Source organism: Aptenodytes patagonicus, chromosome 4, assembly GCF_965638725.1.
Source record: "Aptenodytes patagonicus chromosome 4, bAptPat1.pri.cur, whole genome shotgun sequence".
Lineage (NCBI taxonomy): Eukaryota > Metazoa > Chordata > Aves > Sphenisciformes > Spheniscidae > Aptenodytes > Aptenodytes patagonicus.
In genome coordinates, this window is record NC_134952.1 from 26,761,485 (window position 1) to 26,879,434 (window position 117,950).

The 117,950-nt window shown below is 38.2% G+C and overlaps 1 protein-coding gene and 1 long non-coding RNA gene across 7 annotated transcripts; one reads left to right on the forward strand and one right to left on the reverse strand.

Moving 5' to 3' along the window:
* Window positions 1–13,243: 13,243 nt before the first annotated feature.
* PDS5A (PDS5 cohesin associated factor A) lies at window positions 13,244–99,544 on the reverse strand. 2 transcript variants are annotated; one of them, XM_076336121.1, is made up of 34 exons: window positions 99,409–99,544; window positions 98,416–98,586; window positions 65,779–65,982; window positions 65,253–65,339; window positions 64,370–64,467; window positions 63,755–63,881; window positions 59,428–59,508; window positions 57,831–57,971; window positions 56,648–56,763; window positions 55,771–55,865; window positions 54,740–54,885; window positions 48,417–48,568; window positions 44,931–45,044; window positions 44,202–44,283; window positions 43,392–43,440; window positions 43,145–43,284; window positions 41,550–41,665; window positions 40,716–40,821; window positions 39,066–39,226; window positions 36,255–36,378; window positions 34,923–35,081; window positions 34,605–34,673; window positions 33,790–33,926; window positions 32,948–33,071; window positions 32,469–32,673; window positions 31,847–31,961; window positions 28,604–28,736; window positions 27,836–27,955; window positions 26,608–26,670; window positions 20,678–20,823; window positions 19,354–19,459; window positions 16,284–16,636; window positions 15,024–15,174; window positions 13,244–14,444 (listed from the first exon to the last, which is right to left on the reverse strand). In XM_076336121.1, the coding sequence occupies exons 1-34, from the start codon at window positions 99,433–99,435 to the stop codon at window positions 14,409–14,411; spliced, it is 4,254 nt and encodes a 1,417-aa protein (XP_076192236.1). In that variant the 5' UTR covers window positions 99,436–99,544; the 3' UTR covers window positions 13,244–14,408. The 2 variants fall into 2 exon arrangements, with proteins under 2 accessions (XP_076192236.1, XP_076192237.1); XM_076336122.1 differs by lacking the exon at window positions 15,024–15,174.
* A 196-nt stretch (window positions 99,545–99,740) lies between these two features.
* On the forward strand, window positions 99,741–108,566 carry LOC143160034 (uncharacterized). Of its 5 annotated transcripts, XR_012995302.1 has the most exons (5): window positions 99,741–99,806; window positions 100,177–100,269; window positions 105,798–105,890; window positions 107,069–107,215; window positions 108,381–108,566. It is a non-coding gene; the product is annotated as an uncharacterized LOC143160034 (long non-coding RNA). The 5 variants fall into 5 exon arrangements; XR_012995301.1 differs by lacking the exon at window positions 99,741–99,806 and having other exon boundaries at window positions 100,132–100,269; XR_012995303.1 differs by lacking the exon at window positions 99,741–99,806 and having other exon boundaries at window positions 100,132–100,269; window positions 107,099–107,215.
* Window positions 108,567–117,950: the final 9,384 nt, after the last annotated feature.

The window sequence follows — 117,950 nt, forward strand, 5'->3', positions numbered from 1 at the left end:
CTGTACTGCTCTGTCTGACGTGCCCAAACTTAAAATATTTCAGGGCACAGACAGTAAATACTTTGAACTCATATCAGTGCAATACTAAATGCATTTGCTTAGTCTTTATACTTACTGCTTTTTAAGGTGTAGTCAGTGATGGGTTTTCTTGAATTAGTGTAAATCATTTGCAATGATGCCAAAGGAAATGAGTTGTTTTGTCTTTCCTTGTATTTATTTATTTTTTTAACAAAAAGCTGCTACTGTTCAGCTGGTTTGCCAGGTGAAAACCAGGGACGGTAGGAAACTATGGCAAAATGCCACTTGTGTTAATCTCAAGTTGCTGTCTTTTCTGTTATACAGGCTAAGAACTTCTTGATTACATCAACACCATTTTTTTTACCCTGGTGGTAACTATGAATTGCTGACTACTTTCCCTTGTTCTTCGCTGCTATTTATCAAAAGAAAGAACTTGGACATAAAACTTCTCAATTACGGGCTTCTGAACGTGTGCAGAAGTCTCCTAAGATTAGTCTCCTAAGAACAGCAGGTTTTTCTGACAGTATGTAAAGGGATAAAGGAAGCCAGGGAAGGGGGGAGGGGGAGAGGAGAGGAAATGGTTCTTAGGTGAGCATGGTCACCTCTGAAACAATGCCCGGTTAAGTTCTGCTTCTCTCCTGAAGATACCTCATTGTCTTCTCTACTGCAAAACACTCATCTTCCCCTTTCCCCTTACGTATAGATGTTGGATACTGGTTTTTGCCCTCCATCCGTGTGCTTGGCAGCAAATACATCTTGATGCTAGCTCGGGTGCTGGCGGGAGGGAAGCTTTTCAAGAAGTGAGCTGGGAAGGAAACATGACCGAGCATTAAGGAGACATCTGTGGTCTGAAGTTCCTCTGAATTTTGACATGTGAGTCCTTTATAAGGAATGTTTTTGTATTCTTGGTAATTATCAGAGTTGAATATAGGGATAATGTTGTACGAGGTTAGTTTAACTGCAGCTGGGGCTGAGCCCTAGGAATCTTGCTGTTAGTGTTTGGTTTGTCATTGTGAGTTTGTACAGACAAAATGGTAGTTCTGTTTTCTGTATGACTGAACGTCGCTATATTCAGGGCCCTGTGCATTCACAGACGTGGAGTTGCCATGCAGTCCGCTCCAGCTGCGGACTCGGGCTGCACATTTACCACTTTCTTACAACAAGGACATAAAACGTGGGTACAGTTGCTTTGTAAGTACAAATAAATCCTGCATTGTCTTCCTCTATTGTGTAAGAAGACGGCTTGAAACAGTAATTTTGAAGTCTAAATGGCGCCGTTTTTCTAAACAAGGTATTGGTAATGATGCTTACCGATTGCCAGAGCATCAATCGGATTTCACTGCTGAATGTTTTAACATGCATCCAGCAAAGTGGTTTATCCCTTGTTCCCCACCAACAAAACAAACAAGAAACTCCTATCTCGGCCAGTTCCTCAGAGAGTGAAGTACAGCTTTGTTCGAAGGTAGAGAAATGCCCTTTCCTGTTACCAAAAGCCTCTGTTCTCCCGTGAGTGCCAAAAGCCCTGACTGTATCCCACCCCCACTCGCCAAATTCACAGCTTCTGCCCGTTGCTTCTGCGAACAAGCTGTGTTCTCAGTATGGAACTGGTACATTTCGGAGACAAAAACTTAGGAACCTACCTGTCTGGAAAGATGCGGCACTTAGTGCTATTCATTCTGCATATTCCAAACTTTTTTTTTTTAAAAGCTTGCCACAGAGTACATGGGGCCTTGACTATAATCGGTTCGGTAGTATTTATCTGAGCAATTGGGTACTAATGGTGTAGTAATGTGTCTTGGGTTTTTTTTAATTATCATTGTATTTAACTGTTTTCCAAGTAAACTAGTACTGGAGCACTGACAGAAGGAATATAGGATTTTTTTTGTTGCTGTCTGGAAGGAGGAATTAAATAGCCAGAAAGAAGCTTACCTTGTAATGCCAAATCTGCATTATATGGTGTGGGTAACAGAAACATTTAAACTATGCAAATTTAAGCTTAACAGCTGTGATTCAGACTAGGCATTTCAGAGCATATGGATTGCTTATTTAATCGGGGAAGGGAGAAGGGCAGCGAGGGGAATCAAAACTCAGTTTCAAGCAAGAGTTCTTGTTTACTGCGTTGGTCATACACTGTGAAGGTGAAGTGTTCCATTTTCAGCACAAGGGGAAACCGAACTGTGTGCGTCCCCCTTGTTTCCTTCCGAAATACCAACAAAAGCTAGCTTAGGCTTGGAGGCTTGCCCAAAGTGGGAAACGTTAAATAATTTAGCAGTGAAAGTTAGTTTTACTGAATGTCTGCTCATCAGCAGACACAGTGAGAAAACGAGGTGTCCTCTCCTGCTATGTTTTGTTGATAGAGTTGATGAGAAGCATCTCGATGAGCGTGGCCACTGGTTTGTGATCAGGTGGTTGGTTTTGTATGGTTTTGATGAGCAATTGGCTCAACAGCAGATAGCGAAAGCACATTTCATCATACCGTCTGTTGTGTCGCAGAACTAAAGCATGAAAGAAAAGATGCTCATTGGGTGCCTAAAGCTTTTTCTGGGAAGACCATATAGATGTTTTTGCTGTTACCGTCCTCATTTTCCAGGCACAGCTTTCTCCTATGGCTAGGCAAAGGGGCAATCGCTTCTTTCTTGATAGTTTTCTGATCTATTCCAAAGCCGTCAGTAAATCGTGTAGCTTGCTCTTCCCGTTTGTGGTGTTCGCATCATCAGCTGATTCATCGTTAGACTCACAAGACCAACTGTCGTTAACGCGTTTTGCTTCTGGCTTGGTTATTCCAGCTGCAGTGCTCTGTAGGTAGCAATTCGACTTCAGATTCATTCTCACTGGACAAACTCTTGCAAATCATTTGCACTGTACTGTGATGTGATGTTCTTTCTCTGCTGTTACCTGCTTTGTAGGCATCAAAATAACTAGCCGATCACTTACGGTGCTGAGCCATTCATCGATAATGTAAGTTAAGATATATGACTCAACAGATGAGGAAATGTACTGTGAAAATGCTGTACTTGTCCATTTTACGATTTGCGGCAACTGCTGGTGCTCTGTTGTGGTGTCTGGAGGAGGCTGCCATCATACGAATGCTCATGTCAACTGTTGAAGAACCCTGCTTTTCACTTACCTTTTCCATCCTAAATTCTGACTTTTCTAATTAAAAAAACCCAATATTTACCAATAAAAAATATTGCAGGAGGTTGGTTCCTGAGCATCGGACTTCCTGTACAGGAGGAGCGGGTGGGCTGGAATGCAGCATCAGTGTTTTTTGTCTTGAAAATAAAAACTACACAAACACTTTTGTACACAAATGATTTTTTTAAATAAACACACATTTTAAAAGATGTTGATTTTCACTGGGAATGCTTAACAATAAATGCATGTTTCCCTGAAAACAGTTTTCATTTTATTTCTGGTAATTAGAATTGTTCTGAGATTACAGGGCATACTGCCTCCATGTCAGTAACGAGAGGGGAAAAGGATGATCATTTTCATGATGCACGTTACATTTTTGAAGAAGAAAATCATGTAAATATAAGCAGTGTAATTTCAACTAGGACTGCCTCCTGCGATAGCCTAAGAAAAAATATATGTATGCGTACAACACCTCGTGTCTCCTTTCAAAGGCTGTGTCTGAAGAAACAAAGTCAGTAGCTCACAGAGGAAAAAGCTTTTTCTTTGGATTTTCCAGCACCACTCATGTTCATCTCATCTTTGTGCATTTTAAACTATGTACTTCGTATAAACTACAGTTGGTTCTTGCAGGGAGAGGTGACAGCCTGTTGGGTAGTAACACTGCCCTGTTTCTCAGCTGTAGAAGAATCTAGTAGAGATGACGACTGTGGCTTGCTTTGCCACCAATAGCTACTCTTCGCTTTTTTGGCATTTGTCAACATTTGTTAAATGGAGTAAAGCAGTTTGAAAGACGGCGTCTGCCCAGCCGAAGCTATGAGCAGCGACGTTGCTGTGAAGCCGGTTGTAATACTCTATTTGAGCTCTACATCCCATCTTCAGGTGTGTGTTTGTCCCTGGGCGGGTTTTGCAGGTTTCCAGGCAGGATCTACTAGATGTGATAGTGCTGCACAGTTTTATGGTGTTAAAACAGGGGTGTAAGGGGGACTTTTTTTTTTAATTTACTATTATCAGGAGTTATGTTGTATTGTGGTACCTCATTTATTAAGAGGGGAGAGGGAGCACTCCCCAGCCCCTGTGCCACAGGTGGGGGCTTGCTGTTAATTTAGGGGGGGGAAAAGTCCATATTCCCTTGTTCTTGTAGTTAGACACTACTATGATATGAGTAACTGAGAGTGGCTTTATACTGAAATACTTGCAAGGGTGTCCAACAGCCTTGCCATTTCTTCCAGCACCCCAAAACTGGAAGCGAGTTCACAGGTGAAATGGACTAATAGCTTACTAGCTCGACTCCTCCTGTACTTAATTTTCTGTTTCAATAGCTGTAATACTGACACGTTTAGCTCTCAGGCAGGTAACTCTGATACTGCCAATGCACCAAATCCAGGATTTTAAATTGTTTTAAGGTCAAGTCTGGGTCTGGAGCTGGAGCACCCTTGTCTGGTATCATGTCAAATAAATTACATTGCTTCACTTAGTGGCTGCTTTGTGTTGAAATACGTGAAGTCTTTAGGTGGGTTTATGACAGCCTGATGTAAAATAAAGGGTGATCGGCTGGGATGGTGAGGAAAACATGAGTCTGGTGTTGCTGGGGGGGAAGGTGGGAGAGAAGCTGTTTGGTGCTGATGTTAATCTGAGCCACCAGACCCTTCACCAACCTGAGTCCCCAGACTACAGCTGCGTTTGCTTGCAAGTGTGGTGCAGGCCATGGGCTCATGCCCCCCTGCTCTTATGGCAGGTGAGAAAAGGGACTGTGCACAGTGAGCACCCTGCTTTCCCTGCCCTGGTCTCTTCCCTTCCTCTGTCTTTCCCAAAATGACTCTTCTCATAGCTGGTAGTTTAAGAATATGATGGAGTCAAGGCTCCTGCTGATCCTGTTGGAGAGGTTTGGGAAGTGCCCTGCAGCTGAGCCATGTTACTGGATCGTGGGAGCAGCCCTTGCCTGTTCCAGGGCAAAGCTGGCTGTCCCCATTTTAAACATCTACCCACTGCCTGGGTGCAGAGCGGGGTATGAGGGTGGCTTCCTTGAAGCAGGAACACCTCACTGGTCACAGCCCAAAAAAAGATGAGCCAGTTATGCTCCAAGGTGGATTTTGGTTCAAAAAGCAGACCTAGAACCAGCTGGTCCTGTTTCATGCTGCAGTCAAGGATAGCCTGGCAGATAAGCATTTTTTTTTAACAAAGAGCAAGCACTGGAAATCGTGTCATCGCCACAGATGTAAATTTCCCTGAATGCGAGGCTGAAGAACAAACACCAGACATGGAGTGGGTCCCAGGTGTTCCTGGAAGCGGTGGCCAACATGTCTTTCATGTTGCTGTGAGAAGCTATGTTGGATGTGAGGTGGTTTATCTGTGTAGAAAGTGGCTTAAAGGATTCAAAGCTGTCAGTTCAAATGGAATGAAAACTACTCACGTTTATGGCTTTTACTGTTAAGGAAACTCTGAGCAATGAGTCCTGTCTATGAACTTCCCAGAGGCGAATGCCCCGCTGGGATGGGGGCAAGGGGGAGGGATGTTCTCCCTCTTTTGCTTGGCATGCACATTCCTCATTACAGCATCTTCCACATTCGCGTCCTTCAATGGTCTGAACCACATCAAAAATGCCAGGAGTAAACTGTGTCTAGGCCATACTCGTCAGAAAGGAGAGCTATTTGGAAGTAGACATGTATGAACAAAGCAGTTGTTAGTTACCAAAAGTTCACCGAGTCAGATGATGTTGTGGTGGGGGAAAAAAAAACAAAACAAAACAACTGAAAAGGTTCTTAAGAACAAAGAGGGAAAGAGTTGTTCCTTGTTTTGCTCATGTGCTGTTCTCCTCACCTGTGAATGGTCCTCACCTGTGAGGAGTTCAGCAAGGGGAAGTGCAGAGTCCTGCACCTGGGGAGGAACAACCCCAGGCACCCAGTACGTGCTGGGGCAACTGGAAAGCAGCTTGGCAGAAAAGGACCTGGGGGTTGGGGACCTGGACCAAGTTGAACATGAGCCACCAACCTGCCCTTGTGGCAAAGGCAGCAAACAGTATCCTGGGCTGCATTAGGCAAAGCGTTGCCAGCAAGTTGAGGGCGGTGATCCTTCCCCCTCTGCTCAGCACTGGGGAGGCCACGCGCAGCTGGAGTGCTGTGTCCAGATCCGATGGGCTGGGCTGGAAGCAGCCTGCTATCCACCCAGGTGATCGTGGACTCAGGGGGTCTGTGTCTGTCGATGTCTCTGCAAAAGATGCAAATAAACAGACACAAAAGGGCCACATCCTCTAGATGTGAAATGACAAAGCCCTCTTGATAGCAAAAAAGATTTAAGAAAAAAAACAAAAAAACAAAAATGTTTTGGCTTAAAGGTATGATGTTTTGGAAAGAAAGCAGCTCAACGATGCTGAGTCAAATGAAATTCTGATATCATCTTGGCCAACTGCTTTGGGCAGCTTCCAAAACCATCCTCAGGAAAAAAAAAAACATTCGTGCAAGGAGAAGCCATAGGAGTAGGAACCCTCCCTCGCTCCCCTGGCAGAGGCAATGAGTGTCCACACTGCAATGATGTGGTGCTGCTCCCTGGATGGGGGGGGAGCTTGGGCACAACAGTGTAACTAACTGGTCTTTTGGTGGAGGAACATATTACCAGGGCTGTTAAGGGATTTCAAGGCTGAAGAGTGACCAAGTAACAAATAGACTTGAGCTGTTGAGCTCTGAACAAGATGGTGAGTCTGACTAAATTTAATAGGAAGGCCCCTATGCCTGTGATCGTAGCTCGGGGGGGGGGGGGAGGTGCCAAGGCTGGGGGGCACAGGTGCCCTCAAAATGGCCAAGCAGTATCTAATACCTGATGGTTACATGGGAAGGGGTTGTGTTGGTCAGACACAACATGCTTGGAGAAAGCATATAAGGAGATGGAGCGAGGCAGTGGGGACGAAGTGGTGCCACAGCACTGGTGGTGCCCATCCCCTCCCCACGGGCACACAAAAAGCTTCAGGGAGCAGCAGCCTGCAGCCAGCTGTCCTTACTGGATCCGAGCACCACTAACATGTTGAACTTGGTGTTATGAACCACTTTTGTGGCAAAAAAGAACCACGATCTGCAGGAAGAGAAAATGAGAGGGGAAAGCTCCTACTGCGCGGTGAAGCTCCTGATACAACTTTGTATATAGAAGACCAAGCTCAAGTAATGCTCAGTGGAAACAATCATTTTAGGACTCGGAGCCAAATACTCAAATAAATAAACCAACCACCCATTTCCCTAGGGATGTACCTCCAAGCACAACTTTATGTGTGTTCATTGAGAAGAGCCTGGCTCCATTTGTTTACGCTCTCCCATTTAGGTATTTATACACATTGATACGCTCTGATGGATGATCTTGCCAGGAAGATGTCTTTGAAACTTGGAAAGCCAGAGAGATGACCATATCTACCTCATGGTCAGCACAACAGGTCTGTAAATGCCACCATGATCTGGTATGTACAGCCTGTGAGGGTGTGGTGTTTCATACACCTGTGGAAACCAGAAAGGATTAAAAATACACACTGCTTTTGGGTGGGGGAATGCCGGATCTCCTGTGACAGCTTGTAATAGTCCAGATGACCAGAAATTTTCCCTAAAGCATTTGGAGATTGGGCCATTCAGTGCTTGTTGACAGACTCTCGGGCAGCGCCCGGGATGCCTATGTGTGGCTCATAGACAGGGTGACATTACGGTAACATACAGGTTACCAGAGCCAGAATCTGCACAGTAGATGTGCTGTGAGAAACAACTCCCCAGCTGACGAAGGGAGCACATAACAGCAGCAACCTGTGCTGAATTAGAGCGGACAACTAGGAGAGTCCTTGTGGGAAAAGCAGAGTTTAAAGTCTTGTTACTAAAGCAGAGTCTGATAAACTGTGAATACATCCCCCCAGAAGCATCAGAAATGAATCACGGCACAGAGTCCTCTTTTTTCCCCAAATCCTTTTATGCTAGAAGCTAAGCTCATGTAGGGGAAAGCGAGAAGGTAATGCAGAACACGCAATGTGCAGGCACGGATGGATACAGCAAAGAGGGCCTTGAAGAATAGCTGGGAAGCGAAGTACTGCATCCGGAAGTGAGAAAAGGGGATGGGGAAAGGGCGCTAAGGAAAGGTACAGAGCTATTCTGGTCACATCCACTCCCAGGGTCTGCAGAATGGCTTCCTTGTCCATATCCCAGCCTGAATCCTGTCCTGGTGTAATGGCATGAGGAAGGACGAACAGTGATCGCTGCTACCACCATCCAGAATAATTTATCCAGACTACAGATTGCTCTCTTCTTTGCTGGGAACACTCAGGGATGGAAGCAGCCAAGAGGTGATGGCATGAATTACTTGGGCAGTGACAACCTCTCCTAATTTCACAGGAAGCGGAGAAGAGCTTATCTGTGGGCAGCAGGGAGCAGCACGGTGTCCGTGCAGGGCACCCTGCACACACTCTGGAGCCGGCACGTAAACCTCCTGAGAGAAGACTGATGGCTCAGACCTCTGCCACTACCATCAGCCCATCGCATTTCTGGTTTGGGGGCAGCACTGAGATGGATGATGCAGAGGCACCTGAATAGATAGCAAAGCAAATGGTATTTTGAGTTTTCACTCGTACTGCAGGGCAAAATATTCTGAGCCTCCCGGCTTTCCTTGGGGTAGGGTGCCAGACTATGTGCCCGCTGCCCAGCCAGATGCTGGCTGTTGCAACTATGCCATGCCAAGGTAAGAAATAAGATTATTGCCTATGAAGCTTCTAGAGCACGCAGTGATAACCCACCTCCTTTACAGTAATCGGACCCAACACCAAAGCAACTCAGCCATAATCACCTGCCATCTCTTGCTTCAGAAGCTTTGGTGCATCAGGGTCAACATACATCAATCTCCGCTTCCAGGGCAATGAGAGGAGAATTAACGCCTGAACTTAAGGAGCAAAACGTGTATTTCTTGTTCTGGAGCACGCCCGCCTTGCAGCGTTATGAACACACATCTGAGCTCTTACGGCTGTTGAAATAACAGTCTTGTTGTGGGAGGAGGACACTCAGTGTACGCAAAGTTATTTGGTCATGGTTCTTGCCTCAGCTGACCTGCTGCTGAGACTACACTGCTGCCAGCATGACTTCAGTGAGTTACAAATCAGCTCGGATAACCTCTGTGCTCCCACTGAAAAGCAGATGTGTCTCCTGATGGCTGTCCCTCCTCATCAAGTAACACAGGACTCAACTGCGCTGCCCATCTGTGTTGCCCATGGATGTCAGCTCTGCTGACCGTGGATCTAGCTGCGCAGTTGGGGATGAATCCACCAGGTTCAAAGTTGAATGGCTTTTTAGAATCATAGAATCATTTCTTGCCAAAGCTAAAGGGGTCACCACAAGTCCTTACTCTTCCTCCTGTTGGCTCGCAACACCCAGCCATTGCACAGTCAGACAGCTCCCCAGTAAAAGTTTGTCATTGCTTTCACTAGGCAGAAACAGAGAGAAGATGCCCCGTTGCAGGTCAGAAAAGTGTTTCCATCAGGTTGGCAGGAGGACTTCTTCCAGGGCAATGGTACGATGACTGCATGCTGCCTGTTGCAGGCAGTAATTCCAGTAACTCTTCATGTGCAGTTTGTGTCAGGCACCTGTGAGTGACACCACGGCTCCAAGGAACGCACTTACATCATCTTTAGGCACGTGTGATGTCGTCTGAGTTCAGGTGCAACACTGCTCCTACCAATTACTGGAGTAAGCGTGGCTGCTTCTTCGGCTTTTGCAGCCCGAGTGAGGGGGAGGTTATCTGAACTGGAACAAGCCTGAACTGACCTTTTGCTGTGGTCCCACTTGTTTCTTTACAGGCAGCTGCAAATGCCAAAAACTTGCTCATTCCCTTTCAGACTGCAGAAAATAAGGCCAGGAACTTGCCTTGAGCGAGAGGTGTTCCTACTCTGAATTTAAAGTATTCTAGCGAGTAAGATTTGTGAAAGTAGTCATCCTGTGGGTCACCACAGTGACTTGGTGCTGCGGAATCTCTGATGGCAGCCATGGGACTGGCCACCTTCAGTTAGAAACAGAAGATCACAGAGTGCGAGATCGAAGGGAGAAACTGGGTCGCTCACCCCCTTTGGTCTCTCATGTGGTAAAACTACAGGAATAAGAAATTTTGGATCCACTCTCTGGACCCAGGCTCTGCAGCAGGGAAGGGAGAGGCTGTCAGCCACCACCTCTGCTTCTGTACCAGGACTTCGAAGTTCTGCTCCTGAGGAAGTCCGGTCTTGTTTGCTGCCTTCCAGGAACCACAGCAAATGATCCAGGCAATGTCAGGCTTAAAAACTCTTTAAGGGACGGAAGCTGCTGTTGGTCTTCGAAGTTTAGGAGTGTTTTATCTTACTGTTTGAGCTTCCCTCTGACTGTTTGAGTACCTGGGGTACCCATCGGCAGGATGATTCCCTCCTTGTCAGAAATTTAAGCAGGGGAAGGCTTCAAGGGACATTTCAAGTGCTGCTGTACAGAAGAACTTTGCTAATTGCTGTTTAACGCCTTGCTATTCCTATGCAAACCTGTTCCTGCACTGAGATACAATTCCTTGGGCTGAGACCAGCTACTCTGTGACTAATGCTTGGTTATCAGCTATGCACACCTGCAGCCTGGCTGGCAAGTAGACTTCACAGTCCAGCTTCTTTAGTTCGGGCTATTTCCTTGAGCACCGATTTGGGACTTGATTTCCGTGCACAAACCAACCTACTACTGCTAAATATAATAATGGAGCACACATGCAAGCGAACTAGGATCCACATGGACGATTTCTTAAAGAAGCAAATTTCCTCTGTATTGCAAATGTTTGGTGATCCCAAATCTTTTCGGATCTTTAGAGGAGACAGTTCAGCTGTGAGAGCCCCATCAGTTAACTTGAAACTCAAGAGCCAGTCTGATGTTGAACTTGGTCCAACAACATGTGCTAAGCATCTAATGGCTGGAAGTACATTTTTGGTAAGGGTTTGTTATTTATCAGTTCTAAAACTGAAAGGCTTTTCAGCACGTGCAGAAAAGATTTGTAATGCATATTATTTTTCCTGTTTAAGATTGCTCTAGAAAATATTGTTTTGTCTAAAACAACTATTCAGATGTAATTTTGTTGTGTGGTAGAGGTTTAATTTAGTACGTTACAAAGTATGTTCTCAGAACAGCCTTCCCGTCTTACTGTTATGAAAGCCGTGCAGTCCAGGCATCAGAGGACACAAAGAAACAGAAATAAATGTATGTCTGCTAAGAAACAAAGCCACACTTTTATGAAGATGGGAACTTAAAGATGATGAGAACTTAGCTCCAACTATGTAACTGAATGTGAAACCTCAGCACCTTTAAATCCTACACTGGATAAAAGCCATAAAGACTGGGTTTTATCTGGCTTCCTTTTATTCTTTATCGCACGTTAACAAGTGAAAAACTCTGAGCATCAGTTTTCTTTATTACAGTAAGAGAATCCCCATTCTTATGTAAAATATTTTAAAACTCATATATGGCCAAGTACAAAACCCCCAGCTCTTTCTTTGGAATAATTTGCCTTCAATTCCACAGTTTTATACTGATTACTCTTCAATGGATTTTATTTTTAAAGCATCAGAAGAAGTACTAGCAATGCATAAATTACGTATGTATAAAATTTATGCCTGTACCTCCCTGTATTTGTTACAAAGGCTGACGGTTCCAACTACTTGCGATCACAAGCGAGACTGCTGTAAGGACCCCTGGCCTTAGGGGATACTGTTCTTACAGAAAGATGTCCATCGCTGAGGCAGCTCTGAACTGTACCATGGGTGCTCTCAGGACTTCGGCGAGGGAGTAGCGGGGGGTAGGCAGAGGAATTCTGTACGTGGCCTTGTCTGGGGCAAGTTCTGAAAAAAAGCCAGTGGGCCACCAGCAGACCTTTCCTCTAGTTTGTATGCTGCATTTTTGCTCAGCCAATTATGCCCAGCATAATTTGCTGAATGAATGTACCCATTTTCTTTGCCTGTACTGATAATCAACATACGGAACTAACTCAAATGTCCCCTTACAGAAAACAGAAGAAAGAAACTCTATGTAACTCTGCTTGTAAGAAGACAACTGAACACCCTGCTCTGAGCATGGCACTGAACCTTCAGAAACCTCTTCTAACCTAAATCATTCTATGATGATTCCTTGAGTAACTTGACATTTGAACTGATTAAAAACTGACCAAAAAAGGAAAGAGAAGAAAAAAGATAAACCCCCCAACAATTATCCACTTCACAAAAATCAAAGCTTTTGGAAGCAATTCTGAGTATTTGCAAGATTTGTCAAGTCCAGATTTCAGATCATTGTTAGAGGCACACCACTAGGTACCAAGCTCATTTCTAAAAGAGAGTTTCTTTTTTAGGTAGCACCTAAAAACTTCTATCAAAAACATTTTAAAATTGGTTTAAACCAAAATATCGTAACTTTTGCACAGGGAAAGTATTTGACCAGAGCACTAAAAAGAAACCGCATTATGATCAGTAAATCCATCTTGTGAAATTATTTCAGTTTTAGGAATCAAAACCCTGATGGATGTGTAATTAAATGCTTTTAAAATCTCCCAGTCTCCCTCTGTCAAAAGCATTTCAAATCCTTCAAGTCAAAGCATCGCAGATTGCTTTAGAAAAAGAGTTGCATATACTGCTTTGCAAAGAGAGTCTGATTTTCTCTGTTACAGAGGAAAAGTAACTGTAACACCAGTTAAAGACTCGGTAAGAGAGACTTAGTCATTGTTTAACAGCACACAACCGCACCCTATCCACTTCAAGAGAGCAAGTAATCCTTAACTAGTGTCAACAGTATCCAGCTCTTCCACAACGCATCAAGGGATTTCAAAACAATTTCCCCAAAGAGAAATGGGGAACTGAGGCACGGGGAAACAAAGTGAACTGTTCGCTGTCACCATGCAGACCAACCCCCTTCTTCCCACACAACTTTACAAGATAAAGCACTGTAACTTCACCTAAGAAACTATCTTTTTAACTATGTAACTGTCTGCATTACAACTTCTTTGCTCAATACAATACTTCTATGAACATCCAAGACCACGCACAGATACAGCAAGTAGTTTTCCGTGAAAGAAAATAAAAAAAATTAAAAAGACTGCCACATGACACCTAGAAGCGTTTATTTTATGCAACAAACTTAAATATGATCATGTGTACATAAAAGTGTACACTGTATCTATGCTGAACAATGCCAGGAAACATAATATTGATGCAACAATCGTCTAAAATAAACATTAAAAAATGAGCCTGGACAGGAAGACAAAATGCAAAACAGACTTACTTCCAATCAGCACAATGCTTAAAATTGAGAGCAATCCTAAACATTTCCAACTTTCCTTACAAAGCTGCCAAAGTCCAACTATTTTTAAAAATTGATTTTTTTTTCTTTACATCAATAATAAAAATCTGGTGACAAACATTATAAAATCAAATGCTGGACTGTCTTTACTCCTTTAAAATTTAGAATATTCCAACAGAACCGCAGGAGTAAAAACACTTAAAAGTGATATATGTTTTTATAAAACAAACATCAATATGTACATTTATTGCAAATTATATTAAACTAAAATGGAGGGAAAATTAAAAAATGAAATGTCTACTTGCGAATTAATAATAATTTTAAGTGATTACTTTCCCACTCTGATAAAAATCAGAAAGCAACATTTATAAAATTGCCACCACATGACTTTTCATAGCAGGGAACTGAAATCTGTACATCTTATTTTTGCAGAAAAGTAGGCAGGCAGAAAGAATTATACATAAAACAGTCTCCAAAGGTAAAGCAAAAAAATTTTTTTGTGATTTTTTTTTCCTCTAGTCTTGTTTAAAATCCATTCAGTAGACTTCTACTTTTTCTGTGACACATGGGAATACCTGGCTCTAGGATCATGAATTTCCAATGTCAGTGTAAGGACCTCCTCTGACTTTCTTTAAAAAAAAATGCAGCATGAAAATTAATGGTGTAAATACACTTTTAAACTCCAGAATGCAGGAACTGGAACCAAGTGTTAAGCAATTTGCTTAATTATTGACTTTTCATAAAAAAAGTCTCTGGGGAAATAAGTACAGATGCTTTTAGCCTCTTTCTCAAGAGTTTCTGCTTTACATTTCCATTGAGAAGGATTAATTTCATGTGAAAGGGAAGCATAGTTTTCCTTCTGGTTTCAGAGCTGAAAGCTGTGTGTTTTGAAGTAATTTCAGTTCCTGTACAGGAAATTTTGTGAATCCTAGTTTTTGCAGAAGCTTGGAGCATGCCATTATTTGGCCTTCATTTCCTCCCTTTGCGAGCGAGTTTTCTTTTTACCTTTTCGGGGGGAGAAAAGGAAATAAAAGTTAATCGTAAGGACATGGAAATTACAATTGATTCTGAATCAAAATCCTACCTATATCGTTTACATTTTAGCTTTTGCACTCTTAATACTGTGATTCTTCCAACTCTATCTTGTATCTTCTCAACGATTACGTAATTAATTGAATATACCTGAATTTCCTTATTGTATAGCATAACTTCCTGATAAACTTGGAAATACGCAAGTTGAATAATAATAATAATTCCGTAACTGAGTAATGTTTTTTCAGCATAAACAGAAATACATTTCCACAGCTTTCACTGGAATCAGAGAATAAGAATGGTAACTTGTTCTAATTAACTGTATTTAATTACCCAGGTTCATTAAAACAGCCTGTCTTAAGAACAAGCGTTACTTCAAATGTTTTTCAAATATTTATAGTAACATGTACATGCCTACTTAAAAGCAAAAAAACCTATCAGACAGCTATTTTTACATACATTTTTCTACAAGACAGAAAAATTTCTTTCATTCCTTATTGTATAAGCTACAATAAAAACACAGAATTGTCCTATATAAGATGCCTGCTACACCTTAAGGAAGCCTCCCTCTGCTATCTCTGTATCCTCAGTATCTTCCTGGCTGCTCCCACAGGCCTTAAAAAGATCCATTGCATTTTGGGAATATTCTGGACTTGAGTCTATCTCCAACAGTGAATCTCCATCACTTCCAAGCACCTGGCTTCTGAAAAATGTTAACAATGTTTTGGTATTTTTTCCAAGAAAAACTGAGGTATTAACATGTTTCAAAGAAGCTATCTGATACAGGTGGCTTATTTAAGGCTATGGATAGTGCAGTTTGTTATGAAGACTTAAAGAAATTTGATGCATAAAACAGGTATTGCAAGGCAGTACACAAATACTACTCTCTTGAAAGACTGAACAACAGTATATGATCCTTGCTGTGAGAGGAAAAGGTAATTCTGTTTGATCAAGGTTCTCTGCAAGATCTTCAATTTACAAAATCTCTAGAAAGAAACCATTCCAATGATTCTTTCTTCCTTTAGGTTAAATTGTGATTTCTTCCAACACGCTGGTTTGCTGACCTTATCTTATTCTCTACAACTCTGGACACTTTTGCATTAAAATTATTATTGTATCAGATTCAGCTAAACAAATTTCTCAGTGTTTATGCGCGTTTGTGGTTTGTTTATATTGGAAATCGAATCACCACCTTCAAACTCTGGAGTACAGAAAAATGAATTATCATCCAAGAGCTGTTTTGTAGTTTACGCAGTTCCAAATTCTGCTTTCGATTTACTTAAAATATGTATTAAAAATTAACAGTAAACAAGCACAGACCCAAAATATCAAAAAAGAATTACAGTTAGAATTACAACTTGTTCTGTTCATTAAAAAATGGTCAATTTTCAAGCCTTCGTTATCAATGAACTGAAGCAGAGCAGAGCACCTGAATTCCTGCGTACCTGGCATTACTGAATGCACCTGAAATACCCTCAACTCTTAGTTCTTTTACACAGCAAGGCTAGTAAGGGGAATCAGGATGCAACAGACAAAAAACCCACAATTTGGTGAAAACAGGTTAGATTATCCTGTTCTGACCAAACAAATTCAGTTCTCCAATTCCAGCTGCCCTGGTACTTAAATTTGAAAAACAGAACAGAGCACAACACAATATATGTTGGACCATGGTGTTTATAAATCATTGTGGTTTAGTTGTGCCCTTTAACATATGCTAGACCTATTACAATTACAATTTCAGGGTCTATCTTGAGACAGGAAAGGTCCACCCCACCCAGGCATGGGTTTTTTTTTTTTTTAATTTATTTTTACCTTTGTAGATCAATTTGTCTCTGTGCTGCTGCTGGCTTTTTTGCTGTGTCTTGCTGTTTTGGTGCTTTGGCGTTACCTGCCTCTAAACTCCCTGGACTTTCTTGACTGACTGCTGCCCTTTTCCTTCCCCTGACAGGTGGTTTATTTGTTTCCTCATTTTTTGCAGTGGTACCCTGAGGTTCAGGTTTGGGTGGACGCCCTCTCCTGGTTTTTGCTGCAAGTGATGGTCCTGTTTCATCTACATTTTTTTCTTCTGGTTTTTGATGAATATTCTCAGTTCCAGATGCTGATGCTGTTCTTTTTTTCCCACGTTCAGTGCTGTTTCCTTGTGTAGCCTGATCAGAATTAATCTCCTAGAAAATAAGTGTCATGAATGTGAAGGAAAAAAAGATTCCCAAAGGCAAACTCAAATTGTTACTTCCCTCTGACAGAAACATGAGTTTATAAAATAGCAAGTAAGCGTACTTATAAAAACACATCACATGGGCTTAAACCTAGTAAAAACTTTTACTAAATGGGATTTCAGATATTAACCTTGCAAAAAGATTTTCTACACTGTGTGTAATGTTAATATCTGCACCCAATGTATCTTTTAGTTGCTTGAAAGTGAGATTACAGTAAGACTAATAATCTCAGCTCCTCCCGTGACAGTTCTGGACAAGCTCCTTTACTGCCTCTTTGCCAACTGACAGGAGAGAACTGAGGAGCAAGAGTAATGATTCTGGTACAGTAAATGATATTTACTTCAATATATGCAAATTTTGAGACCAACCTTCAGTAAAGGTGCAGATTACTAAACCCCTAAATACCAGTAAAAGGAAAAAAACAAGGCTTGCAGGGAATAAGAGGGAGCAAGACCTAGTCACAAATGAAACTTGCCGACTTTGTTAATTCTTTGTCATGTCTGAATAGGTATGGCCTACATGCATGTTTTTCTCGTTACACCGAACAAGGTAATGGAAGTGATCAAACTTCATGAAGCAGCGTCTGTATGTGTGAAACAGAAAGGGTGGTGGCAATGTAGGTCTCTACACAGAAGAGTATTCATATGGAAACAAAGAGGAAGCAACTGGATGCTGGACCTTCATTTGAACACTGGCTTCCGAAACAGTTAGGAGGAGGGGCAGAGAAAAGCGTACTGAAGAAGTATGGCTGGGATGACTTCGCAATTTCAAACACACCAATTAAGGCCACTCACTACTGCAAGTGCTGTGTCTGAACCAAGGACTTTTTTATTAAATATTCTACCATTGTTTCTTAAATGTTTAAATAAGTCAGGCAGTCTTCGTAATCTTTATTACTGTTCTAGCAGCTTCATAGCAGACGTTTACAACTTCTATTCATAAGAACTTTACCGATAACCACTCTTTGAAAATTTCAACTGAAGTCAGGTTTCAAGAACCTAGAAAGCATTTTTGAAGATTTATTTCATGAACTCCTTGCCTAACTTCTCTAACTTTTCAGAAGAACCCTATTTTGGGGAAAAAGAAGAAAAAAAGGAACCATACTTTGAAATTTGGGAAAGATTTTTTCTTCTTCATTAGCTTACAGGTTTGAGTATCACATGGATGTTATTTTAAAAGACTAAGAAAAAACTAACTTTTCTATGTGATGATACAAATCCAAAACACCTGCTTATTACTCTGATTTCATCTAATCAAAAAAGACTGAGTAGATATGTAACTTATTAAAATGCGTACAGCATGAACTATCTATGTATCCCTACATTATTACAAAAATCTATTTTGATTTTAGAATCACAGAATCATCTAGGTTGGAAGTGACCTCTGGAAATCATCTAGCCAAACCTTCTGTTGAAAGTAGGGCCTCGGGGTTTATCCAGGGCCCTTGACAAGCCAAGCCATGAACAGTGACATTCCACTTTTCTGGGCAACCTATTCCAGTGTTTAATTTTCCTCACAATGTAGATTTTTTTTTTTTTTTTTGCTTGCATCCAGATGGAATTTCCCCTGAAGTAACTTCTGCCTGTAGCCTTTTGTCCTGTCACCACGCAGCCTTGAGAAGAGAGTACTTCCATCTTCTCCATAAATACCTTTTAGATATTGAAAGACTGGTTAGATCCCCCCAAGGCTTCTCTCCTCTAGGCTGAACAAGCCCAACACTTTCAACCTTTCTTCATACAACTTCTCCAAGCCTTTATCATCCTTTATCAAGGCCATATCATGGCCTTCTGCAAAGCTCTCTCCAGTTTTTCAATATCTGTGATGAACTGGGGAAGACACAATATTCTGGACACAGTATTCCAGGTGTGGCCTAATGAGTGCCAAGTAGGGTGGAATAATCACATCCCTAAATCTGCTGGCTGTACTCTTGCTGATGCAGTCCAGGACCCAGCTTGTCCTCACTGCTGCCAAGGCATGCTGCCGACTCGTGCTCCACTTGTCATCCACCGGGATGGTCCCCGAGGTCCTTCTCAGCCAACCTACACCCCAGCCAGGCAGATCCCAGCGTGTTGTACTGCTGCTTGAGTTTAATCTATCCCAGGTGCAAGACTTCACATTTACCTTTGTTGAACTTCATGCAACTGTATGTTTTGTAAGTTAAAAAATCATTATGATTTAGGCAAGATCATCTCTCTTCAATGGAAGGGGGAAAAAGCATTAAAAATCCTCAAAGTTTAAATAATATTTTAGTTGTGACATAATCCAAAAGTTAGATGTTTATTTCATGCTAGAGGACCACCTGAAATTTTCCTGGCAATATCTTCAGTTAAAGCCACAGGTATCAACCTTCACTCTGAATCACAGCCTTACTGGAAAACATAGAATAAAGGTGGGAATCTTTTGGAATTTTAGAAAAAAGAAGGAAGTCCCTTCCAATTTGCCTGTGCTATTTTTGAGCATATAAGCTTTATTAATTACTTCAGATAAAATAAATAGTAGTTTTGAAAATAAGGGGTCTTCTATTGGGCTAGGGAAGTGATATAACTACACGAAATGAAATCAGACATTACCAGTTCCTCAGAGACCACCTGCAGCGATGGGTACTGAATAAGCCCCCAATGCCAAGCTTATTCTAGAGATACAGTCCATAAAATCCCCAGACATACCTTGTTTTTCACAGGTTCTGTCTTTGCTGGTGTGACTGAAATAATCCTCACGGGGTTTTCATCATTTTCACTGACCCCAGTTTCTGATATATCCGAACTTTGTTCCCTGGTAGCATAATTGAAGACAAAATAAAACCAAAATACACAGAACAAAAGAAGAAAAGCGTTTGCAATTATTTAAACAAACAAAAAATCAATGCAGACAGGCTAAATTAAAAAATAGTTGAATTTGCCTGAGTCCACACTTACATTTTCTTTCCCAGAACTGGGAAAGGTCTGAAAGGGATTGGCTAGTCACTGAGCCAAATCCCTTATCACAGACACAATGCCATATAATTCTTTTTGCAAACTTAAGACCAATGCTCTAAACTAAACGAGGCCGTGTTCTTTTTCCAGATAGAAAAAGCCGATACTGGCAAAGGTAGTAAACAAAAATAAAGACCAGCAATGTTCAAACTTTACGTTAACTTACACAAACATACAATAGTTTTAAAACCAAAATAGTTTAAAAAAGAAAAAAATCAAGATTATTACAGCATATATCATGCATACTTATAGAACAAATTCTGAACGGAGTTATACTTCCCTTTGGTTTTATGAAATGTTAGCATCTAGAGCTGACTCTCTCTACTTACTTTAACCCTTTATCTTAGCCAGTTAATCAATTCCAAAACAAATTAAACAATCTTAAAATTTGGAAGTGTAAACTGTTTCTCCAGATTTATGACAAATTTAAAAACTCTGGATCCACATAAAAATAACACTTACTAGAAGAAAGACCGAATATTACAATCACATGTTGCATCTTTCCACTGAGATTCTGGTCCTCTTCAGCAAGCTCATTTTAATTGTTCTTAATCTTAAATAGGTCAGAATATTTCATCTACATCAAAAATGTTTCTTGTTACCAATCAGGATTAATCCTAATTTATACATCAAAAATGTGTGAGTTGCAAAACCTGTTTAGTATGAATTATGGCTGGTCTCTTCAATTAATGTATTTTCTGATGTAAAAATATTATGAATATTAACCACCAAAATTTCAGACAGTATAGTGTCTCTTCTGTTGTATTATATGTAATCACAGGCAGGCCACACCTAAACACTGTACCGAATTTTTGTCTACTAAAAAAAACCCAAAACAAAAAGCAAAGAGGGAGATTTTACCTACAGAAAACTATTATATTTTTTTTAAATGGGCAAAATAAGGACACTCTTCAAACACACAGGCACATACACCAAATCATTTCCTGTCCTAAAACATGCAAGCACACTGGAGAACATGAAGTAAAGAGTTGATGAAAGAAATTTCAAACTCCTGTACCTTGATCTGTTTCCTGCAGAAGAGCTCAGCTCAGAGTTTACACTGATATTGCTTCCAGTCTCTGATCCTGTAGTTCTAATATACGGTCTCCTTCCAGTTGCAGATAATGGTTTGTTTACTGTACCTAATACACCAGTTGGTTTTGGCTAGAAGAAAATGTTTACATCTTAAAAAATGGGAACTTCAGATACATATTTAATTTTAAAAATATTTTCTTGAGTATTTTAAAATACTTTTTCTGGATTAACAGTCTCAATCACGATGCCATCAGTTTAGAGCTACAGATCTCATCGTTACTTAAAAACCACTGTCTATCCTACTTTTATTTCTTATAATTTAACAGCACTTCATCAATTGCCTTGCTCTCTCTCATGCTTTGAGGGGATAGCAGCTGGAGAAGTCTCAACAAAAGCCAGAATGTTAGGTAATATTACAGGACTGAAAGGATGTGACAATATCCTTTCAGTCTCAACATGGTTGAGAACCTCTGGGTAAGGATGAAGGGGAAAGGACATAAAGCGGATGTTGTTGTGGGAGTCTACTATCGACCACCCAGCCAGGATGATAACACCGATGAATTGTTCTACAAGGAATTAAGGGATATCTCTAGATCAACTGCCCTTGTCCTTATGGGTGATTTTAACTTCCCAGACATCTACTGGGAATATCATACAGCGGAGACAAATGGGTCCACGAAATTTCTGAAGCATGTTAAAGATAACTTCTTGGTGCAGGTACTAAGGGAGCCGACTAGGAAAGGTGCCCTCCTAGTTTTGTTGTTTATAGACAGAGAGGGACTTGTAGGTGAAGTGGTGACTGGTAGCTGTCTTGGTCACAGTGACCACAAAGTAGTTGAGTTTCAAATCGTTGCTGATAGAAGAAAAACTGCCAGCAAAACTTCGACCCTGGATATGGGGAGAGCAGACTTCAGGCTGCTGAAGGAGCTAGTTAGTAAGGTCCCCTGGGAATCTGCTTTTGAAGGTATTGGGGTCCATGAATGCTGGTCACTTTTTAAAAGCCACCTCTTAAAAGCGCAGGAGCAGGCAATTCCAAAGTGTTGGAAGTCAAGCAAGTGGGGCAGAAGGCTAGCTTGGCTGAGCAGGGATCTTCTTCTAGAACTTAGGCGGAAAAGGAAAGCATATGGACTTTGGAAGCAAGGACAGGTGACATGGGAGGACTACAGATATGCTGTTTGCCACTATAGGGAGAAAATTTGTGCAGCCAAAGCTTGATTAGAGTTCAAGCTGGCCAGCAGTATGAAGGACAACAAAAAGGGCTTTTTAAAATATGTTAATAGCAAAAGGAGGATCAGAGAGAACATTGGGTCGTTGCTTGATGAGGTTGGTCACCTCACAAATAGGGATGCAGACAAAGTAGAGACATTTAATGCCTTATTCGCCTCTGTTGTCAACACCGATGATGGGCCCTGGGACCCCCAGAGCCCTGTCTTGGAAGACCGTGACCGGGGGTATGATAAACTCCCAGCCAACCCTGACCTTGTTCGAAACTTGCTGCTCCAGCTGGATGCTCATAAATCTAGGGTACTGAAAGAACTAGCTGATGTCATTGCAAGACCTCTCTCCATTATTTTTTCAACGGTCTTGGGAGTCTGGAGAGGTCCCAGTCAACTGGAAGCTGGCAAATGTCCCAATTTTCAAGAAGGGTAAGGAGGAGGACCCTGGTAATTACAGGCCTGTCAGTCTCACTTCAGTGCCTGGTAAAATTATGGAGAAGGTTATTCTGGGAGTTACTGAAAAACACTTGAGACACAACGCAGTCATTGTCATAGCCAGCACAGGTTCACAAGGGGAAAGTCCTGCTTAACCAACTTAATTTCCTTTTATGACAAGGTCACCCATCTAGTTGACGAAGGGAAGTCAGTAGATGTGGTGTTTTGGATTTTAGCAAAGCTTTTGATACTGTCTCTCACAGTATCCTTCTGGATAAACTGTCCAGCACACAGCTAGACAAGTCCATAATAAGCTGGGTGAGCAATTGGCTGATGGGTCGGGCTCAAGGGTTAGAGTAAATGGGGTTACATCAGGCTGGTGGCCAGTCACCAGTGGCGTTCCCCAAGGCTCAATTTTAGGGCCAGTGCTCTTTAATGTTTTTATAAATGATCTAGATGCAGGAGTTGAATTTGTAAGTAAGTTTGCCGATGATACTAAACTAGGAGGAGCTGTGGACTTCCTCGAGGGTAGAGAGGCCTTACAGAGATCTGAATAGATTAGAGAGCTGGACAGTCACCAACTGTATGAAATGTAACAGGAGCAAGTTCCCGATTCTCCACCTTGGTCAGCGTAATCCTGGTTATACATACAAACTGGGGGACAAGAGGCTAGAGAGCAGCCCCACGGAAAGAGATCTGGGGGTTTGGGTTGATGGCAAGTTGAATGTGAGTCAACAGTGTGCCCTGGCAGCTAAAAGGGCCAACAGCGTCCTGGGATACATCAAGCACAGCATAGCTAGCTGGTTGAGGGAGGGGACTGTCCCACTCTACACGGTCCTGGTGCGGCCCCACCTTGAGTACTGTGTGCAGGTTTGGGCGCCTCAATGTTAAGAGGGACATGAAACTATTAAGAGTGTGTCCAGAAGAGGGCGACCAAGATGGTGAAAGGCCTTGAGGGCAAGACTTAGGAGGAGCGGCTGAGGAGGGAGAGGGAGAGGGAGAGGGAGAGGGAGAGGGAGAGGGAGAGGGAGAGGGAGAGGGAGAGGGAGAGGGAGAGGGAGAGGGAGAGGGAGAGGGAGAGGGAGAGGGAGAGGGAGAGGGAGAGGGAGAGGGAGAGGGAGAGGGAGAGGGAGAGGGAGAGGGAGAGGGAGAGGGAGAGGGAGAGGGAGAGGGAGAGGGAGAGGGAGAGGGAGAGGGAGAGGGAGAGGGAGAGGGAGAGGTGACCTCATCGCAGTCTACAACTTCCTCAAGGAGGGCAGCGGAGGGGGAGTGTTGATCTCCTCTCTCTGGTGACCAGCGACAGAACACAAGGAAATGTTATGAAGCTGCATAAGGGGAAGTTCAGATTGGACATTAAGAAAAGATTCTTCACTGAGAGGGTGGCTGCTCGCTGGAACAGGCTATCTGGGGAAGTGGTCATGGCACGAAGCCTGTCAGAATTCAAGGAGTGTCTGGACGACACTCTTAGTCATATGGTTTAGTAGTATTTGAGCCTGACCCATCAGCCAATTGTTCACCCAGCATATTATGGACTTGTCTAGCTGCGTGCTGGACGGTTTATCCAGAAGGATACTGTGAGAGACAGTATCAAAAGCTTTGCTAAAATCCAAAACACCACATCTACTGACTTCCCTTCGTCAACTAGATGGGTGACCTTGTCATAAAAGGAAATTAAGTTGGTTAAGCAGGACTTTCCCCTTGTGAACCTGTGCTGGCTATGACCAATGTCACAGGTAGTCCTGTGATAAGCAGGGAGTTGGACTTGATGACCCTTATGAGTCCCTTCCAACTTGAGATATTCTGTGATTCCAACATCCTATATTGGCAAAGGAAAGCACCTCCAGAAAAGGCTTTCCAAAATGTAATGCAGAATTAGGTTCACTACAACAGTAGGAAATGTGTACACTTTTACTATACAGAAAGGTAGTGTAAAAATATTTAACACCATCTATCTATTCTGGGGCTCTCCGATACAGTGATGGTATTTTAGATCTTGCTGTGACTGGTGTCTGTTGACCAATTTGGTCAGGCTGGGTAGGCAGCAGGAAGTTTTTTATTTTGTCTCTGGAGAGGAGTCAAGGAAGTTTTCATAACTGGCATGTCACATTCTTCATGTAATTTTACATTTCCTCAGAGACCAAGTTAATTTATTAAGACACTCCCACAAGAAAAAATAATTCCCATGTGTGGAAGTTATGAGGGAGCAGGCAAGAGAGAGATACCACAGATGCTGGAAAACATTTGGCTAGCAAAAAAAAGCAATGTTCTCAGTAAAAACTGCCTGTTACTGAGCACATGTTCAGTAGCTGCATCATCCTAGTGCTAATACTGCACAACATTTACTTAAACATATTATTCTTACAATATTTTATTTGCTCAATTTACAGAGTATTTTATAAAAAGTAGGAAGCATTTGGCACAGCTAATAGGAGAGAGAAAAATATTTAAGAAAGAAAAGAAAGTGCTTCTGCGCAACCAGCAGGTTGCAAATTTCTGGCACCTACTGCCATAAAAGGTTGTGAAGACAGAGCATCAGGAGGTTCAAAACCAGAGCAGATAAATTTGGGAACAAGTCCATAAGCAGATATCAAAACCAACAGGCACAGATGCACAGTCTAGCATCCCGTTATAAAAAATTATGAATGCTGGGGGAGTAAGAAGGGAAATCTACTGCAGAAAGTGGCTAGACTTGTATGCTCTCCCTAATCGTGTTGTATTGGTCCCTCTGGAAAAACAATACGAGGCCAAAAAGGACCGTTGGTCTGAGTCAGTGGGGTATCCTTACACATCTGCGTTTTCTGAAATGGAAGTAGGCAGAAAAAGAAGCACATGTTTGTGTATTCTATTAGAGCACGGAAGAAATGTTTGTTTTCCCAGAACACAGAAAATTACTTAAATAATACTAGCTTGGTATGGGACATCCCTTCCCCCCAAATCTAACTCTGTTTTAACAGAATGCAGGAGAGAAGCCTGTCTTATACCAGTAAGATTTTTTTAGTTAAGACATAGCTTTAGTCTACATTGCTGGAAGCCTTATGGAAAGAGAAATGTTTACACAGCCAACTAAACTTGCTTCAAATGCTTCATTCATTACATTTGAATATTGTCAAAGGTGAAACAATTACAGCAGACAGATACCTTCTTCTGAGGATATTTAAAGCACCAGTCTGGTACTGGCTGCTGCTAAAGAAGGTGGTCTTCTGTCTGCCTCCTCCCTTCCTAACGTAACTCCAACCCAGCTCACTGAGTAGCATCCAGGCTGGTGTCACAGGGTGAACATGAAGCAAGGAGAGGCAGGATTCTGCCAACTGAGCAAGCCTCACCCACACGAACTGCTCTGATAGAGGAAATTTTTTGTATAAATGAAAAATCAGTGTGAGAAGAAGCAATTTTAAATGATATGACTACCTACAGAGCAATTGTTTGTCTCTACTCTTACAATGAACAATTACCACAAAGTTCTGCTCTAACTGAAGACTTTAGAAACTAATGCAGTAACAGTTCATGGAACACAGAACATGAAAATTAATAAATGCACATGAAATTTATATTAAAACCATGATTTATACTGTTCTCAGGATTTTTAGATTTTATGGGTCAGCCAGCATTCTTTCACTAAGCTTGAGAAAAAAAAAACTGCTAATTTTTTTGAGTTAGACTAAAAAGCATTCTGACATAATTTAACCAGAACCTAGGAGAGAGAGTTTCAGAATCCCAAGAAAGGACAGCTGATGGTAAAAGGTATAAAAATAGGTTTCTGGTTTTTTGTTTTTTTTTTTTTTTTGTGCGTTCCCGCCAAAAGACTTGGTATTTTCTCTCCCCTGTGAAGGTATCAGCCAAATTATGTCTGAGATAAAATGAGACATTCAAAAGGGTGTAGACATTTGCAGTTGAATTTTAAAGCATTAACAGCTATATTAAAAATATTGAGATTGAAAATTTAAGACCTCCAATGCTAGTGGTGTTACAATTCAGTATCTGCATCATAACTTTGTCATGCTTATCTGAATAATGGAAAAACCTGTAGTTATGTGAAAAACTGTAGTCAATCAAGAACCTATGCCTCAGTGCACACGTAACAATCTTGGTGTTGTGTACTCACCAGGTAGTATGTTAAAGGCATTAATTATGCCATCAAATAAATGAATCACAAACTACTGTACACAAACTCTTAATGCAATTTTTAAACTACAGTAGTCCAGGACATTTAAAAAAATCACGAGTAATATTCAAAGAATTGTAACTTGTCAAAATACAGTACCTTTCCTGTCAAAAGAAGAACCCTTATCTCTTCTGAAATGTAATTCCTGTCATTGCAGAAGTCCTGTATATAAAATAAAATAAAAATCAGTTTGTGTTTGATCTCTCAATCTTGCTGTTGCTTTTTTATATACACATGATTGACTTCTCAAATTAGATGCTACTATCAAGTGCTACAGATATTTCACACCATGCAACTTGCTCACAAATGAATCAATCTAATAAAGACAGGTCAAACTAGTATTTTGGAGGAAATCTGTAGTGAGCATTACTGAATGACAGTATGCCATACTTAAAGTTAGGATTAACATTTTTTCTTCTTGAATGACATGAATCATTTGAAGTGAAGCAAAACTGCCCTCCCTATTTTTTCACTTGCATCTTTTTAATGGGAAGTCCAAAGAGAGGAACAGAGGTGGCCGTTTTCTCTAAACGACTTGAAAGTTGCTACTTTTGTCACTCTGAGTACAGTTTACACAGACCAAAACACTAAATCTGAATGCAGGTAGCTATCACAGACACCAGCTCCCTGTCACCATGGCATCTGCCGTTTTACAATTAAATAAGCAAACTAAATTTTGCTTAAACAGACTCTGGAAAGGCTGTTAATTCACAGTCTAAGACATTGAAAAATGTGAAATGTATTCTTCAGTACAAGCAAAACATCAGGTCTGGTCCAGAGAATTACTTCGGTTCCACTTACACTTTTTAGAAGTATGCCTCTTAAAGAACAGTAGTGCTATTGCTACCAGTAGAGCTGTACTCACCAAGACTATTACTAGGCAATAAGAGGACCAGCTTGTACAGCAAGCAAAATAGCCAAACAGCTACTGACAGATATAAACATACCACGGATAACATAAAAAAAGTTCCCTTTTTCTTTCTAGTCTGCTTTGCATTCTAATTCAGACATACAGTTAGAATATACATATATTCCCATATATTCAGATGCACCTGTAAAACACTTTAATGAAATGATCTAGCAATACATGCTAACATATCAGTATTTATTCTAATTAGCTCTCACCCAGTTACAAACATTTCTGGCACACGTTCACAAAACATAGATAACATAGCATATAGGCGATGTTAAAAAATTTAATTGCTGAGGATAAAATATATGCATTTTCCCACTCACGATATTATGTTATGGAGATAACCAGCTCTCAGTTATAAAAAAATCAAAGTATTTCCCCTTATTACTTTGGAAATTAAATTAACAAATTTACCTTTTCAGGTTGTGTAAAAAATTTGGTTGGCAATACAGGGTCCTTCGGTGAATCTGCATTGCACAAAGCACTTTTGCTGTTGATTACACATAGTGCTACATCACATACTGTATAAAGTTTCTGAAGAAAAAAAGAAAAGTATGCTTTAGGAATTACTTACTGTTTTTACAGTGTACAGAGAATGTAGTTCTTTAAAAAGTTTAATCTATGTGTTAAAATAACCACCACTAAGGACATATTTTATAATTACATCATTAATCATACTGTTGGCTCTTCAAACAGATACAGAAGTCCTCATTTTTCATATGATACTACTTAATAAAAACTAGAAATACTTTACATGTTGATGCTGTACAATAGAAGCTCTTGCTCAGTCAAATCACCATAAATGGTTTCTCATCTCTACTAGAAACTAACAGGTTTAACAGTAGCCATATAATACAGTATTTCCTCCCCCAACAGCAGAAGATACTTATGTCGGGAAACTAGGCAGTAGGAGTTAAAATAAGGCAGGCATGCAGTAACAGGAATATTTAACAGGTTTTGTTTATTAACTTCATTAGGTATTAGGTGTGCTGGATAAGGTCAGCAAGGTTCTGAAAGAATGAGATTGGCAACATACAGAGAATGCTTGCAATTAACACTGTCTCTAAAAGACCATAAAAATATCTGAGCTAGTGCTTTCAGATTTCCTGCAAATCCTGTTCATCAGCTGCTTGTGAAACCCTCAGCCCATCACCCAACACTTATCTGAATTGCATTTCTTACTTCATTGGCCTTTGGCTCATCAGGAGACTGAGCATCTCGGGTAAGCTTGATGTTTTCTGCCATCTTTTTCATGAAGGCATGGCTATTGTTCTCATTCTTTGTCATTAAAACTTCAAGCATGAACCACAGGCACCTAAAAAGCCATAAAACCACAAGCAATTACATTCCAGCTTTTATACTGCAGCTCTCACATACAACGTCTTAAAAAAATTTTGTCAGCTGCACTAGCTTTTTCTTAAGAAACCACAATCAATTTGAAGATATCATAAATAGATAACATCATCCGAAGATGTAAACAGAGTCTAGACCTTTCACACACAGAGTCTTAATCGTACTCTTCGGAATCAATCTGCCAAATTAGTGTGCTTCTTTATTATATCTGTAAACACTGCCCAACCAATCAACTTTTTTATCTTCCAAATATGAATAGAAGCAAGAATTCTGGTGCTACTACCATCTAGATGAAATTCTGTAGTCACTACCTTGGGCTATGTCTATGTTCCTATCAACAATGTACCATGACCACACTCAAAACAGGCTTAAACAAATAATACTTCTGCTAGATAGTTACCCACGCTACGTGGGTTTAATACTGGAATTCAAATAGGAGAGGAGATCCAAAACTGAGCAGATCAGATTCTTGCCAATGCTCCATATAGAAGGAAAAGAAATCCTTACAGATAGACATAATGGAATTAGCTTTCCCAGTTTTCTTTCTTTAAATCTAGTTTATTTATAGGGAGAACCCATTATATTTTGACTAAAAGTTTGTTTTAAGATTTTTTTTCAATTATGATATAAAGCACAACTGGTCCATCCACACTATCAGCTTCAGAGCTGCATGTGGCTAGAGGGTCAACAACAGTCATAATATGGTAAAATAATACTTAGTTGGGAAAGACATACAGGTGGGTCTGAGAAATGCAGACTTTGCCGGTAGCTAATTTAATTCTGAAGCTCTGGAAGAGAGATTACCTTGTAGAAACAGGCTAATAAAAACCCTAGAAAAACAGGATGACTGAACATTTGAATTCCCTGTCCACAAGAGCCCCAATCTTCTTAACTGATACAAATTAAAGATTGTAACGCAAGAGTTGAAGGAACGTTCTTCTCAAAAATTCAAAGTAAAAAGAGGGTTGTGCTCCATCAAAACACTTGGTTATCTGGTGTTCAAATAAAATAAGACATCTCTATTCTGACTTGCATCCAAGAGCTACAAAGGCCGTAAGTAAATAAATGCGTTAGATACTTTTACATCCATCTATTCACTATTCTCAAGAACTTAAATGGGATGAATACAGAACTGATAACATACCACACTGACCCAGCTTCTCCAAAACCCTGTGTTGTGCAAAGATTACTATTGAGGAAAAATTTTACGCTGGTAATTCCAGTTAACACATGTCAATTTCAATAGCTTGATTTCCTCACCAAGTAACAAATTAAATAAATCATTATCAACCCTGAACAAGACCCTTCCAGAACAACAGTGGGATTCCATGTAGAAGAATATGCACCTAGAAGAACACAGTCACACAAAGTTCATTCTCTGTATCCATTTCAGTATTTTTGGAATATGAATTTGGAAGAAAAAGACACTGTCTCAAGATAAGAAAGAAACACAAACACACCTCTGTAGGACAAGCTTAAAAAACTTCGTAAGAATAAATATCACAGATTATGGTTAAGGAACTTGCTAAACATGTATTTACTTTACGTGACTGTATTTAGGCCAAATAAACCCAAGACGAACTAGGGAGACAACTACAAAACATACTGCCAGTCTGCTTTTCCAAGTTCGCAAGCATCTACGTTAACACTTTAAAGTGAACACTATGACTCTCAGAACTCTTGAAAGAAACACTGTATTACATTATATGAGAAAAATGTTTTGCATTTATCTCAGGAGACTCTTTAGAGAAGTATTCCTGCCAAAATTCCTGTACAGAGTATTTCTTTGTTTGGAGCACTCCTCTCTGGCTAGTTCAGCCAGCCTGTGACAAACATGAGGGAAGAAATTTGACAACAAAGGAGAGCTATACAAGGGGTGTCCAAAAAAGCTCTGTGCACTAGAAAGCACTTCTCAGAGAAAGTATTAACTCAACAACTGCGAATCACAACTTGTTCCATGCATTTTGGATAAAGTACACGCTGGAGAGTGCTTTCAGACGTTGCCAGGAACAGGGAGTCCTGAGACAAAACGTGGACTTGATGATTAGGTAAGAAATCTTCACTGACTTCAGATTCTAACCAGGTGTGAGTCAAGTAACTCAGAAATCAGAACAAATCAAGTTTTTCATTTGAAGAAAGAATCAGGCTTGGACTCACAGGTGAAGGTGCAAAAAGAATTAAGATGTAAACTGGTTTATTTGTGCCAAGAATGAACTGCTTTCCTGATGATATATATTGTAGTATGTGGTTATACATGCCTTTGTAATAGCAAAACAATATAGTTCACAGTTCCACCAAAAATAAATAGAAGAAAAAAACCCAAAACACTAAAACCAAAGCTGGGGGGGATGCTTGAACAATTTTTAAAAAGTGTTAAAATTTAACCATTTTTTAAAATTCACGACAAGACACAAAGGAATACAAAAGTTATGCTTAAGGTATGAAAGATTATTTGAGGCACACAAGAAGGTCTCAAACTGGAAACAGTACAGAACAAGCTTCTGTATGACAGGCTTGTGTACAATAATCTGTGCTGAATACATTAAGAAGCACTAAGCCTGCACTGCAGACATATAGTGCAAATGGTAAGTCAGCAGCAAACTTAGCATGAATTCTAGTAGGTTTGCATAGGGGGGGGAAAAAAGGTTTCCAGTGAAGCAGGACTCTGACCCAGCATCAGTGGCATTACATTTTCAACTCTTGGAGAAGCTCTGCATTTTATAAGTTCCAAAATATTTGAACTGACATTACTTGGCATTACTTAAGTGTGTTGGGAAATTCTACAGATATTCCTAGGCACAAAATACAAGAATCTAAAATCATTACTTCACTTTAAAAGAAGCCTAGACAACTCACTAATTTGGTATACTATGGTGTGACCTACAGGCTACCATTTGGGCTTTCAGAATATATTGCAAAGCAGTTGTTGATGCCTTCCTTCCCTTGGCTAAGGGAACACATTTCCAAGATTATTGTTTTGCAAAATAAAACAAGAGTTCCTCTTCCTAATCAGTTTTTTCCAAGCACAGAAAAGTTCTCAGCATAACAATTCTAGAATCATTTGACACTTACTCTTTGACATCACGAAGCTGATCAACATCCTGAGGTTTTGTGAAATCTGGATCATGTGCCAGTAAGTGAATCATATATGGTACCACATATTCAGGCAGCAAGGATAGCAATTTTTCTACAGTAACAAAAAATCATAAATAACCTCTGTATTACACACACACACATGCATCACAAGAAACACTTTTTCAAAGTATTGATTTTCAAATATGGAATGTAAAATTTCAACTTGCATTTTCTTCCTGCAAATTTCAATTTTAATGAATCATTAAAAATAAATGAACGAGTTTTACTACTACAAAACTACTTGGTCTTACTTCAGGAAGAAGGTCATAAAGCCTAAAATATCAGAAAACAAAATTTTATTTTTTGAACAACTACCACAATAACAGCATTGTATTTTAAATGTATAATTCTCAGCAATGTACAGAGAAGTATTTTATGGTTTACGATAATGCTAAACTAAGTAAATTTAAATTTGAATGTGTCTAATATAAAGATGAGGAAAGAAATTAAACTTATCCAGTGGTACTTTAAAAAAGCAATTTGCCTAAGTTTTAATGATTACTCCTTCCAGTTTAGTATTTGACTGTTGTATTCTTAACAATTTTACTGAAATACTAACCGTTAGCCATAGGATTCTGCTTAATATATTCTCTTCGTATACTGATGTTTTTGAGCAAGCACTGTCTGGCGTGTGCTCTTCTCTCTTTCACAGGGTCTTTGGCACACAAAGCAAAGATTGCCATATATTCCAAAGGGAGCAGTAATTTCACAAGTGCCTTATGCAGTTTCTGGGCAAATATCTGCCTCACTTGGTAGCACTCATCCTACAGCAACATAAAACATAAGAGTGCAACCATTAAAATCTTGGTCTTAAAAAAAAATCCAAACAACCAAAAAACAGGCATTCAAGGTGGAATTAGAAGGAGACATTTTACAAACCATCAACAGGTGCAGCACAATAAATATTTGAAGTTTCAAGAACTCGTTTGAAAGCTGCAGTAAGGAATAGAAAATAATGTAGCAGCAACAAAAGCTCAGATGTAAGGACTCTGAACTCAATTAATTAAGAGTCACTTCAATTCAAATGCAGTTACTTACGTTAATGACAAGTGCACAGAGCTGGAACTGTTCTGGGGTAATTATTTCATGGTAACAGGGTTCCTGTGCAAGCTTCATTATTGCACTACCAGCAGCTAATCGCAGTCGAGACATATCCGATTTACTACACAAAATTGAGAGAAAAAAACAAAACAAAACCACAACTCTCCACAACTATCCTTAAATTACTTACATGTCACAATTACTTCTTTTTACAAGATCAATGAGCAATTAAGGTTTTTCTCCATTAGATCAGATCACAGTTCTATAGCTTCAGATCAAGCTAAATTAACCCAACCAAATTTGTGAAAATAAGGGGCTCTGCTTTTCCCACAAAAAACTTAATTCCAGTAAAATAGTGAAATGAGAAAAGTTTCTTGTTTTCATATCACTGTCTAAATGAAAGCCACATTTTTGCCACAGATTTTCTTTCCTTCCTTCACCCTCAGAATGAAGATGAGGTGCAAAGTTACCTCACTGTTGGAGTGAAGAAGCTCCACCGAAGATCACCCAACTCCTAAGTGTGTTAAAATCTCATCACTCAATTGTTTTCAAAGATACTCCTACAGGTCTTTTACTCTCTAGAATGTCTTTTACTATCAAGATATCTACAGGGTTCTGAGTTAGATTATTAGTAAATGACAAGAAAGAGGGAGTATCAAGCATATTTTTATACTTGCCATTCCACTCCTAAAATTAAAACTCCAGTCAGATCTGTTTTCTATCATCCCATTAGCCAACATTGTGCTCACCTTAAAATTCTAAAAAAGCTCCAAAAGAATTAACATTCTTTGAAATTCTACAACAAAATTGATGGAAGCGTGAGAGGAACAAAATCTGACCTGATTCGCTTCTGTTCTGTCAAGTCTCCTTCACTCACGAGCATAGCTGATAACAACCGGAGTGTGGAGTTTGCGGATTTCGACTGGTTGTTTTTCATACCCAACAGCCAGCGTACCAAAAGTTTAATTGCTTGCACCTATCAAACACGAACAAATAAACAATGAACTTACTTCCTGAAGTTGATAAAAGGCACTAAAACATACTGCTGTCAAATTGAAATTTCCATAGACTCCTATTTATTAGAGCTGATATATTTTTAAAGGAACAGAATGAAGCAGTAAATATTTACAGAGTGAAGAAGGAAGTAGCAGTCTTTGTGACATCAGGACATTTCAACTATGGTTCAGTGTCTTCTCACAAGTGCATCTAGAGGATGCAGGATACTTGCTACATGATTAAAAATAAAAGCAACTGGATAAACATTTCTAGAAATGGCCATAATTAGATTCACGGTAAATAGCCTATAAAGATGAATGAATAAAATTCATCAAGGTCTCAATTTATTTCAATTCTGTTTACAGTCAATAAAGTCAAATTACCTTTCTTTTAAGGAAAACAAACTTTTGAATCTCTTCGTTTTCTCAACATTCAGCGTAATTAATATCGGTAAGTGAAGACACCAAAATGCACAGCTTCTACTAGTTCTATAATTGTGTGTATAATCCACAAAAACTCTGAAACACTGCATATTCTAAGGAGACTAACACAAAAGTACTCAAAGAGATTTATTCTAATACTCTGCATTGCACAACTTGGAAAAAAGTAAATTTTTAATCTTAAATATACACATTATTACTAACAGCAGATCATTCACCTTTGCTAGTACTTCTGGAGAAACTTCTTCATCTGGAGACCACAATTTTCCATTTTTCTCACCTGTTGACTACAGACATTCATATAAGTTTAAGAACTGGTTCAACCCATACAGAAAATGTAGAGGTAAAAATGGAAAAAAAGTCATGGACTAAGCTTTATTTCACACAAAGATCTTTCATAATGCAGTATCACTGTACTAGCCATTTATAGAATGTTCCTTTATTGACCCATTTAGCAAAAAAAACCCCTTATTTCCCAGAGAGTTAATAACAGGCAAACAGAATAGTAAGGACTTACCAAAAAAAGAAAATCTTACCCTGTCATTCATTAGGAGATCTTTCACAATGAAATTTGCAACAACAGATTTCATTGGAGAAGCAAACTGGTCTGGAGCCAACATAGAAATATGACCCAATGAGACTAACGGAGTTATAAGTTGTTCTGGTACATCAGCATTCAAACTTCTACTAAGAGGCTGAGGAAGGAAAAAAAAAATTTTTTTCAAAATTCAACTACAGATAACTAAGCTAGCATGCCTAAAAATAATTTATTTTACTGCTGGATTGCTGATGAGTTTCACAGTTTTTCCATAAGAATTAATAAAGTTAGCAAATCAAAATGGATAAAGAATGTGATTTCCTAATTAACAGAGTAACCAAAAATCTGACACAAGATAAGGGCAAAATAGATTTTATGTTCTCTTCCTAATTTAATGGTGAAACACATTCAAACCTGGGAGATATGGGAAAGACTGACTCGATTCTATTCAAGAGTTGTGAAAACCTGAATCATAACTGCAAATGGCAGAAAATAATAGCAGGTAAAAAAACCTTGGAAACCACCAGGGACACTTCTATCAAGCGATCAGTATTTCCCTTCCAGATAACAGTCACCAGGACAATTCTGTGCTCCTGTATCACTCAGCACCCCCACATTGTATTCTGGTATTAGCGAGGGAACGTGCACTCTGACAGAAGTCCAAGCAGAGATCAAACTCTGTAAGCTTAATTCAAAGTTTTTCCACACTTCTGAATTATGCATAGGTTCAAAGACAGCCAAGATTAAGAACCTAAGATATTTTACAAGTGCAGATTAATAATGTTATTATTTAAGAGATTACAGTGAAAAGTAATAACCTCTCTGCTCTGTATAAAGTGACTTTTTGCTTTACAACTTGTCTAAGCAAGCAGTAAGCGAGCAGTAAGCTAATGTCCGAGCTTATAGTGAAGTAGTCATTCTACACTAACCTCCTCAGTGAGAAAGTGCTGTATGGGCAAAGACCTTAAAGCACAGTAATTTAATACAGTTTGAAAGTAGAGGATGTTACCTCTCATTTAGTATCTGCTAAATGTGTCCTCATGGGAATTCCAGCATATTTAGTTTATTTCCCCCTAACTTTTCCCATGTAGACAAAAAGGAGTATCTTATCTATCAGACATCAGAATATTACAAAATCGTGACTGTAAGAAACAAACATTAATAATTTACTATTGTAAAATTAATGACTTATCTCGACTACCATGCACCTGTAAGGCTTCCTAATTTCATAAATTGTTATCTGTTAATAAACAGTATGAATTAATGGTAATTACTAGTATCGATTAAGAAGAACAGAAACAAATCTTAAAAACAAAAAAGCAAGACATACCTCGAAGATCTGTGCAAGTTGCACTTCTTTATTTGAAAATATGGCATGTATACAGTGAACAGCTTGCTTTGCCTGATGAGGAGTGCCTCTTTTTGCTTTCTGATGCAAAATCGGAATTAGTGTTCTGTGAACATTAAACAAAATACTTCAAAATGCAATTTGCAATCTACAAAAAATAAAGCTCTTCACCTATACAAATCTATCCTCACAGTCCTATAAATCAAGCATTCCTTTGAAGTCTGTTCAGGAAAGATCATAATCATAAAGTGAAAAGCAGGATGGAATTGTATTTAGTAATACTTGTTGAGCATCTGACTGTACACAGTTAAGCAGAAAAAAGCCCACAGGGAAAAATCAAACATGAAAGAAAATAATGATCAAAATAAGGCTGTTTAGGAAGCCAAATATAAGGCTGGGGGAACCTGACAGGTTCAGCTAGGGTAAACTCCTGGGCTTGTTATCCAAGCTTGGAAGTGACAGAGCTGAAGAAAATTTATGAAATAACTATTAAATGTTAGCATGCTCATAGGCCTTTACTACTTTAACTTTGGTCTTTAATCACAATGTATACTCAAGTGAACAACTGCTTTGTTCTGAGCTTTTGCATTTGAGTCCCCTGAAATCCGTCTGCTGATCAGAGGCCACCGAAGGAAAGAGCAGGGCAGAAACCACTCCAGAGACCAGGTCGACGTTGCTCAGGTTTTTCGGTTCCACTCCTGAGAGAATGTTGGAAGGCAGGCCTGTTCCCTGAGAGGTCATCATCTGAGACACTAACTTGTGAGGTTTACCGTGCAACTGACCCACCAACTGACACAAGAAAACAAAATTGCCTAGAAAGCATGTGACACACAAACATCTAAAAAAAATCCTGCTTTCTTGAAAGGCTTGGTAACAATACAGCATTCAGTACATGGATTATTTAGCACCCAGCCTTCACTGACACATTCTACATCATCAAAATCAGCAACAAGAGGTGGAAGAAGAGCTTGCAGGGTTGAAAGAATGAAGTCTCAAATATTTTCCTCAAAAACCACATAAAACCCAAAAACAAACAAGAGACCCCTAGAAAAATGTTAACAGTATCCTGAAGTAGGAGAATGTCTCTTCCCAAACCTGCTAAGATTCCACAAGTTGGATTAAATAAGAACCAAAATAGCAGAGAATTCAGTAAAATCTACAGTTAAAATAAGCTTCAGTGCCTAACCTAGAGTTTTCATAGTGTAAGTACATGCACATTAAAGGGCCTTTGCCAAGCACCGGTGGATCAGTTACAAACCATACCTCATCACACCCCAACTGACATAAATCTGCAAAAGGTGAAACCTGACATGTTTACATGCACCTTTACATGTTCACATCTACAAGTCTACACGTAGTCCATAGGCTCACTTTGAGCAAGGTCAATGCTTCCATCAGACTCTAGAGTCATGTGGCAGTCGTTGTCCATGAACTGGTGCACAAACTTACTTATTTCCCATATGAGGAAGAATTTGGGCTACTGCTGGTGAACACTACTTCAAAGGACAGCAGGCAGCCTGTTTACACAAGCGGTTTTCAAAAAAACAGGTCACTTGAAACAAACTATCTTGCTGGTTATATCAAATCTTTTGTTTATGATAAAGATTTCTGCATATATAAAATCTGGAACATCTACTTGTCCTCAGACTTCTTTTTCTTTGCATCAGTGTAAACACTGACCTGGTTTTGGCTTTCAGAACGTTAACCTGACTGGCTTGCAAACCATGCCAAGGGCTAGACCTCCATTTTGACAGTTATATTTTTAAGTTATTTCAGACTGCCCAGACTATACTTCAGCAATATCTGGCTAAGGCACGAAGCCAAAAGAAATGTCAGCAATACCAGCTCCTTTGACAGAAGATGATATACCCCAGCAATGCACAGTCTTGACTAAACTCCAGTAGGGAACTATAGACAATTGGGACTACACTGGGAACTATACTGGCAATGGGGATTTGCTGGGCTTTTCCCTCTCTTCACCCCTACAGATGTCTTAAAAGGCATCTCATATGTGAACTTGTAACATTTTTCTTTTGCCCAAAATCTGATTCAAATCCATAAGAATCGCTGAGGTTAAATCTTCAATTCACTGAGAATTTAACGTGTACGTTGGTATGCACTTTAGCGTGGTAATACCGAGATGCTTTCAATATATGAGAACTTGAAACCTGTGCTTTATAATCTGGATTAGTTAGTTACTAACAGGCTAATTTTAAGGTTTTAGATGTTACCCATGAGGTTTTAAATAGTCTGTGAATACCTAATAGATTATGCAGCATTAATCAGCAGTTAAAAGCATGAATTGCATAATGACGACTTATAGACAGCCAATTATTCTTTGTCAGAAATTCATGCCTGCTTTCGGATCTTTTTTCCCCAACATGTTTCATAACAGAGCTGTTAACCAACAGAGATTATATTTTCGTTCCTTACAAAGATAGAAAAATTGCGTGAAGGACAGATATAAGTAGAAATGATGCCAAGGAATTACATCTTTGCCATATTTTTGCTGTTGCTTATTTTGTTACCTGGGAAACATGCTACATGCTGTTTTTAATGTGTCTATTATAAGAAGATATTTAAAAGTACCTAACATCTTCAATAAATACACAAAAATTGCGAGAACGCAGAATTTAAGAGAGACAGAAAGGTAGTGAAGGAATACAAAGTGATGGAAGAGCAGCTGTTCACATTTACAAGACTATAAAGTAATTTTAGGGGCAACATATTGAATAAACTATTAAGAGGCAGAATTCCAGATATGGAAAGCAGCATGTAAAGAAATACACTCACGATCTTATCTGTGGCAGGTCTGTTTCTATTTTGTGACCCGTGTTTCTGAAAATCTGTATGGCTGCCTCAGCTACCTTATCATCTTCCATCCTGAGGCACTGCAGCAGAGACTCATAGGTCTCTGCAGAGTGGAACGAGGTAGGATGTGTAAAGGACAGAACCTGTAGATACACATTAAAACAAAGGTATATTTATTCACGGTAAATGAATTATCAGAAAAACAAAATTATGGCTGTTTATGAGCATTACCATCAACATAAATAGCTATTACATGCTCATATGAGATTATTACATTCAATAACTGCATTTTGGAGAAGGTGATATAGGCATTTTCAAATAAATTCATCTATGCTTTGTTCTTCAGGTCCTCCCGTCCTCCAAACATTTTATAAGATACTACATTATTTGAATATGTGAACACATTTATTAAAATGAACACTTATTCAAGAGTATTTGTTTATATTCCAATCTACTTAAGAATGTTTTTTTTCAACTTAACTGAACTGAAATCTTAATTTCTCCAGAATCTATAGTTCCTGAGCAGAAAAGAAATCAAGAAGGTTACGATATCTACAAACAAAACATACGTTACTGTCCTCTTAATCTAAAGCTAATGAAATACAACACATTCTGTTAAATAGGAGAAACGTCAAATAAGAAACTAAGCATGCAGAGATTCAAGGCAGGACAAGAGAGAACAAAAGGTTATTCCAAAGCAAAACTATATTAAGTATAGTAAAGTTCAGATAACATAAGCTAGGGAGAACAATGAAAAGTTGCATGTATTTTGTGTGTTCCTTGGATTTATCTTATCTTGGTTTCTTTGATCAGAGTTGCCTACTTGTGTAAGTATCAATGTGTGAAATAACATTCTCAGAGATATCCACGTCACAGCAACAAAATCTTCAACCTTGGCAGATTTCTCTTCTGAGCTACATTAGCAAACAGACACCACTTCCTTGCATACTTCTGTATAACTATTTCTACCATGGTTGCCATTGCCAAATTTGGTGTGATATGTCTCCATAAACTCCACCTTGTTCATTCACACTTCTGAAAAGTCTCACTTTAATTATGTAACCTTCCCCTCCATTCCCCCCTATATTTTATACTGCCCTTTGTAACATATTGAAAATAAAGTCTCATTAGTGAGCTGCCAAATCCACCACAGATGTTTTCCAGATACTTCAAATCCTTCTTTTTCCCCCAGCCATTTCTCATCACCACTGAGAACACAAGTTCCACCATCCCCCCTTTTTTTCTCTACATAACTTGGCTCTTGAGTTTATTGCCTGCTTTCCTTCCAGCATTGTACAGGCCCCAAAGAACGTGCCTCTCCTAATTTCCCAATTCCTCTTCCTCTCACTTTACCTCTGCACCTTCTCCTGTATGACTTCCCTAAGCAGAAACCAATTTCTGCTTTAATGTGCATATTTCAACTCTTGGCACCCTTTTCAAAACATACTGCTTCCAAAAAACAATCTCTTTCATTCTTCTTTTCTCAAGTGAGTATTAATAACCAAACACTTTCATACATTAAAAAAGTAATTATCTAAATAATAACTATTAAAACCATGCTAACATTAATTCATTAGTCATACCACTTTTGTCCCTTCCATTACAAACTCTAGTTGCATTAATGTAGATTACCTTGAGAAGTTCAAGTCCTGCACGAATAGCAGTATCAGGACTTACACCCTCCTCTTCATCATCAGCTGTCCCCTCTATGGATTTATTCATTAGTTTTACTAGTGCACTGAAACAAGAAATACAAAAAGAAAAAAGCAAATGAATGTGACAATGTACAATGTTAAAGGCTGGAGATATCAGCAAGATTACTTGTTTTTGACAATAAATAAAGGGAAGGCAATAGTCCATTGGGGGGGAGGTGTTGTGGTGTTTGTTTTTAGTTTTTGTTGTTGTTTTTTTTTTTTAATCAAGCTATTCCATTATTCCTTTTCCTTCTGACTTAGCTTTCTGCAAAATTAATTCTTTAGGTAAAAAAAAAACCACCAAAAAAACCCCCACCATGTTGGCAGCATTCAGATCAACACATACTTGCATGAGTTTCAGAATGTAATTAGGTTGCCAGACAAGTCTCAAAAGAAATCCAAACATTCTCTTACACAATCCCACAAAAGCTAATTAATTCAACTGCTATATGGAAGACTGTGTTGCAGTTAACTGTGTGAAAATTATGATCATCATTTTCACCTTAAGCCCCACAAACAGCAGTTTCACTGGGAACAACTACTATATTTTTAAAATCATTTGCAGACATCAAAGACGTAGAAGAAAGAAATAAAAAATCAAATTGCATTCTCTAGGCTGCTGGAAACGAAGACATCTACATAAAATGTTTTTTTAAAAAAAGCATATTTACTGCTAGGACAGACTAATCTAAATCCCAAAAACTTCCCCCCCCCCCCCCATTTAAATCATCTTTATAATCATTCATGAGTTAGTATGATCTTTCAAACTTACCTAATGGCTTCTGAGTCAATATGTACAGGGGCAATTCTTTCCAAAAGAAACTTGACCATTTCCAGAAAAGGATTTGTTGGCTGCTTAGGATTTGCAAGTTTCCGGGCTATCTCTCTCTACAAGAATGTTAGATACAAACAAGAATTATATTCATTTTACTTACTACTTAAGCACGTTGAATAAGCTAAATATAGCCACTTCTTTTAAGCCACAGAGATTGTCTATCTAATCAGTGAAACTTATTTTAAGGGGGGCTGTTGTTATCTCCAAATCTTTCTTTATCACATTATATTGAAAGCAGACATACTTTACCAAACTATTTAAATGTAAGATGCATTTAGGTTTCTAGTGAGAGTTCTTCAGTTTCTTAAGGAATTGCAGGCCAGATCCAAAACAGTATCGAGGGAGAGCTAAGTGCAATGTAAAGGGAATTTAAACATCTATGTTGACAAGAGTAACCAATAAATCTGTAGGTAACCCTGTTTTATGTGTGAGATTTCATAAGCAACAATGAAAAAACTGTACTAAAAGCTACGCTACTGCAGATGTGCAGAAGCACTACACTACCTTGGCTACAATAAATGTTCAGACCCTACATACTTGCCTATGAAAGTTTTGTATCCAAAAATCTGTTTTTCCCCCTCTGAATGCCCAAATGTCAAGAACATTAAATTCAGCTGCAAACCCAGCAGAAGATGGATAAGAAGATATTTTTTGTTTTGAACAGAAGTCTAAAAATCTCTCAAAGAAATGACTTCTTGACCTTCTTTCTCCTAAAGGGTTGGATGCTGCAGACCTTACAAACTAGGAAAGTGGTCTAATTGTTATGCTAAAATATCTTCAGGAAGTGGGAAGAAACCTTCCTCTTGAAATTGCATCACTGCATTCCCAAAGTGCAAAATTTACTAGTTTAGAAGGAGACATACTCTTTTCCCTTCCCTGGACAATTTCAGAACCATTAGACAAAACCCAAGAAGCCTATGTTTGTTTGTTGATGTTCCCTATTGTGATATCTGTCATCGAAATCACTTACTTTATTTTGGGACCATAATGAAAAAAAAATCTGTGATTGTTGGCACAATCTGTAAATCTCTGGAAAAGTCCAATTTAATATTAAGGTGTGTATTTTCATCAAAGAGGTTAAATAGATGGGGGGGGGGGGGGAGAGAGAGAGACTGATCTCAAAATAATGTTCTAGGAAGAAAACCAAATGAATAATATGCAGATGGTATAATATTTGTCTTGCTGGTACTCAGAACAAGTTTCATCAGTGTCAGAAGACAGTTTAGGAACCTTACCATAAAAGAGACACTTGAAATAAAATATATATTAAAAAAAAAATTAAACTGGTCTTTTAGTCTTTGTGCTTGATGCTCATAATCCCAGGCAGGAATGAAGCTAATGTTTTCTTAGGAAGCAAGATGATGATCATAAATTATATTTTCCATAATCTCTACAGGTTAACCAAAAAGTATTTTATGAAAATCGGAAATATATAGAATCATGTTAAGGTACCAAAAGAGACCATTAACTCCAAATAACTGTTTTAAGCACAAATATTTAAGGTATAAAAGTTTGTTTTTCCATTTCCTTACCACACAGACATCTGCCTGTTTACAAGAACATGTAGGGCTAATTAACAGTTCAAGCTGGGACCGAAGTTTCTCATCGTCACCCAGAACCTGATTGAATTTCTTCACAAAATCTTGTGCTTTTCCAGGATCTGGAAGGTTTTCTGTATGATTAAACACAATTTAACATAAGATAAATTTGCCACTTCAGTATGCCAAGATTCACAGAAATACAATTTCCAGGAATGCTGTAATAACAGTTTATACTTACTTGCTATGGTCATCAGCTTTCCAAACATGGCAGCACTGTTTGCTTCTGACTGAGGACAACAGCAAAAACAAACAAATCAGCAATATCTTCTTTATAAAATATACCTTTAAACTGATCTGTTTGTTCTTCTGCAGCACTTCATTCTACTCTGGAATCTGACATTTTATGGTTTTGTTTTAAGAGCAAACACTAGAATAGTATAACAGTATCATTAGCAGCTACTACACACAGAAAAAGGGGAAAAAGCTTCTTGCAGTATCAGAGAACTGCAAAAATGCACGAATTCACATAACAGATCAAAAATCAATTGTTGGAAAAAGACCTCAACCCCCCCCCAACAAACAATTCCCCCAAGCCCACCTCCACACCAAAGCCCCAAAGCAATGCCCTTCTATTTAAAGTTTCTGCTAGTTTGAAGATACTTATAAGTAAAATTCCAGTATAAATACTTTAAAACTTGTTTTCAAACAAATCATTGCTTTAACTTACAACATATTCCACTCTCAAAATATGTTATAAAATGAGAAACAAAAAAAGTATGTCAAAAGCAAACAAAAAAACTTTGAAAAAAATTTTAACTTTTTCCAAAGTTATTGACCAGTAATATAAAATAATGGTAAACATAAGGAGCCCATATACCTTTAAGCATTACTGAAAGTAACTTTACTTAATGAGAATGGAACATTGTCTATATATGTAAATCAACAAAATAATAAAGTCACACTGAACAAATAAAATAGTATTAAAAACCCCTAGTAAATTAGTCTAACAGGTCCATTGGATAAAGTATTAATATTTTCAAAACCGTACAGTGGGCTGCTTATGCAAGTCTAGTAATTCTCGTACGTGACTCCTCAGCATGTTCTGGCACTTCCACATCTCATTCAGTGCTCTGCAAAAGTACAAAACCAGAGAAGAAAAGCTTACCAATTTGTTCATGACAAGAACATGCTGGATGTATTAGTAAACAAGATTGTTTGTTTATTTATTTATCTTACAAGCGCAACATCTGCTAGGTACAAGCAAAACATACCAAGTATTAAAAATAACCATTCCAAACAAGGTGGAATTTTCTGTTTTTACAGAACATCTCCTCTCTTATTATTCTACTTGGAACAGTTTCACATATGCAGGACAGCCACAGTATGTCTTACAACTGCCCAAATTACCTTGAAGATAACATTTTCAACATAAAAACCAGGCCACTATCAACTGGAATTCAGTTATATATCTTCATCATGGACACTAATATAGAGCATATCTAGAAGTCATTACTTGTGCATTTTTAACTCTGCATTGTTTTCATTGAATGAAAACTAATGGGTAAAACCACTTTTCTCAAATGTCAAGGTATCTTTTTTTTTTAAGGACACGTCGAGTTTATACGTAAAAGAGAAATGTTTTGAAATACTACTTGCAAATAATGCTAAGCATCAATTACTAATACTTTTATTTAAATCCTGATAATACAAGTAAGATTATATAGATGTTGGAAAAGCCTGAGAAAGCAAGTATTTGCTGAATACAAACTATACTCACTTGACAGCATTTGGATCCAAGCTAGCATACAAATAGTACAAGCACTTCATTCGCTCTTCCGTTTCCAAATTGTGTGGAACGAGATACTGAGCAAAGATTTTCTCTACCAGTAATCTGCAGGAAAAGAAGAGATAAAAACTGTACATTCCAAAAAGTGGTGATACCTTTCAGACAAGCTGAAAGAACAAGAAATATTGGAAGTCATTGAAACTAGATTTTTCAACAGAGAAGAAAAAAAAGTAATGGTCTTTTTCTCATCTCTAAAGATCCCTCCCGCTGTTCATAGAAAGATTAGCAAGAACTGCTTCTTGAGAGCTTTTCCATGTTCTTTCATTTTCACCTCTAAGAGGGAGTAAGTGCTTTATTTGTCACCATCCAAATTCTCCTTTTTCTTTAGGCTCTGACAATGTCCCTTTGTTCACTCTCATACATAACAGAAAGGGATACAGACAGTAAAAAGCCCAAATAAAGGAGAAAGAACACAAGAATCTAACTCAAGGGAGAGGAAAAGTAAAAATGTGAAGTATCCTTGAGGGAAAGGTTAAGTATTTAACTGTAGTATTTGAAAAAAAACAAAACATTTGAAACTACTCATTATTCTAATATAGAAGCCAAAAATCAGCATTAAGAAGGTGGAGACAAAGGAACACCAAAACATATACAACTAAAGGAGCAAAAGGGAAACTAAGTGAGAGCAAACCAAACCAACAAAAACATTCTCCAATTATCTTTTTTTTTTTTAAACAATAATACATATTTAAGGTTTTACATAAAATACAAAACTTGAACTACAAAATATGACTGTACAGTTCATCTAATTATAGCTCCCCAAATGAAAGAACATTCAGACATTAATTTAATCCATAGGAATGAGAGCTGTGCACAATGTGCAGCTATACAGTTTGATATTTATGGACAAATATTTTGTGTGTTTGAATTTACCAGCTTTTTCACTATGATGCCTAGTAAGTACTCTGGGAGTGCCTTGTACAAAGAGCATAGAAGGCAGCACAGGTCAAACACACCTTCTTTCTGCTCAAAGAAAATTCCAAGAGGCATGATGGCAAGGCAGAGGAATAAAAGGATGATCATGACTATGGATACAACTATCTCAAGGCACCCCGTTAATATTGAAGAAAAGTTGGCTTTCTCCCTTTAAATGTACATTTTACTACTGATAACTCCAAGAACTAAATTACTTGGGGAACAGGATCTTCAGATCTCAGGAGACTCAACTCTGTTTAATGTACTAGGAGATTGGAGGCATCAGAGTTATCTTACTAATTTAAGAACATTGCTCTAGCCCATGTCTCTAAAGATACATGTTCTAAGAAAAGCTGTCAATACAAATGGTGAGACTGTATCATGCCTTCCCTGGTCCATGTCGGTTAGGGTAAAGATTTACAAATAGGGAATTCCTCTGGGACACACTTTTCTTCTGTGAAGGACGTCACTGGCTAGTGTATCAAGAGTGGGTAACAGGGCAGTGTTTAAGATGTGGTTATTTTACTCCATTCCCTGTGCATTTGCTGTAAAACAAAGCAGCTCAGAGCACACAGTTGATAAGCAGCTCTTACGGCTGGAAGTTCTCAGTCTTGAGTAGACATGCACATCATGTCAAGTAACATCAAAAACATTATCAAGTGACTGAGTTAAGGATGTGTGGAGAAAATTTGTTCTATCCCACTTCATGCCTGAATACTGTGATACTGCGCTATTATCTTTTGAAGGAACTAGTGTTATCCCATGCACACAAGGGAAAATACTCCAAGGCTCAGATAGCTGTTTACCGTTACTCCCTCATTATGGAAGGAAAACAGATCAGAGTTGGCTAATTTTGACCTATGTTTGTGTGTTTAAAGGATTGGATGGACTCTGTCTTAAATGATCATAGCATTCTACAGCTCTTCAGGTGCTAAATGTACGAACTTTCTAATTCTGACGATAACATTGAAATGCATTTATTCCTCCACTCTGAGATGGGGAAAACAACCCAATGGTGTGACTGAGAAAGAACTTCATTATCAGCCTTAAAAACTAGTAGAACTTGGATTAAAATTCAGGGTAACAAACCGAACTAGAGGAACACTGAAAATCAAACCACCAGTCTTTCACTGTGGATACCCAGAAAACGAACAGCATACAATCCATGCCTATTCATGCAAAGACCAGTTTCAATGGCTTTAATCAGCCTTTCAGAAGAAATCACGTCAGAGAAAGAAACTCAGCTTTGATGACACAGTCTTTCCTTAAAATTCCTTGCCTCGTTTCCCTGACAGTGTTCTGCATTTCCCGTGAGCACGAATATTTAAAACATCTGCCCATTCACTATGGAACTTTGATTCATTCCCTACTCACTATCAAACCTGTGTACTGACAGTGAGACGTGAACATGCTAGAAAAAACATGAACGAACCTCTCAATGGAAATTAAAGCATATTTGATGCATATACATATGCAGAATTAGCTTTATATAAACTATGCTGAGATTTCCTAATTTTCTGCTATTTGATACTTCTACCTCAGCAGACTTCCAGTGTAATTTCTGTGTGTACAGTCTCATAACCATATCTTTCTTTCTAAAAAAAAAAAAAAAAAAAGGCGGCAACTAATCAAATATGTAACTCTGGCCCACTTATGATCAGCCAGATGAACAAAGTGAGAGCCTTCACCACTGCAGCGGTAAGAATCCACTATCATAACTGACAACTGAAGACGACTATTAGCCCATCCAGACTAGTCACTAAGATCACGAAACATACTGAGGTAGCAGACTGTATAAGCAAGATGCTAAGAAACACTATAAAGAAATGGCTGATTTCCGAGTCTGCTGTATTAAAAATCTAGGCTGAAATTCTATCTTTGTGTGATCTCACAGTTTGGCTTTCCTTATGAAAGACAAAGAATTAATAGTGAGAGTTGAAAACTATCTTCCTTGGCCAAAATACTTTTCTCTAAGCCAAAATGGTATTTCAAAAATTAAAGGGACTGAGTGACAAACAGGGAAGACTAGACAACAGTAGAAGCACCTCTCATATTTCTTCAGCTTTTGTTCTACCTAAAAGGTCCATTTCTATGTAGCATACCAAAAGGAGATGTCTGTGCACATACTGTGGTGTGCACATGCACGATGTTCACAGATGATGGATTTTAACGTGCTAGCCCCTGGAAAGTAGTAAGGCAAACGAAAACTGGGTATAGTAAATGCACAGTTTGGCAATTTTTTTCTCTACACAGTAGTTAGTTAATGACAATCTACTATCATCACCGATCTAGTTCCATCAGTAAATAGAATGAATACATGAACAGATAATGCAACCATCCTGAATATCTTAGTACATGTCTTAGTGGTTATTAATTAAATATATCGTACTTAAAACCACAAATACAGAATGTGATATAACAGTTTTCTCAGGATAAGCACATATTTTCAGAGTATCTCTTATCACTATACAATTAAAATCAGGAAGGCTTAGGTTGACTCACTTGTCATCAATGCTATTTTGATAATATATGTGCAAAAGTTTATCCTTTATCCAGCTCACTTTCTCTGCAGCATCTTTTCCAGCCTCGGCATGAAGACAATACTTCTTGTACAGCTGGGCAAGACCCATCATGGCTTCTTTTCTTACTCGCCACTTGAGGGGGAAGAAATGAAAAGGAGGTGGGGAAGTGGTTTTGGTAAATAAACAACAAACACATACAAAATACAGTAAGGATGTAGAAGTGTGAAAGACAAAACAGCCACATTCTGACCTCCTACATTTAGACACTTCAAACGCTGAAAAATGCTGTTTAGAGCCTCTAAATGAGAATTTGTAAAGCCTACATAAGGGGTTTCTTCCCTGTACTATGCAGATTAAGTATTACCTGTACAGAGGAATCCAGTACTCCTCTGTGCTGAGCAAAGAAAATCTAGGAGGTAGTCAGTATGAAAAAGTTAAGTACAGCTTAATGCATATGCCCAAATAAGTGCCTTCTTGAGCCAGGATTTGGAAGACTTGTCTATTCAGAGACAGGCACCAATCAGAGGTGGCAGCCTTCTTTCGCCCCACAGCCTTACACTGTCTTACAGCACACTTGTCTAGAAATAGGAGATCCAGAGCTTAGGCCTAGCTAAACTTTCTAGGGCTTGAACTCTTAGGCCACTTTCCAGGACAGTGGGAGAGGCCGTTTTTGCTGAAGCCTCGAAGTAATCACTGTAAGACTCCAGGGATCCAGGAAAAAGCCAGACTGCAACATTCACGGATGGAGTTCCTGGGTTCTCATCCTTGCTTTTTGTGGTCACTACTTTATCCCCTCATGTAAACAGGAAATGTCCCATTATTAAACACTTTAACAGACAAGATCCGTAAGCTCTCCTACGCTGACTTTTGGAAGGAATCACACCAGAACAGACTGAGGATTAATTTAGAGAGACTAGTGTCTCCCACTGAATGATTTACACAGAAAGCCTCAGAAGAAACTTGTTTTCCCTCACCATTTAAAAGAAACGCATGAAATTCAGACAGAGAGAGAATTTCTTCCAGACCACACTAGATATCAATTTTGGCCTTGAACTCCAAGGACTAACAATGCTCAAATCATTTCACCCTATCAAGCATAAATGTAGATACTATTATTCACGCTGTGCATAACTTCTTCAATCTTGTTAAACTGAGGGCTTGTTTTAATAACAACAAGTGAGATACTGCACATTTAATTTCTTAATAGTTTTACTGACTGACTTCCTTTTCTTGAATGACGAAGAAAAGAAAAACCTTGAAGATAATATGGATTATGTCAGCACAACAGCCTTTGACATCACTAGCTGTTGGACTAAGTTATATCAAGAAGAAAGCGGAAAAAACAGAATTGTATTTTGTTACATATTTCTTAAACATTAAAACCACAAGTAATGGGTCAAGATGGTAATGACTTTGACAGTATGTAGTATAATACTTTGTTTTCACAAAAGAGAAAAATTCTAGATATAAATAGACGTTATTGTTTAACTTCTCTGCAGGAATTTATTAACACCCATTGCGATCTAAAGCACATTTTAAAGAAAATAAGGGCCTGAAAAAGAAACATTTTCAGAAAAGTATTAATATTTTGCTGCATTCAGATATACCCTTCCAGTGCAAGTGATAGCTTCACCAGATCTCCTACATGAGACAGGAAGGACAGCAAAACTATTGTCAGAAGACAACGGAGAAGGATTGCAAGAAACCATTCTAGAAAATTTAAGCCTAAAATGAAAGCAGAGTACTTCACAAGGGGTTATAAGGAAAGGAAATTTGGATTGTCAATAGATTTCTGATCATTGAAATTGCTGTAGAGACTAGAAGTCAGAGCACGCAGAAAGGCAGTTTCAGGCAGAAGATGGGAGGCACTGGACAGAATCCCTTAGAGAATGCTTTGAGACACCATGGAAGCAAGTCACTGAACAGGAGATACGGGGGGGGGGGGGGGGGGAAGAGTAAGGTGCTACTGAGAATTAAAGCTGAAACAGCATACAGTAGGGTAAAATATGAAGGCAAATGAAAATAAAGGGGAATGTAATAATCAATTTCAAAGGGAGCAGATCAATAAACACAGCTAATGGAAGTACTACCCTGATTTAATTAACAAAAGAATTTTGACAGTCTTAGCTTCCTTAGTTAACCAGCATAAACTCCTTTGCTGAAGACTGCTGGGCTGAGTGGAAAAAAAACCGTTATTGAAAGTTCAAGACAATCCCTTACCTGTTGGAATAGCTAACCTATTCCTTCTATAGAGTTAAGAATATTAAAATCTTTAAATCTTTCTCCTTCATCTGGAAAAAGCCACAATGGTTTTTAGTACACACAGAGAAGGAAGAGTTAAAACTAACACATGCAGAAAAATGCATGAAGAGAAATAGAAAATGGGAGTCTGTTCCTATGGCTCCTCATTCTATAGCTTCTGACTTTAAGCTGATGATGTGAAAGTCTGTTCTCACGAAGGGACTAAGTCTCTAGACCACAAAGGCTGCTGGGAGAAATGGGAACAGAAGTCAGCTGTCAAAACCCTCCTCTAACTTTTCAAGTTCTTAAGGTTACTCCATTATAAAGGAAAAGTACCTGAACCATTTTTAGAAGCTTTAAATTTTTTTTTTTTTTTTTTTTTTAAATGTCTCCTGAAACTAATTATTCTGAAAAGTGAATACACTGGAAAGACCCTAGAGACAGCACTCCAATGGAAAATTCCTCAGAACAATTCTTACCAAAGACTGGATTCCAGTTTTTGGGAAGCATCTGTTCCCAGAGTTACTTTTCCAACTGGACCAACAAAAATGGATTTGAAAACTATGGGGGAGGTGTGGTTGCTTGGGGTGTTTTTTGTTGTTTTTTAATAGCTGTAATCATTGTGCCAATGCCCATACAGACTGAGTTAGCTACGGACATTTTTTTAAAAAACGAAGTACTGTCTTTTAGCCAAAACTTTTTACTCTAAAAAAGTCATTAGGCTATTTTTACTAATACTGTGCCAATTAGAATATGGTCAGGAGAAAAAAACAGATCACATAAATGGCGTAACAGTTAGGATGGTTTAAATTTAAAGTTTTCAAGATTCCACATTGTTTTATAAAGAAAAAAGGCAGAATTGAAATGAGAGATTAGTGTGTTTAAACAATCAGCATTCTACTTCAACCTGTTGGACAAGTGTTCTTTCTATTGTAATATCTATACTCATTTGATAGATGATTGCAGGCCCAAAAAGAATTAGATGAAGTCAAATTGAAGAATGATCACTTAGGAGTTTGCAGTAGATTTGTCCAACAGAAACCTGGCTACAAGGGGTAAATACAGTCCGCAGAAGATAATTGAGTTCTTTAAAGCAAAAGAATAATTAAAATAGGTATAATGCACTATGTCTGAAACTGAAAAAATCCTACATAGAAAATATAAAGACAGTCATACGGACATATCAATGCCCCTCTCCCAAACTGGAGAAAAATCCTTAAAAAAAAATGCTGAAAGTTTACAAGTCCTTGATATTCACTTTATAACACTAATTATATTTACAAAGACATGCTGTATTGTTAAGGTCTACTTCAAATGCTAAGTATTTGTTGTAGTCATTTCTAGTCAATCCTCAATTTTCATTTCTCCTCAGGATGTATTTTCATTAACGCTCTCTCCAGATTTTTATAAGAGAAACATCATCTAGAGTTGAAGGTATTCTTCACTGATGAGTGCCTGAAAAGGCACCTAACCTTGAAATGTAAAATATCATCAAACCTATGACTGGTCTGAAATCACCAAGCCAAACATATTAGGAACATTAAGTACCACCACACTGGGTTTAAGGCTATGTGAACTGAAAATCCCTAGCTCCGCAGAAATTAGTATTACAGCTGTGCAACTGACTGCCTTTTACTGATGGCGACATGCTAAAGGAGAACAGAGACACTATGTAGAAGACACAGTAACAATCATCCCATTCTGACTAGGTGGAAGTCCCAGTGGGAAGCGGTGGTTACACTAAAAGTTTTCAGATCTGATAAATGACTTTTTGGACATGTTTGTTTAATGGCTGAAAAAGGAGGAAGGTGGTCTTAATCACTCCTGAGAAATGTGCAAGGTCAAGCTGCAGGTACAACTAGTTGAAGAGCTGCTTTATAATAGTGAACATACTCAAAATCAGTATTTCTCTTTGTGCAAAGACGACATCCTTTTCTCAAAATCCATTACAGTAACATTCTCAATTTAAAAAGGGGAACATAAAAAAGAGAAAGTTATTTTAAAAGAATTAAAGTAACTAGCTAGAATGACACAGGTTATAGAAAGGATGCCCCTATCAAAAAGGAACAACAACAACAACAAAAAAATCAACATTGCTACACAGCACAGTGGAGTCTGCTATTAAAACATCATCCTCCAAAGACCACAGAGCCACATCTGAAAGTGTAAACAGGAAAGAGTATAAGCTCTGGCAAGTTGAAGGTAAATCTTTGATGAAGCATGGCAAAAGCTTCAGAACCAAACTATTAAAAGCATACTAATTAAACATCGTCACCAAAGCTTCCAGAAGCAGGAAGCCTTCCAGACCCTTGTGTAGGGCTGAAAGACAAACAAGACTTATTCCAGGAGAGAGGTCTGAAGAGGTTTCTTAAGGTGTCATTAGAAGACATTTTAAAACTAATCAAACGAGCAGTAACAAAATCATTAAAACCAGGTGGTATTCCATCCATGACTTCTACAGGAATTTAGAAATGATACACCAAATATTAACTATTCTGTTATTGCAATCTGTCAATGAACAGATTGAACATGGTAAATGTGAAAGAAACCAAAGGGTCCCAAGAGGAACAGAGTGCCACTCACCAGAACATCTGATTTTGAATGGGCAAACAGGTTGAAACAAAACAGTAACAACAACAAAGAGTAGACATTGTTGAAAAATGAAGTTATGGGAATTAGTCATTACACTTTACATAATGGGAAGTTTTGTCTAAGAAAAAATAAATTTTAGCAGGCCCACAAGTATTTCAGTAAAATGCATTAGGATCCCCAAAAACTTCCAACAAAGTCTCACAACAGAGGATCTTAAAATAAAAATCCTGTTGTGAATTAATTATTAACTAAAACATAGGAGACAATGGGTGGAAATAAATGACTGGTTTCACAATGAAGGGAACAAAGGGAACTTATTGATGGAGTCAGAAGGGAATCTGTGACACTTAACATGAAAAATTATTAGAAGATGAACTGAACAGCGTGTATAAAGTCTACTGAGGTAGTCAGATCTAACATTATAATGAAGAACTACAGAAAAATGTCACGCTACTGAGTTGTTACAATATGAAATGAAAGAAATTCAGATTAAGGTCAGGTTTTCCCACCTGCATTAACTCTGCATGTATAGTATTAGGCAATGTATCATCCAAAATTATTCAGGAAAGATACTGAAGTCAACATGGATGTTTTCCAAAATTGTCAGCTCAGTGCTCAGAAATAGCGTAAAAGACAAACAGAATGTTAAAGAGTAAAAAAAAAAAAAAAAAAAAAAAAAATTATCATAAAGTATGTACACAGCACGGTGCACACCTTGAATGCCATGGCTGAGTCTGGTCACCTTGGTTCCAATAGGTTATAGAATAACCAGACAAGAATGATCAGAAGTATGCAATAATCAATTTGTGTGGAAGTTAATCAGGTGATTCTTTAGCTTGGAAAGCAAAGGAGTGGAGATATGGTATACATATTTATTCATCATAAGTGCGTCAAAGAATATTTATTATTTTACACAATGCAAGAACAACGAGATACCCAGTGAAATTATCAGACAAGTTTAAAACAAATAAGTGAAGTTACTTTTTCCACACATGCATTAAACTTCAACTTACTGATGCAGATGCCATGGATGCTTATAAAGTACAAATAAGTTCAAGAAAGAGCTTGATAAATTCATGGAATAAAGTTCCATTGAAAGCTATGATGAACATGATCAAGCAGTTTTAAGAAATCCTTAAATCACAAATTGCTGGAAGCCAAAACTGACCACTATGAGAATTATACTGAGCTATAGGGGCCTTTGGCCTAAACATATGTGGCAATTCTTATGTTCTTAGAATATAATTGTGTTCCTCACAAGCCAATGACCTTATTTGCTTGACAACACTTGATTGGTGCCTCCACAATACGGAATCTACATTAAGATTTTCTGGTAAGAAAATTATTTTTTTCCCCTAGTTAACAGTCAACTCTAAGATTCTCTGTTTCTGTGGCTTTGTTTTTTTGGTTTTACTTTTACCAAATTATATTACAAGCAGATATTCCTGAAAATAAAATATTAACACTTACCCGTTTGTCTAGCGTTCTTTCCCTTACAAAGCCAAGCAGCTGGTCATTGACTAAAGAAAGATCTCTCTTGCCCGCAGTAATAATTGTTACAATAACATCATGTCGAATGGCTTCTTCTGGGTCATGTGATCTAACCTTCAAATATTCTGTTATGATCAGAAACAATGAAAAGCTTGGCTTTTTTATGTAGATATGACGTATTCCGATTTATTAATAATGTTAAAAGAATTAAATGTCAGTCATATCACAACCATATAATCTATTAAACATATAACTGCCCACAGGAAACAATCTGTTCCAGCATTTTCTAAATTTTAAATATAAAACAATTATAGAACTGTAAATATCAGAAGAATATAAAAGTGAATAGCTTTTACAATAACCTCATTTGCAACAAGCAATGAAGTGAACTAAAGCCGATTACAATATATTGAAAATAAAGGGGGGTGGGGGAGCGAGAAGAAATAAAAAGAGCAGACTCTCATTCCCAAAGAGCTAAGAAGGTAAATAATAAATGAAAAATACTGACAATTGCTGTAGGTTAGCCTGAATCAAAAAAGAACAGTATTTTCAGTTAAGTCTGAAATTCTGCTCGTAGTTAAAATGATGCTGAAGTGAAGGAAGAAACTTCATAGTTTAGATCAGCACAATGGCATTTTCTAAACTCAGTGGAAGAGAGTACCGGGGAACACACTGACTTTTTTGAAAATAAATCAAGATGTTGCACCAATATTTGCTTTGACTTGCCAAAAGTTTCATTAGAATCTGAAAGTACTTTAAAACTCATTCTGCAATGGGTAGCTTCTTGAAGACTCACTCTGACAAATTCCACACAACGTCACACCCTCCTCTCTTTCTAATAACTAGCGCTTGTCTTCAGCAGAAAGCAATTACTCAGTAGTTAGCTCTTCCATCCAGCATCAAGCATTGGACTCGATAGATTTTAGAACTACACTGCTATATACAGAAATAATTACATTCTTCCTTGCTCATTTCTTAAATTATTCTAAACCCCTGTATGAGCATCTCACCAGTGAGGTCTTTTGCTAAGTCTGGATGGTTCATCAAACAATGACTGGCGAATTTCACACTCTCTAATCTCACAGGGACATGGATATCATTGAACCTAGAGGGATAGAAGATGATGAATGTTAATTTTTAATTAGCCTTGCAAATCAAGATTATTCTCTATGTAGTAACGTGTTGATACTATATTCCATTAACTATTAGAATACTTTTATATGGCAAAATAATACAAGAGAAGTGTTTTGAATTTATCTCCATAATGTACCTCATACAAATTTTTATGTTATTTCTTGTGAAATTAAGTCAGGACTAAAATTAAAGGATGAATACACTATATGTGGATGAAATGTTGACCCAATGGATTTTGTCCATTGACTTTTGAACATAATTCTCCATACACTGTTAATCCTGTGTGTGCATGTGTGTGTGTATATATATATCTATGTGAAATTAAAAAATATAAATTGCCATGTAACATGTACCATTTGAAAACATTCACTTTTTAAAAAATGATAAATTTCTGTATTTACTTAAAAGGAAATCTCTCTTCACTCAAAAAGGTAAATGCCAAATAAAACAGATATAGTTGCAGATTTAGCTGAACAGTATGAGATTTCAGACAATGCTGGCATATCTATTGTGTAAGTTCTGCTATGTATGTAATGTGCTATCTATCTAACCTATATTCCCATAGCTGACAGCAATATAGCAGCAGTCCTTCAGACTTCTTCGTTCTAAAATATAACTGTATGCAATTCTCTGCTTTGAAAATTCAAATACAAACAGTTACATCCTCTAAAAACACAATGAAAAATGCAATACTATCAGAAGATTCAGAACAAAAAGAACAGAAATTTGGAATTCTATCCCCGTGTCTCTTACCGCCCAAGAAAGCACTGCCAAAGAGGACGATTTTGTGTGGCCAGATCAGAATCTTTGGAGCCAAAGAGTTTAGCCAGAAGTCGAACAACAGCCAAACGTTCTTCTCCATCATTGCTCTAAAAATCAAAATATGAAAAAGGAACTGTAAATCATTATCCGTAATATCTTAATAATAGTTTCTGGCTTCCTTTTCCTCCTGCTTTTATAAATTAGATTAAAAAGTGAGTTTGAAATAATTCCTAATAATCCTCAGTCTCCCTAATTAGATTATTAGATGAAAATAGGTATTTGTTTATTTTTACCCATAAAGTTAACGTATTACAGGCATTGAATAGATGGCTGTGCTTTGAAAATTCCTTCTCTTTCAGGAATAAAAACCCACGCACAGTAGTTTGAATAACATATATCCCTAACAATTTCAACAATGAATGACCTTATTTTTGTTTTAAAACATACTTTATGACTATTTTATGTGTTTGGAAAAGACACCAATTAAGATGTTATAAACAGATGTGTACTAATAGAAGACATATGTAATATCACCAAATACCTATTTCTTGGTTATTCTTGTTTGTTGCCACCATACCCTATATGTACATGCACACACATAAAATTATTTCTCTTGTCCACTTACAATCTTATGAAAGACAAATAGCTTTTAATTAAAAAAACCCCAAACCCCCAAATCAGGATAAATTAACTATTTCCAAGGATACAAAAGAAGTCAGCTGACTTATTAGCTGATTATGACAAATCTGAGAAAATATTTGGAAATACTTCCTCTATTATTAAAACATTATTTCAAAAAAGAAAATTCTGCAAATCAATACTGAAGCTGACACACTTGCATTTCATGAGATAAGCCAACCACAGCTTAATTCCTTTATAAATTTCAGGTGAAATCCAAAGATTAAGTATATATAACTTTTGCATTAGATCATACAAATTTTTCATTATAATGATTATATATTGTGTGTGCATAATACACATTTGCAAGCACAGAAAGCACACAATTGTATACAACTTTCCAGTGTTCTTCCTTTAATATTACATTTCTCTGTACAAAAAAGTGATAAATATAAAATTTTTATCCCTCCAGTAGAACACTTATTAAATCTACAGCTCTGCACTCTTAATACCCCCACAAATTTTATTACTTGTCCAAAGCTACATTGTAACTTACCTTCAGCTTGAATTCAAGCTGTGGCATGACAGACAGCAGTAAGTGTGGATCTATGGCAAAAAGCTCTTGTATCAAGTCAAACACATGTTCTGATAAGTCACTTACTGAAGACTTCCCCAGTACCAGAACCTGATTAAAAAACTAGAATACAAACAATATCATTTAGCAGATTTTCCTTCATTAATGCAAACACTATTTTTAAAAATTATTTTAACGTAGTATCATTAATACTTTAATTCTAATGGAAGGTACTCAATGCACATTTTTTCATTACATCAAAGCATTTCACCCTTACAGTTTTGGCTCAAGCAAATTACAAACATCCTTCATAATTCAGTTCTATTACTTCCATCAGGATCGATTAATTCATGGTAATTTGATAATTTAAAATATCAATAACCATCTCCCCAGCAAAATTAACAGGTAATAAAAGAATTGTTTATTTAAAATGCATATTCATCCAGCGGATGTTGAGAAAAAAAATTTAGTATCTTATTTTTAATTTTCTTATCATTTAAAACCAATCCAAATTGAAGATCACCAAATGTTGAAAAAGAAGCTTCTCGACTTTTAATTCATTTTAAAGAATGTCAGATGACATTATGGTATGTCTTGTGATATTTGACTGTAATGTATCAATGTTGTTAGTGATCTAACAGAAAAAAAAACAAAAGTAGCCCAAAATATGAATGATTTCTTTTGGGTTTGTTAAATTTTAATACGCTTGATATAATTCCTATTAGATACTGTGGGTTAATATTAGTATTTTTGAGCAGTGCAAATGCTATAAAGCTATTACACACTTGAATAAGAAAGTAGGAAGAGTAATATTAAATCAACTCAAAGGTCACTCTATGCACGATCCTGTTTCCAGCTAAGACTAATTACAAAAGCTTAAAGAAACAGGGGAATTGTAAAGTGGTACTTGTTAGTGAGTACTTACTGATTAATCTTTTATGAATTTGCCTAATTCCCTTTTTAAACTACTCTGACTTTTAAGAATTCTGTTGGCTTCAGCACCAAGGAAAGGCAATAGAATGAACCAGACTACATCCCCCACAAGACTGTAGCAGCTATTTTAATAGGCAGACCATACAACATTGGCATTCAACAAAAGGAATTATAGTAGAAGGAAGCCTTGTAAAAAACTTAATTCTTTTAGTCTTTATGACTAAACAAGTTTAGGATGGGAAAAAAAAAATCTAGTAAAGCACTGGTAGTTTGAAATGCTTCATCCTAAAGCTTGGTATTAAATGAGGCTGTCTGGTTGCTGGACACATGAAGTACTAACAATTCCTTTTGCTGCAACAGGATTTTTTGGTGGTCACCTGTTTTCACAGCCTAGATTTAGGCTTAACTTTCGACTGAGATGGGTAAAAATTAATCTCCTCTTCACTTATTTGAAACACCTCACATACTTCTTTTAACAACCAAGCTAATAATATCCTATTTGGAAAATGGTATTCTTGTAGCTGCATTACAAAACGTGACTTTTATAAACAGTATTTTTAAACAAACAAAAAAACCTCCAATAAATCAAGACAGTAACAAGAACACTTGTTACTTGTAGGTAACGTGGATTAATTAATTTACATACATTGGCAATACACGGTTCAATGGTCTGGACGGTCCTTTTCAACAGGACTTTTGCAAGATCAAATGCTTGTTTATTAAGGTTCTGAAATAAATAAAAAATAATAATAAAATTTTAAAGAGACAAACTATTTCAGATTACTTTACTTTTCTCTCCCAACCTTAAAAGACCACGACTTTAGAAAGGTACGTTTTACCACCAATCTATTTGTTTTCAAAGCTATCTAAGTTCAGTTATGTTAATTCCACAACTACAGACTTAGAAAAAAATCTTAAAACTAGTTTTTCACACACTTAAAAGAAATCTAACCCAAACCCATCATTTCCTGCACATTCTTCTAAGACTTTATCACTCCAGTTGCTACCTTTAGCATTGCATTCATATCTATGAAGGGTTTTCACATACAGTCACACTAAAAATTTTGAAGAAACGTTACCACACCTCCATACTTTGATAATTAACGTGCACCAAATTTTGCTACTGAAAAATGAACCAGTCTAACTTACTATTTAAATGTGTTTTTGTTTCCCCCTCACATATTCATTAAAAGTACACCCTGTAGCAAAGTTCAGCCTTGTCTAGAGGGTAAAACTGTGCACTGACTTCTCCGTGGACTGTACTGTATGCTCTGAGATAGCCCACAGAAAGCACCTACACTCGGGCAGAGTTAGCTGCAAACTTTCCAAGTAAACGTTTGATTGCAACATAACAAATCTGAACATTGGTTTATTACTATTGAGCAAGATAAGGAATGTAACTGTACATCTGAAAAATGTGACTGTCCAAATCTGCACAAAATCCCATATGCATTATCTCATCTCACCTAAGGATTAACGCAGCTTGGGAGAGGGGTGGGGAAGAAGGTGGATTAGCTGATTGCCCTGAAAATTACAAATGACTGCAGACAAAATACAGGTAAAGCCTAAGGATGACTGATTCTTGGAAAGACAGTATTTGGCAAGTCTACATTGAGAATGACTCCCTTGTGTTCTTTTAGCTGATGAGATGACAAACCGAAAGACAGTTCATCAACTGATAGTAAAGAGAAACAATTGGCCAAAGGCTCAAACAAATATCTCCTCAGTCACCATAGCACTAAACTGATGTCTCATTATAGAAGACAGACAGATGTGTATAAACTCTTCTCAAATTCAGAACAGAACAGTTTCTCTTCAAACCAGACCACGATTAAAATCTTGTTGGCAGGTATGTCCATATTAAACTAAAGGACTGCCAACCTCATACAGAAAATATATTTTATTTGGATCTTCAATACAGCTTCAAATATTTCTTGCAATGAAGTTGTGTTGGGTTTTTTTCCCCCCTAAACAGGCTCACCAGAGCTTAAAAAAAACCCCAAACCACAAAACGAACAAAAACCAAACCAACAACAACCAAAACACAAAAAACCAAACCCCAAAAAACCCCAAAGAACCAAACACCAAAACAGCCTAGAAAAGAAATATATATTGATAAAATAAGCAACTATTAATAAATAATAAATAATAAACAAATAATCAATCTGTTAGGAGGAAAAAACCCTTGAAGGTCTGGATTGGCCATACTGTAGAGGATGCAGAAGAAAATACTGATTTTAAATACATGAAATATATGTTTTTAAGGAATAACCTTGCTAGTAAGAGCGTGAAGAAAAATATTCAATAAATAGCACTGGTTTTAAAGTTAATAAAAAGAACTATAGTTTGATGCCATAGGTGGTCTGAGCAAAATGTGACATACCATAGTGCTATTGAAAACCTGGATTTACTAGAGGAAAGCCACATTAGCACACACAGAGAGAACAATGTACAGTAAAGCCACTTTACTGATAATGGGAGTACAAATAAATATAATTTAGATGCTGAGGTAGACTCTACTTCATGTCTGGTATATTTCTCTTTTTTTACTGCAGTATTGTCTTACACAATGTAAGAGTTTAAAAAAAAACAAAACAAAACCAAAAAGGAATAGAATACATCATCCAAAACACATCTTTCAGCTCCTTTACAAAGACTAACTTCCATTAAGCATAACAGTCTAGCCGCACTGATACTTTTATTATGTCACAGCAGAGAATGACTAGTATTCAATTGCTTTGCACGGACACAGAAGTATTGTTATTATACGTTCTCTACAAGAAAATGAACTGCGCTTTTCAAGCTGTGGTGCTTCTGATTTACATACCTAAGGACAAACAATTAATATAACCACAGAATTTCCTAGGAGACCTGTTCATGAAAGGAGAACGTAATTACCGCAGCCAAACTCTGCTAGGTAGAACGGACAAAAGAACTTTCTGGTTTTTTTTTTTAAACTACCATGGTAAAGCAGTAGTTTAAGTTCTGTTGTTACAGGAAACAAACAAGTTAAAACAGACCAAAATACTGACCAAAGTATGATACTGAGCACTGACTACAGCATATTATTTGCTCATTCATGATGGCCAAGAGCCAGTAAGGACTGGCCACCAGCCCTCTAACAGATACTAAATATGCAGTACAACCCAATATTTACACCAAGTTTACCTCCCTCTTTATCAGAGCCTTGCTTGAGAATTTCCTTCATTAGGCAAAATTATAAGATTAAGCTAACAATGTTAATGCTAAACAATCATATTCACTTTTACTTTGCCTACACCAAGTAGTCACAACACACTGTTCAGTTGTACAAGGTTTACCAGGTCTTTGCATCCTCAGAGCAATGCCCACCATTGTTAATAGCATCACCCAGCACCTGACATACACATCTCCACTCCTCTATTTCCACTCCTCATCTCCACTGCCTATAATTGACTGGAAACAACTTACAAAGAACAGAGTATTTTCAAAGGGACTCTTTTTCTGTTGAGTAAGAACCCTCCCTTCCTGTTAGCAATTTTAATAAAACATCATCTCGTTGCTGTCAATAAAAATGAGTTGATAGAATGATATTCCCATCTCATGGTCATTACAGAAGGAATGCAAACTGACCTCAGACAACAGATACTTTTATACACCCGTTGCTGAGATTTCACAGGTAAGTGACAGTGGCCACAGCTTAGTCACTCCAGTGCTACACATTTCCATGAATTCTCCCTCTTCAGGTAACCAAAGGAACAATCCCTGCTTTTATGTGCTAATTTAGCTTTAATTATGTAGTCATGGATGGAGCTGCCTTAATTTTGTCATTATTTTAAATTAATAAATGAACAACAGAAACACATACCTGGTCATCAGAGTACAGTTCATTTACTGTAGCTCCTAATTGAAACTTACTGTTCTCCATACAATTTTCAGTAAGAAGTGTAAGTGTTTTAGCAAGGGAATTTTCTTGGTCAATGCAAGGCAACACCAGCCTGCATCTCACTTTCCCTGATTTCATGGCTAAGGGAGTTGTGTTTATTCTCCTTTCAACTTTATTTAGCCATTAAGTTAAAGGTACTTCAACAGCTCAACTGCAGACCCAGTGACCAGATAACAAGTCACACAATGAAACCAGAAGGACAGCATCAGTAACAGTTCATGAAGCTGACTGTAAAGGGGGAGTCTCTGAAAAAACTGTAGAAGGAGCTGTGTAGATGTGCTAAGATAACACCTGCATGACAGCAGCAATCTGCTAGGAGGGGCTCACATAAGACTCCTCTAGGAAGAGGAGGGGGTGTCACTTACATAAGTGAGTTAAAGGGATGCTGAACTCTGCAAAGGGCAGAAAGATTATGGAACTCATAAAAGAATATGGAGCATTAAAAGCAACGAACTAACTAACTTAAAAAAGTAGTACTACACTTCAGGAAATAATTAGGTTTTATTAAACGAAAAGTTTAAGGGGGAAGACACTGGGGGAAAAAAAAACCAAACCAACTAGGAAGGTGGAGGGGAGTCTGACTGGCAAGCTGAGGCAAGCAGCAAGTCACCACAGAAATCTTGGGGAGGTCTTTTTCTTTTTTTCCCCCTTTCCTTTTTTTTTTTTTAAATAAAAAAAATACTTCACATCTTTTCAATTAAAAAACCCCAACAAACCCAAAAACCAAAACAACCAACAACCCACAACCCTTAAGATACAACTGTTTTCCTATTACATACTACATTTGCTTGAAAATACTTTATTTCTGTTCCAGTACAGAGTTCCTGAGGTGGCAAGTAAGCAGAATCTCTTGATACTGAATAATCTAGACACAGCTAATGAACAGCACCAAATAATTCCCAAAGGAAATTTTCAATCCACTGTTACCAAGGCTGGGGAAAAAAAGCAGTTGTGATGGCTAAAGTGTGTGGAGGGATAAACAACAAGCAAAAGGCAATAAAAATTACTGTTGTTATGGTATACTACTATAATATTTTACTTTGCAGACCTTGTGTGCAGGAATGAGGTTAATCAAAATGGAGTCCAGCAGCTCCTGAGTTACTCCATCGCCTTCCATGATGATAGAACTCATCAAATCCAGCATATGCATTTGTACCTTCTGGTTGTGGCTATTACTAAGATGATAAAGAATATTATCAACACTAAATTTTCAGACCCTGACAAATATTAACAGTACTGTTAAGAAACAATGTCTAATGCTGTCCAGTTTGCCCTCCCTTACATTTTCCACATCTCAAAACTATTTCATGCGCCTTTCCTCTCTTATAGAAAGCTTCAAAAACCTAGGACACCCTAGCTTTGCTTTAAGAAGTGAAACAAAACAAAAAAGAAGAAAATAACAACCATGGAAATACAAATGAGTCAGAACGAAGTATACTGTTGTAACATGGACAAGAAATTTTAAAACATGTCTACTTTTAGACACACACCCTTCCATATTGTCAGTAATTTGCACTCATTTGCTTTCCCTGTATCTCCTTGTTTGGAGGAATAAAGACTTGTTCTATTCAGACATATTTATTTGTAGACCATGCAAGGATTCAGTCTACCCCCGAAACAGGGTATTTTGACAGTTTAATATAATTGAAGCAATTCAACTTACTTGATAACTGAAAAAAGAGTCCTAAAAAGCTGAATAAAAATTTCATTGCAATCTTCCAACTCAAAGCAGATGTTGTAAGATTTAACCCAAGCTAAATTCTAAAACAAAAATAGGATATTCAGTATATTACAACTTCACATTAAGTCACATTATCATGTTAGTTACATTTTTTCTATTTAAGGAAAAATATTTTACAATAGATTGTAAATCCTTTGGGGAAAGAGACTGGATATTTGCTTTGCATATGAAGAGCTCAACACAAAGGGGCTTTGCAATATACATCCAGAAAAAAACCTAAATATAGAATAATCTGATTTCTTGTGAATAAAACCAGATTGACAGAAATTGTTAATATAATAAGTCCATGTTTCTAGACTTTTTTCTTTATGCTATGAAACAATACAGTTTTAAACATCAATAAAAGGTTTACAAACAAGATACTGTTTCTAAATGCACACTGATAAAACCCCCACACTTCTCAAAAGTAGGTTTTTCTAATGTTTTAAAAATCAAAATCTTATATTCCTTCTGCCATCATCAATATAAGCAGATTTGCATTTTAATCAGCATTTGAAATTTTCTCTTGATGAGGTAATATAACCTTAAGGGTGCATGATACGAAAACAATGTATAGAATTGTAAGACAAAGGCTAAATGTTAACAAATACCAATCGTTTTAACATGTCCTCAGTTATAGGCTGCATGAACTTATTAAATGCAAACAGAATTATAACTGCTAAAAGAAACAATTTATGAGTCTGGTGTGACTTCCAGAATAAAAGAAATTTCCCAGGCATACTAGCACATCTGGAGAAACACTGATTACATTTCTCAGGCTTACAGAGCAAATACCATCTACTGAAAATTACAATTATTGTGTTACCTCTAACAAGTAAAAGTATCTGTTAAATTGAGGGCTCTTCGTGTCCTCCAAGCCTTTTAATTGTCTTGTAATAAACAAGAATATGTCCTGTCAAAAAATGATAAAGTGTTTACAAGCTTGATTCAGCAGAGTGTAAAAATACAACCCTTTAATAGTGACATCTACCCACATTTACAAACTCATGATATCAGAACATTAAATTGTCTTTTTTAGGCACTGACAGAAAGCTATCACCAATACAGATACTGGTTATCTAGTGTTCCTTTACGCATCTCTGGCCGTTAAAGTACTACACTGACTCACAGGACTAAAGCAACATCTCTTTAATAAAACTGAACATCAGTATAAATGCGAGTAAAGAATTTTTTTCAGTTGGGTTTTTTTGTTTGGGTTTTTGTGTGTGTGTGTGGGGGGGGGGGTGCGTGTGTGTTTTGTTTTTTTGCAAGGTGGTGGTGGTTTTTTTTTTCCCCCCCTCGGTAAGAGAATGAGGTAGGAAGAAAGCCTTTATTTTATAAAGCATTTTTACCTTAAGTTTGTCATGGGAAGTATATGGAGCTTCAGGAGCATAGATACGAAAGATATCAGCCAAGCAACATGCTACAAGGAGGCGCACATCTTTATTGGGATTCCTGAGGAAGAATTCAGATGCAAGGTGCAAGGCTAATGGGAGATACTGCTGCTTCTCATCCTCTGAGTCCTGGTCCATATCCATGAAGGTTTTTACCACCATCTGAAAAACACAGAAAAAAAAACCCCATTTGACTGCTTTCTGCTTTTATTCCTAATTACTAAACAATACTTTCTAAAAGGATGCAATGCTATCAATACATGTTTCACTGCATAATCACAGTACTACAAATTTTTTGTTAGGAGAAACATCAGAAAAAGAGAAGTGTTAATCTGATACTTAAAGGCTTATTGAACTTGGTATTTTAAATTAAGACACTGAAAAATGCTTTGCAGCTCTGCTTATTTTGCCAGTCTTAACCTGAGGTGCAGCACAGAAACTGCTGCACACCGATGAGGTTGGGGATGGCAGCACCTCTTCATCAAAGCAGTCCCAGACCACTGGGAGTGGAGGACTTGCCTCAGTATAGACAGTACGAGGGACTGCAAGCCATCTGGCCTAACATATAGGCCACAGTATAATGCAGCTGCTTTAAGAGCTATACCAAGACTTGAGAGGAGCCTAAGAGGCCAGTCTTACGCCCTGCCTGTATCAAGGCACAGAGCTCAAGAACTACTTTACACACGCACGATCCTTTCATCTGGTTTAAACAAACTTGATACCAGATAAGAATTTAATCCCTCATGTAAAATATGTCTAATGCTGCAGATCTATTCTTTCTGCATACTCAAAACTACATCTACAGCCTTATCTATATAATGAAAAAAATAAGCTATGTGATTTCCTTGTTTCTTCTAGTGCAGCTAAGAACTACTAATTCCTATGAAATGCCACCAAAATAGTTTATTTTTAATTATTATACAACCCAGTTAATTGAAACATCTCAATATAATAATTTAGCAAAACTGAAAGTGAAAATTTAGTTTGAAGAAATAAAAAGTTGCAGGTTAAACTTTTGGAATAGGGTTTGTTAAAGGATGAGGATGACTTCTAGGATGCCAGCACAGAACCGGGAGATGTGCCACAGATTCTCAGTATGACCTTAGTCAAATTGGTCTTTGTATCCCATTCCTCCATGTCACTTGAGCATCCTTAAAGTTAAAATTGTGAAGAACAGCCATACTGTATACCAGTAGGATTTAGTATACCCATTACACGTGCAGTATACACAGCACACACATGAAAGAGATATAAGAGAAAACACAGAATGATAAATCTTGACGGGTCAAATTTGCCTCTAGAATATTAACAGTAAAACACAAGAGGAGATTGAGCTCACACAGCTAATAAGCACATCTCTTACTCTTACCACAATTCTTTTGTTACCGTGTCATTCAAATGATACTAAGGTTGTTCCTCTGTTATTAAGCATGCCCCCACTTCCAACATGAAAACACTGTCTTTCAGCTTTACCTCCTCCCTGAGTTTTGGAACCCAGTTTTAAACTCAGTAGATCTTATAAGTTAAAATAAATGTTTGACAGCAACCTTTCCTACAGTATGTTACTTAAAACTCCTCCTCAATTTCTATAAATGTACAAGTACATTCCTTCGTGAAGCAACTTATAGCAAAACCAAAAATCAAGAAAGAAACAGAGAGGAAAAAAACCCCCAAAAACCCCAAAACAGAATAAAAGAAAACTTTACAGCCACAGCCCATAAAAATCCAAATTCTACCTGCATTGGCCTGTTTCCCTAAAAATATTCTTAAGCTATATTTTGAAACATTAGCTGAAAGGACAAAACCATCCTTCTATTGACAGCACAGGTCTGTCTATTACAGTGTCACACATCACCTGTCCTTCCTAGATACCGGAATTAAAAAAATAGATAACATAGTCTTCAAAACCTACCAGATTCTGTCAATGAGGAAGGAAAAAACCCCAAACAAAACCCACAACAAAACAAACAAACAAGCAAGCAAAAAAAACCAAACAAAAAAACCCCTACCACCAAACCAAAAACGAACTTGACAGACGCAAAACCAAAAAAACCCTCACCACTCTCTCTGCTGCTGGCATCACAAGGAATAATGGCCTTGACTTGCAGCATGGGATTCAGATAACTATTACTGAAGGCTTTAAGAAGAGGGTAGAAAGGACTAAAAGATCTGTGGATCCTACCCTTGAGACTGATGATAAACTGTATCTGTACCATATAAACTTGTCCCACTAAAGTTCCTTCCAGTCTTTTTACTAATTTTGTAGATAACCTATATAGGCAATCTTTTGATCTTTCTCATAAGCCTGATCTCCTTTCTCCCTATGCGTATCGTAAGCTTTATAACCAGAATACCCTCCTAGATTCAGATCTCTCTTTGGGTTCTCATTTTCATATGACAATATGCATAAATCTTGCATATATCTCTTCTCTGATATGTCAAAAACAGACAAGGTGAGGCAGCATGGTACTGTGAAAACTCACACAACTTTCCCAGTCGGTAACAAAATGTTAGGATATGCTGGGATTAAAGTAATGAAACTAGTCTTTGGCACCATCTTGCCTGTTTAAAAACACACCAGCCTTACAGGTTTTCCTGTGTTGCTCTTGTATTCAGAAGAAACCGCCAGCAAGTATCTATAAAACCTCTTTCTATTTCCCTGAAAAGCACTCCTTGATATTTCTTTTCTATTACAAAACAACACTTGGGCAGTAACTGGGCCACTGGCAAGCTGCAACTGCTATTAACGTACTGATCTATGTTTCCTCCATTGTTTCTTTATAGTCCCATATCTGCTTGTATTTGTGTGTTGTCTTTTGTTTTATAATAAAGTCTTCGGTGCATGATGTTCTGTTGACGGCACGCACAAAAAATGAACAGAATACTATCTTCGTCTTTATCTAGCCAGGTACCAAAGCAATACAAATAATGAATAACATGTATGGGGTACACAAAATACATAGTATAATGCAAATAATGAAAGTAATATATAAACAAACTACACAGGGCTATACCACGGTTAAAAGCATGATGTGAATTCTTGCTAGTGGCAGGGCAAGTATAAGTTTTGGGGAAAAGGGAATTAATAAAGACTTGCATTTAAGTACAATCCATAAATTTGTTGGACTCATAGTTCAACAAAATAATTCTATAAATTTCTTGAATATATGCAATTAACTATATCTAAAATCCTACAGCCTGGAAGTAGTCTCTATAGCCAAGCAACTACTGGTACTGATTAAGGTATTACACAACAGAATTATTTCCAAATGCCTGCTAATCTACACATGAAATTAACTGCCAAAATAGAAAATAAGAAAAAAAAAGTCCAGACATTATATACAATATATGCTTGGCTCTTCACACTCGCTAGAAAGCCAAGAACTCGCTCAAAATTTCACCAGTTACAGGACTGGTACTCTTGCCCTCTAGCACAACTGAAAAATTAGTTATCAAGCAACAATGAGGAGAGCAACTTAAGTCTTTAGAAGTACAAGATTTTGTGTTCGATGAAATTACTTATTCGTAATAGAACTGCATATCCTTGAGTACAACACACTGATCAACAACTGTTCCATGATTTCCTGGGGTACTCCTGTCTTTCTCTCTGCAGCCATACATTGTCTTGCTTCCTCTAAGACAGGAACTACCTTCCCTTCCTTCCCCCATGTTTATACCACATCTAATGCAAAGTCTAGGTCTAGGACTATAGTTCACAAATACGTCCATAATGCAAAGAAACAAAATGACAACATACTTCAAGTTCTTTTCTGTGTTAAGGTCTGACAAAGTTACTTCTAATCACCTGGGATTGGTATTACTTGGGATATACAGAATCAATAGAAATATTAACATGTAAAGCTAAGCATACTTATCCAGCCCTTCCCAAAAATCTTTCTTAAGTTGTATTAGTCATAGTTCCCACTCTTTGTACATTTGCTATAATTCCATTACTTTTCCTGTTACAAATTATGGGCTTTCTCAGAAGAAAAAAAAAAAAAAAAGGTGGTATGGAAGTTGCATGATGCCTAATAAATACTGATAACATCTTATGAAGAACTGCTCATAATTGGTTCAGAAAGATTTTCATAGTTAAATTTTTTTAGCCATACCACTGCAATACCGGTATTAATTGTGACAGCTAGAAATTGATCTATTAAAAGAATCTGCTAAAGAAACTGAAAACCTGAAATAAACTCTACACATACAAAAGACTAAAGGTCCAAATAATTTAAAGTTTTAAATTATTTTTAGACCCAAACTGGAAACCACTCATGTAGGTAGTGATACACATAAATGCAACAAAGAGGGAATATGACAAAGCAAGTAAGCCCCAAAAAATTCAAGGCTGTGGTTAGTATTTCATTGAACCAGAGGGAAGAAAAAACACAACTGCAGAGAGGAGACATGAATTGCCACTACCAGTAGTACAGTTATTTTTTCCAAGAATCTGCATGTTAAATTAAGAAATTCTTCTTTACTAAAGTTATTCATATTATAGGTACTCTACTAAAGCAAATTACCTTCAAGATGTCATCTGATCCATCCTAACTACCCCTGTTCTAATTGCAAAAAAAGCCCAAAACAAACAAAACCCCACTCCAATTCCTCTTTGTGTTAAGGTTTTCATTTTAGGTCTAAAAGGAATCTCAATTTCCCAAAGTTTTGGTTCAACCATTACATAAATATTTCTCCAGCAGAATGAAGTAGTTATTTCAGAGTTAGGTATTAATTATTACCGTGATAAGCCATTTTTTCTTCCAGGAAAAAGTGATTAAACCATAACAGGAACTCACTACTTTTTCAAATTACAGTACTATTGTCTAACTGAAGTCTTGCTGTACAGTCGAAACAACCCTAGTTAGAGCACTAATATTCAATTACATAAAACTGTACAGACTTAGTAGGTCCCACCACAGAAATTTGTTACTGTCCTCTGCAAAAAACACGACACAGAACAGTATTATTTAAACATATTAATGTAACATCATTCATTCTTTTCCAAACAGTTAAGCACTCAATTTAAACACTAATTGCTAGCAAACGTAAACAAAATACAGCTATGCACATTTGCAGTTAAATTCATTCTGCATTGCTTTTGATTTAATGCATTGCCATTAAGTTATCACATACTGGTGCTTTAGCTACCTCGCAAAAATAAAAGTGTTAAAACTATTCTAGAAATTTTCATTATCGCCATTTTTACCATAGTACCTTGAAATTCTAATTATCAGACCAAGATTTTACTCTCCCAGGCTCTGCAAACATGTAAGTGAAATGCTCTGATTGTAACGTTGGAGATGGTACAGAAATGCAAACGCCTTCATTCAAACTAACAAGAACAACAGTTAAATTAAGACTGCTAAGTCACTCTTAGCACATTATGAACATATTGAAAATTAAAGAATTTAAAGCTTTCAGGGAGGTGTCCATCCAACTGCATAAAAACACGCACTGTGCAAGCCAGTCACTCTGGGCTACCCTTTTACCCATTGGGGAGAAATGCACAGACCATGACTGAATTCAAGCACAGATGTCTATGATGACATCTACAGACGTCAACTCAGTTTTGCCCTGGAAGTGCCTAATTCTCTGCACTTACCATGAAAGCAGCTCAGTGTGACTAGATCCCTGAAATGAGGTGAGATGAACTCTACCTGCAGCTTCTTCTGAGACTGTCAGCCTTTCAATTGCATTGAAAGATACACCAGAGGTTGCCAAAGCGTTGTTCACAGACTGCCCACACCTCACATGCAGTTTACATGCGGCCTGTTTTCAAAGACAGTAAATCAGCATAGTAGCTTGCCCCTACGTGACTCAGCTGCATGTGGCTCTTGTGCAAGACCTATGCCTCAGACGGGAATACTAACTTTTGCTGGTCAGATCCTGGTTTGTGTTTATTGACCATGTAGATTTAGGTGCATGGTTTGTTGGATCAGGAAGCTCAGCTGGTGCTGAAACATACTGATGATTCCAGTATTATAGGGAGGAGAGCTATATAAAGACAAAGGGAGCACAGGGTAATTGGTATAGATAGAGAAGACTCAAAATAGTGCTTCCAGAGAGGAAGAAGCAGGCAGATGTAGGAAAGCCTTTGCTGCAGTTGGCAGGACAAACACAAAGCTCCAAGGTGGTCATAGCATGGGGAAGGTGTGCGCAGGTTGCATTTGTTCTACTGTTCTTACAACAGCTTATTCATAGTATTCCAAAGAAGTAACATTTAACCACCCTTGGCTTGAAAAAAGACCAGGGAAAGTTACTCAGTATTTAAAAATCCACCTTGCAATCACTGAAAGCAATTTAACGTTTGAGAGAATTTACTATTGTAGGAATAAGTTAACTTCAGTATTAAGATTAAATATGAAAGGTATTTGGAAGTAAAACTTCCTCAAATTGATGTGAGCCCAGCTAACTCTTCCAGAGCTTGGAAAGCTCAGGGAAAGATGTCAAGAGAAGGCTGAAATCAAAGTACACCCAAACGTGCAATTTTCAACTCTGTCATCAGAGCGTTTTTACTTCCCCCCGCTCCCCCCCCCCCCATGGTTTAAGCAGTATTATGCGTGACCCTTGCCATTAGCTATTAACAATAAATTATGTTCTTTGACTAAGACCTAATTGTAAAACATAGCAAAATCCAGACATGCGTATCCAGAAAAAAAAATACTTCTAAATGGTGCAGATTCAGGATGAGAAGTTTTGGTCTCCCTCAGATATAGTCCTATCTATGAGCCAGAACCACCAAACAAACATGGAAAAATGGAAATTATCGTGTGGATAGAAACAAAAATAAAAGATCTCAAAATACGCAAATCAGGAGGAACAGATGATTGTTATTTCAGAATCTTTAAGTACCTGCAAATGAAATCACAAAACTTAGCAACACAGGTTTTGTTTGCTTTTCTAAAAAACAACAACAAAAAACCAAACAAAAAACCTGACAACAACAAAAAACCCACACAGAAACTAACACCTGAACAAGGATACCAACTGGCCAGAAATTAGCAACTGTTAACCTAATAATCAAGAAAGAAGATCCTGCCAACACATCCAACAGGCTGACATCAACAGAATTTTGTAATACAAACCTAATTCGGAAAGGCTAAATAAACATAGAAGTTAAGAAAAACAGGGTAACACATAAAAAGGGAATTACTTTACTAACCCAATAAACTTCCTTAGATAAGATAATGAACTCTTTAGACAAGGAAGAACAAGACAGGCAATTTGTCTGAGTGTCAAGAACAGCATCACACTGAGCCACACGGAAATTGAGGACGTTGGAAGAGATGAAGCTTAGCCCAACGTTGCCCCCTTAGCCCCTTCCTGAAGTGTTAAACTGAGAGGACCTTTTGCACCTGAATGAATTTATTGGTGGAGAATGGTGTTATAATTGACCCTATTTGCTATTTCCATAAACAACTGTGGTACAAGAAGTAGCAATGGAGTGTAATGACAACAGTTAAGGGACTGGCAGTAGAGGACAGGACATTATATGAGAAGAACAGAAATACCAAAAATTAATAATTGCTCAGTCATATGCTTAGTGCTTAAAACCAAGAACTTGTGCTATTAAGAGCTTATCAACTGGAAACAACAGGAGAAGTGAAAGATGGACATTTATTAAGCAATTGTAAAGAGATTATGAGCCAACAACAGGCTATGTGCATGAAAACAATGAAAATGCAATTGCAGGATATGACAGAAGAAGTATTTCCAGTCAAGGAAAGGAAAAAACAGCAATACAAGTCATGAAATGCTAAAAATACTAAATGCTGATTTGAAACACATCACTTAGGTCTGATTATCCTCACTGATTAAAAAAAAGAATTCAAAATGGGAAAGGTACAGAAGGTGGCTACCAAAGGAGTCTCAAAAGCCTTTTCTTGTAAGGGGACATTACGAGACTGTGGTTTGCTTAATCTACCAAAACAACAGCCAAAGGTCTGTCTTTTAATATGCCTTAAATACAGGAGTGCCATTTATGCACTGGAAAAAGACTGCAAGTAGAAGTGGGTAGAAATGGGCCAGCAGCATCTCCAGCCTGAGAACTGGGGCTGCTTTCTGACCGCGGAAGCATACGCTCTGGAGCACCGTCCTCTCGCAGGGTTTCACTTCATGGCAAACAATTCCTTTTCAGGGTCCACATTTATCAGAGTCGTAGCGAGACAGAAGTAGATGCACAAATTAAACAAGGGACATATGCGAATCATAGAAACAATGAACTGGAAAGAAGCCGATGGATTTTTTGCTAAGTTTTGCTGTTGTCATTAGTAAAACAAAAAGTAGCACTCCCTTCCTGGTACTGTTAGTAACTCCTGAAAAATAAATTTTATAGCCTGATTTCCACCACAAATTCTATCTCTAATCTATATTCTCTGACAGGACACTTAACTGGCTCTGAGTAACTCAGAAAAAACCAAAAAGTTGAACAAAAGTTTATACAAAGCATATTGTATACTCTTTGGGGCAAAGACTATTTGCTTCCTTCTTTATACCCTGCTCACCAAGCGAAGCCAATGACCAGAGTTTCCAGATGTGACTGCAGATGTATCATAAGAGATATAAAGCTTATGCAGGAACAGCAATGGTAGCCTGTACAGTAATATCCCTGTGACTAGGCAAACAGTTTAACTGGCTACCCTTCCCCTGGGGACTAACCTACACTGGGCTTTTCTTTGGAGGATTGGCCAACTGCCAGATCACGAGCAAAGAAGTCTTAGACTTGTAATTTATCACTATCTTCACATTGGTAAAACAGCATATTCTGTATTATTTTACTGACATCGAGCAACTCTGAGAATATTTTCCAGGAGCCCAGATGTTAAATTAATCTGACATATGAAAAAGCAGAGAGACTGACTACTACTTATAATAAAAACAGTATACTGAGCAGTTCATGAATTATTTGAAGTAGCTTTCTTGATACATGCATTTTTAAGGAATTACATAATGAATATAAACACCACACACACACATCATCATAATCAAAACAGGACAAGTATTGTTACCCGTTTGGGAGAGAGGTTGTACTATTACCCACATGTTGTATCTCCATAATTAACACACAGCAGAATTCCAGTTCTGCTATAAATCTAGAAGACTCCTCAAGTAACATAAATGCAGCAGATGGGGGGTAAAGGCAAATAAAATGAGAAAAATCAGACGCCTTAACATAAAACATCTTTCACAGCACAAATCGGAACATGCTATTTAAATAGTGGTGGAATATTTTGCCCTGAAAAATCAGTCATGTAACATTGACACCTTGATTACAGTAACTTGCATGGACTGCTGCAAGGAAAGGTTGCAAAAAAGTATGCTTCCCAAGATTACAACAGCACAAAAGGAAGTAAAATGGTGTCCTTCCTGCCCAGAAGATGATAATCCTAATACTATTATCACTGCATGTGATAAATCTTGTACTCTTTGGCCATGAACAAGCCCATGGGAAAAACCAGATTCATGATGTGCAAAGAAAATACTACATGCCTGTCTTTATCACTCAAACTCTGACAAAATACAACATCTTATTCAGAACTAAGTATTTTAGACAGTATCATTGACTTCAAATTTTTATAGTAGTAAGACTTGGAAGGTTCAAAATCATTTTTATACAACCCCAGTTCCTTCACTACTATATGTAATAGTGAGGTGCTTTTTCCTCCAAGCCAAATGATACTTCAAAGCCAAGTCTATTTTTTTGTCTTTAAGCAGGTACCACTATGCTTCACGTAAGAACATCCTGTAAGTTCATTTATATCCACTGTTGTAACAATATGAGATCTTTCTCATCTCTCCTCTCCTTTGAAACAGCAACTATTTTAAGCTGTTAAAATAAATAAATAAAAAACCCCACTCCCATCAAAACAGGCTGTGCTTTTGTTTGTTCTGAAGACCTTAAAATTTGTCATTAAGGAGAAAGTAGATTATAATCAGCTTTAATGGCCAGGAATTTAACAGAACTTCCCTTGTAACTGACTGGCTAGAGTACTATCTTTCTTACAGTTCTGTATACACTGACAGGGTAAAAAATACCAAAGGAAGACAAAGCACAGACAGAAATTCAGACCTGTTTGCCAACTGGGAGTCACAGCAGTACACAGTTCAAACCCCTCTCCCAGTAGCTATGGTTTTGGTTCCACGTGACACGGAGATCCAGTTTAACCACTTGCTGCCACCATCTCATTCTCCCTTCCCCATTACTCACCCTGTCCTGCTTCTGGCCATGCAGTGCCACCGCATAGTTTGCACTGGCCCCAACACTTGTTGAATAACTCCATGAGTCAATTTAACTTATTAATCTGGCTGAAAACCTCCTCAGAAGAAGTCTCGGATAGTTTTCTGACAGGCATAGTTAGATCATGGACAGATCTGAGATGTTCCAGAGCCAGTAGGAGGGAAGGTAGATAGAATTCAATGGCCAAGACCAGGGAGGGTAGAAGAATTTAGTCTTCTGGTACATGAACTCTTAACAAACAAGCTAATAGTGACACAAATTCTTAACCTTAATAGTGGCAAGTACATGAAGCCTTAAATGGGCAGCTATATCCAAATCCTACTAGTCCCCCAGAAAATTTATCTTTACCTCTGCTCATTAGAAACTGGCATGAGCATAAGATGTGATCACTGATAATTTTAAATTCAAGGTCTCAGAAACATGTTACAGTAATTTCCAAAACTTGTATCCAATTTATCAATTCATTTATTCATTTTAATTTAATATTTCCTGGTTTTGTATCATGACCTGAGATAGCAGAGGTTCCCCGTTTACCTTTCTAGACCATCACTTTTACTTTGTTCTTCTTATTCTCATCACATCCTCATCTCATACCTTTGGAGACAAAGGTTCACTAGAACTGCAGGATTGCACAGAGCACCTTCACACAGTATTCAAACGAGCACACATGCCTAATTTATATAAGGGAAGCATAATATATGTAGTGTTTACCATTTGGCTCCTTACCCAGTGTTAAGTTCTATTAGATTTTTGGACAGAAGCTGTTCAGTGAACGATTTCACTGAGCGGCCTAGACTGATGCATCAGTCTTCCCTGACTTAGTCCTTTACAACTTCATAAAGTCAGCAAATAGTTTTGCTTTCTCTCACTATTCTTCACCTTGCTTTTATTGACATTAAGCCTAAAAGCTTCCACTGGACTCACCCCACTCAAATTATTTGACTTAATAGGAATTCTGCGAAATCCTCCTTGGTTGTGATCAACCAAACCAACTCACCTCATCATGTTTCCTGTTTCCCAAACAGCTAAAAGGTTTTCAAGCATGCAGAGTACCATCTAACCTTAGGTCACTACGTGTTTCGTTATTAACAAAAATTATTTCTTTAAATCTACTTTTTGTTTACAGTCAGCTTTTGATGCATGACAATGCTCGGCTACTCAACCCAAGACCTTTTAAAGTAATTTTAATGAAGAAACGTTGAGAAATTTTGTTAGTTTGGCCTTACCATATTGAAATCCTTTAAGTGTTTTGTTATCCTAGTTTTAAACTGTTTCACACAATTTTCTATGACACAAGCCATAATACCGCGGATCAAATCACACATTTTAACAACGTATGTATATTTCTTCTCAAATAATAAGTAGTAAGAGACAGTGCACATATTTATCAGCACATTATCTCTTCATACTCATGCTACTCACCACCTCTTACAAATCCATGATTTGAGTGTGGTGCCACAGCACCCATTTTTATTTTATTTTTTTAAAGCAATCCAGTCTTCGGCAGTATCTAGTCTTTATTACTGGAAAGATTTGGAACGGGATTCTTTCCAACTTTCCTGCCAGAGTCTAACAATTGTTTAAGTACTCTAAAGAAGGTTCATAAATTAAAACACTGAAAGTCGTATAAGTTCTCAGAAACTTTGCTTCCACAGATATAGATACATAACAAAAGAGTATTTGCAGAGGGACTAAAAAGAGCCTATTCTTTAAACATTCGAATGATAATTCAAGACATTATCAGTTAGAAGCATTTCATTAAATAGTCCTTTTCCCCTAGGTATACTAGCAAGTGTTATATATGGCTGGGGCAAACGCAAAAAATTCTTAAAAGCATATTCCCCACGGTGAAGGACTTTCTATTTCCATATGAAGTTTCCCAAGTACTTTGATAATAGCCTCCAGATGTGAGAGAGAGGATTCTTTATAACCAGCTCACTGCTGTGTGATAATTCATTTCCTCTTCCAAAGAGAAGATGGTGCTGGACAAGAACAACAATGGCATTTTCATTTCTACTGTGAATTGACTATACGGATTCATTTTCAAGTGAGTATTTAGGCTCAGTTCCCACAACAAAATCATGTGTTGCGAGTTTCACATTAAAACACAACTAGAGGACTATGCTTCCAGCAATACTGATGTTTTAAAGACTATATCCATGTCCATTTCTACACCACGGTGCAGGTGCATCCCGTGGTACATCATACAGTCTTCCTGACTCAGTCATCCAGAAGTAGGGGGTGTATAAAGCACATCATGCTCTCTTTCCTGCTTGTGTTTCAACACAACCAATAAATGAGACCAAAAAAAGGTATTTTTTTCCTAAGAAAATACAGTTTTTCTTTTTCAGCAACCTTGTAAATTGTGGCGAGTTGAACACTTGCTATACCTAGTGAAGCAGAAAACCATGCAAAATATTTGTACCTTGATCTTTAGCTCTGACTGCACAGTCTGCGACAGTAAGAGAAGAAAGAAATTAAAATTTCTTTCATAGAACTCATTCAGTGACTGGCAATTACACATAATACCATCATACTCAGCAGCACAAGAAGGTATCAAGGTGAACAAGAAAATACTCTTCAGCCATGGCATTAATTTTCTGGTTTCTTTAGGAGCCAGCTTCCACTGAGCTTTAGGACTGAACATTAGAAGGCAAATCATGTGAAACCCTAGAGCAAACCCATATCTAGTGATAAAACTGCACTGAAGAATTTTGTCTGTGTGCCTCTCATCTACTGGAGCCTTAACACAGGACTGTCATATTAACGACGATTATCTAGAATGCAGAAGATGTGGGTTTCCATTCCCATGTGAAAGGCTGGACAAAAATCAGAACTGTGAAACTGTAAAAAGTTTTGATATTTCACAATGAAAACTAATACTACCAACCAGCAACAACAACAAACCCCCCCTAACCAACAGCACATCAAACCAGAACCTGCTCCCCAGAAGGCACTGGCTGACATGGACATTCCTGTTCATCTCACTGCAGCAAACTTCAGCCAGCAGCTGGTGGGGTACCAGCTACTGCACCTACCAAACCAGACACTCTTTTGCAAAGAACTTCTGTTCAGACAAATTAGCCTTCTCCAATGAAGCACTATTTTACCAGAAAATTTTGCTACCTGTTGAGCACTATTATCTATATCATTAACAAAAAAAAAAGTTTTCTCCTTAGGCAGCTACTAAGGTCAAAAGTAGGGTACTCTAGAATGGACTGAAGGCAAAATGCAGAAATTTGCTTACTCTGTGTGTGGATGGCAGTCTCATTTTATTTTTAAGTAGCCCCATTAAAAACAAAGTTTCTGGAAATTCTTAAAGCACAGGAAAAAATTGGTGCGTGAAAAATTAGACCTGAAACATATCTGGAGTGGTTTCCTGGCTATAAGTCTTATTTAATTCTTTAATAAGGAGGAAGAAAATTATGCATAATTGGTGCATGGAAAGTATTGTATTGGTAGAACTCATTTAATAAGTTTAAATTATTTTACTCTGAATAATGACAAGTATCCCTAGTAATAAAGACTGATTTCTGATACATGTTAAAAGAGTAAAAAAAATATTTTAAAGACATTTTCCATTTTAAAAATTTTCTTTAAAACGGGATGGGAGACTAAAGGAAAAATAAAAGGCACCAATATTGCTGATATAAGGATCTGAAGTCAAATCCACAGTGCTCAGCAACAGGATGATGCTAAAGACATACTGATTACATGTAGGATATTCAGTTTCTGAGAAATAAGCCTGGAAAATTAATATGACAAGCCTATGTATTTTATTATAATGTAGGTAGCAAAGAATAATATGAAAAGTCTTCAATAATTTCAACATGTAATATTACCATCATAATTGCCAATATTAGAAGTGTGGAAAAATTTCAAATTGAATATATTATTTACAAAAAGCATTTTGGAGGACTTTACATGACAGTATTTAAAATGTTATTTTTAATGATTTTACTGTTCATTTTGCAATACAGTATTTCACACAAGAATTTACACTTTTCCATTTTGGGTACGGGAGTGAGGTACATTTGTATGCCTGAGGAAAAAGTGAAAAAGAAAAAGGAAAATGCAAAGGCAGGAGACTGAGGAAAAGAAAGGAAGATAGAAAAAAAACCCAGTTTTTGCTATTCATGTCTCTATCACATATCTGGGGGTTTTTTTTGTTGTTGGATCTTGATGTTTACACCCAATCACCAGTCACAGGACTATGTTTTCACTTGGTTCTAACTTTGCTAAACATTTTAATAATATTTTCAAGCCATATAGCTATGTTGAGCTGATCAAAAATTATCCCCCATCCAAAATAAGTATTCTATTTCCAAAACCTAAAAAAAAGACTTTTTGCCTAATTAAAGAAAGAAAAATCAAATGACTGCTTTTACAGAACTCTACTATACCCTTCTGGATTAGCAATACTATTTTAGAGGATAACATGTCACCTCCCAGAGTTGTGGTGGTTTTGTTGATTTTCTGCAATTATTTAATTTTGGGCTAATAAAGTCTTGTCTGGGAATTCTTCACTAATATTTTGAGAGCTTTAAGTAACTCCTGATTTCCTCTGCAAGAGTTCTGCAACTATTTTGCCTATCAGTTCCATCAAATTCTTGCCTTGCGGATAGCTAGAATATGCCCATAACTGCTGTACCTGTCCCTCAACATTCCTCATATGTAATCGCACAGTTTTATAGCTACTGATTTTGCCAAGATAAGAAGCAGGCAAGATATCAGATATAAAGTGTTATTGCAAAGATTTTGTTTCTTTTTTTAAAGAATGTTTTGAAAACATGTCTGACTTTTTTTAAGAAGTTCCAATAAGGCGCCTTCTTGTACTAAAATTTTCTTAGTGAAATATGTAAAGATGACTGATGTCCCAAAAATCATAGAAAGCACTGAAATTTCCTTTCTTTGCTAAAAACAGACTTCAGGTGAAGACTTCACGGTATGACCATTCCCACTACAGACATCAGGCACCCACCATTAGACGGATTCCCCAGACTGTTCTTGGTGAATCTACTGACATGACCTGCATTGTGCAGCGTTTTCCCATTTTAACCTCTACATTCACTTCTGCTTTATTTTGAAGCTCTCCAATTAGTAAAACAATTTCATTATCTAAGAAAAAATATGGGATTTTCTGAAAGAAAAAAAAAAATCATATAACTATGCAAGGAAGAACTCAAATTAGGCAGACTTCTCAAAGTTAAAGGCTGAAAAGTCATTGTATACAATTTTTATTAAAAAATACACTATTTATATATTTAATTTATATATTTAAATACACTATTTAAGTTCAGTGTCAGAATTAACCATGCTGAATTTAAATTAAAATAACATTTCACTAAACTACGTTGCTGAAATCAGCAACCTGCAAGTACTAAATATTATTCAAATAGCTGCCAGCAACATTCTCATAAAGAATGCCTAAAACAGGAATCACAGAAAATTTTTAAAGGTCCAACATACTTAAAAAAGCACTTGAGGCATAGTAGTTCTGTATTTGCAAAACGCTTTGTCATGTTCATCCAGAAAAATCACTTATCCTCCCTGTGACAAAATTTGAGAAATTTCAACCCCAAAAGTACAAAACAACATAAGAGTCAATCCACTTCTTGAGGTTATGCCCCTAGAATTGCTTTAACACCCATTTTAACACTTTATTAGAAATAAAGTATTTTGTTACCCACTAAATTTTACAGTTTCTGAGAGTCTCATAGTACAGTTATTTAAACTTATTCAATAAATTCTACCAATACAACAGTACCACTGTCTCAAGACAGTGCATACGCTGCAGCAGTGAGTAACTTTTGCCTTTACTTGAAATAGCTGGAAGATGCAGCTGATTCCCTTTACAAGATCAGACACCTGAAACAATACTAACCTGTACCCCAAGCATGAACATAAATTTGGTACCCATTGGCAGAGGATTTGGTCATTTTACAAATGTCTGCATCTGTGACAAAGAGACAGTGCCAAAGAGAAATCTGAGAAGCTTACAGAGAAGGCAGCACGCCTTGGCCTAAAAAATTATGATTGCCCAGAACACGTAAGAAAGCGCACACTTCATCAAGAGTACTGGACTGAAGTGGCCTGAAGCCACAAGCAAAAATAATGCCTTGTTTTTTAAAAATGATCTTTGTTTGTGTTTCTCTGACTCAAAAATTGAACAGACTCAACTTTACTTGCTCAGCTGCAGTGACCTCAGAACAGTAGTCCACATGCACATGCTGGAGATTTAAAAAGCAGCTAAAACATAAAAAATATTATAAAAAAACAATGATTGGCAAAATGGAAAAAAAGGAGGGGAAATGTTACCTGTAATAGAACACAACAGATCTCTCTCACATACAAACTCTGCAGAAGAATGACAGCTAGTTGACCAGGTGACTGTCAAAATAAACCACTTGATTTTTCTTAAGCATACATGAGACACTATGTAAGCACAAAATTTAACTTTTCTTATCTAAAAAACATTCTAGACTGTACAGTTATTGCCTTCAGGCCCTGAATCCCATATAAAGTTCTTATGTATGTCTTAAGCTTGCATATACAAGACTTAAAATACATGAAGTTCCATCGCTTTTACTCTTCAAAAGCCAAAACAGAATGAAACTGAGTTTCATTCATGTTCTGCAGGTTGTTTTTCTGTTTTTTTGTGTGTTTTAATTTTTTTTTTAAATAACCCTCGTGATCGTAGCATACTGAAACAGTTTACAACAAAAAACCCCCACAACTGTGGAATGTATCTTGCTACATTTGTTTTCTCACCTTTCTGTCCTAAGAAGAAAAATGTAATAGTGCAATATTTTATTCCGATTGAATTAGTGCTGTTGGGTTTTTTGTTTTGTTTGTTTTTAATTTTAAATCAAAATATTCCACAATGCAGCTTCATAGCGAGAAAGGAAGACTTCAGAAGTGCACTCTGGCCTACAGATTGTGGAGGTTTGCAACAGCCTTCAATAGCTGCAGGAGTTTATTGAACATCCTAAAAATGCTGTTGGCTAAGATTTATGATTGGGAAACAAGAAGCTGTCAACTATAATCTTTAGTGCCTAAAACTCGGGCATTAAGCTGAAGCCATTTGCCACCTTAAAGAAAAGGGCCGAGACCTGATATTTGCCTATGAATTTTATGGGAAATTAGCATAGGAGGAGACAACAACAACTTCCTGCCCAAGTAACATATTGAAGAAAATGCTTCAGTATTTATATTAAATAGTCCTAAAATACTGATACATTCATGATGAGATTAATCACAGAATTCTGTTCCCGATGTTGAGAGTAGAGTAAATAACTGTAATCTGGAATCTGAAATTCCTAGCCAAGTAGAGAGGCCAGAAGGTGTTACTCCCAGATGCTACTATTGGCAGTTTCCTCACTAGTGGTACTGCCCTGTACTAAGGAGCAAAAAGAAGTAAGTACTACAGGGAAACATCCAGCAAAGGAAACTGAAGGATGGAGAAAAATGCTTTCTGCTGCCTGCTTGAAACCACTGCCTTGCTCAGCTTCAACTTTAAGCTCTGCCTTTTGCCAGAGCTCTGCTCACACACAGGATTATCTTGATAGTGGCAAAATCATAGGGGTAACATACAAATCAGGTAGTGGCCATCTGCATATGGTTGACACTGTCTGCAACATTTGTTTTGAATTTGCTTAGGAGCTGCTTTCAGATGTCAAAAGGAGGACTTCAGAAGACAGTTGATTCTTGTGAGAGTCAGGTACTGAGAGGCCAAGTGGTAGAAAAGTAGTTTTCCATCACTGAATATGCTCTTCCAACTTAAGCATTTTGTATCCTGTATGCTTATCACTCCTCTTGGGTGAGAAAGCAGTATCTCCTAGTCAGCAATTTCAGAGAAGCCCAGGAAAACCAGAGCATCTTCCCCCTTCATTTTCAATATGACAGTTTTGCATGCATTCTGGTCTGAATTAAGACAGCACAAAGTCAGTTTATAGTAAAATTGATATTAGCCTCCATCTAGCTTCCCTTTGCAACATGATTATTATCTAGAGTCAATGTACCCAGGTTTCTTTGTGCTGGTCAAGCCTCTGAACATTTGATCCATTGGTCATGAATGGTATCAGTTACAATTTTTTTTATGTATCATCAAAGACTTGAAAAGTAATTAGAGATTTTGAATCAAGACTCACTTAAGGTCTCCAGCATTTATTTACAAACAAAAAGACTGAACCCCAGGAAACCCAATATACTACTGACTGGTTAATATATCCAAATCATATCCACACATTTATTTCTTATGCATTATTTTGAAGCTTTCTGAATTGAAGATTACAAATAAAGATTTGCTTTAATAATAATACAAAATGAAACAACTAAAACCAACAAGCCAAACCCACTCAGTAACACGAGATGAAATAAAATTATGTCAAAGTGAGAATTTGTATAATCAAAATTATCCACACAACTTCATCCAACAGTTTCTGGCAACATTCCCACACAGCTATTTTCATAGAAGTTTCCATATACAAACAAATTACTACTAGAAAGGAGGGCAAAATTCAGTTCTAAGGTTGGCTAAAGTTTGGCAACTACAGAATTTCAATGCATACACCACCACAAAAGTGCAAGCTCTTTGTAAACACGGTCTCTTCAAAGAATAAACAAAATTATGTTCAAACATTTTTCAACAGCAGCCAGATTTTTGGCCTATCAAGGAGTCCTTACAATATATTCTGCCCAGCTCTCAGGCCCTGAAGTGTAAGAAATATGAGTTAAATGAGTAACATTTAAAGAAGAAAGATTTTCACTTTCTATGAATAATTCTGGAAGAGCTTCATGAGCAACAGTAAACTCGTGGTCTGACCCTGCTATGAGCCCTGTGGAGTGTTAATAATACTGGCTTTGGGATGACACAAAAAAAGATTCTACTACTTGCATTTTATCAGTTCATGCTTGGGGGGGAGAAAGCTATTTATGGTGCCTATCTGCTGGGTAGTACTTTTTTAATGTGTCATTATCTGGAAATAGAAGATTCATTTCTGTATATGTGTATGTATGCGCACACATATTCCCCTACAGACAGATAGACATCCTGTAAGTTAGCGCAGGTCTTTGTTTAAAGAACAATCAACTACAGCAGGCGGGGGGGGGGGGGGGGGGGGGTGGAATATGAGGAATGAGAGCTGGCATGAAGACAAATCTGTTTGCAAGCACTGGCCTGTACCGCCTACTCTAGTTCAAGTCACAGCACAAGACTCAGTAGTTTGGACTGCAGAACAGGAAAAGACCAGTCAAAACATCAAAGAACACATCTCAATCATAATACTGGTACAGAACTGTGAGCCATCGGGCTCAGAGAAGCCTGAAAAACACTGAAACCTCAAATTCTTTCTTTTGTACAAACTGGAAAGACACTAAGAGGAAAAAAGAGGAAACCAAACATTTCTAGAGAAAGGAGAAGTGTGTGTAAGTACCTCTCACTAAATATTACCACACCAATTCTGAATTCCAATATAAAATAAATTTATTTTGAAAGCAATCGTATTACTATGAATGGTATGATCTATTATAGCAGCCAGTCAGCTAAAACATTAGAAAATTCATCATGGATTCCACAACATTCACATTAGTTCAAAATTACTGGCACCAGCACAATCCACACATTTGCGTATAAACACGGCACTGATTTCAATTGTTTCCAACCAGAGAACATTCTCCTCTGTATCTTAGTTTCTTTTTCAGACATGGAAGTGCATCATTCGCTGCACTTGCATTTGCAGCTCTCCGAAACAAGAGACACACTTCATTTTGTATATAGATACTGTCTCACCAAATTCGGGGGTGGGGTGGGGGGTATTTGTAGAATTTCTTAGGGTGCAGTTTTACAGCAGTGTAAGTCAACCCAAATCTGTCAGACCTGTCCCTCAATTACGCCAGCATGCATGCAACTAGTGAGTGACACTACTGAAAAATCCCTTTTCCTGGCCAGGTTACTTTTCAGATAGATCTGCTTCTTGAACCAGCTCACTGCATGGCTGCAAAAACACACAGGGGAGGGTGGGACTGCTTCAGCCCAATCTTAGGGTGCAGTTTAATGAATCTTTGAGTTGATTTAATAAGGTCAAACCCAACGAACACAGTGTTCCAAATTAAGCTGTCACTGCGAGTAACAGTTCTGCCACCCCAAGATTGTCATACAGCTTCTGCCAGAACAAGGAGGGGGTAGTAGGTGACTGCTTAAGTCACACTGATCCAAATGAAAACTAACCTGGAAAAAAAAAAAAAAAAAGAAAGAAAGTGTTTTTGAATAGGATCACTTCCACAATCCAGTATCCTGCAGGCCACAGACACACCTGGGTTGGCGTGTGGAAAAGGATGGCCCACAAGCAAGAAAGAGTACTTCACCGGCTCAAAGTGCTGGCTTTGGTGTTTGTGCTTCCACACATTCCAGTAGAGTGAAGCACACCAGGGTTTGATTCAGGGCAATCCTCCAGCTACTGGTGTAGCAACTCCATCCTTTCCAACTATACTACTTTCCCCCTCCTCGCCTACAGTCAGTATGCGCTTCTTTTTTTTTTTTTTTTTTCTCCTCTTACTCTTCACAAACTTGATTTGTTTCTATGACTTTGAGAGTGCTGCTGACTCAAATAAGGCAAACGACTTTGAATCGTTATTCTCCCTGAACAGCAATGGCAGCAGTGGTGAAGATGAGTAACTGTTTCCTTCAGTAGCAGCGTCAACTTAAGAGTACTCCAAGTAGTCAGGTACAACAGTGTCAGGATGACAAGCTTCCAAAACACAATTCTGGCACTCTGTAAAGAAGACTTGCATTATTTTTAGATAAACTAACTTGCTTTTGACTGTATTAAATACCCGCTATGCAGGTCAGCTCAGATTACTAAGCTGACTCGCAATACTCTGCGGAACTAACCTGTCATTACTTCACCTTCCTGATGAAATTATTTTTGCCCACAGTTTTGTTTTCGAGCAGAAGATTGATAAAGATGATGAAAAGCAGTGGGAAAACCCTCAACAAATCCTCTAAAAATGCTAGCAATTAATATTTTCCTCATTTATAAAATTTTGAGGTCATCGGCTAGTTTTAAAATTGATTTTATGGGGATGTTGCATGATGCCAGGCTTTTAACCAAAGGGTTGACAGGTGTTAAATCAGATAGTATACAGAAACTTAACTCATCACAGCCCACATACAGACTGAAGTCAGAGTGACTCTGAAGAGTCTCAAGACGGTGTGAATTAGGGCACAGCTCCACAGTACCATTTCTCAGGAGGCAGAGCCGGTGTAAGAGTCCTTGAAGATGTCTCTCAAACCAACTTCATTGCTAGATAAAATGGAGAACTCCATCCTCACAGATGTATATGGGTATCAGAAACCAATTTTAGCATCAGAAACGGAGTGGCACACAGAGCTACAGCTCTAGGGTGAGTATGCTTTAATCTACATAACAAATCCAACTCAGTCAGAATGCTCCAATTTGCACAAGAACCTAAATTAAGAACAGGAAAAGATATCGAAATGAAACAAAATTAAATGGCACTTTTTACTTTGTAATCTGACTGAATGTGTTTTAACCTTTAAAGGGAAACAAGGCTAGGACTGAAAGAGCATTAACTTTGGAAAACATTACATGCCACCCCCGCTTTCCCAGCTGACGTTTAGAAACATAGCCTTTAACTTGGTTTTCACTCCCAGTTCAAAGGGATTTTTTTTTAACAACTTATTAGGTTTTCTACTGACCTACTTCCAGTTGTACCAACGCATATATATTCTACAAAGATATAGTTTTAGTACTTGGTGAACCCTCCCATTTCCTAAAGCAAAATTCTCATGATTTTACAGCAGTCTAGACTACTAATTCCAACTGGGACAAAGCTGAAATCTTATTTCCAGATTTCCCAATTTCCCTTAGGCTGCAAAGTTATGCCTACTTTCATATTCTACATACATTTTCTAAGAAAAAATGTCACTAACAGCTCACAAATGCAACTCCTAGACCTTCATTTACTGACTTCACACAAGCAAAAATAGTACTTCTTTTCTTGCCACTGGAATTTTACTGGCGATAGCAGAAGTGGGAGCTTTAGAGAGACGGATTAGAAGTTTTTCAGAAATAGTGACACATGCTAACTACATTTACAAAGGATGACTGAATGAGGTATTTAAACAAACATGTATTTTCAGCAAAAAGCTTTAAAGTTGCCTTGCATTTCTTTGTTTTGCTTTGTAAGTGAATGAATGTTAACTCTGCAGCAATTCAGTGCTGAGAAAGAACCACCTGTCAAAAACCAAACACATAGGGTAACCTTTTCCACTTCCCCCCGGAATGCTGAGTTCTGTTTCTACCATCGAAAGTAAGTACTGAGTTTACTTTATTTCATTCTTGTTACTGCAACAGCTTAAGAATTAAACTTCACTTATCCTACAATACATTGCGCCATTGCACGAACAAAGGAGCATAATTTCTGAATGATTCCTCTTCACTGTTTCATGCAAACGAAGCTTTTGAAGGAAAATTGTATCGTTTCTAACTGGCTAGGGCATCAGGACTAAAGCCCACAGAAAGGCACTGCAGTCAGTGAGAGTTAAGTGACTGAGTATCAGGTTTTACTCTTCTAAATCACAAGAAAAGAACAATTTTTATATATCTCAAAATTTAAATTTCAAATAATTCCCTACTAAATTATGACTATGGCTTGATTAAATTTCAATAATGAGTTTATTATGGAGAACCATTACTGCATTTTGGATAATTAAGTACATGCATACATTTTCAAATAGTAACAGAAGAACACAGTTAAAACACAAAATGATATTAAAATAACAAGATTTACCCTACTTCAACTACTCTATCTGAAGGTAGAGTAAAAATTTTAAGGGGAAATATCCAACAGCATTTTCCTTTCATTAAATTGGTAACACAAGTAAAGTCAATCAGTTTATTTTTTTCAAGGAACAACTTATTTTAACAAGCTTCTTTTCACATCGACACTATGGCATCATCATAAGGCTCAAACTGCAAATTTTCTTTATATTAAGCACTTCCTAATAAACAGAACAATTATGTAAGAAAAATACTATAGAAAACATTAACTAAAGAACTTAGTAATTGTCTTTTGAGATTTTTAGCTACTTTTGAGTGGTTTGGTTTTGCTTTTCATTTTTGCTTTACCCTTTCTGTAATAGCATATTGCATAAGCAATTTTCATCAAGATGATCAAGGAATGCAGGTATCAGTTGTTAAAAAATACCGCTTTAAGTTAAAAAAATTAGTAGTATTTTCAAATACTGCGCACAGCCTGTGGGTTAAGAGAGTATTAAAAAGTTTTTGTGCTTTATCTTAACTGTTTACCTCCTTTACTGCTGCTATCATGAGTTTTATCATGAGCAGCAAAATTAACAATGGGTGGTTTCCAACAGATCTGTTTCCCATCACTCTCCTCCGAGAGGGCTGCCAACTCACTCCCTTCTGCATCCCTCACTCTCATCCTCCTGCACTACCTGCCCACTCCCCTCTGAGTGCCGTGCCTGGAGAGCTGGGGAAGGGGCAGCAGATCCCCTACAACATCTGAAACACCCATGTGGAGAATTAGTTGAATTTATTCTAGCTAGCACACGGGCTGCTGCCTTTTGAAACATTTAACAGTGCAGGTCCGTTTTCCTTTGTACAAACAGAATTCGGATGTCTCTATTCTGCTCAGCACCAATTAGACAAATCTTGCATCTCTGAAACCTTTGCCCAACTGCCAGCAAGTTTTGAACTAATGTAACTTCAGGGAAGATCAGTAACAAAAAAATTAGACTGGCCAATCAGATAAAAACCTCATTTCATTAGAAAAGCAAGCTAAAAACATTTGTCCAGACAAAGCACTATCACATATACAAAGTAAACTGAAAAAACAGAAATATGTTTTCTTTCAATTTTTGAGAGACTAATTCTCGGACACTTATTACTGTAATTTTAAGATTTCATAACAAGTACAAGTTTGAAGTTATTCTTTCAATGGTCTCTCATGTTAGATGCAGTGATAAAAATAGTTTAAAGATCAGTAGTTACACAATATTAAAAAAATATTGTAAACCTGCAGATCTCAAGCTATTCCCTGATGGTCAATCAGGTTATTTTCATAAAGAGCCATAAGAAAGACAGAGACTACAATTGCAGAGGAAAGGGAATTCTTTAATGACTGCAAGCAAATGCTAATACTACTAAACACTAACATAACTACTTTTTTTTTAAGCATGTGCATTTTTCAGGTGCTGCAGCCAGCAAAGAAGGGGGTGGGGTAAAACTCCAGAAATACTTGATTTCTCCAGACTCCTTTTAAAATATTCTTTCTCCTTCTCTTTCATCTTCAATGTCTGTTTCAGTTCAAAAAATTATTTGTAAATAGAAAAGACATATGTCTCTCTAATGCTTACGAATTTATTTTGCCAGTACAAAACTTTTTCTCTGCTTCAAAAGTTTGGAAAGTTTTGATAAATCTCCTGGAGACAGATGTCATAATTTCTACCATAAGGTATTAAAATACAACACTAAAAACATAATATAAGGCCTAAAATTGCTAATGACTACACCAAATAGTGTTTCAGCAAAAGATGACAGGCTCTATTCATGGAAGACAATAGAGTACCATTAAGATTAGGTAATATTACTGAACAACTAGAAAGAAATAGGAACTCACTTGAGAATAACTAAGACATTAAAAAGGCTGACCAGTCTTCACAGTAATTTGAATGGATTTTTCCCCCACTGTGGCTGCAAAACTGATCCTAACACTGCAAGCTCTGACATCGCCATCAGATAAGTACCTATCATCTGTCTCACATAAATAAAACATATGTTTAGGATATCCCGTGTTACCTAGGTACCACGACGTTTTCAACCTTCTTTTCTAAGCAGGAACATACTTTCTGCCAATTTTAGCTTTGTTTACCTTTAGCAGTACTTCATCATGCTTAAGACATCTTTGCAACAGCCAAATTCTGATGTCAGCACAGCAGTGGGAATACAGTTCATTAGTTTACTGCAGCTGCAGAGCCAGCAAACACACATTGCTTTGAGTGACACCAATAATAAGCATGTGTTTTAGATTTCTAGGTAACAATGGTGATTAAGAAGATATTGCAGTCTGGAAAAATTTCATATACGAAGAATTTTTAACATAGATTGGGGACTAGACAAAAGTTTGGTTTCTTTAACTACCAAAATGGCTATAATACGTACTGTGAACAAATGATCTGCTAATTATTTTGTTTTTCAACAAGTTGTTTAAGTTGTTTTTCTTTTTGGTAGCAAAAGATGCACATAGGCATTAAGCAGACAAAATAATATGAATTGATTCAAGTAGACAAGGAAGAAATGTAACCTCAGATGGTGTTTGATTTCCCTTCCTATCAATCATCTCCATATTACTGTCTGCAAACCAAGCGATAATTTTTCTTTCACTTCATAGCGCTGTTGTGAGATTAACACTTTGTTTATGAGTCTTTGAGCATAGCTAAGGCTCTTGCTGTTTTACAAACTTATGCATACAAACTCCTCATAAGAATGCAGTGATGTGTCAAGGATTTTGTATCCAAACTTTATTTAAAATATTTGAATACACAAGAAGTCTCCCACATTATACCATAAAAATACATACTGACAGGCACACCTACCTAAAGTAAGTGATTTATATGATTAAAGCATGTCGCTTGTACTAAATACAACATCAGTTCAGCTCTGCTCTGCCGCAACCTTCCAGTATAACCCTAAGAAATATTTAACCTTCAACAATTTTTTGTTTCAATTTCAATGAATGTTCTTTCTTCAGGAGAGGGGGGCAAAACCAGAAATTCCTAACTTACTATCTGTCATTCGTTATTTTGTATGCTTTGTACGCTTTTATCACAACAACTCTTATTCATCTCTTTTCCAAGGTAAACAATCCTATACTTCTCAAACCTCTAGTCAGTCTCCTCAATCCTAATGTTAATACGGTATTTGGTAAGTACATACCTTTTTTTTTCCTTCTCCTCCTTTAAAAAAAAAAAAAAACCCAACCAAAAAACCCCCAACCAAAAACTTGAAGCCATTACTTCGTTCAGTCCACAGAAAGGACTTGCTCTGGAGTTAATCAAGGCTGTTTGGTAGAGGAGCATATTGCCCAAAGGCCACCTTTCTTATTTATTGAAGCTGGAAGACTATAACTGAAGGAAAATAGTGCAGGAAAGGAATATTCTATGCCATGTTTTAAAACGGTTAAGCCTGAAGACTTGCATGCTAGCCTCCCACCTATTACAAAGTTTCTATACAATGCCTGTTAAACAGCCTATAACAAAGTTTTCACAGAAAACATTTGTCATTTTCTGGGTTCTTAAGCAGAGATGATGAGGCCTGGTTTACAGAAGTGCTAGGCACTTAGAAACGTAACTGAAATCAAAGGAACTTGTGGTCTGAACATGTAAAGTGCAACAGAATGCACAGTCACTTCAGAACTCACATTTTAGAAATGCCAAATCAGGCACATGAAGCCAGCTTGTCTTTCTTGTGTTTGGGTTTGGTTTTTTTCCTTTCAGTAGCTCTTCAGTTCCCCATCTTTTAAACTGTGATTAACATCATGTCCTCACCTCACAAAAAAGCATTAGCACAAGAATAAAATTAATAATTCTTTGAGGTTTATAACAGAATAAATGAGGGCATAAGGATTTCTTAACTAGTCTGTCCATTTTGGTGGTCAATCATCAGAAGTTATCATTCCTAATTCAGCAACCTCGATTTTTCCTCCTTTCAAATTGGGGCTTCTTTTCTTTCACAATATATTTATCTTCTTGTTGCCAGGAAACCATTAGAATAATAGTGTACATGTGAAATTGCCATTAATTACTGATGCACTTGTAACAAAAGAAAATTATCAGATACAAAAACAAAGGGTCTCATCGTCCATCAGTTTGAAATTAAGTAACATCTGGGTGAACCTACATGGTCTATTTCTCTAAGGATTGATTAAATTGGGACATTTACAAAGCAAACAGCTAATATTCCATTGGAAAAAAAAATCAGAACAAGGTTTCTTCTTCTCTGACTAGTGGCCTGTCCTAGTTAATGAAAAACTTGATTGTTACAAGAGTCAAACTAATTAAAAAGATTAAACTATGAGCAAAATCAAATTAGAAATTTGGCTTTAGGCTTACGTGGCCAGCAATAGCTCAAGAACATTGCAAATTGCAGTCTGCAGTTAAATACAATTAATGGAAGTTTTAAAATTATTAGAATAATTAACTGCGGATCATTTCTGTAACCTGGCTATATGACCTCCACAAAACTACTTATAATTCTTAAATGTAAGCATGTAAGTACATGCAAGCCAGAGGTCTAAGCCATGAAAATACCCATGCCATCTAAGTCTTGCCAGCAAATAGTACTTATTAACTAATACAATACAACATACTTAATATGTATATCTTTTCCCCTCAAGCATACCAAATTCTAGTGTATGACACAATATAAAATAGATTTTCTTCTCCCAGATGACACCCCAATTTATGTTTTTTTAGTTTCCTTCAGAATAACTACCTAAGCATAGCCAGGTCAGATCAAAGGTCCATCTAACTACACAATCTCAGAGAGTGGCCATTAACTTATGCAGAAATATCAGGGTGAGTAAAGAGCAACTTTTTTTTTTTTTTCCCAGCCTACTCCAAAATATTTAAGTAGCAAAAAAGCAACCTTTCTCAATTTTAACATGATGTAACAGATGCCTAAAACACACCTGTGCATAATACGATAAATTATTAGCATTAACTATTGCTAGTGATATAAGGATAATCTTCCAAAGATAAAGACACAACAGGCCCAACTACAAAGAGGCCAACATCTAATAACCAGAGGAACATGCAGAAAGACAATGGGAAGGAGAGGGAGTGTTTGTTTCACTCTGGCACAAATACATATCAGATAACTAAGAAATGCCATGGGACAAGATAAGGAAGACTTCAAGGCACACTAGGAGTGCTAACTTCTCCAGACAATCACAAGCTAGGCCTTGGGGAGGGGTGGCAGGGGGAGAACTGGGGAGAGGGTAGAAGGGGGTGTGTGTGTAAATCAAAAGAAACTTTCACAGAAAATGCCTTGCCAGACTGTCACCATGGGAAAAAGCAACAAGACTACTGGACTCACTGAAAAACAAAAGGAGGATCACTCCCCAAAACAACAACAAAAAAACCCAACCAGAAAACAGAATACTAACCGCAGCTATGATAAAGAACTACATCACACTCAAGAAATTCTAACCTATAAAACTCTTAATTTCACAAAGACAGGTTTTTATACTGCCTTAAACCTTTGTTAAAAATCTCTATGCTGAACTAATTTATCATTCCTTTTCCTTTGGAAGGTTTCAGCAACTTCCTTTTTTTTTTTTTGGTACTTTTGTATCTTTAGTGTCTGATTAAATATGCTTTTTTTACAGATTTTATGAACTTAGCGTTGCTTACACTGATATCTGTAGGTAAAATAAAACACTGCACTATAAATGTTTTCCTTTTTTCTACAAATTTGTCATACACTTTACCAAACTGTATAGCTGTTGGTACAAAGCTGTATCTGAACTTGTCACTGTGCATTATTTCTTTTACTTAAAAAAATCTAGCAGGCGAGATAGAGGTGGGGACTTTTGCATTGTTTCTGCAAAACTATCTCAAAAGATGACATTTGCAAACTTTCATATTCAAATCAACTCTGAAGTTCCTTCAACACTCTAGGGCAGGACTGCCACAGAAAGAAGTTGCTTTTTCCCCTATGCCAGCACAAGCATTTGTGAGTTCTCACAATAAATCAGGCAAGAAAATGATTCATGCTAAAATTAACACAGGTTTGGTTTTTTTTGTTTTTTTTTTTCCCCTCCGAAGTTTTAACCCAGATCTGTTCACCCATCCATTTTGGCATGCGGCAAAACAAAATGCTTGTAGAGAGGGTACGGAACAGAGGTTGGGACAAGCAGCAGAGAGAGCCACTTCCTTCAGTGGCAGTTCTGGCTTTGCCTACAAAGGCTGTTTAAGTCAGGCTCTGAGAAACTCTACGGATTTTGGATTGATGGGGCTATTTTTAGTGTATCGACAATTAAGTACACTACTATTAATCTTATTCATAATCATGACAAGATTATGTATAAGTGACATCAAAATATTCTCTTGTGACCAAAGAAAGTTATATCTGAGATTTAATAGTTTACTAACAATATACAAGTCTGTGGAGTTTGACAAGGCAGTAAAACACAAGTCAATTCTGAAAAAATTTCAATAGTCATAGAGAAGCTTTGCAGCAAAGCAGATGCTGAGTTCCTAAAACTTCTTTCAACCTTCAGCTGTCTTACGGGAAGAAATATAATATTGCTAGTACAATTGTTCTCAACTTGTACTTAGTTGCTGGCTCGATTTTGGAACTGAAGGACTACTTGGGTGCCTTGGAATTCTTTGTTGTTTTCCACTTCTATTGCTTGGTTAAATAAAAGTTATCACCTCTCCCCACAAGCCTTACTAAATCGACAAGCATTTGACTTACAGCCCTGAAACCAATCACTATATAACTTGAATAGTTGCACTGTAAAGAGGAACATTAGCCAAAAAAAGAAAACCCAAACCAAAAAAACCCCACCCCATTTTGTAGTCAAAGTACAGTAAGCCTCAACTCTCTGCTACATGCTAGCTGCCTAGTTTGGTTAAACTTAATTGGATCTATTAAATGGACACTTGTCCCCAGCCATAGCACACCACAGTTAAAATCACTTCTTCAATAGCTGAAATTATACATCACATACTGTCCCACTCCAACGGGACCCATCAATATAATCTAACACACCAAAAACCACCTTTGACTCCATTAAGCACCTGAACTGGTGTTTCATTCGTCATACATATGCGATCCAGAGGCTTTTCCTTTCTACATCGCTCAGAAGGTACATGTTGATTTTAAAATTCTCAGTACTTCCATTTTCAGGACAGTACTAATGTTATCATACAGACATATCAAAACACTGTAAATGAACCTGGCCTACACTTTATTACCCACAACCCCAAGCAGAAGGAGGGAAAGGATAGAAAAACATTCTTTTTAAAAGTCCTTGGCACAAAAGCTGCTGCTCATGCACTCTGGGACAGGTGCCCAGAACGTCTCAAGTTCCAATAATAAGTAAAGCCTTCATTACGAGAAGAGGTCTGGACACAAAAATACAGATGTGATATCAGAAAAGTTGCTAATAAGGATACAAATTTGTAAGCTATTAAGTTGACCATGACTTCCAATAAGCTAAGAGAACAAAAATTTGCAGGAACTGACCCAAAGCCTGGTGGCCAAAACACCAAGTTACACATGCATCTTCTGTAAGAGACACACAGAGCATCTTTAGATCATATATGGCCAAGAAGGCAGCAAAAACCCTACAGTTTCAAGGATTGATTCATGCCTGAATTTATACATTCTGCTAAAGCTGGCTGTTAACTTTCCACAACTTTAAATATAACTAAACGTTATCTTTTAATTGAACAGAACTTTTTCATGCATTCCATCCCAAGCACTGCATCATCATAATATTCCACATGCCAAAGTGAATTTGTTTTTATAAATCAAGTTGACATAAAGATTTGGATTTCATAAAGATTATTTATATGTCTATACAAAAACATAAGGAAAAAAAATACTTGTTGGTTTAGTTCTAAAGTGTACAGTACTTCCGATTTTCTTGATGCTTCAGTAAAGCCAATATCTGACCAAAAAAATGCCTCAAACTCAGATTAAGCAGTACCATAAGAAAAATCTTCCTTTGTTGTTTCAGTGATGGTAGGTCCACTAGCAAAGTATTTGTTCCCATTTAAATTTAGTCTACAGTCTTGAGGTCATCTGAATTCCTTAACAGTAGTTCATAAAAAAAACGGAAAAAAAATCTGCTCTTAGCCTGAAAATTATGTCCAACACACACATATGAATTCAGCAAAACATATATGCATGACTTTGAAATTCTATTATTCCTATTATCTAGGAATAATAATAGGAATGGCAAGCTCACCATTGCAAGTTCTGCAACTGGGACAAAATAAAATACCCATTTCAATGAGCACCTCAGAATTGCACTCCTCCCCATTCCACACAGATTTTGATTCAAAGTCTCCGTCCAAACAATCAAAACTCTAGGATCTTCTCCTGTAACTGGCAATATTCCACTGGAGTTTTGAAAATACTAGGCTGGACTTGTCCATTCAGTAATTTTCAAAAGTGTAATTAAACAAGGCTCGTTTTCAAAGAAACAACTGGCATGTGCCTTGCTGCTTTAAAAGCAAAGCACAAAGCCTACATTCTCTTCACATTCATAGCCAAGACATTTTTCGGTGTACTGACTAGCCAAGACCATGATTTCTATTTTTCAATCTTAGTGGGGTCACTGTTGTGATGGGAAACAGATCATCAGATGAGAGAATATTTCCGATCTCTAAAAAATTATTACTACACCTCCACCCTGGGCATAGGACCAAACCCAGGTTACAACAACTTTCTAGTCCAAAGACCATGGCGTTAACAAACAAGCTGTGCCAATATTTGATCAATGCTCAACTTTATTCTCTATTTTCAGCATAGAGTTAAGAAATAATGCTACTGTATCACAGTAGTATTTTGTGTTTCCGGTGGAAAAAGAGATTAAAAAAAATAAAAAAAACAGAGATAAGCCTCCCAGTCCCCCAGGATGCTGTCAAGCAAGCAGAGAAGATGCTTTTGTAACAGTCCCTTTTGCTTCTGAAAATTTAGCAACTTCACCAAGCACCAGTTATACTCAATAGGAAAGAAACGATATGTATTATATGAAATTGCAAAATCTGAGGCAGGTTTTACATATGAAAACAATTTCAAAATTCCATCTACAAACTCCAGAAATTCATCTTCGCTGTTTGTGAACAGTGCTATCTTTTCAGTCAAGAATACCCTTAACTAGATCTACTTGTTCCCCCTGCTCAACTATGCTTGCTCAAAGTGCTGGAACCCACAAAAACATTCTAGCTTACCAACAAAAAATTTTCGGTAACATATCCTGCAATTATTACTTATGATTCCACTTCAGACCTCTCCCCAAAACTGTGGATGTATTTCACATACAAATTAGCAGTTTAATGTATCAACTCTGGCTTTGAGAGAACTTCGCAAGAGTACAGACACGAACTACAAAAATGACTCTTCCTCTTTTAAGGAAAAGCAATGAAGTGGTATTCCCATAAAGGTCTGCAGGCAAGAAAGAGACATTTCAACTATGACAAGGAAACAGTTCTCTAGCAGTTCTCCTTTCCCGGGATGAAATGTTTACCTTAAGAAGCAAAAGTTGCAGGGAAGGGGACGGTGGTCAGGATTGCTCACCTTTAACCGTTTAACCACCTCATCGTTGGTAATTTTGTCCGTAATCTCCTTTACTCCAGGAGGATAGTAGATGATTTTACCATCGGCAGCAGGTTTTGGTTGGGTAGCAGGGAAGTCCATCCTGGTGCTGCTGGTTATAAACTTTCCTTCTCCACAGTCCTCTACCGGCCTCTATCGGTCAGAAAACAAAAGTTCAGCAGAATGGAACCGACTTTCTAACCCTCTTTTTCCATTTCTCACCCTCAATTCGCAGAAGGCCCCGGTTATCACCCCGCCGGCTGCGCCCCCCGCCGCTGCCCCCGCCGCATCCCCCCCGCCCCGGGCGGCGCTGGAGCGAGGCCCGGCTCGCCGCCGCCGCCGCTCCCCACAACTCCGGCCCCTCCATTCCCCTCCGGCGCCTCCTTTCATTGCGGGGCTGCTCCAGCCCAACACTATTAGTTCGGAGCCGACGATTTTACAATGAAATTTCGGGCTCGATCGAAGGATGCCCCGGGGCCGAGGGCTCGTTACGGCCCGAGGCGGGGGCCGGGGGATGCAATTCCCGGCCCCGGGGGGGGGCCTTCGGAGCCGGCACACCGGCCCCGGAGCCGGGAGACGAGGCCTAAACAGTTAGGCCTCAAAACTATCAGGAGGCAGAGAAACCAACAGGAGAGGGGGAGGGAGAGAGGGAGGCGGCGGCGAGCACAAACAAAACACCCCCGCCGGCCCCCCCGCCCGGCGCCGAGCCCCCCGCCCGTCCCCCCCGCGGCGGCGGGAGCCCCCCCGGGGAGGGGGCCAGGCCACTCTCCACTTTCCATTTGTTCCCGCAACTTCACGTCCCCTCAGCCCCTCGCCCCGCAGCCCCTCCCCGCCCCGCCGCCCCGCACCCGGCCGGGCCCACAAAGAGCCCCCCACCACCACCCCCCGGCTCCGCGCACACACACCCGCCGGCCGCGGGCGACGGGGAAGGGGGGAGCGGGGACGGAGGGAAGCGGGACCCGGAGCCGCCTTTACCTCATGCAGCTCCGGAAGGTGCAGCATTGAGTAGCCTCCGTGCCGGGTGGTCCTCGCCGCTCCGCCGCCACCCCCGCCGGCCGCTGCCTTGGCTGCTCCCGCCGCCTCCCTGCTCCGCGGTGCGGCGGCGGCTCCTGCTCGGGGAGGGGTGGGGGGAGGGGGAGGCTGCTCGGTGGCGGCAGCGGCGGCGGCGGCTAGGGAGAGGGGGAGGCTCCGGCGGAGCGTGCGCCGCGGGGACACAGTGCCGCTCTCCGTCCGGCCGGGGAAGAACACCCCGGGAGGAGGCTCCGCGCCGCCCCCCTCCCCCTGCCCGCCCGCCCTCTCTCGGGCCTGGGGCCGGGCCCGCAGCGCCGCCCAGCCAGGATCCCCCAGCCCCGGGGCAGGGGCGAGGCCGGCCAGTAAGTCTCGTACCCCGCCGAGCCCCGCGCAGGGCGGCAGCGACGGGCAGTACCGGGCGCGGCCGCCGCAGCGCTGCCTCCCGCTTGGCGCCAAAACCCCCGGAGCGGCCGGGCCGGGCGGACCGCGGCCTGAGGGCCGCTCTCCGGCCGGGCCCCGACCCCACGGGGCTCTCCTCCTGGACGGCGGGGGGCAACGGCCGGCTCCGAGAGCGAGGCCTGGGCGGCGTGGGGCCGGCTGCCGGGATTGCCGGGGAGGGGGCTGGCGGGTTCCCGGCTGCAGGGCGGCAGCGCCTTGTGCGGGAGGGGGAGAGACATATTTGTGCTTCCTCACGGAGCCGGGCTGCTCAGTCTCGTCTGGCCGGTCCCTCAGGCAGCTGGTGACGGTGGTGAGGCCTGGTCGGCGTGATAAATAAGAAGACGAGGGGAAACGGTGCGTGGGGTGGCACGGAGAGTGCTGTGGCAGGTAAACAGCCCTTCTTCTGACAGATGGGGGGAAGAGCAGCATCCACGCATCGACGTCCAGATTTTTCTTCCTCGTTGTTGGCAGTAGGGTTTCTCAAACATTAATTTAGTTATAAATCTTCAGGAGAAACTTGAATATGCAGACTAAAGGAGCCCTTGCCAGCCAACTCAGGAAATCCTTCCGTGCAAAATGTCTTTGTAATTTAATATTCTTTCATATTTCCAAGAGATGGGGTATGTCTGGAAAGTCAGTAGCGAAGTGGGATATATCTGGCCGTTTTGAATCTGCATTATGTGCCCTGCATGTCTGAAGTGTAGGTGGCTACAAAGTGTTTTCCAGATGCCTGCCCCACTCAGAGAAGGTGTGTGACAACTGAAAGATGACTTTTAACTGATCAAGACTAATTTAGGGTCTTCAGCTGACTATTCTTGGTTACTCAAACCAGCTAAAAGTATCATTCTTCTCAGTTTTGAAAATCTCTAATGAATTTTCTATAGAGCAAATTAAAGGCGGGTGGCTTGGACCAGTCTGTGTGGAGGGACAGGTTTCTCTGCAGGGGCTGTGCATGTGTGGCAGGGGCCTTGCTGAGCACAGCAGAGGGCCTGGCATAGCCTGCCAGTCACGCAGGAAAGATGCAGGAGGGTGAGGGGATGGGAAAGCGGTAAGTAAGTAAGATTATGGTGAAGTACGCCAAATTCCAGATTCACAAGGTGTGGGAGGAAAACGTACAAAGACTGAGGAGCTCTCAAGTACTTCTGGTGTAATAGCATGTGGGTAGGAAATTTCTCTCCTACACCTGTGTTCCCTGTCTCCCTGCAGTGTTGTCCTAGGGGAGTTAGAGCCTTGAATGTCCATAGCCTCTATGAAACCAGCTCAGAAGGATTACTGTGAAAATGACAGAGTTGCAAGGAACACTTAGGAGATATCGGACACTGATTTGGAAATTGAGACGGGTGCTGCCAGACAAGGCATTTAAATCTGGCTGTGAGTCCAGGCTTAGATAAAATGATTCTCTCCAGGCTTAAGGATTGATGGATTGGGGCATTCACAACGGGTGGGTGACCGTAAGAATGGGATTCACCATTCAGTTTTAACAAGGTTGTACTGATTTAATAAACAAATAAAGCCAACACCAAGCATTTAATCTTTTTCCTAATCCAAACTTCAGTGGCCGTTTAGATTTGCCTTAGAGCTGAAGTACTCAGACTAGCTATCAACTCTTATTTGTTGTCAGTAAAATAATATGTACTGTCAGAACTATTATACTTTTAACGAATTCGGGGGTTTCATCCTTACGTTTGTTACATTAGGTACTTTGCTTCCCAAATGAATTACTAATATAAGCAATTAATTTGGTGTCGATTCCTTATTTTTAATACACTTGTATTAACACAATAAATCGGAAACAAATCCTAGAAGATTATTCTGTAACTAAAAAAAAAAGTATGTAACAAAACCCTATATGAGCTGTCTTCAATTTAAATAGGAAAAGAGAGACTAAGTTAGTAAAAATGATGCAAGAAATAAATTTGAAGTGACCTTTGCTGAGGTTTTTTTATGACCCAAGCATAAAGCTAGGAAGATGTTAGACAGGCTTCTCTTTGGGCAGAATTGAAGTATTATGGGTGTCATATTCTAGAAATTTCACCTAAGTCTCTGAACTTCCTGGGTTTTAATGTTTATTTTCAAGTATTGTTTTCTTGTTATTGAAAAGTAATATTTTATGTATATCATTAATGTGACCTACAATGTCATAACGGGTTTTTTGTAATCTTGTGGTTACAAGTTTTTCACAAAGTGACACCATCTTTACCTAAAAATTTCTATACAACAGGTCATGAAGTAAGAATAGGAATGAAAAGGTAGAGGGCTGTGCTCCCACAACTTGTTTTTAGTCTAAGTTAAGGACAAACACAGTGCAGAGCCTCTAGTATGCACTTCTAGTCACTTTTATCTTCCACTGAAGAGTAAGATAAACTCTTGCATTCTAAGGCATATGTACACTGTAACTAACATGTAGTTAGATGTGGCAGTTCAAAGATTTCACTTGAAAGTGCCAGGCAAAGTTTACTCATTTAATTAAAATTTTATTTCATCTTGAACAAGTTGTTTGTGAAGCCCTACACTGGAGTACTCTTGGTTGTGGACCAAGATCTCGCTCTCTTCTTGCAGACTTCAGATAAATAGTGAAGTTAGCAATTACTGTGGAGTAATGTTCAAAGATTTTTAATTCTCAGGATTTCGTATCAGTAATATAACATAGAAAAAGTCCTGAAATACATCAGTAGAAAGCTGAGTATCTAGGATAGGTTCACACTAGATTTCTGCTTTCACAGGTAATGATTAGTCAGCAGTATGAAAATTTTGACCACCCCTCAGCGTCAATGTTGTTGGAGTCCTTAGCCATTAAATGCAGATGCAGTTTCTACTGGTAGACTGTTCCATTCCTGGTATAATTTGCTGTCTGACTGTGGGTTCTGGTTATCAACACAACCTTGCTGACATACCCTAGGTCAACAGCAGGAGTATTTTGCTAGCATACTAGTGTAAAACTGTCAGAGCACTCTTAGGATAGCCATTAATTTAGATGCTGTTGGTCAGATATATGGTGTTTTGAATGAGTCTTAGACAAATCATTATCAGCAAAATGGTTGAGAGAGGAGTAGGTGCAATTCTGTAATCATGGGATGATTAGGCAATGGTCCATTTTTTCTCAGAAGAAAAGCAGCAGGATTCATACTTCTGCACCATTTGAAATTCTAAAGGGCTAAAACAAAGCGTGTGGTTCTGATATCACACCCAATTAAGGGAGGTATGAATGAACATTTAACTGCCAATTAGCTTGAATATATGCATGGCATTTTCAGAATGTGCAAACATAAAAGCTTCAGATAATCTGACCTGTGGTACTCTTAATCTGAATAGTCCTGAAATCTGCTCCCAGATACGATTACAGCTGCTAGTGTCTGGTTTGTTGCCTTTGCTTGTTTGACCTTCACCCTTCTAATTTCAGCAAGCAGCTGAGATCTGACTTGGACTCTGATTCTTGTACAGCTGTAGCCAGGTTAACATGATCTGTTGGGTTTTAATGGATGGCTCTGTCTAATAACAAGACCCAGTCCTTTAGTCTTTACCCAGATTTTATTGAGTCCCTACCTGGACAAACTTATGTTGGCATTTATTTACTTTTACTCCCATTATTTTTATTGGAATGTATTTACTCCCATCTGTTGTTTGTTTATTAATATATTTTAGACTACCATTGCAAGTGTAATTTATAAGCAGACTGAAATAAATAGTGCTGAACACTCTCATGGGGCAGTTTTGTGGGGTGCTTCTTTCTCTCTATCATGTCAGGAGAAGTTAGAGGAAAGTACCAAGAAAAGAAGAATGTGATGTTTTTACTAGTAGGGGAAATAACACAGCACAAAGTTTTCAGAAGAAAACGGCTTTCAGGTGAAACAGAAGAGAGTATGGAGTGATTACTTTAAGCACAGAAAATCCCTTAATTCATGTTGATTAAATTAAGCTATGCACGCATCTTTCCAGGAACAGCTTAACAGTTGTCCTCAGGTCTTTGTTAGTACAGTGAGCATGGATAGTAATAATGATCAAGAACTAAATAGTCATATCAAGACACAACAGTGTGTCATGAACTGCGGAATAAGTCATATCTGTCAGTCAGCTGGGCAGACAAGTAAGAAATCCTATCTGTTGGGTTAGGAAAGCACTTGTCTTCCTAATAATAGCTATGCTCTTGAAAGCTTCTGCTTTGCAGAACCAGGTGGTGGGGTGTGGTCCTTCACTATTAAATCTTTTAAGTCACAGTCAAATAGGTCAAGAAGGAAAAAAAAAAGCTTAATTACTTGTTTTCAGCTCTAGCATTTAGCCAGTTTTTGATATCTAGCAGGTTGCTTTCTGGCAGGTTGCTTGCTAATCATGAATGCTTTCCCCACACACACTTAGGAAAGCCTTTTTTTTTTTTTTTTAAATGATACACATTTTTTCCTGCAATACACCAGTTCCTCTGAACTCAGTAAAAATCAAACCCTGGAAAATAATTTTTTTGTCCTCAGTTTTGCACAGAAACTTTCTCTCTGAGCTTTTTGACTTTGGTATTAGTCCTTGTTTCCGGTCATCTTTCCTCTTTGTCCATCTGTTGATTCTCTCACACGTGCAATTGCACACAGCTCCTCCAGTTTAAATTATAGCCTCTAAGTTTGCTGCACTGGATCTTCAGAGATATCCCTGAGGTTTCTAATTAAACTTTGGAGCGTAACGTATCTTGGATAACAGCACCTAATTGTTTTAACTACCTATTTTTATAAGAGGATTGATGTTTTTTACATCTGCTGTAAATTGAGAACAGTGGTTACACTCACCTGAGTCAAAGGTGGGTTTCTTCACAGTGTGGGTTGCCATAACGGAAGAGCTCCAAAAGGTATCCCATTCCAGAGGGTATTTGCGGTGAAATCACTCTCATCTAAGAATAGACCAAGAAGCGTGTTTTGTCCTGAAAACAGGGACTTACGTGTGTCTCCCATGATCTACGTTGACAAAGCAAATCTGTAAAAGGGTGGAGGAGGACTTGTGTGTATTATCTCATGAAGACACATCTCCAATCAGTTGGAGACACAAAGGGCTTCCTTGGAAGGGAGAAGAGAGTCCCACAACTTGCTGAATTTTCATGGAGTACCACCAGTTCTGAATAAAGGGAAGGACCAAATACTGTATGGATGATGAAACTGATCCCTAGCCATAATCTGTCTAAATGTTATTTGCTCTGGTTTTGGTAAAGAGGGCTTTCTCCTGTGCTGTCTGAAAATGTCCTTATTCTGAGTCATACTTGGAGACAAGGCAGTTATACTTGCCACCGGACTTTAGTGGTATCAAGGCACGTTCAGAAATGACAAGGATTGTCATTGTCAATATATTTAAGCCATTGTGAAAAAGTGTATACTTGTGAATACACTTGTAATTTACAAAATACTGTATTGACAGAACAACTGCACTTGTTTCCTTTGCTTGCAAGTGAAGTAAAATCAATTTATTGGCACCTGCATACTGGTTATTTAATAGGAGAATTTTTAGAAGCCTCCTTGACCTGTTCTTAGTTTTGAGCTTTCAGAAACTGAAGTCACAGCAGCCTACTGCATGCCATCTATCCACCTCCTTTCTAGCAGCTCTCTATTACGATGACTTGTCACCATTCATTCCATAATTACATTCTCAAGGTTATTTCCATCTCTACTCCTGATGTGTCCAAAGCACATATATTTACACCTATTCATTTCTGACAACCAAGTCTACTTTTCTCCAATAATATATTTAATATGAGCATTTATCATCTTTTCTGCCCAGGAGATATGCAAGGGTCTTCACTTGCACCACGTCTCAAAAGCTTCCGTTTTCTTCCTGTCACTATCAATAATTTCTCCAAATTCACATTCGTAAGTTGCTACAGCAAAAAATTAGGCATTTCACCAGTCAAATCTTTCTACTTTTTGAGGCAAAATGGTTTTTTTCAGGCTTTTGTAAGGGAAGCCATGGATGGATCAACTATTCTTCAAATTTTTCCAGTTTCTATTGGACACGTTCTGATTGGATAAATTTGATCCCAGGTAACTGAATTTATGAACAGTCTCTGTAGCTAGACCGTTAAGCATGAAGTTAGCTTATATTCTATTTTTATTAACTAAAGTTTTTTTATTTATGGCACATTCAAGAATAGCCTGTATTTTTCATTAGCCTTTCATTGGCTCTCTAATACTTGCTGCACAGCAGAAGTGGTTGCGACAAAGAGCGTTATGTCATCAGCCAAAGGTCACGTAAAAGGAGTCCATTTCAAATTCAACTTTTCCGTTCTGTAAAGTCCTTCTCGGATTTTTTTTTTCCCCCAGCCAGGCTGCAAGGAAATCTGCAGTTACCTGCAGTTGTAATAGTAGTGTATGGCTCTTTATGTTTGCTTGGTATTTTTTCAAATAACAAGGCAGATTTGGGGAATTTCTGAGTGTATGGGACTGCTTCGAGGAAATACCACTGAGGAAATTGGGAAAGTTTGGCAATGTATGTAGCCCATGGTGGCTGCCTGCTGGAGGGAAGACAGTATGAGCAGAGTCTCTCCCTCTGCCCCATTAGATGAGAACTGTCCTATGTTCTACTAAAAAATGAGAGGATGTGAGGTACTAATAAATTCTGATTAAGAGGCTCCTTCGTGAAAAGTATCGATTGTACTTGTGATGCTGCTATTCCTAATTCTTTCACAGATATAATGTCTGCTGCTCGCAGTAAAGAAAAGAATTATATGACACTTTACAAATGAATATGAACTTGGAATTTATCATTATGGTCAAAGAAAGATGTTTGATGAATGGATGTGCAGACTGAGAGCTGTACTGTAATGATAGGGTCATTTCACGATGATGGATATGTATGTGGTGTACTATTCAGAGACTTAAAAAGGGGTTGCATTTATCAAACTCAGGGAAGCATCACAGTGTTTGGGTATGACTGAGCAATACAATCATTACAATTTGCCTTTGAACAAAGTCAGGAAATACACTGATCATATAGGTTTATGCTGCTAGGAAAGCAACTAATGATTCAATCAATGTGTTTTGTGAACGGCTTGAGGGGATAATCATTAAAATGTTACACCACTACACCATTTCGGAACTTGAATATGAAAGTTGGAATTTCAAACCCTTGTAAAGAACAATTTGCATTTGAATTTACAAAATAAAATTACTTATTTGGATTGTGTAGCTCTGGTCACTTCATCCTTACGATTCTATTTCAGTAAACGCGCTGGATGTTTGCATCCACGCAGGTCATCAGCCAGAATGACAGAGGAGCGCACTGACAACATAGTGATACAGCAGCAGGGAATACCGAGTATCAGTGGAAGAAGATTTTCCTAAATTCAGGATATGCGGCAGCAGAGACGGTAACTGAGGTTATTTGAGCCAGTACTTCAATGGGTATTTAACAAGGTGGACAATTAATTGGTGTCTAAAGAGAGCACAGAATATCAGGTATTGAGTAGGCAAAACCAGAGGTAGGCTGGACAAGGCAAGAGCAAATACAGAAATGAGAAAAGCGTAGTCTTGACAAACATAAATGCTTAGTAATACAAAAGCTGTGTTCACAATAGTCAGATTTCCAACCAAAAATTCTCCGTGATGGAATATAAAAAAGTTCGTGATGGTAGAGTGACGGCTGAAGGCGATGATACTAAATGCCAGCAGAGGGATTACTGCTTGTAAAGTGGACTGATACGTATCCACTTACAATTTCACCAACATCTAATACCACTATTTATATCCTATCTGAATTTGGCAAGGCAGCTCGTGTACTCTGTGTAATATACTATAACTACACTGTATCAAGCACATAAACATTTGCTTTCTTAAGTATATCTCTGTACTGTTCTTTTTATCTTCCAGACACTGCATACTTACACCTAATCATTTATATTTTCAGGGAAGCGCATGCTAAAATTGTAAACTTCCTTTATCTGAGACCATTAAAAAGGCAGACAGACTTTTAGCCAGCATGTGAACATTTAAGTCACTACTTTAGATGTACTCCATTTTTGCTTATGGAATGCCATTGATCTATATTTGATCAATATTTTTTAAACTTCCTTCAAGATCTGCTCAGCAGCCACCTCTAATCCAACACATGGAGAAGAAAACTTGAGCGAACCATTTTTTTCATCCATTTTCAGTATCATTTAGCTTGACACTGCCTGGATGCACTGTTAGGCTTGAATTCTTGCTTCAAAAACTGTAACAATATGTTCTCTCACACAGCTTCATAGTAAAAAAGATGTAAATGAAAAAATGTTGGCAAGTCTATCAGATTCTGAATATAGTAAGAGAGAACAGAACAACGTTACTTCTAGGGGAGAAAAACTAGCAATACCCACTAAGGAAGCAGCTTCATATAGCAAGTAAGAAATAACACCAAAGGAAGTACACAAATGCTGACATAATCTATGAATAAAAAAAACCCAAGGGCTTTATAGTTTCCTCAATTTAAGCAAATTTGCAGTAATATTTAGTCTGTCTTACCAAACCCTTATTTTGGTGTTTGTTTCTTTCTAAAAGGTTTGTCCCTTGGCCTGTTGCCAGAGATGAGAAAAGGGAACACAAGAAAAGGTATGAATGAAGAAATGGGAAAGAGCAAAGATGAACACGTGGTAGAGAATCTGCAGCTGGCCAAGCACTGGGGAGTTTCACGTGAGCAAACAAAAAATGCAGAGATAGAACGTGAAATAAATAGCCCTGAGTGAATTGCAAGTATATATAAGCATCATTATTTATAGTGTATATAGAATCATAGAATCATAGAATCATTGAGGTTGGAAAAGACCTCTAAGATCATCGAGTCCAACCATCGACCCAACACCACCACCCACTAAACCATGTCCCTAAGCGCCTCATCTACACGTCTTTTAAATACCTCCAGGGATGGGGACTCCACCACTTCCCTGGGCAGCCTGTTCCAATGGTTAACCACTCTTTCAGTAAAGACATTTTTCCTCACATCCAATCTAAACCTCCCCTGGCGCAACTTGAGGCCATTTCCTCCCGTCCTGTCACTTGTTACTTGGGAGAAGAGACCAACACCCACCTCACTACAACCTCCTTTCAGGTAGTTGTAGAGAGCGATGAGGTCTCCCCTCAGCCTCCTTTTCTCCAGGCTAAACAACCCCAGTTCCCTCAGCCGCTCCTCATAAGACTTGTTCTCCAGACCCCTCACCAGCCTCGTTGCCCTTCTCTGCACACGCTCCAGCACCTCCATGTCCTTCTTGTAGTGAGGGGCCCAAAACTGAACACAGTATTCGAGGTGTGGCCTCACCAGGGCCGAGTACAGGGGGACAATCACTTCCCTGGTCCTGCTGGCCACACTATTTGTGATACAGGCCAGGATGCCATTGGCCTTGGCCACCTGGGCACACTGCCGGCTCATATTCACCCGGCTGTCGACCAACACCCCCAGGTCCTTTTCCGTCAGGCAGACTTTCCAGCCACTCTTCCCCAAGCCTGTAGCGTTGCATGGGGTTGTTGTGGCCGAAGTGCAGGACCCGGCACTTGGTCTTGTTGAACCTCATACAATTGGCCTGGGCTCATCGATCCAGCCTGTCCAGGTCCCTCTGCAGAGCCTTCCTGCCCTCGAGCAGATCAACGCGCCCGCCCAACTTGGTGTCATCTGGAAACTTGCTGAGGGTGCACTCAATCCCCTCATCCAGATCATCAATAAAGATATTGAACAAGACCGGCCCCAGTACTGAGCCCTGGGGAACACCGCTCGTGACCGGCCGCCAACTGGATGTAACTCCATTCACCACAACTCTCTGGACCCGGCCGTCCAGCCAGTTTTTTACCCAGCGCAGAGTATATAAATAGTATATATAAATATTTTTATATAGTATATATAAACATCATTATTTGTCATCAGTAAGTACAATTTTGCCAAATTCAAGCTGAACTGGAGAAGCCAAATGCTGAGAACAATATGATTAAATGTTCTGTTATATAGCTTAAAACTAGTTACACATACAGTTCGTATTTACTTAATATAAAGGCTCCTTTCGAATTCGATTTTGGCTTTGCATATTTGGAAGCTACAAAAATAATCTTTTCTAAAACTAGCTGAACAAACTTGCAAGAAGATTTTTAAAAAACAGAGCATACTATTAAAGTTCAAAGTTAAAAAGGAGATTGTTGTGTATTTCTTTTGCCCCCTGTTTACATATGAAGGAGAGTTCCAGGTCAACTGGAGAGCTACATCAAAATATATCAGGAGCTTTTGTTTCTGCATGCATATGTCCTGCCTGCTGTTTTGATGCTGCCATGGTTAGTACATGTCTTCTTGCTGAGCCCAGGGAAGAACATATATGTGACAGTGGCTGCAGTCGCACTTGGGAGTGACACAACCTGCCATCCACAAAGGGGTGAACCTGACAGTGTAGAGTGTTGACAGGTAAATGAAACAAGCTTCAGTTATGGAAGTATTGTTTTCTATTTCAATCCTAATAATAGGTTTAAACATAATCCAGATAGTGATTTACTTGTATGTGCCTTTGATCACTGCTGAATTTGAAAAGTAGATGTATAACCAGCAACAATTAGGTGAGTCCCAAAACATTTGCCTTTAAGAGTCATCAGAGTCACAAACTGCATAATGCTGCTGAGGAAAATAATTACCAACATGTGTATGGATGAGGGGAAAATTGGCAATTTGGTCTTCTGCTGAGTAATTAACCTTTTCACTTTCTACTCTTCAGTACCATGTAGTATATATGGTTTATTTTTTGTGTGTGAAAAATAGGCAACTTCATAACAAACACTGATGTAAAGATAAAATTCTTACTTGGTTTTGAGGTACGCATTGTTCTCTCCTAACCATCACCACTGCACAGAAGAGGAAATCATAGCTCAGAAATTGAAAAACTACATAGAAAATATGAACTACTCACGTTTCAATGTTCTTTTAAGTTAGCGTGTTCGTTCTTCCAGGTTTTGGGGAATGTAAACAGAGTAATTGAAAGAGTTCAGTGTTTGATGATCTATTTGAAGAAAGCTTAATCATGTTTTCCTGCTGGTTGTATCAACTGTTTTGTGTTTGGGTTTTTTTTAAGAAGTTGTCTATTACAGATGGGCCCAGGTCCAAATTACACCACCTCTCCTCCATCCTGAATTGTGTGTGCGAGCTAAATCTGGTTACAGATACCAATCTGAGTATCATGAGCTAGGGCAGGGTGGAGTGGAGCTTGTCTTAAGATGTGACTCCCTCGTTCTCTGGACTTGGAAATCGCATGAATTTGGCAGGTCCAAGCTAACTAATTTTTACCTAGTCCTCAAATAAATCAGAAACTGTAGACTGTCCTGTTACAAGGAGTGACTGTCGTTTTATGTCTCTGAAACCATAAGGTGGTCCTTAGCTGCCTGCAGCTTTCTAAATTTAAGTTTCTTTTGTTGCTGGTGTTATTCACTGGGAAAGAATGTGGCCCCATTTCCAGTGACAGAGGGTGTGAAATGTTAAAAAGTAGAAGTGATAGGTGGATTTTAAAGGGACCAAAAAAAAAAAAAAGGTCAGAATTTACAGGAAAGCAAAAGAAGGCCCCGTTCCCCATTCAGCAGGGACCAAATAGCCATGGAGTCGATTTCCTATCTAAATAATTAGGTTCTATCATGTGACAGTTACAAAGAATCACATACTGAACAAAGGATGTCCTTAAAAAAAAAAAAAGTAGTCTATACAGCTGTTTTTAAATGCACATCACTCTCTGCTCCCTTCCCCCATCTCCTTGGCTTCTTGTTTCAGCATAAGACATGCAGCATACAAGTTATTCAAGTTTAGAAACTAGTTAGTGAAATTTAATTCATAAATGAGTGCTAGTGGGTTTAGACCGTAACAAGTTCCCTAAGTTACTTTTATAAGCAGTTGGAGTAATTTGCAGACATTCGCGACAGAGGTCAAGCGCAAGGGTTGCTGTAGCTAGCCACTTTTTATGTAACAAATGGTGAGTGAGGAAAATTGACACTATAGCAGGATACCTGCAAGATACTTATATATTGTAGAATTTTGAAGCCATTGAGTTGCGGTATCAGAAAATTTTGTAAAATACGCAGGTCTGGATAGGATCTGTACTTGGAAATAAGGCCTCTATGAAACTCTTTGGGGAAAGAAATAAAATAGATTTTTTTTTTTTTGATCTTCTATTAATTGAAGGTCAGTCACTGTGAGGTAAACGGATTCGTAAATCACTTATGATTGGCAAGCAGTTAACTTTTGGTAAATGAATTGTACAGACAATGGAGTAGAGTCTGTCTTGACAGGTAAGAGCACTTGTTCATTCAAGTGACATTAATAGATGATTGAAACTTGCCTAAAATTCAGGCTCATATTTAACATTAGATCTACTTAGAAATTTCATTCTGCAGCAAGGTCCAATGTTTTAACATTTAAAAATTTCTGAATCAGAGCAAACAACAGACATCGCAAAACTTCCAGTAGAATGAAAATACTGGGTTTTATTTAGAATCACTGAAAAGTTTTAATGATTTTTTTCCCCAGTATTTTAGTAAGGTGAAATGGACTGATAACCTTCAACATCACAAAACCCATAAAATATGAAAATATATAAACTAAAAGAAGCCAAAATTTTAATTGAAATAATATTACATAGTCAAAAGAAAACAATGACTGACAGCTTTTTTTACTTTTCTTTATAATATCAAATTGACTTTTTCAATAAATGGTTTGTTTTCAAGTGTTTAATTCTGCATATCAGCGTGACTTGGTCACATTAAGTAAACCTGGGCATTAATATATTTGAGGAAATGCATCTGTTTTGCTCTAAAGAAAACAGTTACTTTAGGTGATACAGAATAGCTTAATGTGATAAAATCCTAATACGAGCAAGGTAGTTTGTAGTTTTTACATGCCTTCGCGGTGAAGTTATACAGGTAGGAACATAAGATTATTTTAACCCTCTAATACATATAATATGATATTGTTCCAACTAAAAGAAACAAACTTCTTTCCCTTTCTGCCTCTGCCCCATTTTTTCCTCAGTGAAGACAGTCCAACATAGGATAATTCGGATTCAGTAGCTATCACTTATGTTAGGGACTTGACTCTGGATAAGATATTCCAGGAGAAGCTCAGCTGCCCAAGAAAATAAAATGCTGAAGTCTCACTGCAAATTCTTGAATTATGTTTATTCTGTCTCAACCTAGAAAATTTTAGCCCAGTTCAAAATGAGTGCAATTTCTTCTGCAGCTGTGGCTGTCCTCTTAACAATTGCCTGAAGGCAGTTACCTTGCAGATTGGAAACCTGGAGATTTTCTGTCCTGGGGCAGTTTTGCTCTTACAGCTCTGGCTTTACCAATGAATGGAGGCCATTAATGGTACTGTTCCTTGGAAACATCCTCTTTCTTGATCAGCATACAACAACTGTTTTGTAAAAACCAGTAAGTAAACTTTCACATCCTGGTCAAATTCCAGTTCAGATAACAGCACCCTGCTTACAGAGTTCCTACAGTTTCAACTGAATAGTATATTGATGTCTGTTAACCTACTCTGTGGTATTGCATGGTGTAGGTAAACAGCTGTTGCATTTTGTTTGAGAGGTGGTCTCAGCTAACTGATGTATAAAGTGGATCCCCCAGGGTTGTTTTGGTTTTTTTTTTACAAGACATTTTGGGGATGGTAGAAGTTACAGAAGTGTCAAACATTATTAAGTTGTTTTCTGTTAAGCTTGGTCTAATTACTGAAATGATACAAATGAAATCTGATTTTTTAAAATAATACAGATACGCAGTTTTACCGCTAGCCTTGTTCTTAGATCATGTCTTAAATACACTGACCTCTAAGATGTCTGATATTAAATTTGCTATGGGATAGGATCAACGTAGTTTTTAAAAATAAAGGCAGTGATATTCAACAGATAAGAACATGACAGTTACAATGAAAGTCAGCTTATTACTTTTTATCATGTGCCAAGGAGGCATATTAAGCATCGTTTGTTTTTCCTTTCTGCAGTTTAAACAGATCAGGATGGATTTTTGATAGCCATGAAATTTGACATATCAGATTGATAAAAACAGCATAGCAGAGGACATCCAATACAGGAATCAGATTCACCACAAATCAAAACTGAAGTGTGAGCTTATTCCAAATTCAGAACGTCCTTGTAGCAGTGAGGCTTCTGTCAGCTATATAAGCATGACCTCATTCTTTGCCTGCAGAGAAGATACAATTAAGTGTAATTCTTTACTTCTTGGATTACAGCATTTATTGTCATCATGTCTCTGCATCTCCTTTCCAAAAACCCAAGCATCTTTGTAGTGCATATATTCTGGCGATGTTTAGTATATAGGTATAATAAGCAAATTTTATTTCTGTTCTGCAGTATATCTGGAGTGTATCATTAAAGTACAAGTACTTTAAATGGCGACTAGTAATATGCTGCTTTAGAATGCCTTTAAACAAGAATTTGAAAATTTACAACTATTAACTTTCAGCAGTAACCTTATAAACTCCTTTGATAGTTTACTGATGGGTAGGTGAATCAAAGTACTGATTTGTTAAATAACTTGTCAATTCATTAGTGGTAATGCTGGAATTAGTGTGACCTGCTCACCTAAAAACATGATCCTATTGAAACCAGCAGAATTTCTGCTATTATCTTCAGTGGGGCAAAAATTGCCCCATGATCTAGATTTTTGCTGCTTCTAAATACTGCTTTTTTCCCCATTTAAAATAATGCTGAAATAGAACCCTGTATAAAGGGAATTAAAGCATTATTTTAATATAGGTATAGTAAAAATGTACTATTTGGAATGAAAAAATGTGTATGTGAATTAACTAACATTACTGCAGTGATACCAACCTGACAGTTTCTGCAGTTAACTATGGAATTGATAGCTACATGGAACAGAAGATCAATATACTTCAAGTATAGAAGCCAGATGTGGAGCTCCTTTATGGAGATAAAACACCACAATTCACTATGCATTTGACTTAAATCTGGAGAGGGGTGGAGGAGAAGATACAGTTATGTGACTTATTCTGCAAACATTTGTTTTTATAAAGCTTCTATCCTCCCCTCCCCCCTTTTTTTTTTTACTTAAGGAATTAAATTTCTACTTCGGAACTCAAATTCTGGCTGAGGGAAGAGTTATCTTTTGTAGGAACACAAACTCCAAGATTGTGGACAAAGTAATATTAACTGGAGAGACAGACATTCCAAGAAGCCAAGTTAAACATCTTAAATCAGCATTAAGGTAAATCCTTAATGGAAAAAAAAAAAGGGGGGGGGGGAGAAAAAGGGAAAAGCTAACACTTTTTATTTCCCCCAATGCTAAATGAAACCTAAAGCTGGCAACAGAATGTGGAAGGATCCTTAGGAAGAGGAAGGGTTATAGCATGGAGGGACTGAGTCAACTTTTATGAAAATGTTTTCTGCAGGAACTAGATGAGGGCTTTTTTCATCTCTCCTTTCTGAAGGACAGAAAAACCCATGGTAATTTGGGGCTTTGATTGTATATATTAATGTCCAAAGTAAAATTCTGAATAATGATAAAAACTATACCTTAAGTTCCTGGCATTTTCCTACAGTATTTATTATTGTATATTCAACATGTTACTGTAAGTAAAAATGAGCCTTTAAAACTGACAAAGTTAAACATGTCTTTCTTGCCACACCGGAATGTTCTTCAAACCAAAAGTTTAGCTGCAAATTGTTCTTGCAAATCAAAATCTAATCTAATCTTTTTTAACTATAGGCCCTCAAAGACAATTTGAGCATAGAACAAAGGAAATCACAATTTGCTGAGTAGACTTAGGCTGTATATAATCAGAAACATTAGAAGTGACTGACATTTTCTTGGTTTCATGGCCCAGCTCTGGTAATAATACTATCTTAATGTGAGTTACAACATAAGCAAGAACGTAATGAAGTATTTTTACTTTGAGAAGGCAGCATTGTAGAAACTGAAATGGAAAATGCGTTGTTAAAGCATTCAGTGAAGACCAGACTAAACACTTGAGCCAAACAGCACAGATTACATGCTGTATGTTCAAGCCACTCCAACTAAAACCAAGCCAACTGTAGACATAAGGAGAGACAAAGGAATGAAAAAAACCCCGCCAAACAATAGCAGATAATAGGTGATTATTGTGTTATGTTTGAAAAAGTTGTGTGAAAACTCAAAAAAAAGGACACACATACTTAGAAGAACCTCTATTACAGTGATTATAGTTATCTAGATACCCAAATCCCTCCTATTTAAAGTGTTAACTGTGGTAGTGAGAAATCTGCCAGTACCCAAATTAGTCTGGCATTTTCATGGTGTCAAATACTGCGATATGTACAACTGGCAAAGAACAACATAGTTTCATGCATCAAGTGCCAGCAGCAACACCCCACTAGCAATGCAGTTCAATGGACGCTATCAGACTCCAGTGTACTGAAAACCTCTCTCTCCCTCTTTTTTGGCAACCTTAAAAATATAAAGACACAGTCATTAGACTGGAATTTACATGACCTATTTTTCCAAACATATGATTAACACAGTACCAGCATCACACCCTTAAAGAAAAACGATTTTGTTTCTGATACTTGTCCAGACACTGAACACATGAAGTAAGGAAACAGTTCCTGGTACATGCATGAAACCATCGCTTGACACCACACACACAAATTCTGATCAAGGCTTTTCCTCCAGATTTTGGGACATGTAGAATATCAGTATATTGAATAATTACTTATTTTCCTTTTGTGAGTCATGGCAAGAGACACCTTTTTTGAAACTTAACAGCCCATCCTGTGGCTTTATGTATTGTATTAGAAATGTAAACGTTTGTCCTTGTTTATTTAAATATTGCACACCGTATAACTACAAGATAAGCACTGAAATAGCAAAGTGACAGGCAAATTAGCAATGCCTAAATCAATTTAATTCCTAAACCATTAAATGCTTTGAATACTAATTTCAAAATTTCTAACATTACTTTTACTGCAAAATATATACAAACCTACATATAAAAACTATTTGCTTTTCAGTTGCTCTGCTACCAAATAGGCAGCACTTTGGGACTGTGATCTCCACAAGCTCTAGAGAAATTACTCTGAGCACCCTTCTGCAGTTTTCACAACTATAGAGCTACCCATGCATAATTAGTTCACCTTAAAACTAGCTATTATTTTTGCAATTGCTTACTCTTTATTGGCATTAAAACTGAAGTTACACCTCTAATGCAAACAGGTCTGTACTGGCGGCAGAGGGAAAGTCTCCAGGCCCCAGAAGGAAGCAGCAGTGGGAGCACGAGTGACTGAGACACAAAGCTGGCTGTGACTTCTTGGTCTTTCTTGCGAAGCATGTAAGATTAGGTGCTAAACAAGCAGCACTTTAGTAGTCTGCTAAAGGCCGCTTCTGACTTCCCTCTTTGAAGGAAAATGAAGGACAAATGAGGCTCGGGGATGCCACCTCATCCTTGAATGGGATGAATCACAATGTGAGGGACCTTCGGGCTGGAAGACAACCTTACTTCCCTCCGGGGGGAAGTGCTTCTCCCCTTTCACAGGAGTGTCTATTCCCTATTCGCTTCTATTCCCTAGGAAGATCACAGTGGGACACCTCCAACCAACATCCTCCTGAGGCATTGTGCCCTGATGGGAGGGGGTTGAATACAGATAGCGGGGACGTATCTCAGGACAATGGGACATGGGAAGGCACCCATCTCCTTCTGGTAATCAGATGAACAGGCAGGAAGAAGTGGAGACCCTGGCTATTATCTTGCTGGGGCAGGCAGGGAGACAGAGCTGACAAGGATGCCTATGGCTATGTAATGAAGTCCTATTCTTAGAAATCAGTAATGGGTAAAGTTCATCAGTAATTTTCCAATTGTATTTTAATGCTCGTTTATTGACCGTGAAATTTCTCAGATCAACAAACTTCTAAAAAATTACAGAAAAGTTTCCCAGTAGAGCCTCCTCATCTTGAGTGTTGGGTTTGTTTTTTTTTTTTAGTTATTTTAAGAGCTTTGCCCCTTTTCTTGTGTTGACAAGTTCAAAACTTGTTCAGATGCCTAGTTACCTTCATGGTGGCTTCACAGCAGTTCTAATTTAAGAGCTGCTTGTCATCATCTCAGTCTGTCAGAAA

Excerpts from the sequence above, each read along its gene's own strand:
- PDS5A (XM_076336121.1), bottom strand. The coding sequence starts at position 99,435 with ATGCTGCACCTTCCGGAGCTGCATGAG. Across the intron at positions 59,509-63,754 it reads ACCTCATTCCTGCACACAAG|AACCTTAATAAACAAGCATT; the intron begins GTCTGCAAAGTA and ends TATTTATTTCAG. Across the intron at positions 36,379-39,065 it reads GACCTGCCACAGATAAGATC|AACACTAATTCCGATTTTGC; the intron begins GTGAGTGTATTT and ends TAATGTTCACAG.